Below are 120,429 nucleotides of genomic sequence, written 5' to 3'. Positions count from 1 at the left end.
GAAGGAAGCTTGGGGCTCCTGGTGCTGTTTCCATCTAGACGCCCAGTGGCACGTCAGGAGAAATGAGGCTGTTGATGTGGTCAAACGGAGGTCCCTGGCAGGTTAAGCGGTGTCCCTGGGGTGTGCGACATGGTGACCGGCCCCCACCCCCCATCACAAAATGCCAGAAGACTGGTCTGGAGGAGCCAGAAGTGAGGAGCTGAAGCTGAGCGTTAGCGAGCTGGCCGCAGCCACAGGCAGTGATGGTCTGGCTCCCTGGCTCCGCCCAGGCTCCCTGGCTCCGCCCAGGCTCCCTGGCTCCGCCCAGGCTCCCTGGCTCCGCCCAGGCCGTCTCAAGAAGCTGGCCCACTTTTAAGGGCAATACGTCTGACAAAGCCAGTCCTCTCCCCGCCACGCCCCCCACCTCCGGAGTTACCTTCTGACCTGGGGAGCGCTTACAAGACTCTTTGATTATATATCCTGCAGTCTGTCTCCCCTCATCAACCTGCCCCTCTCATCTTTCGTTGATTGAACATTTCCTGTGAGATTCTGCCAAAGACGGGCTTGTTTCCGTCACTTTGATTTTTCTTCTAAGAAACGCAAAATTTATGGAAATCAAACTGGTTTTGACACAGGAGCCATAATAAAACTTTCCATTCCGAAGTGACTATTAATCACGGGTGCTGCCTCTGCCCTAAGGCAGCTCTCACTGGGAAGGACACAGGTGTCAACGTCACACAGCAGCCTGCACCCTTCCAGTGCCCGGAAACACCCAGAGGCTGGCAGCCATCCCCCCACCCCGCTGTGCTGAACCCAGGCCCCCGGGGAATTTCTTCTTGGGAATTTTCATCTCCTCAAAGCTCAGTCAATACCGCTCCATTCAAGGGTTCCTTTGGCCCTGGGCTCACTGAGGCATTTAAAGGATCAGCTCGGGGTTTTCAGCTGGTCCACAGACGACAGCATCCTGGCCGGAAGTGCAGGTGAGGGCTTTCTTCCTTGCGCGGCTGGCCGGCCCCAGGCTCCCAGTGTGGGAGTGGGCTCTCCACGTGCTTGACCACTGTCGCCGGCCGCTGTGAACTCTGGGCCCTGACCTAACAGCCGAGAAAATGCCTTTTAAGCAGAAACACTTCTAAAGTCCTGTCTCCCCGCTGCTTCTCCCTGTCATCCTCTTCCCTAGGCCCCATCATTTTTAATCCCAAGTAGGTGAGATCAGCCTTAGGGCGCTGAGGGCAGCCACAGGGCATCCTGGCTGAGGAATACTCTGATAATTAAGAGTGATGGCAAGAAGCTTCGAGGACCTGCAAATACACCAGATGTCTTCTCCCAGGGAGACTGCATCCTTTTTCCTCAGAATTGCTCTGCATTTGGGACACCTAGAAGTAATAGACTATTTAGGGGATATTTTTCTTTGGTGTGTTGGATTCAACCAACTTTTTATTTCATTTTATTATTATTATTTTTTTGCTTTTTACAGCTGTACCTTCAGAAGTTCCCGGCTAGGGGTCAAATCAGAGCTGCAGCTAAAACAGCCACAGCCACAAGCGACTCGGAATCTAAGCCATGTCACAACCTACACCACAGCTCATGGCAACACTGGATCCTTAACCCACTGATCAAGGCCAGGGATTGAACTCACATCCTCATGGATCCTTATAACCCACTGAGCCACAATGGGAACTCCCTGAACCACTTCTACTGAGAGGCTCCAAGGAAGGGTCATGCATTAGTCTAGGTACTGAAGTTTATGCAAGGATGAACTTTCCAGCCTGGAAATGGGTGAGAGGGGTTTGTTTATAGAGTTTTACGAGTGCCAGTTCCTGCAGCAGACCTTCTTCACTTAGTCACACACCGAACCCCCAGAATATACTCATTATGGGGAGTACATGTCCTCTTTACAGTTGCAGAGACAGTGCCTAGAAATGTGAGGTAACTTACTTGCTCAAGTCCACAAAGTTACTGTAAATCAACTTATTTATGCAGTTGTCCACCACATAAAACAATTTATAGAGCTTTTTAGGAGTTCCCAAATGGCTCAGTGTGTTAAGGATCTGGCATTGTCATTGCCATGACTCAGGTTGCTGCTGTGGTGGGAGTTTGATCCTTGGCCCGGGAGCTTCTGCATGCTGCGGGCGTGGCCCCCCCCAAAAAAAGTCCCCAAAACTGCTCAACTTATGGAGCTTCCTGTATGTCCCAGGCCCTCAAAGCGTGAGGATACAGCTATGGCCCTGCCTCATGGAGCTTATCGCCTAGGTGTAGGGACAAATAAGTCTCCAGTCATAATTAGTTTTAGAAACACCGCGGTGTCCTACCATACAGCACATGGAGCTATATCCAGTCTTCTGGGATAGACCATGATGGAACAGACTATAAAAAACAAGCTATATATATATGTATGACTGAGTCACTTTGCTGTACAGCAGAAATTGGCCCAACATTGTAAATCAATTATGCTCTAATAAAAGAAAAAATAAGGAAAAACCCCACCATATTGGGAAGATGGGTGCATGGGGAGAAGGGGTGTCAGAGGCTACTGGGGCAGGACAGGGGAGGTGGGCAGCCTGGTGGTTAAACCAGGTCGGCCTGACTCCACTGCACTGGAACAAGGCTGAAAGTCAGAGACAGAGAGCAGTCTGCTTGCTGGTCTTGTCGTTCAGTTTGCAGCCTTCCGCAGCTGGCGTCTGCATCCTGACCTCCCCTCTGTCTGTGGGAAGCAACGTGGAGAGCATCGCCCCTGGAAGACTGGGGGCTTGGTCTTCCATCTCCACGTCAGCTACTTGGTGAGGACTTGATGGTTTGGATGGCGTTTCCTGTTCCCTCCCGCTCCCCGCTGCCCCTAACCTGATGCATCCTCTACCATCACCATCCAGCTGGCGCGCGGAATTAGGAATGTCAAGCGCCTCCATCTCACTCACTCCCCACTCCCCACGTTAAACGATAGGGGTTCATTGTACAACTACAGGTGTGATAAATTCATTGAGTAATAAAAAAATTAAAAAAACCAATAGGGGTTCAACCGCAGAATCCCATCCTTGTCACTGTGTCACTGCCTTACACCAGCCCCCTCTTCCTTGTCGTCATTGGCCCAGTGTCCACTCTCACCCACTGCATCCCTAGCACTGCTTTCCTAAAAAGCCAAATAGATCCTACCATTTTCAAGCTCAGGTATTCCGTATGACTTTCCACTGCATGTGGAATAACAGCTGGTTTTCTTTCTTCACAGTCTACCCTCTTCTCGTTTCTCCACCATCTGCCCCAGCCACACAGACTCTCCCTCTCAAACCCAAAGGCACCTCCCTGCCCCCTGCACACACTTCACCCTCTTAGCCTGGGGTGAGAGCATCCATTGCTTCTCAACCTGGGAAACTCCTACTTATCCCTCAAAGCCCAACTCAAATAATACCTCCTCTGTAGATGCAGTCTTTCATTCCTCCAGCAGGACTAATCACACTCCCCTCTGTGATCCTCCAGCCCCACATTCCTACCTTTAGCTCAGTGTTTGTCATGATACCTCGAAATCATCTCTCCATAGACATCTTCTGGACACTAGCTCTGCAGCGGCAAGGACTGTGTTTTTATCTTTTCTCCCTAGCACCTAGTCACAGGTTCTGCTGTGTACAAAGTACTCAGTGAATGTCTGTACTGGTCCTTTTGGTCTGTGTGTTTTGCCAGAATCCTCTGGTGCAGGGATATTCTCTTTGGTTAGGAAGCAGGAAGCGGAGAAACCAGCAGGGAGCAAACTCTGGGGCTTTCTCCTTTATCTTTGGTCATAATTGCCTAACTTCAAAATAAATTCCGTAACACACCTAGTCACCAGTCGTATCTTACTATCAAAGGGTGTTGGATGTTGTTGCTTTACATGAAAAGAGTAGTACTTGCAGAAGTAGCTTCTGCTGCTCCTCAGATGGAGACAGGCAGCCTGACACTGGGAAGAGTCCGGTCACTGAGCTTCAGATCAGCTGCCCCGGCTGCTGTAGCACTGGGCGTTTTTCCAGGCTGAGAACTGTTCCCTGGCACACAACGTCCACGTACATCTCGATGGACTGATGTCAGTTTGTTCTGGATTGCCACTGATGGCATAGAAAAGGTGCAATATTAGTTTTTTGTTTTGTTTTGTTTTGTTTTGTTTTTTTGGCCATGCCCGAAGCATGCAGAAGTTTCCAGGCCAGGGATCGAACCCACACCACAGGAGTGACAACACGAAGTCCTTAACTTCTAGGCCACCAGGGAACTCCCAGAAATTTTTTTTTTTTTCCTTTTTTGGCTGCCGTGCTGGCATATGGAGTTCCTAGGCCAGGGGTCAGATCCAAGCCACAGCTGCAGCAATGCCAAGTCCTTAACCTGCTCAGTTGGGCCAGGGATCAAGCCTGCGTCCTAATGCTGCAGAGATGCCACCCTTCCCTTTATGCCACAGCGAGAACTCCAAACTTTTAGATTTATTTATTTATTTTTCCCTTTTTACAGCCGCACCTCAGGCATACGGAATTTCCCTGCCCAGGGGTCAAATCAGTGCTGCAGCTGCTTGCCTACACCACAGCCCACGGCAACACCCAACACCGGATCCAAGCTGCATCTGTGATCTATGCTGCAGTTGGTGGGCAAGTTGGTGGCTGACCTTTAAACCACTGAGTGAGGCCAGGGATTGAACCCACATCTTCACAGACACTATATTGGGTTCTTAACCCACTGAGCCATAACAAGAACTCCCAAACTCCTAGACTTTATTTATTTATTTTTGTCTTTTTAGGGCCACACTCATGGCATACGGAAGTTCTCAGGCTAGGGGTCAAATCAGAGCTGCAGCTGCAGCTGCCACAGCCATAGCAACACTGGATCCATAACCCAATGAGCAAGGCCAGGGATCGAAACTATGTCCGCATGGATTTGTTACTGCTGAGCCGAGACAGGAGTTCCTCCCCAAACTCCTAGATTTTTAAATGGTACCTCACATCCCAGGTACTGGGAAGAGTCTGCACGGAGAACAAAGAGAACAATGAAGGGATTTTTTGACCCATATCTAGACTCTTTCACCCTTAAAGTACTTAGGCAGCAATAAGCATGTATCTTAAATTACTTGACTTCACTAACAGTCTGGCTAGAATAAAAAAAAAAAAATCAGACAAAGAGGGATGAAGCAGAAGTTTTTAAAAATTCAAGTTAGGAAAATTGACATTCTATCTGAAATCAGCTAGAGATTTGGTGACCTGTTCTATTTAAGTCAATTTAACATCATACAACATAAATTAAATCCAGGGCAGATTTAATCTAAATTAAGTCAGCAAATACATTTAATCTTCCTATTGAATTGTATGAGTCTGTGCAAAATGGGCTTTCTGTGGTTGTCCCTCTCATCCAAAACAGGGCAATTTTTATAAAACTAATTATTTTCCTAATTAAATAATCCTAGCTTCAAACAGTTCAATTTTCCTCCTTCTTCTTTTTTTTTTTAATGGCTGCACCACAGCATATGGAAGTACCTGGACAGGGACTGAATCAGAGCTACTGCTGAGACCTACACTACAGGTAGGGCAATGCTGGATACTTTAACCCATTACATCAGCTGGGGGATTGAACCCTTGCCTCCACAACCACCTGAACTGCTAGTCAGGTTCTTAACCCATTGTGCCACAGCGGGGACTTACACCCAATTTTCCTTTTAAGGGAAATTACTTTCCAGTTAACATTTAGTCACAACAGGTGCTCATAGGCACACAGCTCTGACACTATTGGGATTTTTACATCTGGATACCAGAGCCAATCAGGGGGCATTTCCTCTCTTCGCCATCTGTGCACAGTTTAAAGTTTCTCCGCTTTTTTGGGGGGGGCGCTTTTTAGGGCTGCACCTGTGGCATATGGAAGTCCCAGGCTAGGGGTCGAATCGGAGCTACAGCTGCCGGCCTACACCACAGCCCCAGGAACACCAGATCTGAGCCTCGTCTGCAACCTACACCACGGCTCACGGCAACACCAGATCTTTAACCTACTGAGCGAGGCCAGGGATCTAACCCGCATCCTTATGGATACTGGTCAGATTCATTACCGCTGAGCCACAATGGAAACGCCTCAGCATCTTTTGTAAGTCATTAGTTTTTAGCATCCTGTGTAGTATAGTGGCGAATATGATTCATTCTTTCTTGGAGCACAATTAGCTGTGAAAACAGATCTTAGAACAGACTCCCCCCCCCCCCCCCCCCCCGCCTCCAGCCCCAAAGGATTATTGAAGGTAGGAAATGCAGGTGATTATCAGAGTCTGCCTTTGATACAGACATCCTGCTCTTCTGCTGGCCCTTTGAACTAACTTTGATATGCAGTAATTAAGAGGGATTCCACCCCTGGAGGAGAAGTGCTGCGGCCATGCCTCTGCTCCCCTCTCCTGAGTCCTTGTTTTGAACTATTGATCAAACAGATTTGGAGGGATTTGTCGGAGCCTGTGTGGGGTAAGAAGGAAGGAAATGAAGGAGGAGGGAGGGGGAGAGGAAGGAGGGGGCGCATCTTTAAAGAGTTTCAGAGGGAACCTGCCGGTCAGACCTAGCTCATCCTATTTCACGCAACTTCCTCTGATGAGGATTGGCCTCTCTTGCAGAAAAAAAGCAATTATAGGAGACTCACTGGGTTTCCATCTTGGCAGAAGCTCCGCTGCGGGTCTGGAGGAGCCCAGGTTTGAGGAAGTCTCGGGGAAGTTGCTGAGAAGGCCTGGGGATGGCGGTGGTGGTCCTGCTGGGGCTTGGCTGGCTGTGCACCCCCCTGGGAGCTCTGGTGCTGGACTTCAACAACATCAAGAGCTCTGCGGATGTGCAAGGGGCCTGGAAGGTAATGCGCAGTGAGCGAGGAGGGCTGGGTGCTGGATTCAGGTGTAGGCCACCGCTCAAATCTGAAATTTCCAGACGGGGAGCTGGATTGAGGAGCTGGGAAAGTGCTCTGGGAGAATCCAGAGGCCTTGGCATTGACTCGCCAAATAAGCTAAGTGGCTTTTCAGGGCACTGAGTTATCAATCTGCCTATAACTCAAGGAGGACACTCACATTTAGAAAGCTGGCCATGGAATTCCTTTTGCGGCTGAAGGGGTTAAGAACCCAACTAGTATCCAGGAGGACTCAGGTTCCATTCCTGGCCTCGTTCAGCAATGTTAAGGATCCAGCGTCACCATAAGCTACGGTGAAGGGTGCAGATGCGGCTTGGATTTCGAGTTGCTGTGGCTGTGGTGTAAGCCAGCAGCTACAGCTCTGATTCAACCCCTAGCCTGGGAACTTCATATGCCACAGGTGTGGCCATAAAAACACACACACACAAAAGGAAAGAAAGTTGGACCATGCACCAGGCCTTTTATAAGTATGTTTTATCTTATCACCTCTTCCACAGCTTGAGAATGCTATCAGACTTCTTAATTACAGAGGGTGAAAATGGGACTCAGAGAATCTAAACAGGGCCACAGAGCCAGAGAATGTGGGACTTAGGAGTTAAATGGTGCATGCCAAGGCGCAACTGGCTTGTCATCATCTCACTTGACAGAGCTGTCTTCAGGATCCTCTCATAGATAAGCAATAAAGCATCAAGTGTAGATAAGAAAAGTCAGTGTTTGGTCTCTGTTTCTCTGCAAATGAGGCATCACTAAAAGTCAAAGGACAGGAGTTCCCTTGTGGGGCAGTGGTTTAAGGATACAGTGTTGTCACTGCTGCTGCTTGGGTCACTGCTGTGGCATGGGTTTGATCCCTGACCTGGGAACGTCACATGCCACGGGTGCAGCCAAAACAAACGAACAAAAAAATATAGCACAGCATCTAGGGCTTCTGGATGCATACCCCAAATCTCACAATCATCTCTAAGAAACACATGGGAAAACATTTTCTTCCATTTGTATAAAAAACATAAGAAAATTGAAGTCTGTGTTTTAAGACCAGGGCAGGTTTTCAAACACAAATAAATTTTGCAGTACATAGGTCTTTTGTTGGTGATTTGCTCTCCACTTTGTGGGAGAAAACTAATTCTGATAAAAAATTAAGATGCTGTCTTGAGTTCTGGCTGTGGCACAATGGGATAAGCAGTGTCCTGGGAGCGCTAGGATGCAGGTTCCATCCCAGCCCAGCACAGTGGGTTAAGGATCTGGTGTTGCCACAGCTACAGGTTAGGTTGCAACTGTTTCTCAGATCTGATCCCTGGTCTGGGAAATTAATATACTGAGGGGCAGCCAAAAATGGGAAAAAAAAAAAAAAAAAAGATGCTGCCTGACTGAAGTTCCCTGGTGGCCTAGTAGTTAAGGACCCGATGTGGTCACTGCTATGGCTCAAGTCACTGCTATGGTGTGGATTTTATCCCTGGCCGGAGGAACTTCCACAAGCCGTGGGTGTGGACAAAAAAGAAAGATGAGGCACTTGAGCTTTGCCATAGCATTTAAAGTGCCTCTCTCAGAGGAGTTCCGCTGTGGCTCAGTGGGTTAAGAACCTGACTAGTACCGGTGGGAATGTAGGTTTGCCGCCCTGGCCTCGCTCAGTGGGTTAAGGATCCAGCATTGCTGTGGTTGTGGTGTAGGTTGGCATCTGCAGCTTGGATCCAACCTCTAGTGTGGGAACTTCCCTATGCCACAGATGTGGCCCTAAACAGAAAAATAAAGTGCTCCTCTGATTTGGCTTTACCCATCTCAGGCTGGAATAAAAGTCCATCTCACTGGATTCCCTAGCCCTCTGACAACAGTTCCTCTTTACAGGGTTCGCAGTGTGTGTCTGATGAGGACTGCAGTACCAGAAAATTCTGCCTCAAACCCCAAGACGAGAAGCCCTTCTGTGCTACCTGCCGTGGACTGCGGAGGCGGTGCCAGCGCCCTGCTATGTGCTGCCCGGGGATGCTCTGCGTGAACGGTGAGTTGGCACGGAGCTGTGCAGGATGGCTGTGCTCCAACAAAGGAGAGACAGTGTCTGGACCTCTTGGACTAGGATATTCCAAGTCAGGCACTCTGTTTCCTGGATTCACCCTTGAAGTGAACTTACGCAGCTGCCTCTTCTAGATGCAACAAAATTGTTCTCTTTCCTGCCAACAACTCTTGCCAGCAACTTGGAGGTGATTTTAAAGAAAGGTTCAAGTTGGAATTTTTCAAGTTTTCTTCTGTTTTTCACTTAGATTCCATTAATTACTTTACCACCTTCTTTACCCTGTGTGAGATATAAATGTTTAGTGCCTATGTCCCACAATCTAGAAAGTCATCTATAAACTGAAGGCAGAGCTACTGCCAAACTGTGACTGTGATGCGAGCTAGCCTGTGGTTCTAATCCTCTCTCTCCACCTGCTTGTCTCCCAGATGTCTGTACGACAATGGAAGATGCAACCCCGATACTAGAAAGGCAGATAGATGACCGAGATGATGCAGATACAAAAGGAACAACTGAGCATCCAGTTCAGGAAAACAAACCCAAGAGGAAGCCAAATATTAAAAAATCACAAGGCAGTAAGGGTAAGAGCAGCATTCTAAGTTACGTGTGTGTCCATGTATATATCATACACACATAATATACATATATGTGTGTGTGTGTGTATGTTTTTTTTATAAAAACATCTTCTCCTTCTAGGCTCTAAAGGACAGGCTAAAACTGACTTTATTCCTCCCCACTCCCGAAACACACAGGGAGCACGTTCTATTTCTGCTTTTTTTTTTTTTTTCTTGGGCTGCACCCGAGGCCTATGGAAGCTCCCAGTCCAGGGGTCTAATCAGAACTGCAGCTGCTGGCTGCAGAGCACAGCCACGGCAACACTGGATCTGGGCCATGCCTGCGACCTACACCACAGCTCAAGGGAACGTCAGATCCTGAACCTAGAGCAAAGCCAGGGATCGAACCTGCATCCTCATGGATACTAGTCAGGTTCATTACTGCTGAGCCACAGTGGGAACTCCAGCATCAGGTAGTCGGCAGGTGGAGAGGGCAGGGATAGCTGTAATAATGGGCTGATTAGCAAGAAAGCCTGTAATTGTTTAATTAGATTTTAGGTACACACCTTTTTACAGCCTGTAATTTAACCAATGGAAATTTCCCTTTCTAGACCCTCAGAATATAAAATAAAAGCGAGATGAACGTAGACGCAATAGCTTTTCATTCTCGGACTAAATACAAACTTCACTAAAGCTTTTTACACATTGTAGTCTCAAAGTCCAATTTTTGACATAAAATAGCTAGAATGTTTGAAGGTGGTGACCTGGCCATTCTTGTTTGTGGCCCCTGTGTAAGGAATGATCTCATTGTGTCAGTACAAAATCCCACTTAATGAAACACTGATGAGTGACACTTATTTCATGTCTGGAGATTAAAAATCCCATCTTTCTCTGATGAATGTTTTAACTTTGTGAAACAGCCCTACTGAGGAGGGCTGAAATGTCCATTCCACTGCTGCTTTCCACATAGGAATGGACGTGCTGTTCCATCTTTACTTTGTGGCTTATCCAACACCCCACACCTTGTCGTGGAGCCCCCACACGTCACCATTGCCCCCTGCTTCTTACTAAAGCCGGTATCAATCCTGTTACAGGACAAGAGGGAGAAAGCTGCCTTAGAACTTCTGACTGTGGACCTGGACTTTGCTGTGCTCGTCATTTTTGGACTAAGATTTGTAAACCGGTCCTACTGGAGGGCCAGGTCTGCTCTAGGAGAGGGCACAAAGATACTGCGCAAGCTCCCGAAATCTTCCAGCGCTGTGACTGTGGTCCCGGACTGTCGTGTCGAGGTCAGGCGGCTGGTAATCGACAACACGCTCGGCTAAGAGTCTGCCAGAAAATCTAAACAGCTGTATGAAGCAGAGGTCTCAGACACAAACGTAAACATCTTCCCATGCAAGTATCTCTTAAAATAAAATCTTGCAGCACATGAAAGAGACTGAGCTGGAGAACCACGAGAGGCTGTCTTGTGATGAACAGAAGCTGGTTTGGGCTTTTTGTCTATTTCTGCAGAAAAGTGATGTGATTCTATAACAAATTTAACTTCGATCTAGGAATTCAGCTACTTCAAATATATTTCTAAGTAATTTCTGGTGAAGTTCTGATACCTGACTGTAGTTGGGAAGAAGAATTGATAGTATCTGTTGTTTCTTACCAGTGAAAATTATCCAGAAATACTTTATTCTTCCTCAAAACCCCTATGTTTATATTCTTTCATTTCTTGGAGGGAAATACCATTTCACTACAAAATAATTTGGTTAATAAAGAAATGAGATTCAAAAGGTAGTATCTTATGTTTGAATACTCCTTGGCAGTTACAAAGCATTTACACATATTTTGTTTTCAGTAGCTTTACTTACCATTTGAGGACTTTTTATATTTTGTAGTTATATAACTTCTATATTTCAAAGCTAAGGCTTTCAAGGAGTTTTTTTTTGTTTTTTGTTTTGCTTTTTAGGGCCGCACTTGCCGCATGTGTTGCTTCCTAGGCTAGGGGTCAAATTGGAGCTGCAGCTGCCAGCCTGGACCACAGCCAGAGCAATGTGGGATCTGAGCTGCGTCTGTGACCACAGCTCACGGCAATGCCGGAATCTTAACCCACAGAGTGAGGCCAGGGATCAAACCTGCAACCTCATGGTTCCTAGATGGATTTGTTTCCCCTATGCCACGTTGGGAACTCCTCAAGGAGGTTTTTTTACTTACACATTTTGACCATCTGAACTTAAAAGTGATGTTAGAGGAAAACTAGGTAAGAAAAATGAAATTTTTGTTTGCTCAAAGTTTAAGAGGCCGTATTTTTATACATCTGCATGAATACTAGAAGTGGTTTTAGGAATTCCCACTGTGGCACAGTGGGTTAAGAATCTGACTGCAGGAGTTCCCGTCACGGCTCAGCAATTAGTGAACCTGACTAGCATCCATGAGGATGCGGGTTCCATCCCTGGCCTCGCTCAGTGGGTTAAGGATCTGGCGTTGTCAGGAGCTATGGTGTAGGTCGCAGACACGGCTTGGATCCCGCATTGCTGTGGCTCTGGCGTAGGCTGGCGGCTACAGCTCCGATTGGACCCCTAGCACCTCAGGTAGCTGCGGAGGCGAGGGTTTGACCCTGTGTCTGGTGCAGTGGGTCAAGGGATTGGGTGTAGGTTGCAGCTGTGGCTTGGATTCAACCCCTGGCCTGGGAATTTCCATATGCCATGGGTGTGGCCATAAAAATAAATAAATATATACATAAATAAATACACATAGAAGTAGTTTTAATTAGAGAAGCTCTTTCTGATGAATTACAATAAACTGGTACAGATTTCACTTAACAGATAAACCACGTACCTGTTACTTTATTTAGGTTATAAGCATATATTACAAAATTGAATATGGGCCAAGCAAAGAAAAAAATTAAATTTATGAAGTTTAGTTTCTTCTTTTTTTGGTCTTTTGAGGGCTGTACCCATGGCATGTGGAGGTCCCAGGCTAGGGGTTGAATCAGAGCTGTAGCCACTGGCCTACACTACAGCCTCAGCCATGCCAGATCCGAGCTGCATCTGTGACATACACCACAGCTCATGGCAACGCCAGATCCTTAATCCACTGAGCAGGGCCAGGGATCAAACCTGCATCCTCATGGATACTAGTCAGATTCATTTTCACTGAGCCCTGATGGGAATTCCAAAGTTCTCTAGATTATAAAAAAACTAAACCCTCTTCCAGAGGCTAGCCTCTGGGTGCATTCTTAATTGACTAACTTATAATCAGTAAATGGGAGAAAAGGTAGAGGTAATGTGGTTTATAGCATAAGGGCAGAAAATGAGAAAATAAAAATTTCCATTCAAGATTTGCCATCATCTCATCTCGTAATTCTCTCTACTGACCCTTCGCAAAGTGATCATGAACAGAATATATCAATTTAAACATACTTGCTAATAAAATAAGAACAAGATCATCTGCTAATAGGACAAGAGGCTTTATTGACTAACAGTGCAAGCTACAGCAAGAAGAAGAAATAGTTATTTAAAAACACCATGGACCCTTACATAGCAAAGGTTAAGAAATAAATTAAGACTCCTATTGGGCTGTGCCTGGGTGCATAGGCCTCATTCGCTTCGATCCTTGGGTTCTCGGTATTTCCACTGGATGTAGTCAAAGATGTCCTTCTCGCTGTCCACGGGCAGCGGCTCTCCAGCAACTCCTGTAAGGAGAGAAGCCAGGGCTTCCTCATGAACTGGCTCCGAGTCTAGTTACAGATGGTTCAGGCCTGAGAGCTGTGTGGGACTCATCTCCCCAGGAAAGAGAAAGCAGTTCCTAGGCCACTAAAAAAAGATGCTGGAGTTTCGTTGTGGTGCAGAGGAAATGAACCCAACTAGTATCCATGAGGATGCAGGTTTGATCCCTGGCCCTGCTCAGTGGGTTAGGGATCTGGTGTTGCCATGAATTGTGGGGTAGGTCACAGACACGGCTCAGACCTGTAGGCTGGCAGTTGCAGCTCCGATTCAGCCATTAGCCTGGGAGCCTCCATATGCCACAAGTGCAGCCCTAAAACGCAAGAGAAAAAAAAAGAGAGAGAGAGAGAAATACTGACTGCTCCCTCCCCTCATGAGCCTGGGCTGGCACTCTGTCACACATACCTCCAGCACTACAATAGGAAAAACCTGAAATCTCTACCCTGGCCATTTGAGTGACCCTAATCTATGGCTCTCCTCCACTTGTCATAGAGAACACTTTCCTGAGTTCTTGGGCAACTCACAGTGCCAGCAATGCAGAAGTCCAGCCCAGCCCAGCCCACTGATTAAAACCTGCATCTAAGGAGGGCCCCTTGCAGTCTGCATACACAGTGACAAGGGAGAAGCACGGCCCTTGTTGACTGGGGATGAAAGCCCTATTTTACACTTTTAGGACAAAAAAACCAAAATTTTCCCTTTCCTAGTAGAGAACGACAAACCACATAGTATGCTGTGAAATGTTAACAAGATCTATAAAACAGAGATTAATTCTTACTCTTGAACTTCCAAAGCATGGGCCAAAGCTACAAAGTTGGACCTAGCACTAAAAGTGGTTAATACCTGTGTTCTCCAGAAGTCTTGGAGAGAGGAGGTCCTGTCATGGTGCAGCGGAAACGAATCTGACTAGGAACCATGAGGTTGTGGGTTCCATCCCTGGCCTCGCTCAGTGGGTTAAGGATCTGGCATTTCCACAAGCTGTGGTGTAGGTCTCAGATGTGGCTCAGATCTGGCATTGCTGTACCTGTGGTGTAGGCTGGCAGCTACAGCTCCGATTTGACCCCTAGCCTGGGAACCTCCATATGCTGCAGGTGTGGTCCTAAAAAGAGAAAAAAAAAGAAAAAAAAAAAAAAAAAAGCCAAAAAAAGAAGTCTTGGAGATACATTTACTTATCTATTTTCTTTTTTAGGGCCACACCCTGGGCATATGGAATTTCCCAGGCTAGGGGTTGAATTGGAGCTGCAGCTGCCAGCCTACGCCACAGCCACAGAAATATGGGATCCCTGCCTCGCCTGTGACCTACACCACAGTTCAAGGCAACCCCAGATCCCTGACCCACTGAGCAAGACCAGGAATTGAACCCTCATCCTCATGGATACTAGTCAGATTTGTTTCTGCTGAGTCAGAAGGGGAACTCCTTGGAGAAAACAAAAACACTTTATGTCAGTAAGATTTTTTTGCTCACTGTCATGGGTAGAAATAATTTAATCTATTCTAACAGAGCTGGAAATAAATAAATCTTGTCCTCATGGGGGCTCAACAGAGGGAACACCTACAGATTAAAGCCATTTCGTTGCCTGAGGGACTAACAATACTAAAAAAGAAATTACAAATAACTGGCACAGTTATTTAAAGGCTTCTTAGAAAAACCAAAGTTGCTGAAGCAAAATATCCAGACGACTGGGATTCTGTCTACTGCAGACACAAAGACTCACCAGTGACTCCCACAGGACGGATTGTGTATTCATTGATTGTGAAGCCTTTTTCAAGGGCGTGGGCTCTCATATTCTTATTGAAAATATCACTCCCAGTGAAATAGAGGACGCCACAGTAATACTGATCCTTGGGTATCAACCTAAAAATAAAAACAAAAATTAAACAACTTACCAACTTTTTTCTATACATTTCAAATTTAGCAAAAATAGGACTCTGCAAATCAATAAGGCGCAAAATAGGAGTTTCCATGGTGGCTCAGTGGTAACAAACCCAACTAGTATCCATAATGACTTGGGTTTGATCCCTGGCCTTGCTCAGTGGGTTAAGGAGCCAGAGTTTCTGTGAGCTGTGGCGTAGGTCATAGATGCAGCTCGCATCCTGAGTTGTTGTGGCTGTGGTGTAGGCCCACAGCTGCAGCTCTGATCAGACCCCTAGCCGGGGAACTTCCACATGTTGAGGGTGTGGCTTTAAAAAAAGGCACAAAATAAAATAAGTCTATGTAGCCCAATAACCCGAAGAGGAGACTATCATTATGAAGACCGTTCCAATCACCTCAACCTTGTAGTTAGTTTAGGTTTTGGTAAACTATGAGCTGCATGGAGATGTGCAAAGCAATGTCACTTAATACCACCAACTTTCCCTGTACAGGCTCTCCTTGGAGCTGTGATGCCATCACGGTGGGAGGCAAAGCAAGAAAAAATGAACTAGATTCTGTAGATAGTCTCTATTCTTTATACCTTTTTAGGCCAAACATTGTTTATCACAGGAACATATGGCACCTCAATGAAAAAAGGTCCTAGACATTTATGCGAATTCCAAGAAAGATAAGGGAGGCGGGAAAGGGGAAAAGAAGGGAAAAGTTAATAGGTCAGCAGTAAGTTTGGAGTAATACCTGATATCGATTCTCCTGTGTGGATACTCCTTTTCATTGTTTTTACTGGGAAGCTGGCAAACACCCTAAAATGGATATTTAAAAGAGTGGTTAAAGATTTTTTTAAAAACTTAAGGCTTAATGCTAATCAAATGTGTTAAATGTGAGGTTATTTTTGCTTTAAGTGGGGACAATTTTAGAAGCCTGAGCACTTGTAACTCTTATTTTGACCGTGCCAAGCTCACGGATTGAATCCATGCCACAGCAGCAATCCAAGCCACAGCAGTGACAATGTCAGATCCTTTTTAATATTTTATTTTTATAGCTACAAATGCAGCATTTAGAAGTTCCTGGGTCAGAGGGTAAATCAGAGCTTCCGAGTACAGCCTATGTCACAGCCACGGCAACCAAGCCATATCTGTGATCTATGCTTCAGCCTGTGGCAATGCTGGATCCTTAACCCACTGAGCAAGAGCAGGAATGGAACCTGCATCCTCATGGACACTATGCTGGGTTCTTAACCCACTGAACCACAAGAGGATCCTTAATCAACACTGCACAAGAGAACTCTCTCAGGAGTTCCCATCATGGCGCAGTGGTTAATGAATCTGACTAGGAACCATGAGGTTGTGGGTTCGATCCCTGGCCTTGCTCAGTGGGTTAAGGATCCGGCGTTGCCATGAGCTATGGTGTAGGTTGCAGACGTGGCTTGGATCCTGCGTTGCTGTGGCTCTGGTGTAGGCTGGCGGCTACAGCTTCAATTTGACCCCCATATGCCTCGGGAGCGGCCCTAGAAAAGGCAAAAAGACCAAAAAAAAAAAAAAAAGAGAGAGAGAGAACTCTCTCAGTAGCTTTCCTATGCACTATGTACTATCACCATCTTCTTATTGTACTTCATGATAATTAAAGAACCATAGCAGGCAAGGATTCTGATTAAGAGAATCTGGCCTTTTTGTTTGTTTGTTTGGTTTTAGGGTTGCACCCACGGCATATGGAGGTTCCCAGGCTAGGGGTCAATTCAGAGCTACGTCACAGGCACAGCAAGGCAGGATCCAAGCCGAGTCTGCAACCTACACCACAGCTCACAGCAATGCCAGATCCTTAACCCACTGAGCGAGGCCAGGGATCGAACCCACAACCTCATGGTTCCTAGTCGGATTCGTTTCCAGTGCTCCACGACAGTAACTTCCAAGAGGATCTGGCTTTTGTGTGACTCTAAACAGAAGCTAATCAAGGATAGCATGAAAGACAGAGACCAAAGCCAACAGAAAATGGCAACTTGGAGAAAACAATGATTATTCAGGAAGAAGAAAACAGACACAAAAGCTATCAGCAATACTGTCAGATCACAGAAGATAGTTTATCCATGAAATAAGGGCAGAATTCCATATAAAAAGAACACTCAAAGAATTTAAATCAAAATTTAAAAAATGATAGAAGTGGAAGAATTTGAAATTGAGGAAATATTCCAGAAATTAGAAAAGACAGAGATGAAAATTAAGAAAAATTTAAAAGATAGGAAAACTGGAGGAGCATTTTCTTCCTTCTCTACAGGTGAGTTTTCTTATATTTCTGCAGTTATTGAACGAAAATTGTCAAGGTCTGCTTTTGTTATCTTTCCCTTTCCCAGACTGGGCAGCAAGTCATAAATATGTAAAAAGAAATACAAACACCACCAAATTTCAAATTAAACGCTTCAAAAGCCATTCTAAGAAAAATCCAAGTGACAAGCTTCTGGTCCTCAAGAGCACTCGCGCTGGTACACACTTCACTAAAAGCCATACTCTACACTCAGCAATATACAAAAACCAAAATCGAAAATGGGTATTTTCTTTAGCAACTCCTGTGGCCGAGAGACTAATGAAACCTGTTTATCGTCACAATGTGAAACCTGCCTTCTTAGGCACTAACAAGTTCCAACTCAACCTTCAGATGGAATTACCATGAGGTATTACCTTCCGGATATGGATGCGTGAACACCACAGGCAATGATCTTGCTGTTTGTCACATCAGTAATAGGATTTCATCTAATGGCTTTGTTCCTTTCCTCAAGGCTAATTTTGTTTCCTGCACTTTTTCTGAAGTGCTGATGTTAAAGAATTTCCCTGTATTACTGTAAATTCTTCCTAAGATTGAGTGGATTAGTTTTGTTTAGCGTTTCAATTAGGTAGCTTCTTGCGGAGTGTCTGAAATAAAGCCTCTCATTTCCCCAGTGTAACCAAGGCATCTTCAGTGGTCCTCACTGCAGACATTTCACAGAAAATCATCCTGAGGCCAAACTTGGACAAAAGGCTAAAATTTGAGTGGTACTCATATAAGGTAAACAGGCATCTAAATGCAGAGGAAATTGGGGCTTTTCTTCCAAATGTTTTTATATTCATAGGAAGAATAGCTTGATTAACTAAAGACCATGATTTTGCAAGAAGATCTGGAATAACCTTGGCTTTCCTAAGGTTTGATTACTACTGGTTTAAAGGAATTCAGGTTTTTTATTTTATTTTTTATTTTAGGGCTGCACCTGAGGCACATGGAAGTTCCCAAGCCTACAGTGCCACAGCAACGCCAGATAGAAGCCGCCTCTGCACCTTACACCACAGCTCATGGCAACGCCGGATCCTTAACCCCACCGAGCAGGGCCAGGGAATCAAACCAGTGTCCTCATAAATACTAGTTGATACTGGTTGGGTTCATTACTGCTGAGCCACAATGGAACTCCCAGGAATTCACGTTTTGAAGGTAACTTAAAAAAACACACAGATGTTCATATCTTTAAAACTATTAAGTCAGTGGTTATAGCAAGCAGAGGTTGTGAAATCAAGTGGATATGGAGCGAGAATGGTTTATTCCACTTTTATAAGCTGAATTCATTTTGCAGCCAATTTCCTTTTAGAAAACCTACAGACCTCACCTTCTGTGGTGGTCTCTGTTAAGAGTTCATGCTCTTGAGGTCACTGCTCTGACTCCTGCTTGCCTGTCTCCTACCCCGATGTCTGCTCGGCTCACTTCTATACCTCAAGTCTTCCCTTAAGTCTCATCTGCTCAATAAGGCCGTCCTACTGAATGTTATCTCCTGCATTCCCATCTCCCCATACCTGCTCTACCTTTCTTTTTAAAAATAGCACTTGTTGGGAGTTCCTGCTGTGGTGCAATGTGACTGGCAGGCAGTGTCTTGGGAGCACTGGGATGCAGATTCGATTCCTGGCCTGGCACAGTGGGTTAAGGATCCACTTAGGTTGCAACTGTGGCTCAGATCTGATCCCTGGCCTGGGAACTCTACAGGCTGCAGGATGGCCAAAAAAAGAAAAAAAAAAAAAAAATAGGAGTTCCCGTCACGGCGCAGTGGTTAACGAATCCGACTAGGAACTCCTTGCTCGGTGGGTTAACGATCCGGTGTTGCCATGAGCTGTGGCGTAGGTTGCAGACGCGGCTCGGATCCTGCGTTGCTGTGGCTCTGGCGTAGGCTGGTGGCTACAGCTCCGATTAGACCCCTAGCCTGGGAACCTCCATATGCCGCGGAAGTGGCCCAAGAAATAGCAAAAAGACAAAGAAAAAAAGAAAAAAGAAAAAAAAAAAGTACTTACTATCTTAACCTAACCTGCAATTTACCTACTTAATATGTTCATTGTTAACTAGCAATCCTTTCCCACATCCTTACAATAAAAGTTCTACTTAAAGTCACTCATCCATCCCATGCTCCTAGAACAGTGCCTGGTATATAGTAGGTGTTAAATACGTATTTGTTGAATTGACTGAATACATTTTCTCATCCCACTGACACCCACTGTCCCCGCTCTTCTCTCATAGCACCATCTTCTCTCTCTGTCCCTTCCTCTGTTCCCCAGCTTAATCCATTCTAGGTTACTCCTTTCCTCTAAGTGATCTATTTCCAAACAGAAATATATTATTATTACATATTATACTAGTATAACACTCTGCACAACTCTTTGAAGATTCATTATCTTCAAAAGCTATTTGTATAAGTCCTTCAAAGTTTTCATCTGTGCAAAGTTCCCGCTGTGGCTCAGCGGGTTAAGGACCCGATGTCATCCCTGTGAGGGTAGGGGTTTGATCCCTGGCTTCGCTCAGGGGGTTAGGGACCCAGTGTTGCCACAAGCTGTGGTGTAGGCTGCAGACATGGCCTGGATCTGGTGTTGCTTCGGCTGTCGTGTAGGCCGGCAGCTGCAGCTCTGATTCGACTCCTGGCCTGGGAACTTCCATATGCAGCAGGTGTGGCGCTAAAAAGGAAAAAAAAAATTTCCATGTGTATTACTTAATTTGATGTGCATGAGTCCTTTGCCATAGGGTAAGCATATGGTTTTACAGATGAGAAAATTAAGGCCTCAGAGAAGTAAAACAACTTGCCTAATGTCACACAATGAACTGGTAATAGAGCCAAAAGATTTTGTATCCTCTGTATCCAAATCTACTCTTCTACATGCAACATACAAACACCCACTCTTTCTTTGCAACAAAATAAAAATCACTTCTTCTTTTTTTGGTTTGATGTGGGATGTCAGTTCCCAGACTGGGATTGAACTTGGGCCGCAGTGGTGAAAGCTCCAAGTCCTAACCACTAGACCACCAGGTAACTCCCATAAATAACTTCTTATTGCCTCCAAATAATTTGAAAGTTGACCTGGAGTGCTTCTCATCCTAACTAGTTATCAATGTCAAAACAGCAGGCTCAAACATGGCATTTTTAAGCTTCAGTAAATACAAGAACCGCAGGTATAGTATCCAAACCTTACACATAAACCACCCAGAAGATGGGTTCTTAACGTCACAACCTGAAGGCCTCAGTCTCCCGCTCTTATTGTCATCTCAACCTGCCATACTTTAAAAACAAACCAAAAAAAAAACTTGCTTTCTTATTTTTTAACCTCTTTTCTTCTGGAAATCGATTGGGAAGAGTCCCTCTCTGGCAATACCTGTATGTGTGCTGCCAGGTGTCTGAAGGAGAGAACAGGAAGGCAAGGTTGAGCCAAGACTGCCACAGCTGCAGCCCGTGTCCTAGACGACAGGCAGCCCTCGCCTTTCACATCCACATGTATGGTAAGGCTGAACTGGCAGCTCTGCAGCGTCCCTGGATCAGGCTGTCCCGGGCACTTCCTAGATAAAAAAGACCTCTCTTCTCTGAGCAGCTACCGGGACAACACAATTCCATACCTGTCAGCAGCTCTTTCCGCTCATATCCCTGGCTGCCCACCTCCCTCTGCAGGTTACACCCAGCCCACCTGCTTGACTCTTCCTTGTATTCCTGTCAGCTGGGTTACTATAGCCTCTGCTGGTCTTCCCTCTGGATCTCTTTCAGCACAGCAGATACTGTTCAGATGGTTATAAAAAAAAAAAAACTTCTGCTTTTTTCTCTCTCCTGGTTGCTAACTCTGCAAAAAGGTGACTTCCTCAGGAAAGACCCAGGGCCTTTCACAGAGATGACTATCGGAGGAAGAGAGACCAGAAGGGTATGCTCAGGGACACAGGACACTTTCCTACCATAAAATAAAATAAAATAAAAAATTTTTAAAAGTTAAATATTTTAGAAAAAACCCGGAGTTTCCTTGTGGCGCAGCTGGTTAAGGATCTGGCATTGTCACTGCAGGGGCTCAGGTTGTTGCTATGGCGCAGGTTTGATCCCTGGCCCAGGAACTTCCACATGCCTCAGGTGCTGCCAAAGAAAAACAAAACAAAACCAACTTGTCTGGCACATGCCATTTTTTAGAATTTTACCTGAATGTTCTTTAAATGTAAGATCTATGCACATTCATGATGAATGAATTAAAGTCAATCTAAATTTAAAAGGATATTCATGGGGAATTTACAAACTCTATTTTAATAATATCTTGTATGTACATATACTTTCGGGCATAGTGTAAAAGCTCAAAACCGGATAGATTTGGGAGAACAGATCATAGATTTAATTTGCAAAAACCGACCAGCATTTTTATTTTTACCTTCCGCAAAGTTCTTCTGAAAATATTGATAAATTGTGACCAACAGAGGCAATACACTTTCATAGCCCATTAAAATCACCATGCTAGGAGTTCCTTTGTGGCTCAGCAGTTAATGAACCTGACCAGGATCCATGAGGACGTGGGTTCGACCCCTGACCTCATTCAGTAGGTTAAGGATCTGACGATGCCATGAGCTGTGGTGTAGGTTACAGATTCGGCTCGGATCCTGCGTTCCTGTGACTGTGGTGTAGGCCGGCAGCTGTAGCTCCAATTTGACCTCTAGTCTGGGAACTTCCATATGCTGCAGGTGCGGCCCTAAAAAGCAGCAACAACAACAAAAAAATCGCCATGCTGAAACTTAATGATACGTTTTATTGCATATATGCTTAACTAAACATAATTTACCATTTTTACCATTTTTAAATATGCAACTCTGTGCTATTAAGTATATTCACATTGTTGTGTAACCATTACCACCATCCACCTGCAGAACTTTTTCATCTTCCTCAACTGACACTCTGTCTTCATTAAACACTCACTCCCCCACCGGGCCCTAACAACCACCGTTCTATTTTCTGAATAACATAGTATTTCAATCATTGATCTCAACCATCTTCTTACACTTTTGATTAAAACCATCAAATCTATGCAGTGAGACTCTTGCTAATTTTAGCATGTCCAGGCTCCAGAAGCAGTCTCTTTCTGTTCAGTCATATAACTTATTTAGGGAAAGGGAGCACAGAGAAAAGAGGGTCCAAATGTCATATTTAAGTGAGCAGCAGATAAGGAAGGGTTTATGACCCCAGCCCTAGATCTCTATTTGCCTTCCTGTTGGTTTTTATAGAAGTCTATTTATTAATCTGTTTTTAATCCATCTGCTATTAGTCTTGAATCCTCCAATCTTAAGTCCTTAGGGAGACCACAGGACTTTGACAGTTTATCACCATGAAGATCTCGGCAAGAGCCCACTCTACTAGCAACCTCACTTATCATTTCACACTACATGCTGCTTCCCTGGATCTTCTATCGCATCCCTGATGCCTTCCTCCTTTCTCTGGTGCTGTAGCACATTAATACTCTCCAGACAATTCTAATCTCATTTGCTACTTAAGGGAGAATATTCGCTATTTAAGGGGAGAAACTTACTATGGGTCAAAGTCATTGTGAACATTCTAAAAATAGATTATGCCTAATTATCTATTCCAATGGCATAGATCATTTACAAGTGTGAAATTTAAAACAAAAGTCGTTACTAAAGCATTCTCAGATTAGCGTCCTGCTGCATCTCCTCTAAGGTCACCAGGATGTCCTTTTTAGTGATGGTGACGCTAAGCTACAGTGAGATCACACTCAGGATGGCTACAGGACAGTCTCCATGGCTTGTTTTCAGATATGTTAATTCAAGTGAGTACTTACCATGAACTTTGTTTCACCTTTTGACAGAGTATCTGTAATAAAATGGACCTTTTGTAACTGCTCCACAACACGATGTAGCAGCTTTGGCTGTAGAATCATAATTAGGGAATAAGAAAAAAAAATTACTCTTTATAGCAAGAAAGCATTTTTTTTTTTTTTTTTTTGCTTTCTAGGGCTGCGCCCATAGCCTATGGAGGTTCCCAGGCTAGGGATCGAATTGGAGCTGCGGCTGCCAAGCTGGATCCTAGTCAGGTTTATTAACCTCTGAGCCATGAAGGGAACTCCAAAAAAAGCATTTTTAATGTGAGTTTCCTGATGTTCTATAGAAAAATGTGTGGTTTTCTCACATTCTGAGTATGTTTCTTCTAACGGAAAATTCACCTTATCGAATGAAACCACAACTTTTCACCAATATCAGGATACCCCCAAAGAAACATCACTTGTATTTATCTGTTTCATTAAAGAAAAAGTTAGTTGTTTTGGAGTTCCTGCTGTGGTGCAACAGAACTGACAGCGTCTTGGGAGTGCTGGGATGAAGGTTCGATTTCTGGTCTGGCACAGTGGGTTAAGGATCCGGCGTTGCTGCAGCTGCAGCTTTGGTTGTGACTATGGATCGGATTTGATCCCTGGCCTGGGAGCTCCACGTGCCGTGCGGTGGCCAGAAAAAAAGGAAAAAAAAAAAAAAAAAAGTTAGCTGCTTCATCTTTAAAAGGTATATATCCCCAAATTATGGGTCTTCTAGTGGAGGTAAGTTTCTTAATGTGATATTCTTTAATAGAAAAATATTTCTTTAATGAAAACTTGAACATTACACTGGGTATTTCTAAAGTATCATGGCACAGGAGAAACGAATCTGACTAGGAACCATGAGGTTCTGGGTTCGATGCCTGGCTTCCCTCAGTGGGTTAAGGATCCAGTGATGCCGGGAGCCATGGTGTTAGGCTGCAGATGAGGCTTGGATCTGGCGTTGCTGTGGCTGTGGTGTAGGCTGGCAGCTATAGCTTCGATTCGACCCCTAGCCTAGGAACTTCCACATGCCACAAGTGTGGCCCTAAAAAGCAAAAAATAAAAAATAAAATAAAATAAAATATCTATGAGGGAGTTCCCATTGTGGCACAGCAGAAACCAATCCAACTAATATCCATTAGGATGCAGGTTTGATCCCTGACCTTCCTCAGTGGGTCGGTGATCTGGTGTTGCTGTGTGGCTGTGGTGCAGGCCAGCAGCTGTAGCTCTGATTCGACCCCTACCTTGGGAACTTCCACATGCCGTGGGTGTGGCCCTAAAAATAAACTAAAACAAAATATCTATGATAGACAATAAATAATTCTGGAAGAATTTTATGAAATTTTATCTCTTTCAAATGTTGTTAGACTGTCCTGCCAATTCCTGTGGAAAAACAATGTGTATCCCTTCCAACAGCGTACACTGCCTTTCACAGAATTCAGTCAGTACAAAATACTTCAACAGGCTTTCAGAAAGATTAAAACAAAAATGTATTCTGAAAATACCCAATTATCATTTAGAAAACGATATTCACTGCTATCTAAGACTGATCACATTTGCTTATAAATTCTTTTTTTTTCTTTTTATGGCCATATTTGCATCAAAGTACCTGGGCTAGGGATTGAACTGGAGCTGCAGCTGATGTCTATGCCACAGCCACAGCAACACTGGATCCCAGCTGCACTTGTGACCTACACTTGCGGCAATGCTGGACTCCCCCCAGCTCCTGCTTTGTTTTTAAGTGAGGCACCCCAGGCATATGGAAGTTCCCAGGCTACGGGTTGAATGAGAACTGCAGCTGCCTGTCTATGTCACAGCAACACCAGATCTGGGCCACATCTGTGACCTATGACCTACGCTGCAGCTCATGGCAATGCTAGATCCTTAACCCACCGAGCAGGGCAGGGATCAAATCTGCACTCTCATGGATACCAGTCCGGTTCATTATCACTGAGCCACAATGGGAACTCCTTGGATCCTTAACTCACTGAGCAAGGCCAGGAATAGAATCCACATCCTCATGGACACTATGTCAGGTTCTCTGAACCACCATGGGAACTCATGTTTAAAAATTCTGAGGTACCTGTTTGGCTGACTCAGAGGTAAAACTTGGATGGGTCAGAAGAACATCCATGTCACCACTGGACTCTGCACCTATGACAGCAAAACACGTGTATGGAATTCTCCACGTAAATGTATCAACCAGGCAAACATAGGACCAAGGTGATGACCCACATAGCAAAGCCTTACTTCTTTACAGCCTAACTTGCTATTGCACTGTGCTTCATATTCAGAATAAGTTAAAAGAGTTCAACTTTCTGTCCAACTATTCAGGTACATTCATGTAAACAGCAGAATCTGGGATAACAACAGTAACTGGCATTAGATATAGACTGCATATAATTGGTTAAATATTATTAAAAGTGCACCTAGGAGTTCCCGTTGTGGCGCAATGGAAACACATCCGACCAGGAACCACAAGATTTCAGGTTTGATCTCTGGCCTTGCTCAGTGGGTTGCAGATCCGGCACTGCCGTGAGCTGTGGTGTAGGTCGCAGACACAGCTCGGATCTGGCGTTGCTGTGGTGGTGGTGCAGGCCAGCAGCTACGGTTCTGATTAGACCCCTAGCCTGGGAACTTCCATATGCCACAGGTGCAGCCCTAGAAAGCCAAAAAAATAAAAAATAAATAAAAATAAATAAAAGTGCACCTAAATAATTACTCGATAATGAAGAAGAATATTTAAGTATAGCTTTAAAAAATATCTATGAACACTAAACATCTAAAAATCTTAAACTGTACACTCTCTGTAAAAATTAATCAGAAAATTTATTTCAATTCTTATGAATGAATTCATTTAACGAATGAATACTGCTAACAATTACTATTATGGTATCGTGGCAAAGAATGCTAGATTCTTTCAGCAGCTACCCGGAGAATTTCTGATAGCCTCTTAACCACCTCCAAAACAAAACTCCAGAGGTGGCCAGAGATTTAGTCAGACATCTATTCCAAAGTTTTAAAGAAAGTTTTTCTATTTCAATTCTATTTTATTTTATTATTTTTTTGCTTTTTAGGACCACACCTGCAGCATATGGAGGTTCCCAGGCTAGGGGTTAAACTGCAGCTGCAGCTGCCAGCCCATGCCACAGCCACAGCAACGCAGGATCCGAGCTGTGCCTGCGACCTACACCACAGCTCATGGCGGTGCCACATCTTTAACCCACTGATCGAGGCCAAGGATGACCTACATCCTCCTGGATACTAGTCGGGTTTGATACTGCTGAGCCACAGTGGGAACTCCCGTATTCCAATTTTTTAAGATAATATTTTAGGATTTAGGTCACCCTTCCAAAATTTTGAGCGAGTAAGAGACCAGGATTGTGTGGTTCTCATTTTGTTCACTTTCACAGAGTAAATCGAGATCTTCTAAGAACCTGGTTGTTGTGAGAACTGGTTTAGAACTGGTGCCCCTGGATAGTAAGCTTAGACTCATTATAGAAAACTCAGAAAATAAAAGTAAAACAAAAGAACAAATCTACCCATGATTCACTAGCACCTAGCCAACCACTATTAGAATTTAATATATCTAAAATTATGTTATAAATGTCATTAAAACTAGTCATTTAAAAAAATCATCCTATCATAAAATCAAGCTGAGTTTCCTCTAATTTTTCATACATATTCCCATTTATAAACTAATAAACTTAGCTTATATTACTGGATCTTAGTAAATCTATGAAGTAACATATATTACATCTTTTTAAGCCATGTTTCTCATTTACATTAGGCAATTTTAACATCAAGGCGTGAATAAACCTAAGATTAGGAAGTATGTTACCTCTTCTGAAACTGCCACAGACTGTAGCAATGTATTCAGAATCCACTTTTTTAACTTCATTCAGTACAATATCCTAATAGAAGGAAAACTATGTCAGTATTCTAAAAATGGCTTTTCACCAAGGGACAGTCTCAATTCTAATCAAAGAGTACAATTCGGTACACTCTTACTTGCATTTGTAACATCTCTTCACGAGGAATTCTTTTCTCAAAGTCCTCAAAATATCTATAAAGACAGAATAAGCAGACAAAAGATTTTTGTGAAATTTAAATATTAAAAATTAAACTGCCTACCTTCTCAAGTGTTCTTATACAAGCAGATCTTTTAAAAATCAAGACTAAAATTCATTAAGAAGACAAGAGTAAAAATGGGGAGGTGGAGAGAGGTTTATTTCTTATCTTGGATCAAAATCCTTATGTGTTGGAGTTCCCATCCTGGCTCAGCAGAAACGAATCCAACTAGGAACCAAGAGGTTGAGGGTTCGATCCCTGGTCTTGTTCAGTGGGTTAAGGATCCGGCGTTGACATGAGCTGTGGTGTAGGTTGCAGATGTGGCTCGCATCTGGCATTGCTGTGGCTCTGGGGTATGCAGGCGGCTACAGCTCGGATTCAACCTCTAGCTTGGGAACCTCCATATGCCACGGGTGTGGCCCTAAAAAGAAAAAAAAAAAAAAAGCTTTAGTGTCATCTTTGTGATAGTCCAGATATTTTACCTAAACTTATTTCAAATAAACTTCACATTGACATATCAAGAGTAAATAAATATATGCTCCAAGTTACACTGCTCCCTGCTGGCAAATTCAAAAGTTACAGATTATTGCTCTTAAATTCTTAGAAATAATTGTATTTTAAAATATTATCCTACAACATAGATGAATTGAGACATTAGGCCACGAAAAGAAGACAGAAAATACCACATATTGTATATGATTTCATTTACATGGAAATATCCAGACTAGGCACATCTGTAGAGACAGAAAGTAGAACAGCAGTTGCCAGGGGCTGGGGTTGAGAAGGGCAGTTGGGGAGAAATGGGGAGTGACCACTAGTAGATGTGGATTCTTTGGGGGATAATAGAAATGTTCTAAAATTGATTACAGTAAAATAAGTAAATAAATAAAATAAAATTGACTATAGTGATGGTTGTACAACTTTGTGAATATACTAAAAACCATTGATGGAGTTCTTGTCACGGCTCAACGGAAACAAATTTGACTAGCATCCACAAGGATGCAGGGTCAATTTCTGGCCTCGCTCAGTGGGTTAAGGATCGGTGTTGCTGTGAGCTGCGGTGTAGGTCACAGACGTGGCTCGGATCTGGTATTGCTGTGGCTGTGGTGTACGCCAGCAGCTGCAGCTCTGATTCAACCCCTAGCCTGGGAACCTCCATATGCTGTGGGTGTGGCCCTAAAAAAAAAAAAAAAGATTGAATTGTACACTTTAAATGGCTGAATTACATGGTATATGAAACTCTATTTCAATGAGGCTGTTAAAAATATTATCTCAAATGAAATAATACCTCGGAATGATAAAGCGCCTATTCAAATCAATTCTCACAACAACCAAGTTCATCAGAAGATCTCCATTTAGTATGTAAATGCAAGGAAAGTGGGAACCACACCATCCTGACCTCTTACTGGTCAAATTTTGGAAGGGCAGCATAAGTTTTAACCTATTGTGATAAGACATCAACAGGCAAGGTCAGAAGGTTACGAGGAGTGAATGGCCAGCAAGACCATATAAGACTGGAGGAGAGACATGCCTCTGCCTGCTCACAGAATGTGCCATGATTCACTCAATTAGGAAGGTGGGTCCAGACTGTATCTCACACTTGACAAAGTAATTACTGATGCTGACAGACAGTATGTCCACTAGTTATTCCTATTCTGTTATTTAGATGTTGGGGGTGTTTTCCTTCCCGTTGTCTTACATTTAGTGTTTCATGTTCATGTCCCGTCTTCTCAGGTAGACTGTACACTTCTCAAGAGCGGCACTGAACCTATGAGGATCCTTACCCCAGACCAGGCTTTCTACAACGCCAGCACAAAATACACACCCACTGACTGATGGAGGCCCACAATTCTATGTATTTTAAGAAGAGGTTCCCAGCTAAAGTCAAGAGAATGAGGGAAATATTCAAAACAAGCAAACAAACTAGAAGGCAATAACAAAACACGTGTGAATACATATTCTCTACAGGAGTCTGCAACAAATCCTAGCATTTCTGAACAGTAAAACGGTTGTGTTTGGCTAAGTCTGAAGACTTCTTACACTGTAAGGAAGAATGGCTACAGTTTTACTTTTACATCTCAAGTATCAAAAGAAAATCTGCTATCTTACTTTAGCCCAATTCGCTGATGATGGTTCAATTTATCTTCATGTTTTCTGAGATCTGTATAGAAGATAAATAAAGTTGAGGTGCTAATTTAAACATTTTTGGGGAAACATGCTAAACTCAAAGATCCTCTTCTCAAAGGGCTACCTGGAAAATACACTGAAATGACGTTGAAGAGACAATGAAAAAACTTTTTATTAAGAACCAAATAAGGAGTTCCCGTCATGGCTCAGCGGAAGAGAATCTAACTAGCATCCCTGAGGACACAGGTTTGATCCCTGGCCTCACTCAGTGGGTTAAGGATCTGGTGTTGCATGAGCTGTGGCGTAGGCTGCAGATGTAGCTCGGACCTAGCATCGCTGTGGCTCGGCATAGACCAGTGGCTACAACTTGGATTCTACCCCTCGCCTGGGGACTTTCATATGCTGTGGGTTCAGCCCTAAAAAGACAAAAAACAAAAACAAAAACACCTAAATAAAAGTGATTCTTAAGTCAACGTAGTAAAACCTAAGAGTTGATTTTATGATCATTTTTATTTACAGAACCAAATTTCAATTATAATTACACAGAACAGTAGACAAAACATACCATGATCATACCAAAGTTCACTGACTACAGCAAAAAGCAGCCCTCTAAGAACCTATACTGCTTAGGAGATCCCTTGTGGCCCAGTGGATTAAGAACCCAGTCTTGTCACTGCAGTGGAATTAATTAATTTATGGTTAATAGCAGCAGCAGTTTTTTCATACTGTTCATTTGTTCATTCAATCCTTCATTCAATTAGTATCTATTGAGTACCAATTTGTGCAGGCACTGTACTAAATATCCTGTTAAATGGAGAGGTACTATCATCATTTTTAAATTTAAAAAACTTTCAGGAGTTCCCGTCGTGGCTCAGTGGTTAACAAATCCGACTAGAACCATGAGGGTGAGGGTTCCATCCCTGGCCTCTCAGTGGGTTAAGGATCTGGCATTGCTGTGAGCTGTGGTGTAGGCTGCAGACACAGCTCGGATCCCGAGTTGCTGTGGCTCTGGCGCAGACTGGTGGCTGTAGCTCTGATTAGACCCCTAGCCTGGGAACCTCCATATGCCGTGGGAGCGGCCCTAGAAAAGGCAAAAAGACAAAAAATAAATAAATAAAAAAATAAAAATAAAAAACTTTCAGAAGTTCCCGTCGTGGCGCAGTGGTTAACAAATCCGACTAGGAACCATGAGGTTGCAGGTTCGGTCCCCGCCCTTGCTCAGTGGGTTAACGATCCGGCGTTGCCGTGAGCTGTGGTGTAGGCTGCAGACGCGGCTCGGATCCTGCGTTGCTGTGGCTCTGGCATAGGCCGGTGGCTACAGCTCTGATTCAACCCCTAGCCTGGGAACCTCCATATGCCGCGGGAGCAGCCCAAGAAATAGCAACAACAACAACAACAAAAAGACAAAAGACAAAAAAAAAACAAAAAAACTTTCAGATCAGAGTTCCTGTTGTGGTACAGCAAAAACAAGACTAGTAACCATGATGTCGTGGGTTCAATCCCTAGCCTTGCTCAGTGGGCTAAGGATCCGGCATTGCCATGTGCTGCAGTGTAGGTCGAAGATGTGGTCTGGATCCTGCACTGCCGTGGCTGTGGTGTAGGCTGGCAGCTGTAGTTCTGATTGGATCCCTAGCCTGGGAACCTCCATATGCCATGATGCGGCCCTAAAAAAGCAAAACAACAACAACAAAACCCCCCCCAAAAGCCCCAAAAAGCCCTGTCAGATCTTTTTTGCTTTTCACCCATAGCATATGGAAATTCCCACACCAGACACTGAATCCGAGCTGCAAGTGTGACATACCACAACTGTGGCAATGTCAAACCCTTTAACCCACTGCACTGGGTCGGAGGTCAAACCCGCATCTCCACAGTGACCTAAGTTTCGGCAGTCAGATTCTTAGCTCATTGTGCCATAGCAGGAACTCTAAAAAACTGTCATATCTTAAATTCAAAGTGACTTGGCCCCATCTGAGTGTTCCTTTGGCAGGCATGAGTACAGGAGTGGGCCTTCTCAAGGAAACAGCAAGAGGATGTTCCCACTGTGGCTCAACTAGTTACAAACCCAACCAGAATCCCTGAGAATGCTGGTTCAATCCCTGGCCTCGCTCAGTGGGTTAAGGATCTGGCGTTGCCCTGAGCTGTGGTGTAGGCCAGTAGCTGCAGCTCTGATTTGACCCGTAGCCTGGGGACTTCCATATGCCTTGGGAATGGCCCTAAAAAGCAAAACAACAACAACAACAACAACAACAACAAAAAAAAAAAAAAAAAAAAAGAAAGAAAGAAACAGCAAGAGAAGTATGCTTCAAAAACAATTCCTAGGAGTTCCTGTTGTGGCTTAGGATTAGGAACCCAACTAGTATCCATGAGGATGCAGGTTCGATCCCTAGCCTCGCTCAGTGGGTTAAGGATCCTGCGTTGCTGTGGCTGTGGTGTAGACCAGCAGCTGCAGCTCCGATTTAGCCCCTAGCCTGGGAATTTCCATATGTTGCAGGTGCAGCCTTGCAAAGCAAACAAAAAAAAAAACCAAAAACAATTCCTATAGTCACACATATTCTCAAACATAAATTCTCTCAGGAGATATAAAGTAGAGAAAAACAAGCATCATTATGATATATAGAACATGTAAAATGTCCCACAGTTCCATGTACACAGAAAACACCAAAGTAATATGACTGAAAATGCAAAAGAAATACTGAGTTTGTTATATGTAGAGAGATACACATTGATAATTATTATATTACATATCTGTGAAAAGTGAAAGAACATAAAAACCATTACAGCAGATCCTTGGCACTCCCAAGAGATGCACCTGGACACCTTTTGAGAAACTCTTAAATTTTTTTTTTTATTTTCTTTTTAGGGCCGCACACACGGTACATGGAGGTTCCCAGGCTAGGGGTCAAACTGGAGCTGTAGCTTCTGGCCTATGCTACAGCCACAACAATGTCAGATCTGAGCCACGTTTGTAACCTACACCACAGCTCACTCCAACATCAGATCCTTAACCCACTAAGCTGGGCCAGGGATCGAACCTGTGTCCTCGTGGATGCTAGTCAGATCCATTTTCACTAAGCCATAATGGGAACTCCAAACTCTTGACTCTTTAACCAACATTTCACTCATAAATTATATATGCCACAAGCGAAACAGCACAAACCCAGATGCAGAACAATTCATTCTCTAGTGATGTGATTCGCACAAACGCCTAATATTACAATTCATCAAGCCTCTTAAGAGCCAGTTACTATTTTTAAATACTTACTAGGTACCAGGCACTCTGCTAAGTCCTTTATATACATTACTGCATTAAATCATATGAGAGAGGAATTATGATTCCATTCTGTAGCTGAGAAACTGAAGCATCACAGTCATCCATTCTAATAAATTGGTGGAGACTGGATTCAAACCCAGGTCAGTCTCTGAAGTCTGTCCACCTAACCATTTGGGTTGTTAACAAATAGTTGAACCTACAAATATTAATCCCCAAATGCCGCAGGTGTGCTAAAATGAATCTATGTGGTATAGGTTTTGAAAGCACGAAGAGATGAATTATATTTAAAAGATTGTTGTATTAGATTTAAGGAAAATGTTTTATAATTTCTTGACTTCTATTTTTATCACTTCTTTGAAAGCAAAAACCCCTTCAATAAGCATTGTAAGCCTCTTAACAACTTTTCTCAATATATATAACTTGCTTTTAGGCTGAATGTGTAGGCGTTTAGGTTGAAGTTTAATATTTTATTAAAGAAACAAAAGCAATTTAAACTGTCTAAAAATCTGCAAGTGAAATCACTGCCTTTAAACTAAGAAGCCACCTCTCTCTCTCTTTTTTTGCATATGGAAGTTCCCAAGCAAGGGGTCGAATTGGAGCTGTAGCTGCCAGCCTGTGTCACAGCCACAGCAATTTGGGATCTGAGCCGCACCTGTGACCTACATCACAGCCCATGGCAACGCCAGATCCTTAACCCACTGAGTGAGGCGAGGGACTGAATCCGTGTCCTCATGGATACTAGTTGGATTTCTGCTGCACCACAATGGGAACTCCCAGAAGCCACTTCTTGCTCTTCTTGATTTTCTTCTGAATTAGAGACCCAAACATGTTTAAAATGGGAATATAAACTACACTTTATACCTATTCTCCACTGTAGAGTTACAAAGAAAATCTTATCATGTGTACCTACTAATTGAGAAAGGGTTTTTCTAGTTCCAGTTTGTTAAGAGCATTAACGCTCCTTCAGGGCCACACTTGGCCTGATATTGGGGGACCTACTGTACATACTCACCTTCTAATGTTTTAATTCCTTCATCTACAAACTTCCTTGCAGCAGATGGACTATAAAGAAAGAAAATCATTACCTTAATACCAAGTGAAACTCAGGATCTATGTTATGAAATAACCAGTTAGATTTTCTCTTGTCAAACATAAAGAGTTACTGTTGAGCTAAAGACCTGCTAAACTGTTGCATGTTTACTTTAGTGATGTTCTATTTTTCTAAAGAGAACTTCTTGAAGCCTTAATCTAGAAAAAGGTGTTAAGTAACTGGGTGTCATAATACTCATTTAATTTATTCATAAAACAGACATACAGGCACTTGAAAACTAGTCATTCATTCAAATGAGATTTAATGAGGGCCTCTTATGTGTCAGATATTCTTCTAAGTACTGAAACTGCAGCAGGAATGTGACAAATAAGGGCCCTGGTCTTTCTTACTTATACTACAGTGTGTAGAGAGAGATAATAAATAGATATACAAACAGAGAAAAATTTCAGGAAGATGAATTAAAATAGGGTAATACGCCAGAGTGGCTGAGTCTACTTTAGACTGGATGGTGAAGAAAGGCCTCTCAGATGACACATTTTTAAACTGAGATTTTAATGACAAAGAGCCTTGGTACAGAAACTAAGTGGCAGAGAAGCTGACAGTCATATCAGCAAGGCAATGAGGCACAAAAATAGCAGATCAGCATTGGGAGTTGAGAGACACAGCTTCTAAATCTGGCCCTGCCACAGTCATCTCACGTCCTGAATTCAGTTTTCTTGCCTGGAGGAAGAGAGTAATGGAACAGACGCTCTCTGAAACACATGCTAACATTTTATCATTGCTCTGGGTCTCCAAGGAGTCACGCTCCTTTTCAGTATACTTGGTTTAGGAATTTAATAGATTTTAAAATACTTTTTAAAATAAAAGAATTTTCATCAAAATGTTGCCATTCAGGAATAAGGATCATATATCTAAAAGAATGCCTCATTCCATGAAGGTGAGAGTTAAGTAAAGCACTACAGCCCTACTATTTCAGTGTTAAGCTTTACTCTGTCCAGTGTCAAGGACGCCTCTGCTAGCTCAATTTAAGACAAAGAAGACTTCATTAGGAAATACCTGAGTGCCTGCTCCAAGCTCATGCACCAGGTGCTATGGAAAAAGACCTTAAACCTTTAAGGTAGATATCAAGCTAAAAGAGTCACAAGAGGCACAATCTGGAGGGAGTGATAATAGGTCCACAGAGCAAGTGCCAATGGAGTTGAGAGGAAGGAGAGCCTATATCTGGCTGGGACTCAAACTGGATTCATGAAGGAGCTAGCAAGTGCCTTGAATGGGGCCTTTAAAGCAGAGGCAGCACGCAAAGCAGCAGCCTCGGACATTTACTATATGGAAGAGTGAATTGCACGGGCAAAGGCAGAGGTGGAAAAGTACAGGTTTTGAAGGGAAACAGCCTGTACTTTAAGTTTGGCTGACATAAAAAAAAAACAAAAAACAAAAAACCAATCCTACTACTGTGTCTGCTTAAGAAATAATTCTTACCCAATGCCACTAACTCGAGTCAGGAAATTGATGGATGAACTTGTATCATCCTGCCGAATCTTTAAGAGAAAAAAAAAAAAAGTCTAACAATGATCTAGGAATGCTTTGAGGACTTCAATAATTTTACTAGAAATACACCAGTCCGCTAAGAGACTTGAAGAGCCATTTAAATCCACTTGGATAACCATGCAGAAGTCTTCATACACAACCCCAGTGTTTACAGGTGAGACAGGAAGCAGATGAAGATGTGTCGTCTCCACTTTATCCAATACTTTTAAAACGCTTATTCATAAAAGATCAGGAGTGATATAATTATTATCATCAGGGTGAAATAAAACCATAAAAATGCTTAGGAGAATTTAAGCACTGAAATTCTAAAAGATAACTATCATTTAGTCAAAGTTTATAATTTTCCTTCTAAATGGTACTAAAAATAAGGAGGTAATTCTACCATAGAAGCTAACAGTCTCTTACACACCACGTTAAATAAGTGAACATTTTCTAGGAATGATACTCAAAATTTAAAATTACAGGATACTTAGGAGTTCCCTGGTGGTCTAGTGGTTAGGATTTGCTGTGGCCTGGGTTCAGACCCTGGTTTGGGAACTGAGATCCCACATCAAGGCACTGCATGCCATGGCCAAAGTAAAAACAAAACAAAACAAATTAAATTAAATTAAATTAAAATACAGGACACTTACACAGCCATAAACTACTCCTCCCTTTTCCCACTGAGTCTCATCAGGGTAAGTGACATCATCTACCCTGCAATGGTGCTACACGAGAGTTGCCTTAAAGGCAGACACTATAACCAAATAACAAATAAGTTAAAATTTTTTACCTTTTCCAGTTTACGCAATTTTCCAGTAGCTAAAAACTCATCAATCTTTTCAGCAATTTTTGTTCCTACTCCAGGCTACAGAGAAAATTAAAAATAGAAAAGTCACAAAAATATAATGCTTCCCAAATCACTGAAAGATAAAGTAAAAAATGAGAAATGAAAAACCAATGATCATTACATGACCAGTCTTGAAACAAAGGACACAGAAAATTGAGTACCAGTAAAAACGTATTTTCCTGGGAGTTCCTGTCGTGGCTCAGTGGTTAAAGAACCTGACTAGTATCCATGAGGACTCGGATTCAATCCCTGGCCTCGCTCAGCTGGTTAAGGATCTGGCGTCACCATGAGCTGAAGTGAAAGTCACAGATGCAGCTCAGATTCCACGTTTCTGTGGCTGTGGTGTAGGCCAGCAGCTGTAGTTCTGATTCTACCCCTAGCCTGGGAACCTCTATATACTGCGGGTATGGCACCTAAAAGAGACAAAAGACAAAAAAATATACATATACATATATATTTTCCCAAAGACAAAATGTTTGAATGATTGGTGAGTGAGAAGCCTTAATAAGATAGTTATAAATGACTCTTGCTTTGTCTTTTTTTTTTTTTGCCATTTCTTGTGCTGCTCCTGCGGCACATGGAAGTTCCCAGGCTAGGGGTCTAATCAGAGCTGCAGCCGCCAGCCTACGCCGGAGCCACAGCAACTCAGGATCCAAGCTGTGTCTGCGACCTACACCACAGCTCATGGCAATGCCGGATCCTTAACCCACTGAGCAAGGCCAGGGATTAAACCCGCAACCTCATGGTTCCTAGTTGGATTCGTTAACCACTGAGCCACGACGGGAACTCCGACTCTTGCTTTTTAAAAATTAACTTTTCTTATAGAAAAATTAGAAAACATACAATCACAAAAAGAAAAATATTAAAATCACTTGATTTCATCACCCTGAAAATTAAAATAACCTATAACCTCGCCACTTAACATCTGCTACACAGTGACTTCTTTTTTGAAGTCATTCTATACATACACACATAAGCAGTTGTGTGTGCATTCATATACATACATATATATATACACAAACACACCCCTACTTTTTTCTTACAAAAACAGAATCATACTGCTTTGTAAAGTGCTTTAACTTAAAAATCATCATGATCAAATTTCTGTATCAATATATAAATACAACTACATCTTTAATGGCTGCATAGTGTGTTAATATATGAATGTATTGTAATTTACTTAACAAATACCCTACAGAACACTTAGATAGCTTCCAATTTTTGATACTATAAAAATGCTGTTGTGACATTCCTCTAGAATGATGTTTGCAAGCTTTCGCACACACCACATCACCTGGGGGACAGTTTAAAACACAGAATGCCAAGTCCCACCCTGGAGTGTCTGAATGAACAGTGTGTTTCTCACAAGTTCCCAGGCAATGCTGATGCTGCTGGTCTGGGTACCACACCTTGAGAATCACTGCTCTAAAACTGCACAGGCCCACATGGAAGCAACCAGCCACATGTGACAACTTAACTTTACATTAAAAAAATTAACACTTCAATTTCTCAGTCACCCTAGCCACGTTTCAACTAGCCAAATGTGGCTCATGTTGACCATACTGGCAGCACTGCTCTACAACAGAAGCTTTGACCAACACTTTGATCACAGTAAATGAGTGTTTTTCCCCCACATTTCTGTCTGCACTATTGTATTTAATAATTTGGTAGACACAATACAGCACCTTGTTGGAATTTGTGACTCTGATTATTAGCAAGGATGAACTTTTCTTCATGTTTACTGGTTCTTTTCAGCTAAATGTTCAACATGCATAACGTGTATCAGTTCTGTCTTGTAGCCTTAAATGCACCCTTCTGTATTCTTGATTTATTTAATGTTTAATGAGGGTCTCAAGACTCCTGAACGCACACTCAAGCTTTGAAAACAGCAATCCCATGTGGGAATGAACAAAAAAATTTAGGAAGTAGAATAGAAAGGGGAAACTGCTCGAGTTTCTCATTTCCTGTATCATAAAATACGTAAGATACATAAAGCAATTTAAGCCTAGAGTAGTTTCTACACCTAACATTAAGGAATAAAAGGCAAAACACTCATTCTGGAAATTTCAGATTTCTAGACTATTGAGAAGCACTCATATGTGCCAGAAAGTAGGTCTGTGGTTTTTAAAATAACTGTGAAAAGGAATAATGATGACATTTCATATTAAGTCCAGTCCTGTGCAAAAGGAATTTTGGATCCTTCTGTGGTATTGTTAAGGATATACCATAAACTCAGATTTGGGATGAAATGCATGAGAACTTGTCAGAAGTTTGCCTCTAATAAATGAGCAGACTATCTGCAATTAACATAAAGGATATTCAATGATGATAAAAAAGGGAACAGAATGGCTCCTAAGGTTAACACTAGGTCAGATGACCAAGACAGAAACTCAGAATTAAACTCTAATGCATTTAGGGAGTTCCCGTTGTGGCACAGTGGGTTAAGAAAGAATCTGACTGCAGCGGCTTGGGTCACAGCTGTGGCTCAGATTCAATCCCTGACAGGGGCACTTCCATATGCCACAGCTGTGGCAAAAAAAACAACCAAAAAGCCCTAATGTATTTAGAACTTGCTTGGCTAGTCTATTTGGGGAGGATACACTGATGGTGAGAACTGTTTGTGGTACAAAGGATCTAAAACCTACACACCAGAGCTTAATTTGTACTGAATAATAAATTCAAGGTGAAGATGAGGCACATAATTACTGTGGATAATCTGTCACTTAAATAGAAGACGTATAAAATTTATGATAATGTTCTGACTCTGAAAGATGAAAATAGAAGGACAGTTATTGCTCACACTCTGAAGATGTTCATGAGAAAATTAAAGACAACTGAATGTTAACACCTAAATTCTAGGGACTTTTAAGAAACACAAATGGGTAAAGAACAACAGAAAGTGGTAACAATCAGGACGTGGACTAATCAAAAAGCCATGTCAATTTGACCTCCTCAACAAAAGATGGATAGGATATGGTCCTTAATCTTGAGGAACTTAGAATCTTTTGATTGACTGACTGACTGATTGATTGCCGTTTTAGGGCCGTACCCACGGCATATGGAAGTTCCCAGGCTAAGGGCTGAATCACAGCTGTAGCTGCTGGCCACAGCCACAGCCATGCCAAATCCGAGCTGTGTCTGTGACCTACACCACAGCTCACAGCAACGCTGGATCCTTAACCCACTGAGCAAGGCCAGGGCTCAAACCTGTGTCCTCATGGATACTAGTCAGATTCATTTTTGCTGAGCCGAGACGGCAACTCCGAGGAACTTAGAATCTTTTATCAGTAGGTAGACTCTCCTAGGATATTCTTAGTGATATTAATACAAATTACCAAGATATGTGGCTAAAGTTCTAGAAACTGGGACTGCCAGCACCACTCTGTTACCACACCCTTCTTGAGGACTAACACCCAAAGGTGACATTCAGTGTGAGAATAAGTACATATATATATGGTTAAGTAGAGAAGAAAACTGTAATTACATGTTTTAAAAATTTTTTTAAATCCAGCCCCTCCTCCAAAAAAACCCGCTTTGAGTTTGAAAAAGCATGCCTGAAATGGCATTAATATGATTCTGAGAAAGTAGCGAAATCTGCCTGTGCGGTCAAGGTAGCTTCAGAGGCAAATTTCATTTTGTGGAAACCCATCAAATTGGTACCTGTGCAAGCTCGTCAATCAACTTGCCTGCTAAACTTACCAGTTTCTTAGCTTCTGCTCCACTCTTTATTTTGTGTGGGTACTTTGCTATCACAGATGCCGCTTTTCTACAAGTTAAAAAAAAAAAATAAAAGAAAAAAAAGGAACTAATTAGAAATCCAGTGAGGTCTTAATTTTTCTTAACCTGGAATATACACGCAAACAAATATGCAGCTTAAACTTTCACTAAGATAACTAGTTTTCCATTATCTGTGTAAAATTTTAAAAACTCAATGAGGAGTTCCCTGGTAGTCTAGTGGTTAAGGATCTGGCATTGCCCCTTGCTGTGGTGCAGGTTCAATCCCTGGCTGGGAACTTCCACATGCTGCTGGTATGGCCAAAAAATCCACCCCAAAACTAAAAACTCAATGAGCTGACAAACCACCTGCATATCTAACTTTCAGAAGTATCACAAAAATTCTCACACTTAAGAATAACATAATTTTGAAGTTCCTGTCATGGTGCAGTGGAAACAAATCCAATTAGGAAACATGATGTTACGGGTTCAATCCCTGGCCTCGATCAGTGGGTTAATGATCTGGCGTTGCCATGAGCTGTGGTGTAGGTTGCAGACAGGGCTTGAATCTCATGTTGCTGTGGTGTAGGCCGGCAGCTGAAGCTCTGATTAGACTCCCAGCCTGGTAACCTCCATATGCCGCTGGTACAGCCCTAAAAAGCAAATAAATAAATAAATAAAAATAATAATATAATCTCAACTGTATATGTAAAATTAGGGAGATTCAGGAAACCAGTAACCTTTCCTTTTGGAGATTAAGTGGAAAACATCATCAAGCCTTTTTTTCTTTTGATAGTTTTAAATGTATTCATAACTCTTTCATAAAAAATGTGCCACATAAATACAAAAAAGAAGTGCCACCTAGTAGTATTCAAACTACTAGGTAACAAACTGGCTTATGGATGGTTATTTTAATTTAATTAATTAATAATTCTGCTTTTTAGGGCCACACCTTTGGCACATGGAAGTTTTCAGGGTAGGGGTTCAATTGGAGCTATAGCCGCCAGCCTATGCCACAGCCACACGTGATCTGAGCCGCATCTCAGGTCTCATGGCAACACCGGATACTTAACCCACTGAGCGAGGCCAGGGATTGAACTTACATCCTTATGGATACTCGTCACGTTCATCAATGCTGAGCCGCAATGGGAACTCCTGGATGGTTATTTTTAAATCCATGACTTAAAACTATGTTCCCGTGTCCTGATACCACTTCTTTTCATTGTTCTCATTTCAATTCTACAAAAAGCAGTGACCTTGATCCTTGCCCGTCTCCACACATACCTAGCTCAGTAATCTGGTGGAAAGACTGGATACACCTGGGAGCTCAATGATGGCATATAATTCCAATGCTAAATGTAGCTGTGCACTGAGGCATAAATACCGGGTAGTCTTTGGAGCCTTAGTTTTTCATCTATTCTAGCACACGTAACCTTTAGATTTGGATTTCAACTTCTCTATTAGCGTATTACTGATGATGAGTCTGGAAAGGTGGGTTGAGGATGATTTGTGGAGGAAACTGTTTCAGCATAGCAAAGAGCTCCACATAATTGGCACTATGGCACAAAGCCTGAAAAGGAAGAAGAATTAAATCATGAAAGGCCTTTTATATGTCATGATGCTTTTGGGCTTTATTTCGAGATAAATATTTAATTATTTGATGTAAAAGAATAACAAGAGCAAATAACCATTTTCAAAAGACTACTCTGGCCACATCAAAAGAAACGTATATGGGAGAGTTCCTGTGGTAACGAACCCGACTAGTATCCATGAGGATGTGGGTTCAATCTCTGGCCCTGCTCAGTGGGTTGAGGATCTGGTGTTGCTGTGGCGTAGGTCAAAGGTGTGGCTCAGATCTGGTATTGCCGTGTCATTGTAGGCCGGCAGCTGCAGTTCCGATTAGAACCCTAGCCCTGGGAACCTACATATGCTTGGGTACAGCCCTGAAAAAAAGCAAAAAAAAAAAAAAAATGTATACGGGGGTGTTTCCATCGTGGCGCAGAAATGAATCCGGGAGTTCCCGTTGTGGCGCAGTGGTTAACGAATCCGACTAGGAACCATGAGGTTGCGGGTTCGGTCCCTGCCCTTGCTCAGTGGGTTAACGATCCGGCGTTGCCGTGAGCTGTGGTGTAGGTTGCAGACTCGGCTCGGATCCCGCGTTGCTGTGGCTGTGGCGTAGGCCGGTGGCTACAGCTCCGATTCAACCCGTAGCCTGGGAGCCTCCATATGCCGCGGGAGCAGCCCAAAGAAATAGCAACAACAACAACAACAACAAAAAGACAAAAAGACAAAAAAAAAAAAAAAAAAAAGAAAGAAATGAATCCGACTGGGAACCATGAGGTTGCGGGTTCGGTCCCTGACCTTGCTCAGTGGGTTAAGGATCCGGTGTTGCCGTGAGCTGTGGTATAGGTCACAAATGAGGCTCGGATCCTGCATTGCTGTGGCTGTGGCATAGGCAGGCAGCTGTAGCTCTGATTATAACCCTAGCCTGGGAACCTCCATATGCCATGGGTGCAGCCCTGAAAAAAAAATAAAAATTTTAAAAATAAATTAAAAATGTATATGGGGATTTGGGGGGGGTGAGGAGGAGCCTGCAGGAGTGGTAGGCTATCATTTGCTTTTCCAGACTTATTTCCTCCTCAGACTATACCCCTTATGCAAACTGAATCACTGACTTCCTAGAAAATGTTATACTCCTTCATGTTTCAATGCCATGGCTTATTTTGTTTCCTTTCTCTAAATTGTTCCTCCTCTCCTCCATCTCCTGATGGGCTCCTTCAAAACTAAATACCTCCTCTGAAGCCTGCTGAGACTCAGACAGAATATAGGGTTGACTATCTCTCTGATTTTGAGATCATCAAATGTGTGGATGATAGTGCAATTACTTTTACAGGAATTCACAGGAGGTAAGGAAAGGAGGGAGAGTAATCAGTTTATAACTATGTTGTGGGGGAGGAAGAAGGGTAGAGAAAAGGATAGAGATAAAGGTAATACAGGCTTGAACATCTGGAGAAAAGCCCAATGTGATGCAGATTTGGAGTCGCTGACATAAATGGTGTTCAAAGCCAAGAATGTAAGACTGCCAAGGAAAGACTGAAAAGTGAGAAAAATGGGCTAAGTGTAGACCTCTGGGAACTACAACATTAAAAGGTAAGATAGAAGAGGTGAAAGAACAGAAGGTTGTACCATCATGCAAGTCAAGGTGAACATCACTGAGAGTCCAGTGAGATGAGATATGGGTGAGAACCTTTTCAGAGGAATAGAGGGATGAAAATTATACTGCAGTGAGAGGAGGAATGACGGGATGAGGAAATCCAGGCCAGGAATTCAGATTATTCAAGGTTAACTGCAAAGTGGAGGAAAGAGAAAGGCGCTAGCTAGAGGGTAGAAGAAAGTTAAGAAGTTTACTTTGATTTTGCTTTTAAAAGCTGAGGCATTGGAGTTCCCCTCGTGGCTCAGTGGTTAACAAATCCGACTAGGAACCATAAGGTTGCGGGTTCGATCCCTGCCCTTGCTCAGTGGGTTAAGGATCCGGCGTTGCCATGAGCTGTGGTGTAGGTTGCAGACGCGGCTGGGATTCCGAGTTGCTGTGGCTCTGGTGTAGGCTGGCAGCTACAGCTCCGACTGGACCCTTAGCCTTGGAACCAACATATGCTGTGGGAGTGGCCCAAGAAATGGCAAAAAGACATTAAAAAAAAAAAAAAAAAAAAGGTGAGCATTTGGACAGGCTAAGGGGGCAGACAGAGGTGGTTGTGGTATTAACGGCTAGAATAAAGCCCCTGGTGAAATGGACAAGGATGCTGCACAGTAGAAATAAGCACAACACTGTAAAACAACTATACTTCAATTAAAAAAGAAAAGGACAAGGACGGGATCCAAAAAGGTAACAGATTAGCCACAGACCAAACAGACGGAAAGACTTCCTTGAACCATATCTTCTTTCAACACAGACCCCTCCCACTCTCTCATTATGGCTTAAAATTAAACTGCATTTTCAGTAATCCACATTTGATGACGGGAAAAACAGGTATTAACCTTTTTTCAATCAGAATTGGCAACTAATCAAAATTGATCCTACAAAGCTGTGCCCAAATTCTCCCAGAAGTATCACAGTAAGGTGCCACCAAAGTCAATACTCTCAGTTCTTGTTTTTTTCTCCTCCTGCAGATGGTCCAAATATCCACTAGACCCTCAGCCCGGCTGACTGCCACACATCCCAGAGAACGCCGCACGGTCTCACCTATAGGCGTTGTACTTGTGTATAGCCTGGTTCACGTTCTTCTCAAAGTTTGCGAGTTCTGAAAAGGCAACAGGAAAGTCGGGTGAGCAAGAACCACGAGTAAACAAGTGAGAACGGAGTTTCCTGGAAGAGGACCTAAAAGCTTCTCAGGGACAGTGACCCCTGCTTGTAAACCGGCCAGGCCAAGGGCAACCCAAGCGTGACGCAAGGGTCCCCCAGCAGGGCTGACAATCAGCACCGGCGCCGAAGGAAGATCTGCAAGGCAGACTCCGCGCTGTGAGGGGCCAACCCATTCCTGAGCTTGTCGAGCGAGGACAGAGAGAAGGGAAGGCAATGGGGAGGGAGAAGAGGAGAAAGCCTGCGGCACCCGGCTGGCACTAACCTGTGAGCATGTCGGTGATGCCTCCGTTCAGAGTCTCCTGCGGCGCCTTCCGCTTGCTCATGGTGGTCTGCACGCGAGGACCGCAGCGCGCTCACAGCCGGCGACAAGCCCCCTCTCCCAGCTTTAAGTAAGGGCCGGGACTTGGAGAGCGGGGAGGACCATCATGGTCTCCGCCAAGCCAGCGAGACCGGCGGAACAATGGCTGCCTCTGACAGGGGGCGCGGCGCGTGGCGCGCTGATGACGTCACGCGCTCGGGGCGGGGCCTCTGCCAGGGTGGGCGGGGCCGGTGCTAAGGTGGGCGGGGCGGGGCCGGTGCAGAGGATGGGGTGGGGCTAGCGGTGGAGCGAGAGAGAAATGGGTATCTGGAAGAGAGGCTGGGCCAGAGCTTGGATTTGGCGGACGGAAGTTGGATGCCCCAGGATTACATCCCAATGGGTTTCCTAAGGGAGGGCCTGGATTTCTGACTCAAGACGTTTTACCTGTCTTCCCAGTATGTTTCTCTGCAATCCTCTCCCTTGAGGGGCAGTTGGGTTTTGACTCTAAAGTCAATACCTCAGGTGGCGGTGGGGTATGTAAGATGGTGGGATGCGGGTAGAATACATACCATATGTGCACAGTAATAGGTGTTGGATGCATCACGTGCTTTATGTCTGATTAGTTGTAACACTGGCGTCAGACATTGTCCAAACTTGCTGCGAGATAGCAGTGCAGTCCACTCTGTAGAGGAGTCCTGTAAGGTTGCTGCATGAGCCTGGAATGAAGTCTGCGGATCATAGGAAATGCCCCCAGCCTAAACTCTTTGGCAGATATGCCAACCAATGTCGGAAGATAATTTTATTTTTTTGTTCTGCTCTTTTTGCACTGGGGGCGGAAGTGGAAAAACAAAACAAAACAATAAGAAGGGAAAAGTCATTAACCTAGATAGATAATGAGCAGTGTAACTGCCATTACAACATAATGACCTATATCTGAGAAATTTACAGCTCTGCTTGAGAAATGGAAATGTGGCAACAGCACTATTTAATTTCCAAGTATAACTCCTGAGGTTCATACTCAACTGCCAATTCCAGGCAATTGCTTTGTATGTAAATAAAATTAAAAGCCTCGCAAAATGATACATGGTTGCTGTAGCAAAATCAGAAATGTATAGGAGAAGAGAAAATGAACATCAATGATTATCTCACCATCCAGCTTAACCACTACTCATATTTTGGAACATATACTTCCAATCTTCTAATCCAGTCCTTTTAAAATCCCCGTCATTTTTTGACAATGGAATAATTACATAAAATTAGTTTCTGTGGTTAGGTCATGCCTGGGTTTTTTGTTTTTTGGTTTTGTTGGGGGAGGTTGTTTGGTTTTTTAGAATACAAGTGTACACCTTAACATTATGCTTCTTGGACATTTGTATGTCTTCTTTTGTGAATTTCCTATTTATATCCTTTGCTCATTTTTCTAATGGGGTAGTTGTCTGTTTCTAACTTACATTTTTAAACTACTACTACTAACCCTTTTTTGTATATTGCATTTGTAAATATTTTGGTAAATATTTGCATCATCTCCTTATCCCTTGCCTTTTAACTTTCTTCTAAAACTTCTTAACACCTTGATCCACACCTTCATTTAGATATTCTCCGTTCTGCCTTTTTCCTATGCAATCTCCATTCCAGTTGTATTCATATTATTTTGTTCTCATGAATGGTCATTTCTCATTAAATAAAAAAATTTTCACCTCTGAATAATGACAGTTACAACTTTAGGCAATTGTGGGATCACTTTTTTCTTCTTCTTCTTTGGCTGCCTGGCATCATATGGAAATTCCTGGGCCAGGGATCAGAGCCCAGCCACAGTTTCGGCCTACGCCACAGCTGCAGCAACGCTGGATCCTTAACCTGCTGTGCCAGGTTGGGGATTGAACCTGTATCCCAGCGCGGCAGAGACAACACTAATCCTGTTGCACAACAGTGGGAACCCTTAGGATCACTTTTTATATGAGTTACACTAACTGTTAAAAGATCAGTGCCAGAAAAATCCAAGGAAATTAATCAATGCTCTGTTCTCATCTTCTTGGACTAAACAGTAACCTTGGATCCACTCAACTACTTTTCCTGAAATAATCTGTTTTCACTTGGCTCCTAAATTAGCCTCTGCTCTGGGTTGCCCTTGTTCCTTACTGTTCCTTACTAACCACTCCTTCTCCAGTGTTTTTTCTTTTTAGGGCCACACCCTCAGCATTTGGAAGTTGCCAGGCTAGGGGTTGAATTGGAGCCGTAGCTTCGGGTCTACGCCACATCAACACAACGCCAGATCCAAGCGACGTCTGCGACCTACATCACAGCTCATGGCAACACTGGATCCCTAACCCGCTGAGTAAGGCCAGGGATCCCAAGTCCTCATGGATACTAGTTGGGTTAGTTACCACTGAGCCACAATGGGAACTCCTCCAGCGTTTTGTTTTGTTTGCTTGTGGGTGTGCTTGTTCCTTGGCTCGCCACTCTCCAGTCTTCATGGGAAAGTGCCTCAGGCCTTGATCCTCTAACTAGCTTTTCCACCCTGTCCAGTTTCACCCTTTCAAAGGCCATGTCTAGCATGAAATCCCCTAAGTGTATATTTCTAGCCCTGATCCCCCTTGAGCTCCAGTCTCAGATATCAAACTATACAGGGGACCTATCTACTTGTCCATAGTGGGCAGCTCAAAGGTAAAATGTCCTACAGAACTCTTGATTCTTTCCCCACCAACTTCTCCTTAACTCCCCCAGACCCCCTATTCCCCCCCCCCCCCCCCCCGCAATGACATTTAATCCACTCTGCCATTGGGCCAAAACCCTGGAGTCATTCTTAATTGTTCTTTTCACACCTCACACAATCTGTCAGCAGGTCTGGTCTAGCCTGTCTCCAGAGTATTTTGAATTGAATTACCTCCCATCACTTCTGCTGCCACCACCCTTGTCCAATCTACCATGACTTCACTCCCTAGTTACTTCCTAGCTTCTCAGTAGGCTTCCCACTTCTGCGCTTTTCCCCTGAAGGCCCCTTTCCAAATAGGACCAAGAGTGATTTTCTTTTCTTGTTTGTCTTTTTAGGACCAAACCCGTGGCATATGGAAGTTCCCAGGCTAGGGGTCGAATCAGAGCTACAGTTGCTGGCCTACACCACAGCCACAGCAATGCCACCTGTGACCTACACTGCAACTCACAACAACACCGGATCCTTAACCCTCTGAGCAAGGCTAGGGGTAGAACCACATCCTCATGGATACTAGTTGGGTTCTTAACCTGCTGAGCCACAGCGGGAACTCTTTTCCTTTTTTTTTTTTCCCAATTTCAGTATAGTTGATTTATAATGTTGTGCCAATTTCTGCAGCACAGCAAAGTGACCCAGGCATACACATATATACATTCTTTTTCTCACATAATCTTCCATCATGTTCTATTCCAAGAGACTGGATATAAGAGTGACTTTAAAAAAAAAACATGTATCAGATTATGTTATTCATTTGCTTGAATACCCTCTACATTGCACTTAGGAGTAAAATCCAAACTCCTTTCAAAGACGTCCCATGATCCACTCTTACCAACTCCCCTACGTGACTCCTTGCCACTTGCCGCTTTGTCTAGGACACACGTGTCCTTACTGAGTACCTGCTTCAGGGCTTGTCTCTTGTTCAGGCTGCTGCCTGGCTGCCTTCTGCTCATCACTCAAGTCTGAACCCAAGGAGTGGCATCCTTGTCACAGTCCTGAACAAGACTCGGGCATTCTCGAGTCCATTGCTGGTTTTCTTTTCTCCTCAGGTAGAAACTATTTGAAACAGGAGTCCCCTGGTGGCCCAGCTGTGAAAAGATCTGGCAGGGTACTGTTTCATTACCACCAAGTGGGAGTGGACACCCAGGCTTCTCACTGGGCTCCTTCCACATATGAGAAGGAAGGGCTCTTCCTGTTGGGTGGCAATGGGAGTTTAGGCCCCCTGGTAGGTCTCTGTTGTCACGGGCGGGAGGGGGGGGGCACAGGGGCAGGAGTGCCTCATTCTTGCTGGGCATTCCCCGGGTGGTCTCCACTGACACATTGGGAGAGGCTTTGTTACCATCCGGAATCAATGAGAACTTCTCACTCCGTCTTCTCTGACCTCACTCCAGTGTGGAGTTTAATTACAGTCTGTGTGTGGAAACTTAAGCTTCCCCCTTGTTCTTTGCTAGCAGGGGGGTGGGGCCAGCGATTTCTGTGGTGTGTGGCTGTGACAGAGTGGTTATTGTTTATATTTTTCTGTTCTGCTAGGCTGTCCTCGTCCTGACCCTTTGGGTAATGTAGGGGGTTGCATGCTCCCCTCCCCTCAGTCCTGCCCCAAGATGTGCCCATGTTCTAATTCTCCAAATCTGTGAATATCATCACCTTATCAGGCAAAATAAGTGATTCTTAATTTTTTTTTTTTTTGGTCTTTTTAGGGCTACACTTGTGGCATATGGAAGTTGCCAGGCTAGGGATCCGATCTGCCACAGCCACAGCAACGGCAGATCGGAGCCCATCTACTACCTACACCACAACTTGTGGCAATGCTGGATCCTTAACCCACTGAGCGAGGCCAGGGATCGAACCCATGTCCTCATGGACACCACATGGGTTCTTAACCCACTCAGCCACAATGGGAAAATAGGTGATTAAACAAAATAGGATTTTGAGAGGAGAAGCTTACCTGCGGTTATCTGGCTTGGCCCTAAATCCAATGACAAGTGTGTTTGTAATAGTTGAATGATGGAGATTTGATAGATAGATAGCAGAGGAGGCAATATGACCACAGAGGCAGAAACTGAACAGTGTGGCCACAAGCCCAGGACCACGTGGAGCCACCAGAAGCAGGAAAAAGAAAGCAACATATTTCCCCTACAACATTTGGAGGGAGCACATCCTGCCAGAATTTTTTTTTTTGTCTTTTTTAGGGCTGCATCCGCAGCATATAGAAGTTCCCAGGCTAGGAGTTGAATAGAAGCAGCCATCCTGATTTCTCCTTGCTGCTTATAGTAAAATGCAAAACAAAAGAAATAAACTGAAGAAATAACTGTTAAGGAGAAAAGAAGCAGGATTTGATGATTTAGAAGATTTGCTACTTATCCATATGGCAAAGGATGCTAAAATTGGAGAAATTTACCTTTGGAAAAGTTTGTTTTAGAGAGAAATCCAAGAGTTTAACTGGACAATCTTTTGGTGAAGAGATTATGTGTGTGACTCACTGACCCACTCAGTCATCTCAGCAGGAGCCAGGAATAGAGGTGGGTTATCCAACAAAGACCTATGGATCTTTTGTCTAAAGGTGTGGACCCCAAGGCATATGCAGGAGACCCATGAGATTATTGAGACTGTTATAACAGCAGAAATAGGCTTGGACTGAAAAGGACAGAGGGAGGATGAAATAAGTCTTTTGGACTTTAAACTCTGCAGGCAGGAAATGGTTGATAGAGTTACTTGGTTGCTAGCTCATCTGCTAGCTGTCAAGAAAAAGGAAGAATGATTCTGAGGGCATATTCTGATAGGTGCAAAGGCAGTGGCTGGAGGAGCAGGCCTTGAGGCCTTGAGGTAGTGAGTGCAGAGGCAGAGGCCTCTGAAGCTGCCTTGGGTTCACTGGACAGAGGGTCAACTGTCAGGAAATCATTCTCAGGACTTGAAACCTAATGGAATTGACCCTGCTAGATTTCAGACTTGCATAGGGCTGGTGACTCCTTTGAATTTCTCCCTTTTGGAGTGGGACTGTCTGTCACGTGTCTATCTCACCATGGTAACTTTTTTTTTTTTTTTTAAGTGCCAACTGTGTGGCATATGGAAGTTCCCAGGCTAGGGGTCAAATTGGAGCTGCAGCTGTCGGCCTACACCAGAGCTCACAGCAACGCTGGATCCTTAACCCACTGAGCAAGGTCAGGGATCGAACCTGTATCCTCATAGATACTAGTTGAGTTGGTGACCTGCGAAGCCATGATGGGAACTCCAGAGCTGATGATATTTATATTTTGGTCTTGGAGTTGACTATGTCTTGGGTTCAGACTTTTCAGGGTGGGATGGATAGATTTTGCTCATGAGATGAACATGAATTTGGGGGTGGGGGGGTTACATAGTGGCCTCCCAAGAAGAAATGTCCATATCCAAATCCCCAGAATCTATAAATAGTGCTTTGTATTGTAAAACATGAGATTAAATTAAGGTTCTTGAGAAGAGGTACTTATCCCAGATTATCCAGATCAGCCCTAAATTTAATCATAAGGTTCTTATAAAAGGCACACAGGGGAGAAAGTTCCCATTGTGGCTCAGCAGTGACAAACCCCACTAGTATCCATGAGGACATGGGTTCGATCCCTGGCCTTGCTCAGTGGGTTAAAGATCCACTGTTGCCATGAGCTTCGGTGTAGGTCACAGACAAGGCTTGGATCTCGTGTTGCTGTGGCTGTGGTGTAGGCCTGCAGCTGCAGCTCTGATTCATCTCCTAGCCTGGGAACTTCCATAATGCCACAGGTGCAACCCTTTAAAAAAAAAAAAAAAAAAAAAAAGGCACATAGGGGAGATCTGACAGATAGAAAAAGAGGTGTCATTGTGACCACGGAGGCAGAGATGCAGCCATGAGTCAAAGATCTCCTGGACTTACCAGGAACTGGAGGAAGCAGGGAATGGAATCTCCCCTAGGGACTTTGCAGGACTTGATTTCACAATTCTGGTCTCTGGAACTGTGAGAACAAATTCTGTGTTAAGCCACGTAATTTGTGGTGCTGTCACAGCAGGCCTAGGACCCTAACAGCTGGGTTAGGTCAGGCTGTCACAGCTGGAGAGCAGGCATCTCCATTTGTGTTTGTTGGTATCCGTCATGGACACAAGACGCAAAAGGAACACCCAGGACCTTACCACCTTGTCTCTGCTCAGGGCTGAGGTCCCTAGCTGGTCTGCCTCCTTCTCACTACCTTTCAGTCTTTTTTTTTTTTTTTTTCTTTTTATGGTTGTACCTGTGGCATATGGAGGTTCCCAGGCTAGGGGTGGAATTGGAGCTGCAGCTGCCGGCCTACACCACAGCCATAGTAACAGCAGATCCGAGCCATATTTGTGACTTACACCACAGCTCACGGCAACAGTGGATCCTTAACCCACTGAGGGAGGCCAGGGATCAAACCTGCATCCTTGTGGATAATAGTCAGGTTCTTTTTAGGGCTGCACCTGCGGCATATGGAAGTTCCCAGGCTAGGGGCTGAATCGGAGCTACTGCTGCTGGCCTACACCACGGCTCATGGCAATGCGGGATGGCCAACCCACTGAGGGAGGCCAGGGATCAAACCCAAATCCTCACGGACACTATGTTAGGTTCTTAACCTGCTGAGCCACAGTGATAGCCAGTGAAGTCTTCTTATATTTATAAATAAGGTCCAAGGATCTCAGCTGTACTTAGCAGGATGAATAGGAAAATACATCTGCTCCACCTTTCTGAAAATGCAAGTCACACCTCCAGAGTTTTTACTTTTCAGCCAATTAGCATATTCCACTCATATTAATCTTCTTAAACATTAGCTTTGATGATGATGTTTTCTTGCTTGAAATTCTTCAGTGAGTTCCAATTGCCCATAAAATCAGCCTCTGACTCATAGCTCAACATCCATTCCCTTCAGACCTGACCTGTCCAGGCCTCCCCTTCTGGTCTCATCTCCCACTGCGTTCCTCACCAGGGTTTCCAGAATCACGCTTTCCCAAACTCCAGTGCTTTGGGATGTTATCAATGTTATAGTCACAGAGGGAGAAAAAGGAAAAAAAAAAAAAAAAAAAAAGGCTCTACTGTAAAATGAGTTGGATAAATGGTGGATTTACACAGAGTTAAGCCAGTTTATTATCACAGGACTTTCAGATACTTTAATGAATCAGTGCACGGTGTAAATTTCTAAGAGGCAGTTAAAGTGTGAAGCGGTTCTCAAACTTACTTGACAGGACACCCACGGTACTGCCTCCATGGAAGGCCTTCGGTGAAACTCTTCCTGTCCGACTCTCTTCTCCAGCCCAACCTGCCTATTTGTTATCGTCTGAACTCATTTTGCTTGCCTGCTGTTCTTGCAAAATGTCAAAGCTGCAGTGCTGGTGCCCTGTCAGTCTGCTCAGACACTATGCAATTTCATACAATTTTCCACTGAACATGCATTGTAAGTTCGTTAAGTCCTAACTGGAGGTATTGTAAAAATAGAGTGTGGGATTTGAGTTGTGTCACAAAATAGAGAATCTATTTTTTAAATAAAAATCGACTTTGTAATAGAAGTTGCTAGAAGAGGTGAGAACCGCCTCCTGGCACACCCCCTGCCGAAGGCACACGTGGGAGGCTTGGCGCTGAGGTCAGCAGACTAATGGGTGACAGACACCCATCTTTTCCTTCTTCCTTCTCCATGGCAACTCCTGCCAGAGACTCTCCGGAACCCACAGGGAGGGAGCTGCTCCTCCCTTCCGGTCTAGTGAGGGGCTCTGTGGCTGGCAGGACTACAGACGGGGTGGATGGCACTCACTTGCAGCCCTGCTGAAGGAAGGGACAGCCACCAAGGTCACAGGGAGCAGGAAAACATTAGCAGCAGTGAAAGGAGAGGCAGAGGGAGGACGGGGCCGGGCTGAATTCACGACTTCTGTTTCAGAGACACTGAATCCAGATGAGACACTAGCAGTGAAGACAGGTGGACCTGGGCCTCGGGAGACCAGGAGGGGTCAGAAGGGGACGGCTGGCACCAAGTACCCTTCAGACTTTGTCCTGAAAGTCACATTAGACATGCGCCCAGGGGTCTGAGGGGCAACCGCACTTGGAGCAGTTTTTTCTCCGAGCAGAGGAGTGGCCACCAAGGCTCTGTCTTCCTAGACGCCCACGCCTGGTGTCTGCATCTGCTGGCCTCTGTCATGGACGATGTCCCGTGTGCAGATAGACTGCTGGCAGGGCCCACGGAGGGCCGCACTCTTGGTCCACGGTGACGGTCACATGCCACAGCCAGGCCGCCCATCAAGGTCAGGGCCATCCACTGTCACGAGGCCTGCTCCAGGCTGTTCTGCTCCTCCTCCACCTGCAGCCAGCTCCAGTCTAGGGACTAAAAGTCAACAGGCTCGTTAGAAATACAGCAGCCACCTCTACACCTCGGGGTGGTTTCCTCTTCCTCGCACAACTTAGGAGATTTAGATCCTCTCGTTAATGACAGTGCAGTTCTCTGCAAGCGACCCTTGGGCTAGAACTGCATATTCAAAACGGCACAGGGACTCTTTTTCAGACAGCCTTAGAGGCCCTGAGAGTCTAGAAAGACCATCTGAATATCACTGCAGCTCACGGCCCTTACGCTCACTGGGGGTAGGTGGTACCCAGGGGAATCCTGGCCCTGGAGTTCCAGCCGCACCAGATGAAATGGTCTGGCCACACTCCCTTTCCTCTGGCAGAAGTGCAAATGGGCAATGAAAGGATCAAAACACCCAGGGCCCAGAGGAGGAAGAGCAGCAAGAAAAGAACTGAAAGCCCTGAACCAGAGAAGAATAAGTAAGAGGTGATGACAATTGGCGGTATTCCCCTGCCTCCATTCTTCCCCAAACTGAGAAGTTCAGGGAGGGGTGGGAGAGGGGAGGAAGGTAACCAGCAGGAAAAGGCCACTTAGAGATTCCAGGGGATGAATTAGCATCTTTTCAGTGATTTCAGCTCTGTTTTAACGTCCCTGCATTGGGACTTGTTTTTCTTTAGTTAGCTTCCTTGTAACTAGCCCTGCTGACAGCTGAGCTCTGAGGCCCTGAGAAGTGGGGTGGTGCCGGGCTCTTGCTCTGTCCCCAGAGTCCAGCACTGCACCCCACCGCACAGATGCTCAGCAACGGCACAGGGGAGCCCAGGGGGTGGGGAGGCGGGGAGAGGCCCTCTCCCAGTGATGCTACCTTCCGCCTAAAGATAAGCATGGTGAGGATTAAATGACATAACACATGTCAAGTGCCTGTGCGCACTCAACACCCGTCAGCATTGTTATTACGGTGAACGGTAAGAAGCATGTACTAGAAAATCCTAATGTGCACTGAGAGCGAGGAAGTCGCCTATCTGCTCTCTCTCATCTGCTGCAGGAAGAAAGGGCGTGGAGCAGCTGGGCCACAGGCCATTACCTTTAAGCTCTGGTCCTGCTCCTTCATCGTGTCCTGCAGCACATTTTCCAGCTGGGCGCACAGGCTGTTTGCTTCAGCCACGAGGTCTTCACTACCGGAAACGAGCGGATTATTAGAAAGTGGGCCATATCAATTTTCCAGAGGTGATACGACTATTTACAAATACGCTTCAGTGCTTTTGACATGATTTCAAAAATTAAAGAACAATTATTCTGACGCTGAGTATCTTTTTTTTTTTGTCTTTTGTCTTTTTGTCTTTTGTTGTTGTTGCTATTTCTTGGGCCGCTCCCGCGGCATATGGAGGTTCCCAGGCTAGGGGTCGAATCGGAGCTGTAGCCACCGGCCTACGCCAGAGCCACAGCAACGCGGGATCCGAGCCGCGTCTGCAACCTACACCACAGCTCACGGCAACGCCGGATCGTTAACCCACTGAGCAAGGGCAGGGACCGAACCCGCAACCTCATGGTTCCTAGTCGGATTCCTTAACCACTGCGCCACGACGGGAACTCCTGAGTATCTTTTTTTTTTTTTTTTTTTTGGTCTTTTGTCTTTTTAGGGCTGTACCCACGGCATATGGAGGTTCCCAGGCCAGGGGTCCAATGAGCTACAACTGCTGGCCACAGCCACAGCCACAGCCACAGCAACGCAGGATCCGATCCGCGTCTGTGACCTACACCACAGCTCACGGCAACGCTGGATCCTTAACCCACTGAGCAAGGCCAGAGATGGAACCCGTGTCCTCATGGATGCTAGTCGGGTTTGTTAACCACTGAGTCACGACGGGAACTCCTGAGTATCTTTTTTTTTTTTTTTTTTTTGGTCTTTTGTCTTTTTAGGGCTGTACCCACGGCATATGGAGGTTCCCAGGCCAGGGGTCCAATGAGCTACAACTGCTGGCCACAGCCACAGCCACAGCCACAGCAACGCAGGATCCGATCCGCGTCTGTGACCTACACCACAGCTCACGGCAACGCTGGATCCTTAACCCACTGAGCAAGGCCAGAGATGGAACCCGTGTCCTCATGGATGCTAGTCGGGTTTGTTAACCACTGAGTCACGACGGGAACTCCTGATGCTGAGTATCTTAAAACTCCATGTTGGCGTTCCCGTCGTGGCTCAGTATCCATGGGGATGTGGGTTTGATCCCTGGCCTCACTCAGTGGGTTAAGGACCCGGTGTTGCCGTGAGCTGTGGTGAAGGTCACAGACAAGGCTTGGCTCTGGCATTGCTGTGGCTGTGGCACAGGCCAGCAGCTATAGCTCCTATTTGACCCCTAGCCTGGGAACTTCCATATGCCACCAGCGTAGCCCTAAAAAGCCAAAACAAACAAAAAAACCCCCGCCATGTCACTGCTCAAGTGATTTCGTTCATCTCATTAAACCCTGTTCTTAAGTCCCAATCCATCTGGGACCATTAATGCTCACATGAAAAAGCAGAGATCCCTGCTTAATGAAAGAAGTCAAAGAGCTCCTCCTGACTTAATTAGATTCTCTCTGAACTGGCAAAGATCTCTCCCAGGAGTTCCTGTTGTGGCTCAGTGAGTTAAGAACCCAACATAGTGTCCCTGAGGATGCAGGTTCAATCCCTGGCCTCACTCATTGGGTTAAGGATCTGGCGTTGCTGCAAGCTAAGGTGTAGTTTGCAGACACAGATCAGATTTTGCATTGCTGTTGTTGTTGCTGTGGCTGTGGCGCAGGCCTGCAGTTGCAGCTCCGACTGGACCCCTAGCCTGGAACTTACATATGCTGCGGGTGCAGCCCTAAAAAGGAAAAACAACAACAACAGCAACAAGAAAACAAAACCTCTCCCAAATCACATTTTCCAATTTTGGAAATGGAAAAAATACACAAGACCACCCATTTTCCCCAGGTTTCCACAGCTCCTTCAGATCTAGAAGAAGCGAGTTCTGGGACTGATACATTCACCATGCTCTCTCCTTTTCCCTGATAAGAAATGCACCCACCGGACTGTGGTGACACAAGGGACAGGCAAACAGGCTGTCTGTCCTTTTTTAACCTCTGCTCTAGGACAAGGAGAGCCACACAGCAGCCTGTGGCCCCAGGGTGGCTTTTCTAGTGCTTTGAGCATCTTGTGGAGGGAACGTGACTAGTCCAGGAAGGGCCCTGAAGCTCCTCCTCTCACTGTAAAGGGGTCACTGATGGAAGGAACAGGGCGAGGTTGCTTGGCCCCACCCACGGGCAACTAACCAGGCTTGGTGCCAGCCCCAGAGGCCCTGTAAGAGGCACAGCTGGACCTCTTGGTCACCTTCCTCCAGGAGCTTACAAGAGGTCGGGAAGAGAAGTTAGAATCCCAAACAGCATAGGCTACAAAACTCCACAAGTGCAGGAGTTTTTCAAACAGCTTTATTGAGATAAATTTACAAGCCATAAAGTTCACCCAGTTAAGGTGTACAACTTGGAAGTTCTAGGATGCTTACAAAGTTCTGTGACCATCACACGGATCCAGTTTTAGAACATTTTCTTTTTTTGTCTTTTTTTTTTTTTTTTGCCATTTCTTGGGCCACTTGCGCGGCATATGGAGGGTCCCAAGCTAGGGGTGGAATCGGAGCTGTAGCCGCTGGCCTACGCCAGAGCCACAGCAACGCGGGATCTGAGCCGAGTCTGCAACCTGCACCACAGCTCACGGCAACGCCGGATCCTTAATCCACTGAGCGAGGCCAGGAGGCCAGGGATCAAACCCGCAACCTCATGGTTCCTAGTTGGATTCGTTAACCACTGCGCCACTACAGGAACTCGTTTTAGAACATTTCATCACTCAAAAAGAAACCCTGTGCCTGGTGTCAGTCATTTCCCATTCCCTCTCCCACCTGCCCTGGGCAATCATTAACATGTTTTCTTTTTTTCAGTTTTTTTTTTTTTTTTTTTTGCCTTTTTAGGGCTGAAGCTGCTGGCCTATGCCACAGCCACAGTAACACCAGATCTGAGCCGAGTCTGCGACCTACACCACAGCTATGGCAACGCTGGATCCTTTGACCTACTGATTGAGGCCAGGGATCAAACCTGCATCCTCATGGACACGAGTCGGGTTGTTTCCGCTGCACCACAATGGGAACTCCCAACCTATTTCCTACGTCTAGGTTTTGCCCACAGGAACCGATTTGATTTTCACCATCTCTGGGGCCTGGGGTCAGGCACAGAGAAGGTGCTGTGTAAGAGAATGAACCAGAAACAAAAACTCTACAGGCAGCTTGGGGTTAACAGATACAAACCATGGCCTTCGGAATGGATTAGCAATGAGATCCTGCTGTGTAGTACTGGGAACTATATCCAGTCACTTATGATGGAGCATGATAATGGGAGAAAAAAGAATGTATACATGTATATGTAACTGGGTCACCATGCTGTACAGCAGAAAAAAAAAATTGTATTGGGGGAATAACTACTAAAAAAAAAAAAGATAACTAAAAAAACCAACCAAACAAAAAAACTCTACAGGGGGTCCAGGAGGAGAGTGATGGCCACGCAGAGGCGGGAGGGCTGGGGGAGGGGAAAGCAGAGGGGAGCAGAGGCCCGACGGCTCTAAGGGCTGGAGGAGCCCTCGTTGTGGAACTTTGGGGTGCAGAACTTTTTTTTGTCTTTTTGCCTTTTCTAGGGCCGCTCCCATGGCATATGGAGGTTCCCAGGCTAGGAGTCGAATCGGAGCTGTAGCCGCGGGGCTATGCCAGAGCCACAGCAACACAGAATCCTTAACCCTCTGAGCAAGGCCAACGATCAAACCTGCAACCTCATGGTTCCTAGTCAGATGTGTTAACTACTGAGCCACAAAGGGAACTCCTAGTGTGCAGAACTTTAACCAGCTGGGGCTGGTTAAACACAGGACTGCTCTGCCCTACCCTGATCCCCTGATCCAGAACCTGCATTTCCACTGATTCCCCAGTACTCGCTGATGCTGTTGGTCTGGACCACACTTTAAGACCCCCTGGGCCAGAGCAAGGCGTCCGGCCGGGACAGGGGATCAGCCTGGAGAGGGTCTGGGAAGGTCTGAAAAGGCTCAGGCTTGATCCCTGAGGCAGTGGGACTCCCTGACCGGTTACCAAATAGGAATAACTTGGACAAAACAGTCTTCTGTGAAGACTGATTTGACGAAAGAGGGCCTGGAGGCAGCACAAGAGATAGGAAGCAGGGAGGAAAACCTCACCGTATGGGCTTTGGTGCTGCTCCCACTTCTGGCAGGAGTGCATGCAATGGGCAGGGCAGGGAGGGATCTGTGACTTGTGACTCAAAGTGGAGATGGGGTGGGGGGGGTGCGATGCCTTGGGGCACAGGGCACGGCCAGAGAGCCGACCATGATGGATGGAACAGAGGACACCATGGGACTGACCAGCACTTTCCATACGCCCATTCAGCAATGAGCAACCCAACCTTCAGACAGGGAGAATTTTTTAAATGGCCACACCCGTGGCATATGGAAGTTCCTGGGCCAGGAACTGAATCTGAGCCACCGCTGCATCTTACACCACAGCTGTAGGAACACTGGATCCCTAACCCACTGTGCCAGGCCAGGGACTGAACACCAGCAACCCCAGCCACTGCAGTCAGATCCTGAGCCCATTGCATCACAGTGGGAACTCCAAAGACAGGGAAACTTTAGCCAGCAAGTCAAGAGGGGATCTGAGAGCAAAACACATCTGCCCCCACAGCACCCAACACATGGAACAAAACACCAAGGATGCAGAGTCGCTGATGGGTGACATGGCCTGTCTGAGAAACATGCACTTCCATTCTCACGACCTCTGGACACACCCATACCTGCTGCTCATCCCACGGCTGAGGGGGACCTACCTTTTCTTTTTTCTTTTTCCCACCCATGCCATTTGTAAATTCCCAAGCTAAGGGTTGAAGCGGAGCTACAGCTGCCAGCCTATACCACAGCCACAGCGAAACCAGATCCAAGCCACATCTGCGACCCACACGGCAATGCCGGATCCTTAACCCACTGAGTGAGGCCAGGGATCGAACCCTCATCCTCATGGATACTAGTCAAGTTAGTTAACACTAAGCCAACCACAGGAACTCTGGGGACCTACCTTTTCTTGATGGCCTCAGGTAAACTGTCGGGGGCAGGGCAGGGCTGCGACATCAGCTGGCTGGGGTGACTCAGGCGAGAGGCATTCATGCTGTCCGGGCTTCCGCTGACAGGACCACGGACCTTGCTCTAGAGGACAAAACCAGAAAGGAAGCTGCACGGTTTCGGAACAAGGGGATGACTCAAATCTTGCATCCACGCCAGGGTATTTTCTCACGATGACTGGCCTCAAGACACAGGCCCTTCCTGGAGGAGACGGGTCACCATCACTATCTGAGGGCTTGCGTTTCAGTCCAGCAAATGTTTCTGGACCCACATGTGCACTTCTGGATAAAAGGGTCTCCCTGTTGAGGGCTTGTATTTGCAGGCCCTGTTTTTCATCAGTTTGATTGCTTGATAAACTCTTACAAGGAAGCTAGAAAGAAGGTGTGTTTACTCTTTCCACGTAGAAGACAGACACATAAAGATCCCAAGCGACTTTCTGTAACTCGCCTCATCCATGGGATAGCAGGAAAGCCAGGCGCCCAGGCTGTGGCAGCTCCATCTCAGAGCCAAGGCCTTCCACCAACAGCTCCTACACCTCTCACACCTGCAGTCCCGACATGACCTGTGACCTCTGCAACCTTCTCAGCACCTTCTGCCGCCTCACCCCGGTCCCTCTCCAAGCTCCAGCAAACTTCCTCTGTTGGCCCCAGGAGCTTCCCACTGGCCCATCGTTCCTCCCTCCCCCTCAGGCTCTTATTCTGGGGACCTATCCAGCTCCACATGCTCTGAGCCAACCGAACATCCAGGGCCAAGTTCACCCAGCCATTCAAACACCCAGTTTCACCTCGCTCTTTGCCCTTCTGCCATGTCTTCCTCACTGATCATCTCCCGTGGAGACCCAGCTGTCTGTCCATCCCCCCAACTCCTGCTCTGCGTCTGAGACTGTGATGGAGGTCACTCCTCTCCTCCCAGGACCATCATGTTCCATGAGGACGGCAGGAGAGGCCCCTTCTCTCAGGGAGAGCCTCCAGCTGCCACCAGAGTAATTTTTCTATTATTGTGATAATTATCATTGCCCCTCCTGGAAGTTCTTGGCCCCCAGGGATTGAACCCAAGCCAGATGAGTGACCCAAGCTGCTGCAGTGACAACGCTGGATCTTCAACCCACTGCACCACAAGGGAACTCTCAGAGTAATTTCTCTAAAAACCAAAGGGGATCACATATTCCCACTCTTAACTTCCCTCCAAACAAAAAGAGAAATTAAGTCCTGCTATGTTTCCCCTGTGCCTTCAAAATAAAGTGTGGCCGCAAAGCCAGCTCTCCTGACCTCTCTAATTTCATCCCCAGTGAGACCCCCCCACCACCCGACACGCCACTCTCACCTCCAGGCCTCTAACGTTGCATCCCTACCTGGCCGTTCACCTGCCTCCCTTGGCTTCCTCTCCAGGCGACCTGTCCTGGCGCTCCCTTGACCCCCTGGCCTTCACGCCATGGTTCCTGCTTACGATGCCTGCTCTAGACTGTTCTCGTTCATTCCCGGCATGCCCCTCACCAGACTGTGAGCTCTCTGGGCTGAACACCACGCCTTTTCCCTCCTGCATCTCCAGCTCTCAGCACCCTGCCGGGCATGGCGTCAGTGCTCAATAAGTGTCTAGTGGACGCAGCTGGCGGATCAGGTCAGCACCTCAGCACCTCGACCTGGCCTCTTCACCTCTGCCTCCTCACCTCTCTTCTTGGCTGTCTCTCCTCGTTACAGGAGATGTCACCCACCCCCCCTTCTGCTCCTGCTCCTGACGCTGACCTCCCACTGTCCTCAGACTGGGGACTTGCTCCCATCTCTGTGACGCTGGGAACACCCCCCACACACACCCACACCCCCAGGACGCCGTCTCCTTTTGCCTGGCCTGCAGATATGCTCCGTCACCATGATCCTCAAAAGCCCTGTCCTTGTGTCCTGCTTCCGCCTTCAGCAGCCACACTCCCCGACTGATGACTAAGTCACTCCACTGTCAACTTCCTCAGCACCCCCACAGCTGGTGCCTGCACCGTGGGTTCGTCCTTCCAGCTCTGGCTCCAGAGACATGGGTCTTCCCGGCTCTTCCCCCTTCCCTGTCCTGGGCTCTCAGAGCAACATTTAGTGGGATCACAGCTATGTTAAGGCCATGGGCCCAGGAAGTACGGGCTGCAGTGCTGTATGGCATGGACAGGAAGGGGACCCTTGACATGCACTGTGGGGGCTGCATGCGGATCTCCAGGAACCTGAGCATGTGACCTCATTTGGAAAAGGGATGTTTGCAGATGAGGTTAAAGATCCTAGGATGAGATCACCCTGGACTATCTAGTGGCCTAAATCCAGTGAAAAGTGGTTCTTCTTTTTTTTTTTTTAATGGCTACACCCAAGGCACATGGATGTTCCTAGACCAGGGTTTGAATCTGAGCTGCAGCAACGTCGGATCCTTTAACCCACTGTGCCAGGCCAGGGCTAGAACCCCTGCCTCCCCAGCAACCTGAGCTGCTGCAGTTGGATGCTTAACTCAGCCACAGTGGGAACTTTGGTGATATGTTCTTATAATAGACACACAGGTGCAGTTCCTAGTAGCTTAGCAGTTAAGGATTTGGAATTGTCACTGCTGTGGCTCAGGTTCGATCCCCGGCCTGGGAACTTCCACATGCCATGGACTGGGCCAAAAGGATAAGAGAGAAAGAGACACAGAGAGGAGAGACAAGTGGAGAACAGAGGCAAAGACTGGAGAGGTGCAACCACAAGCCAAGGATGCCGGGAGCCACTGGAATCTAAGAAGAGACAAGGTTCTTCCCTGTAGCCTCCTGAGGGAGCCCAGCCCTGCCCACACCTTAACCTTGGACTTCCAACCTCCAAGTCTTAAGAATGGCTATGGTGAGTGTCACAGCAGCCACACTATGAACAATAACCCTCACCCTACCCTGCCCTGTTCCCGCCAAGTCCTGGGGCAGAAAAGTGGAAACTGAGCTGCAGTGGCTGAGTCTGGGGGGTACCCACGGTCCCCCTCACAGGCTGGGGACGGGGGCACCAGCCTGGCCACCAGGGACTCACACAAGCGATCTTCAGGAGGTTCCAGAGCTCCTTCTGCCGCTTCTCCTGAAGCCGAACCACGGTCTTCTCGTCCTCGTTCATGAGACTCACTACCTCCTCCACCCTGGGCAGCAGCTCCAGGGCCTTCTGCTTGCAAACCACCGTCTTACTGTGAGGGACAAACACGACACCGGCAGTGACATCTGCGCTGAAGGAAGTGGGACACAACCCCGGGGCAGTCCAGGCGCCACGGAGCTGCCGCAGACGGACTCCCTCCCCAGGAGGCTGGATGTGGGAACACGGGCCTCCCTCCAGCCTCGGGTCGGGGAGGCGGCTGATACCTGAGCTGTGTGTAAATCACTCGCACTTTCTTCTCAAAGCCCTGGATGGCCTGGAGGAGCAGCCGCACCATTTCCTGACTGTCGCCATCGGTCCGCTGGTCTGCAAAGAGGGATGGGGTGGCGCGGTCCGCGGGTGGCCGGCCTGGTGTCTGGGACCGAGGGGCCAAGGCGGGCACCCCACTCACCTCGGGGCTTTTCCCTCAGTCTCCGATAAAGTTCCCGTGCCTGCTCTTCTCTGTAACACACAGAGAAGCAGCTCCGTCAGGATCTGGGGGAGGCAAGCTCACCTGAAGCACCAGAGCCGAGTCCTGCCAGCAGGGGCCTGACTGCTAGAAGCAAGACGGGCAGCTCGTCTTGACTGGAGGGAGTTACTGTTCCGGGTGGTGTTTCAGGACAGAAGGCTTCCCTCATTACTGGAGCTCAAACACCTCCTGGGTTTAACCAGAACCTTAAGGACAGGTGTCCCCACCTGCTCCTTAGGAAGTCCCTGCCTGCTTGCTCCTGCAATTGTGACTCTCGATGCTGTCACTGGACCGAGGCAAGAGAATGAGGCCCCCCAAAAACTCAGGCCCCGGAGGAGACACAAAGGCCTCTCCCTGTGTGCCTACCAATGAGACGGGATCACGTTCTCAGGGGTGACTTTTGTTGAAAACTAGAGCCTAGAGGGTTAAATAATGAGATGAGATAGACTACAAGTAGTTATGTTTCTTTCTTCTTTTTTTTTTTTTGGTCTTTCCTTTTTATGGACACACCCATGGCACATGGAAGTTCCCAGGCTAGGGGTCCAATCGGAGCTGCAGCTGCCAGCCTATACCACAGCCACAGGAACATAGGCTCTGAGCCTTGTCTGTGGCCCACATCACAGCTCACGGCAACAGTGGATACTTAACCCACTGAGTGAGGCCAGGGATTGAACCTGCATCGTCACAGAGACAAAGTCGGGTTCGTAACCCACTGAGCCACAATGGGAACTCCAGTAATTACATTTCTGATGTTCGGGCTTCTTGTCCTAAGAATCCTGGTACAAGCCACAGAGGACACCACTGAGCCTGGATGAGAGCTCCTGGGAGGCTGCCTCGGCCTGCCTGCCTGCCCTTCTCGGAGCCATGGCCAAAGCCTGATCAAGACTGCAGTGAAATTTCCAGATCCCACCTTCTCGACTGGCCAGGCTCCTTCCTGCTCTACTTTCTGCCCCTGGGGCCTCGCCTGGGTGAGGGTGGGCTGGGTGGCAGTGGCATCACACCTGATACTTCGGTAAAGTCTCCTTGTGTGGCAGGAGCTGCACTACTGCTCTAGGCGTTGTCTGAGTTGGTCCTCACCACCAAGTGGGGCTTGGAGTGACCGTGGTTTGCCCGTGCTCATCTCCAGACGCACCCACACGACTGCCCAGGGGCCGGGCTTGCACACACACACAGAGACACGAATACAAGCACACACACCCCCCTCGGGTGGCACTCACAGGTCGTCCAGCGTCCCGCCCTGCTTGCGGCCCATGGGGCTGCGCTGCAGGTCCACGATGTCGGTCTGCAGGGCCATCATCCGCTCCACCAGGTGCTTCACCTCGTTCTCCTGCAGGAAGAGCTGTGCTGAGGCCACCAACGCAACAGAGGTGGTCAGGGAGAGCCCTCTGGCCTCATCTCGGACCCCCGCCCCCCCCGCCTGACCCCAAGTCCTGGGGCTGGATTTTGGGTCTGCCCCCTTGAGCGGACTGGCCCTCGGGCAGGTCACCTGACCCTGAGCTGCAGGGTCCTCCACGGAACCCAGGCTCCTCCAGGGGCCGCGTTAGGCAGAGATGAGATGGAGCTTGTGCAGGATCTGGCCTGGTCCCGTTATAACTTATCGCTCCCAAGCGGGGAGGCCCAGATACTTTATCTCAGGAGTTATGGCCCAGACAGGGAGGGCACTCACGTTCCTGATGTCCAACAAAGTCCAGTTGATGGACACCCACCTTTAAGGATGCACATCAGTACCGACTTATAGAAACAGGTTAAGACACAGAGATGAAACTGACGCTCCTTGCCTAAGCTCACACGGAACGTGGGGGAAAAGTCCAGAAAAAAGGACTGGAGCCCAAGGTCTTGCACTCGTGTGAGGGCCACTGTCACATTTCCTTCCCCTGCCTCACAACCAGCACTTTTCAGTGGCATCTGCCTTACACTGTCCTAAGACTTTCTGCTCAGACCCTTTCTTCCCCATGGATTCAGTGTCCCAACAAGGTTGGGAAAACCTCCGGTGAGATGGAGTGTTGCTCCTTCATCCCGGGCCCTTTCGCATGGGCCGAGGTCTGCACTCCCCCAGGACACCCCACGTCATGCTCCTGAATCAGTCCCTGCAGATCCCAAACCCCCTTCCTTCCCCTTCAACTCCCCCCAGCCCCCGGCGCTTTCCAGCAAGTCCTAGCTGAAGGCAGAGAGCTTGGTGAGGAAAAGCTAAATGTTTTTTCCCTTTTTTGGCTGCACCTGTGGCACAGGGAAGTGCATGGGCCAGGGATAGAATTTGAGCCACAGCAGCAAGTACGTCACAGCTGCAATGCCAGATCCTTAACCCGCTGCACCACAGCAGCAACTCTGGAAAAGCTAATTTTTTTGGGGGGGGGGCTGCACCCGAGGCATGTGGAAATTCCCAGGCTAGGGGTTGAATCGGAGCTGCAGCTGCTGGCCTATGCCACAGCCGCAGCCATGCCAAATCTGAGATGAGACTTCAACCTATGCTGCAGCTTGTGGCAATGTTGGATCCTTAACCAACTGAGTGAGGCCAGGGATCGAACCTGCAACTTCATGGATACTAGTCAACTTCTTAAGCCACTGAGCCAAAATGGGAACTCCATGGAAAAACTAATTCTTTTTTTTTTTTTTCTTCTTCTTCTTTTTAGGGCCGAAACTGAAGCATATGTAGGGTCCCAGGCTAGGAGTCAAATTGGGGCCATAGCTGCTGGCCCCTCGCCATAGCCGCAGAAACTCAGGATCCCAGCCATGTCTGTGACCTACACCACAGCTCACAGCAACTCTGGATTTCTTTTTTTTTTTTTTTTGTCTTTTTGCTATTTCTTGGGCCGCTCCTGCGGCATATGGAGGTTCCCAGGCTAGGGGTCTAATCGGAGCTGTAGCCGCCAGCCTAGCCAGAGCCACAGCAATGCGGGATCCAAGCCGTGTCTGCGACCCACACCACAGCTCACGGCAACGCCGGATTGTCAACCCACTGAGCAAGGGCAGGGACCGAACCTGCAACCTCATGGTTCCTAGTCGGATTCGTTAACCACTGCACCACGACGGGAACTCCTAACTCTGGATTCTTAACCCACTGAGCAGAGCCAGGGATCGAACCTGAGTCCTCATGGATACTAGTCAGGTTGGTTACCACTGAGCCACACTGGGAACTCTGGAAAAGCTAATTTCTGATATGCAAGCTCGACCCAGGGTTCAGTGAGAAAGAGGAAGATGGCAGTGAAGAGCCTGGTACCCTGGGCAGGGCCTCGGACCTGGGGGCCCTGCCTACCCGTCCGCAGAGCTCCACGGCCTGTTCCATCTCCCTCCAGGCCAGCAGCAGTTTGTCCGATGCTGGGGAGAAAAAAGGAGGGAAAAATGAAAAACAAAATGAAAACACCCCCACCCCCACAATCCAAAACAGAGATAAGCAACTCAAATAGGAGAGGACAAAAGAAACCTCAGAAAAAGAAAAAAGAAAGAGACTATCCCTCCAGACTTTTTTTTTTTTTTTTAGGGCCATACCTGAGGCACATGGAAGTTCCCAGGCTAGTGGTCGAATGAGCTCTATAGCTACCAGCCTAGGCCACAGCCACAGCAGTGTGGGATCCTAGCTGCGTCTATGACTTGCTCAAGAACTCACGGCAACACTGGATCCTTAACCCACTGAGCGAGGCCAGGGATCGAACCCTCGTCCTCATGGATAGCAGTCACTTTTGTTTCCACTGTGCCACAACAGGAACTCCCCTCCAGACTTATTGTAAAGGGCACACTCACTGATCCCAAACTCTGTCTGCTCGCTGTACTTCTCCAGGTCAATCTGGATGCTGGTTTTGAAGAAATCAAGCTTGGCCTTGAGCTGCTGGGACATGGAGGCCATGGAGTTCTTCATCTTGGACAGGCAGCTGTTGTTCCGAAGCAGATTCATCCTGCAGCGGCCATGAGAAACGGAAGCTTGGGGCGCCTGTGGGATCTGAGCGCCACTTCCCGTACAATAACAAAATGACCCGAACACCACCAGCAGGCTCTGCTATAATTAGCATCATTATAATAAGAGCAGCCACTTATAACCATAAAGTCAGTTTCCTGGCTCTGAGCAACGCCTGGGGTTCTGCTTCAAAACTGGAACTAGGCAAAGTACACACAGAGTGGCCCAGAGAAGCCACATCCTGGGGAAAGAGCGAGCCAGTCCTGGAACGACGGCAGGGGAGGGCTGATGACCCAAACTGTCGAGGGCTTCCCGGTGGCCCCACTTACACTCCTGCGACTGTGCTGAGTGCACACACCCCACTGGGTCTCACAGGGCCTTCCTCAAGCATCCCCCTGACCCTCGCCGGGCCAACCCCTTCCCGCCTCCCCCACCCTATGTCTCTCTCCCAACAGTTGGACCCCTGCCTTGGCCATTGCCCTGTGGCAGGGCCACCAGGCAGCTCTGAATAAGCAAAGCCCAAACCGTGGGCACGTACATGGCAGCACGCTGTCCCTGCTGCAGGCGGCTGCAGTCTTCCTTCAGGGCCTGGATGCTGTGCCAGACCTGGCCCCACACCTTCCTCAGCTGGAAAAACGGGAGGTTCCGCTTGGGCTCTTGCACTGGACAGAGACACATGACTGTCAGGGAGCCATGCTGGTGACACACCGCATCCTGCCTGCGGAGCCCGGCCACTGCCACGTCTACATCGCTAGGTTATGTAACCGCTCTGCCCTGACACGACTGTGTTGGGTATTAGGCCTGGTTACTGTCTCAGACACCCTGTGCCCTGTGCCATTTTGATTTACAGATGCACAGGACATGTGGAAGGTAGACCAGGAATCTGGGAGCAGCGGTTTTCCTGGAAGAGGCCACGGAACTGGGGAGACTGGGCAGGAGGTGGGGGGGCTTACTGTTCAGTGTATATTCTTTTTTTTTCTTTTTTGGCACATGAAATCCCCAGGCCAGGGGTCGAATCTGAGTGGGAGCTGACCTAAACCACAGCTGCAGCAACGCCCGGGCTAGGATTGAACCTGTGCCTTCACAAAGACAAGCCAAATCTTTAACCCATGGCACCACAGCAGGAACTCTCACTGTATGTTCTTCTGTGCGTTTTGATTTGTTGGTATCACGTGAATGTTTCATCATTAAAATATAAAATGGGAGTTCCCATTGTGGCGCAGCAGAAATGAATCCAACTAGTATCCATGAGGATATGGGTATGATCCCTGGCCTCGCTCAGTGGGTCAGGGATCCAGAACTGCCATGAGCTGTGGTATAGGTCTCAGATCCATGGCTTGGATCCCGGGTTGCTGTGGCTCTGGCACAGGCCAGCAGCTGCCGCTCCGATTAGACCCCTAGCCTGGGAAGTCCACATGCAGTGGGTGCGGCCCTAAAAAAGAAAAAAAAATAAATTAAAAAAATGGCCACGTGATTCATGTTCAGCGGCCTGTGGGCAGTATTCTCTGTCCTCTGTTTTTTTGTTTTGTTTTGTTTTTTGTTTTGTCTTTTTGCCTCTTCTAGGGCCGCTCCTGTGGCATATGGAGGTTCCCAGGCTAGGGGTCTAATCGGAGCTGTAGCCACTGGCCTACGCCAGAGCCACAGCAATGCAGGATCCGAGCCTCGTCTGCGACCTACACCACAGCTCACGGCAATGCCGGATCGTTAACCCACTGAGCAAGGGCAGGGATCAAACCTGCAACCTCCTGGTTCCTAGTCGGATTCGTTAACCACTGAGCCATGACAGGAACTCCCTGTCCTCTGTTTAAATGAGGCTGAAATCAACTGAAGATCGATGTCCTTTCCTCTTCGCTGGGCCACCTCCTCATGTGTTCTAACAAAGAAGGCCTTCTGGATCCCTGACCCACTGAGTGAGGCCAGGGATCATACCCATATCCTCATGGATACTAGTTGGATTCATTTCTGCTGCGCCACAATGGGAACTCCCATCTTCTGGCGTGGGGGAGTCCCGAGGTCCAGGGCTTATCTCAAGCACTCTAAGTGACTATTTTTTTCAAAGGCCATGCCATTCTTACGGATGCAGCTGACGCTTTCGGGCTGGGGCCGCGGGGAGATCTGGGTGTCATAGGTGACTCTGCTGTTGTCAAAGAGGAAGACGAGATCCATGTCCAGGGTGCGGCCCTCGTTCAGCTGCAGAGGGACAAGAGCAAAAGGGGCTCTTGGGGACCCGTCCCCTCCTTTTCCCAGGGGACAGGGGACAGGCTCCAGAGTGGCCCACCGGCATCGCCCTCAGCCAGCGCGGCACCCACAAAGCCTGTCTTACTGACTTCGGACTCGACCCCCTTCCGCTGCTCCTTGTACACGCAGCCCCGAGTGCACACCTCATCCACCACTGACTCCCTTCTGTTTCGTTCTCTGACTGCACAAGTCAGACCTTCGCTATCTCTTTACTATCCAGTGACTGGCTCTCCCACATTAACTCGTCAGCTCTTTGGGGGCAGAGACCATGTCTGGCACGGCTGTGGCTGTTGCCACAGTTCTGCACATGAGAGGTGTGCCAAAAACCCTTTTGTCCGAGCTGGAAGAATGAAACACAGCTTTGGCAGCAAAGGTAAAAGAGAGGCACTCTCTCGGTCTAGAAGGAACAGGTGACGCGTGGAGTGATCCATGTCTCCTATTAAGCCAACAGGATCTCACATTCCACCCTCAGAACAGGGAGGTACCTGCCCGGTGTGGGTAAGGGCCCGCCGGCCCTGAAGGGGCCAGGGCTCACCTTGCCATCGGAGATGCACTGAGCCGCGGGCTTGTCGGGGATCAGCGCCAGACCCGCCTCCTGCAGCAGCTCCTGGGCCTCCTCGAGGATGCCTGTGTCCTGCCGGATCCGGGCCTTCAAGCTCTGCAGGCTCTCGTCCTCGGTCACGGGGTAGGTATGAATGGTGCCTGTGACCATGTTCAAGATATGAACCAGCTGCAACACAACCCAGACGTTACTGGAAAAAAAAAACTACTTGACAGAGACGCCCACCTGCTGGCCTGGATCCCTGCTCCTCCCTGAGTCCCCAGCACATAAAGGCCTGGCCTGGGGAGGGGTTCAGTGCTGGGTCGTTTTTTTTTGGGGGGGGGTGCCAGTGTGCAGTGGCTCAATGCGGGATCTCGGTTCCCAGGCCAGGGACTGAACCCAGGCCGCAGTGGTGAAAGTGCTGAATCCTAACCAGGAGGCCACAGGGAGCTCCCCAGTGCTGGGTCTTTATAGTCAAGTCTGTCCTCAGCTATGACCTCACAGCCCAGGTTGGTCAGCATGGGGTCCTAGCATCTTCCTCACGTACAGATGCCCCCACCCCGCCCCACCAGGAGGCTGCATTCCCCGGTGGGGGAGGGGCCCCACGGCCCAGCTAGCTTGGTGCTGGCTCACCTTCAAGGTTAAGATGTCATCCAGGGCCTTGAAGCAGCCATTGGGCCCGTACGTGGGATCGGTGCCCCTCTGCCGGGGGTGCCACATCAGCATCAGCTGCAGCCACTTCTCCAGCCGCTGGGCCAGGACACTGAGAAGAGGGCATGGGTGTTGGGGAGGTGCGTGGGAACTGAAAAGTGCACCCGCCTCACACGGGTGTCCCTGTTGCACTGACCCCTGAGGATGAACTAAGATTTCACATGCTCACCCCACCTCAGGCAGACTCCACCCACCATCTGGACCCCACGCTGCTGGATTCCTAGTCAGTCACCCCCTGGAAAGCACCTGGTGGGTCCACACGACAAGTTCTTGATCCTTCCCGACCCCCTCAGCACCCACAGTGGCCCTCGCTGCCCCCCATGAAGGCCCTCCAGAGGCCAACACTGCCACCTGCCCTCTGCAGGCCCCCTCAAGCGTTCTTCCCTCAGCTTCCTTCCTTTTCACCCATCCCTGTCCTGCACATTCTTCCAGATCCTTCCAGAAAGTTCCAGCCCATCCATTCATCCCATGTAGCTAGTCCACATAGTACCTCTCTCCCCACCCCCCCAATACTCATGGTCATTCTTTTTTTTTCTTCCTGGCTGTACCCATGGAGTATGGACGTTCCCAGACCATGGACTGAATATGATCCAGCAGATGCAGTCTATGCTGCTGCTGCTGCTGTGGCAACATTAGATTCTGAACCCACTGAGCCACAGCGGGAACTCCACTCATGGTAATTCTTATCCGTGCCTCTCAATTGCATGCAGCTGCCTGGCAGCTTTCTTCTGTGCTATTACCAGGTTCTGATACGATTATCTGACTGCTCATATTCTGGCTCTAAGGCCAGATTGCAATGCTGTTCAAACTGCACAGGTTTATCTGCTGATGATAAGCCAGCATTTGGCTGCACGGGGAGTGCAGAGAGAAATACAGTGACTCTCCTGCCCTTCCAGTGGACCAGGAGATAAACTCTCTGCAAAACCAAGTGTAATGCAAGGCAGATGCCAGTGAGGGGCGTGAGAGGCACAAACCGTTGTGCAAGTGTGGGAGGAAGACGATTTCTAATTGTGGCGAGGGGTTGGAATGCGTTCCAAGGTTAAGACTGAGGTGGGACCCAGTTAGGTTCATGCCACAGCAGGACACCCTGACGTAAAAGCTATCAGCCCTCAGAAATCCCACACCTCTTCTTTGTTTTATTTTGTTTTCTTTTCTTTTTTGGCAGCCTGCAGCATATGGAAGTTCCCGGGCCAGGGATCAGATCCCAGATGCAGTTGTGACCTAAGCTGCAGCTGTGGCATCACCAGATCCCGAACCCACCGTGCCGGGCTGGGGATTGAACCTACGTCCCAGTGCTCCCAAGACACGGCCAATGCTGACACACGTCCGGGGCCTCACCTGTTGAGGTTGTTGGGGTAGGGTAATGAGCTGGAGAACTTCACGGTGCCATTCAGGTCCTCGCTCACCACGATGTCCATCTCGCTCTTCTGCCGGACTTTGGAGTGCCTGCAGATGTGGGGCCTCGTCTCTTACGCCACTCATAAGGATCCCACATTCCTCGATGGCCAACAGCTCCCTACGCTGGTAACCTCCATCCTGGCTGCTATTTAACCCCATGGGGTGCCGGCCAGTGCTCTCGGGACACTTCTCTGAGAGTCTAAGGTCATTAGTACTGCCCAGCAGGGTTGTATGGCTGACTCCTGACCCCATTCAGGGCAGGCTCATTCCTTTGTATTCTTCTACTTTTTGTTGTTGTTGTTATTGTTGTTGTTTTTTTAGGGCCACATAGCAGCATATGGAAGTTCCAGGCTAGGGGTCAAATCAGAGCTGCAGCTGCCAGTCTACGTGACAGCCATAGCAATGCCAGACCCAAGCTCCATCTGCGAACTACTCCATAGCTTACAAGTAATATTGGATCCTTAACCCACAGAGCAAAGGGCAGGGATTGAACCCACATCCATGTGGATACTGGGGGGTTCTTAACCCACTGAGCCACAGTGGGAACCCCTCATTGTTCTACTTTTCATCTAATACCAAACACTCATGTTTTGGTAGAGGATAAAATCAGGACTTGCACACCAAGGTAACTGCACATGGATCCCCTCCCTGTGAAATATGCACGCACTTCCCTCTAAAAGCACGTGGCCAAGTGTTTTACGTCTGACAGTGAATGAATGATAATGCTTCCCAACTTAGAGAACCTTTCGACACATCTGAAATAGCATTTGAAGGAGAAAAGGTTTTTTTTGCTTTTTAGGGCTGCATCCATGGCACATGGAGGTTCCAGGCTAGGGGTCAAATTGGAGCTGTAGCTGCTGGCCTACACCACAGCCGCAGCAACCCAGGATTGGAGCCACATCTGTGACCTACACCACAGCTCACGGCAACACTGGTTCCTTAACCCACTGAGCAAGGTCAGGGATCGAACCTGCATCCTCATGGATGAGAGAGAAAAGTTTTAAACTGGTCTCAAATCTTCCCAGTGAAAAGGGTGATGACATAAATTTGAATTATGCTTTGCAGACCACCAAGCATTAACAGGGAACAGGCCCTTCTCTGCCTGATGCCCCTTAATAAAGATGGGAGACCCTGGAGTTCCCGATGTGGCTCAGTGGGTTATGAACCTGACTAGTATCCATGAGGATGCAAGTTTGATCCTTGACCTCGCTCGTTAAGCGGGGAAGGGTGGGGAGCGCAGATCCAAAGTCTGGTGCTCTTTCTACACTATCTGAATGTCCACATCCTTTCCAAAAACACACAGGAAATTCAGATGAAAAATGCTTTAGCCCTGAAGTGTCAGTGTCAGGGAGTGAACGGGACCGCGCAGAACATGTGGGAACTTGGAAGAGCTGATGTGTGGCGGGAGCCTGCCTGCTCTAAGTCATGTACACTAAGACTGTCATCAAACAGTGGGGTGGTCCTCTGCTAGAAACCTCGTCTGTCAACAGGAAACCACATAAGTAAAAGGACCCAGGAAGAGACATGCTTATTGCTTAGGCTGCCCCAAATGAGCTTCAAGGTACCTTTATAACATGATGAGAAAGCTCAGATTCCCTTTGTCCTGAAATTGCTATCTACCTGCCATCTGAGATGAGAGGGAAAGTTTTTAAAGTTGCCTAAGGCATTACAAGGCAGATGAGGTGGGCACTTCTCACAGGCTATTGGGTTTCAGAGACATCAGTTTGAAAGTGGGCATCCAGCCTCCTAGCACCATGAGGGAAGCTGGTTCTGTACAAAATAAACTTACTAGGAATACGTTGAGTCATCAGGTATGGTTTCAAATAGCACTCTTCTTCTAGTTCTAATGGATTTTAACTCCACTTGTTATAAATAATGGAAACGCTCAACATCTGAATTGAAAAAAATTCAGTAATCCCTTTGTTAGCTGAAAACACTACAGGGAGTTTCCATTGTGGCTCAGAGGGTTAGGAACCTGACTAGTGCCTGCAAGGATGCAGATTCAATCTCTGGCCTTGCTCAATGGGTTAAGGATCCGGTGTTGCTGCCAAGTCACGGGGTAGGTTGCAGATGTGGCTCAGATTCGATGTTGCAGTGGCTGTGGCACAGGCCTCAGCTGTAGCTACGATTCAACCCCTAGCCTGGGAACTTCCATATTTCGCAAGTGTGGCCATAAAAAGAAGAAAAAAAACCCAAAACACTGAAGATGAACAGTCACTGAAAGTTGCCATGATGGTTACAAGACAACATGCGATTCCAGAACCCAAGATCAGGAGCCAAGCTTGTTCTAGAGCAAGTCCCCACGGGGGGCGGGGGGTGGGGGGCACCATTTCAGGAGCAGGGTCCTAGCCAGGCATGTACATGGTGAACTGAACTGACCTGCCATCACACAAAAATACTCTTCTGGAACTGATTTCAAAGGCTGCCTCTTATTCTTGCAAATAAAAATTCTCCTGATGGAAGTACGCTGTCCTTTAAAAAGCTGATGTTTTTACTACTTCCAGAAAGACACTGAGAAGCACAACAACAGCTGGTGTTGGCACTGATGCGGCCAAGTGGGTAGCTTTGTGTGTTCCTAGTGGAGACGTTATTTATACAAACTTGCTATAGAGGAATTTATGAGTGCTCACCCAACATCTTTAACATGTATGCAATCTTTGATGTGTTAATCCCATTTCTAGGAATTTATCCCAAGGAAATAACTGTGGCTATACCAGGACTTCCCTACAATGATGTTATTCTTGGTGTCATTTTAAGATGTAAAAGCTTCCAGTAATGGGAAGTGAGTTACATGATAGGGGACAACCACACAGTCGTGACAAATAACATGAAAAACATGAAGCGTTTTCCACAGCAAGCTTGAAAGGAAGGTTCTATGAGAATACATATAGCAACCTATTTTGCTTTTTATTAATTTAATTTAATTTAATTTTTTGGTCTTCTAGGGCCGCACTCGTGGCATATGGAGGTTCCCAGGCTAGGGGTCAAATCGGAGCTGCAGCTGCCGGCCTACGCCACAGCCACAGCCACACCAGATCCAAGCCGCATCTGTGACCTACACCACAGCTTGTGGCAATGCCGGATCCTTAACCCACTGAGCGGGGCCAGGGGTCAAACCCGTGTCCTCATGGATGCTAGCCAGGTTCATTAACTGCTGAGCCACGACGGGAAACTCCCCTTATCTTGTTTTTTAAACAAAACCACGCACACTGAACGGCCTGGAGACGCACAGAAGTGTTCGCGATGGCTGCTTCCTGGGTTGTGTGAAAGAAATTCTCGGTGTAAAAATCCTCTAAGAGCACAAATGGGGCGGTGTGCATACTATCAGTGAAGGTAAAAAGGTGAAATACATAAATGATCTAATAAAGAGATCCATGGCCCTTTGCTGGCACATGTACAAAACATCCTTGGAGGGAGTCCCTGAAACCAACAGTACCGGGTGCCTGTGGGGAGGTACCAGGTTATGGGATGACTTTTCACGCTGATATTTTCTGAAGTTTGAACCCCATGAACTTACCACTGCTCCCCAAAAAAATTAAAGCTGGAGATTTCAAAAACACGTTTTTTGAACCATCGTTTAAATTAGTGTGCGGCCTCTCAAGGAATCATTCTGAATGAACATTAACTAATTTAAGGGAATGTTGATTTGATGCATATTAACACTGATTAACTTTTAGGTATATAAAGAAGTACACATTATTATAATCAGAACAAAAGTTTAAAATATAAAGTCATTTTAAAAACCTTAATGGTAGCCTTTGAGGGTTTTTTTTTTAATTAGAAAATATTTTTTTGGAAACTTATTTGGTTCACATTTTAAACCTCTTTCTTATTCTCATTTATTTTTATTTATTTATTTTTTGTCTTTTTAGGGCCGTACCCACAGCATATGGAGGTTCCCAGGCTAGGGGTCCGATCAGAGCTGTGGCTGCTGGCCTACTCCAGAGCCACAGCAACTTGGGATCTGAGCCGCGTCTGCGACCTACACCACAGCTCATGGCAACGCTGGATCCTTAACCCACTGAGCGAGGCCAGGGGTTGAACCTGTATCCTCGTGGATGCGAGTCGGGTTTGTAAACTGCTGAGCCGTGATGGGAACTCCTTAAACCACTTTCTTATGCTTTTAAAACAAAAATTTGTGCTGAGGTAGAGTAAAATGTGTCCACAATAAATTTCCTGGTAAATACGTCTCATTTGCCAGATGAACACATCCTTTGTTCACTAATGCACAGCATTTCGGGTGGAAGTGCACAGACACAAGTCTGTAAACATCCTGACTTGCTGCCACCACACGGAACAGTCACTTACATGGCATTAATGCTGTTAAGGTTCAGGAACCAGGTTGAGACTTTACAAGACTCTCCCTTTATAGGTTTTTGGAGCTCAGACTCCCCACATGCTGGGTCCTACCTAAGAGGCTGTCCTCTGGGCCACAGGTCACAGGTTCTTGGGCCCAGCCTGGGGCGTGCAGTGAGATGGGAGGGGCAAGGTGACATCTGACAAAGAGCAGCACGTGGAAGTTCCCTCCCTCTCAGCCCTCACTCACCACTGCACCGGCTGCCAGTTGGGCAGGAAGGGCCGGAAGCCGGTGATGCACTCAAAGGCCAAGGTGCCGAAGCTCCAGTAGTCGACTGTCACTGTGTACTTCTGCTGCTCCAGCAGCTCCGGGGCCTGCAGGGACAATGGAGGGGACAACCCTGAACTGCTGTCCCCCTGAGGGCCACCCAGCCTTCTGATTGTGGCCCACGCTCTCCTGGCCCCATCTGGGTGAAGAGGGGACCACGTGCTCAGTGGGTGGGACCTAGGATTCCGCTGTGCCTCATTCAATCCTGGTGCTGGGACAAGGACCTGGGGGTATTTTTAGGCAGCCCAGCAGGCATCATGTACCCCTCTTCTGGGTGTGGTGCACGGGTGGGAAGACGGGGCCCATACAACTAAGGAAAGTGATCCGGGCTGGACATACCTTCTCACAACACAAACCCTGAATGCTGGCTGGGTCCCCTGCTATGGCAGTGTGGTCCCCGGCACAGCAGGATGGAACGCTACAGTCAGGCAGGACAGGGCGGATGCAGGGCTGCTGCCCAGCACAGCGGGGAGCCGGCTCAGCCTGCCTGAGGGGGAGACATCCCAGAGAGGGCGATCAGAACCCCTGGTGGAGGCAGGACTGAGCCTGGACTGGCTGGAGTCCAGACGTTCAGGGCAGGATCAGGGAGTCTAAACCAAGAGGCAAAACGTGGGGTAGTCAGGTTCGTCTCTGTCTGGTTATGCATGGAGGTTTTAGTCCTGCAGGTGAATGACTTGGCCCAGAATCCTGGTCAGAGTCTGACTGACCGCCCAGGACCCCCCACATTGCTGACTGCTGCTGAGCCCAGGAGGGGGCCAGAGGACACCCGGCAGGATCCCCAGGATCACGTTATGTGGACACAGGTGCTGAGTCACACCCCCAGAGACCCCACTCTGAAACCTTTATTCCCCCAAGCCGGGGATAAACTGACAGAGCCCACTGCCTCATGGGCGGGAGCGGTGGGTGGCATGGACGCACTTGAGAAGATCTCAAAGAACTGCTTTTTCTCTTTATGTAAGCACCAGGTAGAATACCGAAGCTGGTCGAGCCCAGTGGCTTTCAACCTTTTTTGGTTTGTCTTTTTAAACTGCACACTCCTCCTTCATTCAATCAACATGTACTGCTTATCAGCCTCGAGTGACCTATTACCAACCAGGTGCTGCTGCCTCTTTTCCAGGCACATGGGCCATTCTTACATCCTTTCAGCAACCTACCAGCTTGGACCTGCCTACCACCATGGCCTCCTACCCACCTGCCCACTGCCTGCAATTCAGCCTCCACAAATGCACCAAGTGGGCTCTTCAAAAGGTAAACCCGAGGAGTTTCTGCTGTGGTGCAACAGGATCAGTGGTGTCTTGGGAGTACCAGGACACAGGTTCGATCCCCGGCCCAGCACAATGGGTTAAGGATCTGGCATTGCTGCAGCTGCAGCAAAGGCTGCAACTATAGCTTGGATCTGATCCCTAGCCTGGGAACACCATGTGCCTCAGGGTCACCAAAAAAAAAAAAAAAAAAAAAAAGATGAACACGATCCTGTTCGCACTTTAAAACCCTTCAATGTTTCTCCAGAGGTCTTAGGATGAAGTCTTAAATCTCTAACCCGGCCATCAAGGCCCTGGGTGATCCCTTCCATACCAATCTCTCCAGCTCCAACTCAAGATAACCCTCTTACTTTTTCTCTAGTTTCTGCCACACACCCCTACCCCCCACTCCCCGCCACCCACCATGTTCCTATCCCTCTGCCCAGAACTTCCTCTGTCTCCTCCACCCCCAGCTCCTTTTCATCCCCTCATCCTTCAGGTCCCAGACCTGAGTAGGTCTTCCTAACACGGATCCCCTAGTGCCCGCACTTTCCCATGACAGTACTTATCCCAAGTGCAATTTCTTCATTATTTCTGTACATGGGAGATGCCTGCCTCCTTCCCAAATTCGGAAATTCCATCAATATTTCTTTCTTTTTTTTTTTTTTTTTTCCTTTTTAGGGCTGCACCTGCAACATACAGAAGTTCCCAGCTAGGGGTCGAATTGGAGCTGCAACTGCCAGCCTACGCCACAGCCACAGCAACTCCAGATCCGAGCTACATCTGTGACCGACACCACAGCTTGTGGCAACGCAGAATCCTTAACCCACTGAGCGAGGGCAGGGACTGAACCCATGTCCTCATGATACTAGTCAGGTTCCGAACTCACTGAGCCACAATGGGAACTCCCATCCAAGAAATACTGATACGGGAATTCCCACTGTGGCTCAGCGGGATGAATGAGCAACTCCAAGAGACCTCCAACCTGCAAACCACATAACAAAAAGAAAGAGTGGGAGCTCAAAGCCCAGCCTTCTCCTTGACGGCCCCAAAGATGCCGCATGGAAACCACGGCCCCTACAGAGCAACAGGAACCTGGTTTAAACTCTCTGTGCTCAAACTGCTGCAGCACTAGAGGGCATGGGATTCGTGCCAGGGCCCAGGAGTAGATATATATATATATCTCACATATCTGTATCCATTCATTCATTTATGGTCTTTTGACGTCAGAAGATGATCACGTCCTCCCTCAGGGCCTCTGCTGGCAAAAGTGCTGACTTGAATGGATTAGGAATCTCACCCCATACAACAGTCCCACTGCAACCAGGAAACATCCAAAGAGCCGGCAAACTCAAGAGGGCAGAAGGCAAGGATGCAGGAGGAGCCCCAGGAACACGGCCATCAGAAAGAAACCAACATGCAAACCCGGGAACCCCATTTCTTACCAGGTACTGCAGGGTCCCCACAAAGGAGGTACAGAGGCTGCCCTGGTCCAGCTCCTTGGCATACCCGAGGTCAATAATTTTGTGTATTAACTGGAAAAAAAGAGAGGAGGAGAATTCTGAGGGTTATGAGAGCACACCGTCCTGTAAGAATTTTGGATGGCCACTAGAACAGGAGACATTTCTGAATTTCCAATCCTAAGACCCTAAGTTCCTAAAAACTACTGCATACATAGGAGAATGCCCTAGGCGTGGGACATTTAGAAAAGAAAACAGTGTAGGAGTTCCCATGGTGGCTTAGTGGGTTAAGAACCTATTTCCATGAGGACAAGGGTTTAATCCCTGGCCTCACTCAGTGGGTTTAGGATCCAGTGTTTCCATGAGCTATGGTGCAGGTTGCAGACGTGGCTTGGATCCTGCATTGCTGTGGCTGTGGCATAGGCCAGCAGCTGTAGCTCTGATTTGACCCCTAGCCTGGGAGCTTCCATATGCCAGGGGTATGGCCCTGAAAAGCCAAAAAAAAAAAAAAAAAAGCTAAATCTGGACTTTATATATGATACAAGGGACAAGGTAAGTTAATTCTGAGTAAATACCTTTACTTCTCAAATTTTTTTTTCTTTCCCCCAATGGCCACTCCTACAGCATATGGAAGTTCCCAGGCCAGGAGTCGAATTGGAGCTGCAGCTGCTGGCCTACACCACAGCCACACCAGATCCAAGCTGCAGCTGCAACCTAAGCTTCGAGGCTAGAAATCAAACACTGTTTCATCGTCACAGAGACAATGTCAGGTCCTTAACTGCTGAGCCATGATGGGAACTCTTAGTTCTCAAATCTTTGGAGCACTGGCAGGAATGAACATGAACTGGGACAAAGGTGAGGGCTACAAAGGGTGTGGTCATGCCTAGGATGCTGCTGGGATCTGCACAGATGGCCCGTAGGCTGAGTTACTGCCTCCGCATCAGTGGAGCCCTTGCTCATCACCCAGCTGTGAAGAGAGCAGTACCAAGCCCCACAGGGAAGTGACCCCACATCCGACCAGGGGGCCCCGAAGAGGGTCCCTGAGAGCCTGGGGAAACCTCATGCTGGACCAGGCGCCATGGGGCAGGTGCCAGCTCCAAGTGCCTCCTCTCGGCCACATCCAGAACCAAGTTCCAGCTGGATTTCCTGTAAGCTTCCCAAGTAGAGCCCCTCAAACAAATGGAAAACAAGAAGTCTATTCCTGACAAGTTCGAGTCCCCAAGACTGGGGGGGGGGGGGCAGAGGTTGGAAGACACACATTATTTTTCTTATCAGATTCCTGAAACATGGAAAGTTAACAATGTGGTCCATTCAAACCGTCCTCAATCTGCAAGCGAGAACTTTTCGCTGAATTTTGTTTGGAATCAAAACGTACTGCTGAGAATCAAAGCAAATACATGCGGAAGGAAATGCAAACAGAAGCAAACACACAGAGCGTGTTCCTGTGAGCCCCCGCCCAGCCCTCCCCTGAGACCGGCCCAGGAGGGTCACTCACTCTCTGTTCGCCTTGCTGCAGGACGATGTTTTCTGGCTTTAGATCCCGATGGATGATTCTGTTTTCGTGAAGGTATCTAAGTGCAGAGGCTGAGAAGGTGGAAAGGGGAGTGAATTTTCGTTAAGCCTGGACAATGCTTGTCACTAGGAATTGCCTACCCTGTGAAAGATGGTTCTTGTATGTATAACTGATTCACTTTGCTGTATACCCGAAACATTGTAAATCAACTACACTCACATTAAAAAAAAAAAAAAAAAAAAAGATAAGAGTTCCCACTGTGGCTCAGCAGTAATGAACCTGACTAGTAACCATGAGGACTTGGGTTCTATCCCTGGCCTCACTCAGTGGGTTAAGGATCCAGCCTTGCTGTGAGCTGTGGTGTACAGGCTGCAAATGAGGCTCAGATTTGGTGCTGCTGTGGTGTAGACTAGCAGCTACAGCTCCAACTAGAACCCTAGCCTGGGAACTTTCATATACCACCAGTGTATACCCCCCAAATAAATAAAAGAAAGATAAAAAAGCTTCTGACAAAGGATACTGTACACAAAGCAAAAGACAAAAAAGGGTAAATAATATCTGCAACAACAAGAATATACCTAATAGACAAAAGCTCTTAAAATGAGTAAGAAGTAGGGTAGCAAGAAAGCTTTTTCTGAATTGGAACTGCAGCTGCCGGCCTACACCACAGCTCACAGCAACACCAGATCTGAGCTGCATCTGCGACCTACACCATAGCTCAAGGCAAAGCTGGATCCTTAAGCCGCACCCTCATGGATACTAGTTGGATTTGTTTCTGCTGCACCACAAGGGAACTCCCAAGAAAGCTCCTCCTTTTCCTTTTTTGAACCTCTTTTTCAAAATCATGTTACTTTTCTAATTAAAAAAACAGGTTTTACTTTTTTTTTTTTTTTACTTTAAAGGAACATAGAGCAAAGAGGTGGGTTAGATACACGCTTCCTAGGTGTTTAGATTCATACCAATAGAATTAAGAAAAACTGAGAACAGAGTCTGAGAGAAGATAAAAAATAAAGACATTTTTACTTTGCCAGGTCAAGTATATCTAAAATTAAGAAACATTATCTACCATCAATGCCATTTAGCAATTAATAGTTTAATAAAGGAAAGGCCATTCTCTCCTCTCTCTCTCTCTCACACACACAAAAACAACCCAGCAGAAAAACAGGCAAAGAGGAGTCTCCACTGTGGTGCAGTGCAACTGGTTAAGAATCCGACTGCACAGCAGCTGGGTTTGCTACAGAGGTGCAGGTTTGATCTCCAGCTGGGTGCAGTGGGTTAAACGAACTTATAGTTATCAAAGGTGAAAGGCAGGGAGGGTAGGGATGGACCGGAGGTTTGTGACTGGCAATATGCACACTCTGGTATATGGAACAGTTGGCCAACAGGGATCTGCTGTAGAGCACAGGGCACGCTACCCAGTATTCTGCGATGGCCTACATGGGAAAAGAATCTGAAAGAGAAGGGATATGTGTACATGTATAACCAAATCACTTCGTGTACAGCAGAAATTATGACAGCACTGTAAATCAACTATACTTAAAAAAAAAAAAAAAAAAGGATCCCGCGTTGCCACAGCTGTGGCTCAGAGTCCATCCCTGGCCCAGGAACTTCCACATGCTGCAGGTGTGGCCATAAAATTTTAAAAAGGAAAAAAAAAAAATGTGAAGAAGCAGCTTACAAGAGTAGAATAGCAAACCATGAACAATTAGGCAAAAAGTTGCTCAAGCACACTGGCCATCCACCAAGTGCAGCTTAAAGCAACAACGTAAAGTGCAGCTTAAAGCAACAACGTAACACCTTTTCACCTCTTCAACCTGGCTAATAATTTTAGCTAATAAATAAAAGGCACTTCTCTAGAAGGAATGAGAATTGCTGTGCATTTAGGGGCACAGAAATATGGCAAAAGCTATTAAATTTTAAGACATACATATCATTTGACCTTTCGTGTCCACCTCTGATAATCTAGCTTACAAAATCAAAAGCATCATCACGTGCAAATACAGGTGAGTACTGCATAGCGTGGAGTGAAATCGTTAGAAACAAACTGAAAGTCATCAGTCAGGGAATGGCTGAACAAATTCTGGGAGAGCCATAGTATAACAGGCAATCATTAGACATTATTTAGGTTTATATTATCTGATTCAGAGGAATGTCATGGTATGAACTGTTTTTTTTATTATTATTATTTATTTTTTAATCTTTTTTGTCTTTTTGCCTTTTCTAGGGCCGCTCCTACAGCATATGGAGGTTCCCAGGCTAGGGGTCTAATTGGAGCTGCAGCCACTGGCCTACGCCAGAACCACAGCAATGAGGGATCTGAGCCAAGTCTGCGACCTACACCACAGCTCATGGCAACACCAGATCCTTAACCCACTGAGCGAGGCCAGGGATCGAACCTGCAACCTCATGGTTCCTAGTCGGATTCGTTAACCACTGCATCACGATGGGAACTCTTATTTTTGCTATTATTTTTTAATGGTCTGATCCTTTAACCCACTGGTTGGGATCAAACCTATGCCTCCACAGCCACCCAAGCGCTGTAGTTGGATTCTTAACCCACTGTGCCACAGCAGAAACTCTCCATTTGCTTGTTTGTTTGGGAAAAAAAGGTAAAAAGCAAAGCAATTAATATTACTTCCAGGTTTAGTAACGGCCAGGGTACAACAGGAAGCCTCCACAGAAACCAAGTGATCAGATCTGCTGTAGGTTTCCTGAAAACACAGGAGAAAGGCAACCCGAGAGAGTCAACCCCCTAACTTCGGTCTTCTCACGGAGTTCCATGCACACATTTAGGCAGATTGCAAAACCTTTCATTAAATCTGCCCTTTTAAACCCAGCCTTTGACCATGAAGTTTCAACATTTCACACCTATTCCCTCTTTTTTCTTTTCTTTCATAACTGGATAGAGTAGACTGGCTGAGATCCAACGAATTAGGTCCAAATGAAGCAATGCTCTCGCGGCTTCCAAAGTGTGTCTTAGAATTCCCGCCCCATCTTGTTTTCAGTTGTTAACTTTTAAAAGACCACGCTTCTTACCAGCACTTTCATTTCTGTTTTAGTAATCTGTATTAAAGAATCAAAGTGAAGCGTAATAAAAAGTTCTCATAATTGCACAAACACAACCTTGCTCACGGGGATGTTGCTACTGCTGCACGTGGACAACTGAGTGGCCGGTGGGAAGCCCCACCATGTGGAAGACCAGGCCTGCCTGCTCAGTGACTGTGAGTTACAAATGGCCTGTTTCTGTACGTGCCGCGAGTGTCCAGGTGTGATATGTAAAAGTGTGGGTCAGTTTGTTCAAAGGCAGAATATCTGAAAGTTGAGACTCACTGTATTTTCAGCCAGTAGAAACACCCAGACTAAGGCCAGGCTTCTGAAGCTGCTGTGAATGTCTCAGTGCAAGTGACATGGGGCCTGGTCAGTGGCAGGGTCCCAAGAAGCCCCCAGGGAAGGCTAGAGCACTCAGATCAGACTGAACACTGTTCCCTAGGCCATGCTGGTTAAGCAGCTGTCGCCGGGCCTCTAGTGAGGACGGATGGCAAGCTGGTGAGTAATCACTGGCTCACTATTAATAGCTGTCTATTTTTCTGCTTAAGAAACTGTACATAACAAACCCGAGTCCTCATTTCAGGGTAGCCCTGTATTCTCAAATGCTTTTTTGTCAACTGAATAAAGCTTGGGATTAAAGAATCCTTATAGGTATTGTTATCTAGGGTTTCTTGGACTGAGTGAAACAGTCAAAATGTTGACAGGCAGGAGCTCTTGATCAGTCCCTAAAAGGCTTACTTAGATCTTACTGCGCCTAGTTTTACAAAACAGTTCTCCAAGAGCAGTGTCGTGGGATGAATCAGAATTCTCTCAAGCCAAGAGAACCTGATTTGATTTCAACTGGATGGGACATGAGAATTTGAGACAAGAAAAATACTTATGGAATTGTGGCTCAGCAGGTTGCAGACTCGATGTTGTCTCTGCGAGGATGCAGGTTCGACCCCTGGTCTCGCTCAGTGGGTTAAGGACCCGCATTGCCGTGAGCTGTGCTGAAGGTCACAGGCGCGGCTCGGATGCCAAGTTGCTGTGCCTGTGGTGTAGGCTGGCAGCTGCAGCTCTGATTTGATCCCTAGCCTGGGAACCTCCCATTTGCTGCAGGTGCAGCTGGCGGGGCGGGGTGGGGCGGGGGTGGGCAGTTGTGTAAGGATGGTGTACCACACCCTGAACCCAGAAGGGATTACTAAGCGCTTTTGAGGACATTTCTGCTCAGGATGCATTCCATGGGGAAGAAATGGAAAGATAAATGGACCAAAGGGCAGAGTCAGAGATTAGGAGAGAGAAAAGTCACCAGTCGGGGATGAAGTCACCAATGAGGAAGAAAGGCCGAAGGAAGTCTGCTCACTCAGTGAAAGTTGGCTGTGTGCCTACTATGTGCCAGTGGCTCTGAAGTCACAGGGCTTTCCAAGCAAAACAGCTGGGAAGGCCAAGAGCAGACGTGTGGAGAGAGGTTTAGCGCAGATGATGGTTTCCTGGCTAAAGCAGCCCCTGTGACTCCCGGGCAAGGTAGCAAGGCTAAGAGAAAAGTGCACATCATTCTCTCGTTCATTCTGCTGCAGTACGCAGCCAGGGCCTTCTACTTGCCAGCTGTGGGAGAAAATACGCCACGGGATCGAAGCATCTCCTTCACTCACTGCACAGTCTGGTCAACGGGCCCCAAACCCAGGAGTGAGTCCTTACCGTCAACCCCACACAGACGTTACCAGCAATCGGAGTGAGACCAAGTACCAATGGAGGAGGCCATGAGAGCAGAAGCACGCCGAGGGGAGACCCACTGTGCAGGCTGGGTCAGGGCGGTCCCCACAGAGGGGCAGGGCAAAGCTGCACCCCAGCAGAGAAGATCTGGGGTCCTGGGGAGGGGCCAGAGCAACGTTCTAGAAAGGAGCAAGCACATGGGCAAAGGCTAGTGGGGATCGAAAACGGGTTTTTGAGGTTGGGTATCGTGGGGCAGGGGAGATGGGAGGTTAAGAGGTTTGGCCTTGGGGTTGCCTGGTGGCTCAGTGGGTTAGGATCCAGTGTTGGCACTGCTGTGGTGTGGATCGCTGCTGTGGCATGGGTTCAGTCCCTGGCCCAGGAACTTTCACATGCTAAAGGCACAGCCTCTCCCCGCAAAAAAAAAAAAAAAAAAAGAAAAAAAAAAGAAAAGAGGTTTGGCCTTGATCTTTAGTGGTGGATTAGGACCCTCATGTCCTTTCAAAAGCAGGAAAGATGATTAGTGAAGTGGGAAGGAGCCCAAGTAAGTGATTTACCGTAACACTAGATTAGAGGAAGCAGTGGGGACAGAAAGGGCATGTGGAATAGACAACACGAAGGAAGGCTGCAAGGACTGGAGACTTTGTCTTTCTAGAGCCCCACCCACAGCATATGGAGGTTCCCGGGCTAGGGGTTGAATCAGAGCTGCAGCTGCCAACCTGCACCACAGCCACAGCAATGCAGGAGCCTTAACCTACTGAGCGAGGCCAGGGTTTGGACCCTCATCCTCATGGATGCTAGCCAGGTCCTCAAACCCACTGAGCCATGACGGAACTCCAGGAGTGGAGACTTCTTAAAGCAGGGGGGTGTGGAGCAGGAAGAGGGGCAGCTTCTAAGAAGAGATGAGGTTCAAAGCTGGCACCCGTGTCTGGGTAAGAACGAGGACGTCAGGAAGGGACTGGGTTTAAGGAAGATGGTAGGACTCCCATTTGGAAGTGACCTGGGGAGAGAGAGCATATAGATGGAGGTCAGGGTTGAATATGCAGACTTTGGAGGAAGCACGGTGGACAGAGATGCCCTGAGGATGGCCTGGCAGGCAGAATCTCGGAAGCGCTGGGTGGGCACACTGGGCAGGGCAAGAACAAACAGATGGCATCAGGGGCATCAGGACAAAGCTCCAGACTGAAGATGCGCTAGGGAAGATGCAAGAGGAATGAGGAGCAGCCAGGCTGGGACAGTGCAGCGGCCATTGGCAACCCTTCTGAGAATCAGAACCTAATAACGAAAATGGAGTATCTTGAGTCAGGAGGGACCCTAGGGGTTGTCACCCAGCGCAAACGCCTCCCTTAAAGTTGAGAACACACTGGCCCTTCTGGGCGTGTATGACTTTCTAGTCACATTGGTTTTCCACAAAAGCAAGGCCCTTGTCAGAGGTGGCAGAGCTGGGAAGCAAGCAAAGCCAGGACTGAAAGCAGCTGTTTTTCCTTTGATTATTACTATATTCATCGATCTGGTTATTCACACTTTCCCACATACTTTAAACACAAATAAGCTGAATTTCTGAGATCGGGTAATCATCTTTTTTTTTTTTTTGGCCACCTACTGCATATGGAGTTCCCAGTTCAGGGATCAGATCTGAGTCGCAGTTGTGGCCTGAGCCACAGCTGTGGCAACATTTGATCCCACTGTGCCAGGCCGGGGACTGAAGCTCCCAAGACGCCGCTGATCCCACTGTGCCACAGCACAACTCCAGGTAATCATCTTTTATTATAATCAATGGTGCAGTCAGAATGTAAATATTCAACAGGACAAGCAAGGAAATCCACAATTAAAGAAACACGAAGCAGAGAGCACAGGGTTCGGATTCCCCAAAGCCCTGCATTCCCTCTGACACCCTCTCTGCTCTGTAAGGTGGAAGGGCTGGATGCTCGCTAAGAGCAGCTCCAGCAGGGACAGAGGTGGTGACTCAGAAGACCAAGCACAGACAAAATGGAGCGGGGAGCTCCCGTTGTGGCTCAGCAGGTTAAGAAGCTGACCAGTATTCATAAGGATGGAGGTTTGATCCCTGGCCTCTCTCAGTGGGTTAAGAATCAGGCATTACTGTGAGCTGTGGTGTGGATCACAGACGTGGCTCGGATCTTGAGTTGCTATGGCTGTGGTGTAGGCTGGCAGCTGCAGCTCTGATTCAGCCCCTAGCCTGGGAACTTCCATATGCCACAAGTGCAGCACTAAAAAGAAAAAACAAACAAACAAAACAAATAGGGAGCTGGGTCCCTGAAGGCTTGGAGGGGTTGGCCACCGAGGTATACCAGCGGGCTGGAGGGTCAAGAAGATCAGTGCAGACCTAAGGTCCGGTAAAGCCAAGGTGACCACACACTGTCCCACCAGGCTGGCCTGGGTGTGGGTAGGTCCCCGCCCCTAAGGAAGCAGAGACCTGGGCCTCCAGAATCCATGGGCATTTGCTCATCAGCTGGTAGAAGGAAACACAAGCCAGGGTTTTCTAAAAGATGATGAGCAAGACTATTTAAATAGAGCCCACTCAGATATAAGTTCCTTGAGTTATTTTAGGGTCGTGTTCTGTGGAAGCCAGATCATTGACAGCTGCCTCTGCACCTGTCTCCAGGTCCCTTACCAGCCTAAGGGCAGTGTTCTAACAGGCCTGTCCGTCCTGGCACAGGACACGGGGGCTCACCCACGTGCTTGCCAGCTCTTCCTCTCAGGTGTACTCTGCAAGATCTTCCAGGAGAAGGCGAAGTTCCCTGGGAAAACCCAGCGTGCGTCTATGATCTTGACACTGCTTTGAGCAGGCGTCTCTGGGAATCCAGTGGCACAGGAGAGGTTAAAGGGCTGCAGGTTCAACCCAGAGGAGAAGGCCGTGGATCTGGACCCAGCAGGCCAGGGTGTGGCTCTGCTTATCTGAAGTCGCCCTGGCAGGGAACTTCAGGGCTGCTCCAACAAAGGGAATACAGGGCCAGAGCTTTGGACAAATGGGAACAAAACAGCCTCAGGAAGCGTTTCAGAACACAAACGTGTTGTGTTCGGGGAGATCCCAGAAAACCTTTTGAACCCACTCGCTGACGACAGTGCAAGAGAAATAAACTTCATGAATCTTGTACACAAAACCAGAAATGGGAATGAAAGTACAATGTAAGCTTATCAGCAAGGTCCACCGAGGCCTCCAAATGGGGAGGCGGGCAGGAGAACCGCTTTTGGGGAGGGAGTTCAGGAAGACCCCAGCCTCAGGTCACAGCCCAACTTAGGGCAACTGAGGCTTTCCAAAAGGGGCGCTCTAAACCCAAACCCTGGGCGGGAAGGACAGGAGAGAGAGGCGAGCACCTGCTGTGCTAGAATTCTGTGTCCCAGTGAGTCACTCTGCCCCCTTAACAATTCTTCAGCGGCAAGTACCTTTCCCAGGGCTGATGCTCTTAAGACTTAGGGAATAGGCCTCAGGTCACAGTGCTGACAGATGGAGGAGCTGGTATCAGTTAAGTGTCAACTTAACTATATGTGGACAGCTGTTTTCTTGGCCACACCCATGGCATGTGGAAGTTCTGGGGCCAGGGATCGAACTGGTGCTGCAGCAGCAACTAGAGCCACTAGAGTGACAACCCTGGATCCTCAACCCGCTGAGCCACGGGGGAACTCCACAGCTGTTCTTTTTTTAATAAAAAGCAGGTTCTTGTTCATTTCCTTTCGGATTTACTTTCATTCATTTGACCAATATTTACAGAGAAGCTCCTATATAAAGTTCTACAGGTCTAGATGCTGAAGACAGAGCCATGACTGAAGTCCTGGCCTTTAAGAACTAAATTCTAGTGGACTAGTACTTCAAAGCTTCATTATTCCCAAGTTGGGACCATAGAGAAGAAAGACAGGGAATCACTGACCCAAAGACAGAGCACCCAGGAGACACCTGTCTTCATTACTCTGATTTGCATGTAACACACACACACACCCCCCCACACCCCCACACCTGGAAGCTACCACAGGAAGCAACGGGAACTGGATGTAACAGGTGCCCAGACGGAGGAATACGTGACAAGCAGAGGCTCAATGAATGTCCCCAGAGTCACTTGAGGAAGTAGTTTTTGTGTGCTTGAGTCAATAAAACGACTTTCTTAATAACAATTTCCTGAATGCACACATAATCTAATGAGTGAAAACACAATACTTGAGGAAATCACACACCAAAAAAAAAAATGACTTGCAGAGATAAATGAGATAAAGGTTGCCCACAAAAAGCAAAGGAATATTCCCCAACCTACAAACCTGCCTGCAATCCAACTCAACAGAGGCTAAACCGATGACATGGCCACTGGGGCAAATGACAAAATCAGCACCACAGGGATGGGCCAGCGGGGGCAAGGTGTCAAGAGAACAGGGGGGATTCTTGGTCTACGGACAGGACCTGCTGGGGCTCAGAGGGGGGGTGCCTCCCATATACCCATATGAGGGAAGCAGTCCGGCTGGCAGTGGATGCCCATGCTGGTCACACAAAACTGGTAGAATCTTTTCATGCTGCACCCCTGAAACTTACATATGTTATACGTGAATTTTACCTCAACCGAGCTGGAAAAAAATAAAACCCAAACCGGTGCAATGCCTGTATGCCTTCACTATGAACCCTATCCACAGACCAGAGACACGGGGTGGAGAGGGAGAGGTCCTTTTTGTTTGCTTGTTTTGTTTTTTAGGGTCACACCCACAGCATGTGGAAGTTCCCAGGCTAGGGGTCGAATCGGAGCTGTAGTTGCTGGCCTACACCACAGCCACAGCAACTCAAGATCCGAGCCACGTCTGTGACCCACACCACAGCTCATGGCAACGCCAGATCCTTAACCCACTGAGTGAGGCCAGGGATCAAACCCGCATCCTCATGGATACTAGTCAGATTCGTTTCCGCTGCACCACAATGGAAACTCTGAGAGGGCCCTTTCGATGTCAGACCCTTAGGAGCCTAATCCTAAGCGTGTTAGCGCTCCACTCCCCCCTTCACTGCCTTCTTGCCCAGAGTGATGAAGAGGCAGACCCACCGAGCAGGGCAGGAGCCACGAGGACCAGGGGCCCCACTCCGCCCCAGGTCCAGCCTCTGCAAACACAGCTTTACAGACACAGAGAGACAGCCACCGCCAGCAACCTGGGTGAAGGGTGTGTGTGTTCCACTGCTCTTCCAACTTCCCTATACACGTGACATTTTTCTAAAGAGAAAGTTGGAACACACAAAAAGGAAAAAATACAGTTTCAAAGAGGTTGTGATGGGAAAAGGGGTGAAAAGGGTATCACACTCCCAGATCTGGGGGCGAATGCTCATCAGGAACTCTGGGGAACTCCAATCTTAACACCAACCATTAAATTTTCTTTTCTTCTTCTTCTTCTTTTTTTTTTTTTTCCCCCAGGGCCACACCTGCAGCACATGGAAGTTCCCGGGCTAGGTAGGGGTTGAATTGGAGCTGCAGCTGCCAGCCTACGCCACAGTCACAGCAACATCAGAACTAAGCCGTGTCTGCCACCCATACTGTAGCTCATGGCAATGCCGGGTCCTTAACCCATTGAGCGAGGCCAGGGATCGAACCTGTGTCTTCATGGATACTAGTCAGGTTCTTAACCCGCTGAACCACAACATGAACTCAACTCCAACCTTAGAGCTCAGATTCCTACCCTGCACCAACAACCCTGAAGATTTACCAACAGAAAGCAGGTGCTAGGGTCGGGGAGGTGGCATCTGACCCCTGCAGGTTGAGGTCAGCCTCCCTCCCTCTCCCCAAGGTACTTGGGCCACCAGCTGGGCCTTCTCAGAGGGCCCCCGACACTCTCCTCAGAGGTGACCGTCGGCATCCAAGGGTTAAACAAGGTTTGTTTTCCTCAGGCCTGTGGCTGGCAAAAGAACTGCCCGTGGGGAAGTGGAAAAACTCGCTGCCAAGCAATGAAATTCACTCAAATGACAAGCTACTCCCGTTGCCGGTGCTGGCCGTTCCGGGAAAGTAGGGAGTGGAGCTTTTTAATGGGAAAGGAAATCTGTTGTTCTACATTCATCCTAATTCAGTTTGTGACTCGGTCCGGAAGGAAGGGAAACCTATTTGAGTTTAGCGCCTGCCAGACTAGGCCCTGTTGATCCCTGCCAACCCCACCTCTGCAAAGGTCAGAGGGCCAGTCATCCCCCCCGCCCCCGCCCCCGCTCCAGCCACCAGCTGCGACTTACCGATGTCACTCAGCAAGGTGAGGATGGCTCCTTCCCGCAGGCCACAACAGTTCTCGAACTGATTCAAGTACTGTCAAGAGGGGACAAAGGTGTCAGAGTGAGGGGTCACCAGCCACCAGGACACCAGCCAGTGCCTTTCACCAGCCGAGGCCATCTGAGTGCGGCCTGGGCCCTGGGTCTTGGGCACCTGGGCGCATAGGCAGCTGGCTGGCAGGACAGGCGGGTCAGCCCAGGCGGGGCAGGAGGAAGCAGGTCTGAGAGCTTCTGGAAATGCTTGTGGGCGCACACTGCCCTGAGTTACTCTAAGAAGGGGCCCTTCTCAGCTGTGCTGTGGGCCTGAGGGAGGCAGGCCTGCCCGTGTGAGCTCAGTCCTGGCTGGGCCAGTGCCCCCGGGAGCCCACAGGAGCCACCCAACACCTCTGCCGACCCCTTCCCCGATGTGGACCAGGCAGCGGGTACCAGGCAGAGCTGCACGGACGGGCTCAGGGAAGCCGCCGTGTCTCGCTTCACCTCCCTCCCCGACACCTCCAAGGCAAGCGCCAGTGGCATTTCTGTTTCCCAGGCAAGGAAGCTGGGCAGGAGTGGTCCAGCCATCCCTCTGCTCTACAGCCGCTCTGGGGCATGGCCCTACAATGCGTGTCCAGTGTCCATCTGAAGCTCATATCCAAACACAGCCCCTGTGCCTTCCTGGCCCTGGCAGCTTTTTTTTTTTTTTTTTTTTTTCCTGTTTCTTAAGGACCACACCTGCAGCATATGGAAGTTCCTGGGCTAGGGGCTGAATCGGAGCTGCAGCTGCCAGCAACACGGAACCCAAGCACCTGTGATCTACACTGCAGCTCCCGGCAATGCCAGATCCTTCAACCACTGAGTGAGGCCAGGGATTGAACCTGCATCCTCACAGATACTAGCTGGGTTTATAACCCACTGAGCCACAACGGGAACTCCCCTAGCAGCTTATCAAGGAGCTCAATTCTGCTGCTGGAAGCCAGCTTCAAGTTCAGAAAAGAAACTCCCCACTGAAGTGGGCCGACGTACTAACACCCACACCCGGGCTTGTGTGCGAGCTGTTCCCTGCGCCAGGCACTCACACCTCACTCCTTCACCCGGCTCACGTGCTGGCCAAGCGTGTCTCTCCAGACCAGGAGTATAGGTTCTGAACTTTCTGGACGAGGGAATAATGGGCGACCTCACTTGGAAGACAAAGAGGACAGATCTCCAGCGCCCAGGGCACCAGTGCCCTCACCCCGGGTCCCTCCAGTGGCCACGTGGACAGAGGCCCCAAGAGGGTACCATTGCTGCCTGCCCTCCCACCCCTGTCCTCATCATCCTGTACCCTGTGCCACGGCAACCATGCCAAAGTCTGGATCAGCCTCTTCCCTGGCGGGCTGGCTCCGAGATAACGTCTGAAACCCTCTGCCTCCGTAATCTGACGCCAGCCCACCCACCTCCCACACTGTCCTCTGACAACTGTCGTTGCAACTACAATGACACAGCTTCATGTCCCTAAATAGCTACAGTTAGTAATCGGATGGCTGTCATAGGTCAGAAAAATAAAGGAGAATCGAAGTGCTGTCAGGTTCCCCATTTCTCGGCTCTTATCAGGCCTGGCCTGTGGGTTGAGCCGGTGACCGGTGACCCTGCTCACATCCTGCCTGACGCTCCCCAGACTTGCCCACCTCCCGGGGCGGAAGGGCCACCCACGCTGATGAGCCCTCATGGAAAGTTTCCTTTAGAAAAAGAGGGCGGAAGGGGCCAGAAGAGTAATGGGAGCAGCACAGGACTCTGGGTCCGGGAAACTTGTTAGGATGGAAGAAACGCCCAGCTATCCGGACCCCCACCCCCTCCCCCAATCTTGAGAACGTCCTTCTGGAGTGAAAGGCGAGGGCAGACAGAGGATAGGGCAACCTCTTTTCAGGACAAAACCAACTTGTGCCCAGAGCTTTCCAACTTGTCCCTTGTGCTCTGAGGCACGATTCCTTTCACAGACAGGGAGGGGCTGCAGTTGGTTCCACACAGGCGGTCCCCTAGCTCTGTCACTGCAGCCATGAGGCCCAGGGAACCACCCTTCACGGGGATCCTATTTTTTTTTTTTTTTTTTTTTTCTTTTTTGGACACCCTGCTGCAGATGGAGTTACGAGGCCAGGGATCAGATTTGAGCTGTAGTTGTAACCTAAGCTGAAGCTGCACCGGGATCCTTAACCCACTGTGTTGGGCCAGGGATGGAACCCGTGTCCCAGCATTGAAAAGACACTGCTGGAGTTTGCATCGTGGCACATCGGAAATGAATCTGACTAGGAACCATGAGGTTGTGATCCCTAGTCTCGCTCAGCAGGTCAAGGATCTGGCGCTACCATAAGCTGTGGTGTAGGTCACAGATGTGGCTCAGATCTGGCGTTGCTGTAGCTGTGGTGTAGGCTGGAGGCTACAGCTCCGATTAGACCCCTAGCTGGGAACGTCCATATGCCTGTGGGTGTGGCCCTAAAAAGACAAAAAGACAAAAAAAAAAAAAAAAAAAAAAAAAAGCACTTCCAATACCATTGTGTCACAGTGGGAGCTCTCCTATCTCTTTTATTTTTTTTCTTTTTTTATTAGGGCCACACCTGCAGCATATGGAGGTTCCCAGGCTAGGGGTAGAATTGGAGCTGTAGCTGCCAGTCTACACCACAGCCACAGCAAGGCCAGATCTGAGGGGCATCTGTGACCTACACCACAGCTCATAGCAACTCCAGATCCTTAACCCACTGAGTGAGGCCAGAGATCAAACCTGTACCCTCATGGATGCTAGTGAGATTCGTTTCCACTGAGCCACGATAGGAGCTCCCTCCCCTATCTCTTTTACCAAGGCCACAGAGCTGCTGAAAATCACATGAGGTTACATGTAAGAGCAGGTGGGGATCCTGTAAGCTCCAGTATCAATGGGGAGGTGGACATGCCACCGTCCCTCAGCGCCCCCTGCAGGGTGTGTTCTGGTAAAGAGACGTGGACGGGGTGGGAGGAAGAGAACAAGGTCCAGAAGCTGAGTCAGCGGCGGCTCTGGAGCGCCAGCCTGGCTCACAGGTGGCTCAGCCAGTCCCTTCCTGTCCCACTGTGTGACCCTGAGTGGCCACATCTGGGAGAAAGTGTCCTGATGGGGATGGCAGCCAGGCCGACACTGCAGGACTCGAGCGGCTCTGACAACCCGAGGGAGGAAGGTGTTTGGACTCACGATCTGAGGGTTTTGGCCTCATCACTATAGAGCCAGTGCGTGGGGTGCACAGCAAGTCCCACCCCAAGTTCCTGTAGGGCTGAGCCTGGCACCCAGGCTACTGGCCCTGGGCCCCGTGGCTCCCCAGCTCCCTGCAGGGCCCTGCAGGCTCACCTTGCGCAGATCCCCGCCCTGGCAGTACTCCATGGCCAGAAGGGGCAAGTCGTTGGGAGCCAGGTTCTGCATCCCCTCAGGGACATCCCGGGCGGCCACCACATTGGGGTGGTTCAGCCTAGGAAGGAAGAGAGGCAGTGAGGCAGGGACCAGGCTCAAGCCCACACCCCGTCATCTGCGTCCTGAGAAGCTCGCCTGACACCACAGCTTGGAGCAGCCAAAGGCCCTGGAGAGCGGGCAGTGGGGGAGAGGGCGGAACCTGCCACTCACCTGGGGCCACCAGCCAGCACCCACCAGCATCCACCCAGCACCCACCCCCGGGGCTATGAGTGCCAAGTGCACAATGTAGTTTTCTTCAGGGGGCCCCTCGGCAAGTCCTCCCTGCACTTCCAAACTGCTTCTGGAAGCAGAGAAAGTGCAGGACTTCCAATCTCATGCCATTGGGTGGGGATGGGGTGTGTGTCTATGTGTGCAATGTGTGTACGTGGTGTGTCTGGTCTGTGTGTGTGCTATGGTATGTGTATATGTGGTGTGTGTGTGTATGTGCGTGTGGTGTGTGTGTGTGGTATGTGGTGTGTCTGTGTCTGTGGTGTGTATACGTGGGATGTGTGGTATGTGTGTGTATTTGTGTGTGGAGGGTGGTGTGTATGTCTGTGTGGGGGTGTGTGTGCTGTGTTTGAGTGTGTATGTGGGGTGTGAGGTGTGTGTGTGCGCACGTGCACATGCAAACAAGGCGATGCCTCCCTTTCCCCAGAGGTTGGTGATGGAGCCCCCATTTGAGGGCCTGTCTGGGTTGCAGGTTTCCCCACATTCCTTCCCGGCTGGGAGGGGGGCATCCGCCTGGTGGCCAGCAGCCAGGTCCCCACCCTGGAGGGAGAGATCCCAGCAACAGGTTCACAGCAGTGGACTCATGTTTATCACCTCAGAACTGGAAATATGGACAGAAAAAGGATTTTTGCTGACAAAGGAAAATGTGCCATGATGATGGCTGCTTTAAATAATTTAATATAGCAAATAAAACACACCAAGAGCCCCGTGATGGGGGGGGATGGCCACTCCTCCAGAAGTCACCCATCTGGGCTGTCTGGCTGCTATCCTAACCGAGGGGCTGGGACTCAGGACTCTTGTCCAGACTCCAGATGCTCAAGCTCAGCGGGCTCCTATGGCAGTCACTGCAACATCCCAGAGTCCCTTCCCACCCCACCCCACCCCCCGCAGTCCCCCCAGCCCCAAGGCTCACCTCCTCATGATCTGGATCTCCAGGCACCAGCGCTCACGGTTCCGGGGACTGAGCTCCTGCCGGCACTGCTTGATAGCGATCTGCTCGCCCGTTTCCTGCAGAGATGACACACTGGGGGGGTCAGACCCCAAACTGTCTCGCTAGGGCCCAAAGCACGGGCCAGGCTCCCGAGGTCCTGAGTCACCTCCAACCCATCATGTGGGTCCCCACCAGCCCCAGCTCTTGGCCTGCCCTCTCCCTTGAGTCTCTAATCACTCCGGAGTCCACATGGGGTGGGGGTGGGGGTCTGCTGGACTTGACCTCCGACCCCATGCAAATGGCCCCTCTGTGCACTTGGCCCTCACTTCACATTCCCCCCTCTGGGGGAGTCTGTCTGCAGGAAGAACGTAAGCTGGCCTGGGAGACGGAACACAGGCTGCTTCAAATCCCAGTGCAGCCTTTTCCCAGTTCTGTGACCTTGGGTGGACCACTTGGTCTGGCTCAGTTTCTTCATCTGTAAAATGGGGAACATCAACACCCGACTCTCAGGGCTGTCAGGAGGCTGGGCCCAAGCAACGTTCGGCCCTTAGCGGGTGTTCAGTAACACGTGTCATGCAGGGACTCCTGGCATTTAGGGTCCTTTGGGGCTGGGCTCTGACCCGCCTCTTCACCACAGTCCTGCGACCCCACCCCAGGCATCCAATGCCGAGGCCAGGCCACCCATCTGGTTCCAAGCACTCTGGCCTCTGCTCTGGCTCCTACCCTTCTCTCTAAACAGGTGATGCCTCAGTGCATGACCTTACCTGTAGGGTCAGAGGGTTCCTGCCTCTTTTTTCTGTTAAACTACAGGCCTGCACAACCTGGTGTGTTTAGCCTCCAATGCGGTACCTGGCACAGTCCCCTCCATGGCAGGTGAGCGGGAGAGAAGGCAAGGAACACAATTCTCCTGAGTGACAGGCTGCCTGGGTCCAGGGTCAACTCTTTCCTCCTCTCAATGTCCACAAGGAACCTGGGAGCCCTGGGACAGACTCAAGGGAGGGCCCTGAGGCAGCAGCGTAGGTGGCAGGGCAAATGCTCAGCCACTGATCCTGAGCCCATTGGGTCCCTACAATGGCCAAGGGATAGCACCTGCTGTGGCTGTGGCTCTGGGGGCAGCAACGTGGGCACTGGCCCCACTATCAGCAAGCAAGCCGGCCTTGACTCCCTGTCCCCATCCTGCGGCAAGAAGCCCCCAGCAGCCCACAATCCACAAGCACCGAGGCAACCCAGGGCCTGCAGGATGGGTGGAGGATAAATCCAACAAGAAAAGGTCTCATTCAAGCAATACTACAAAGCCACAGTCATCAAAACAGTGTGGTACTGGTATCAAAACAGAAAGACCAATGGAACAGAATAGAGGTCCCAGAAATAAACCCTGACACCTATGGTCAATTCATCTTTGACAAGGGAGGCAAGAACATAAAATGGGAAAAAGAAAGTCTATTCAGCAAGCATTGCTGGGAAACCTGGACAGCTGCATGCAAAGCAATAAAACTAGAACACACCTTCACACCATGCACAAAAATAAACTCAAAATGGCTGAAAGACTTAAATATAAGACAGGACACCATCAAACTCCTAGAAGAAAACATAGGCAAAACACTCTCTGACATCAACATCATGAATATTTTCTCAGGTCAGTCTCCCAAAGCAATAGAAATTAGAGCAAAAATAAACCCATGGGACCTCATCAAACTGAAAAGCTTTTGCACAGCAAAGGAAACCAAAAAGAAAACAAAAAGACAACTTTCAGAATGGGAGAAAATGGTTTCAAATGATGCAACCGACAAGGGCTTAATCTCTAGAATATATAAACAACTTATACAACCCAACAGCAAAAAAACCAATCAATCAATGGAAAAATGGGCAAAAGACCTGAATAGACATTTCTCCAAAGAAGATATACAGATGGCCAGCAAACACATGAAAAAATGCTCAACATCGTTGATTATAAGAGAAATGCAAATCAAAACTACCATGAGATACCACCTCACACCAGTCAGAATGGCCATCATTAATAAATCCACAAATAACAAGTGCTGGAGGGGCTGTGGAGAAAAGGGAACCCTCCTGCACTGTTGGTGGGAATGTAAACTGGTACAGCCACTATGGAGAACAGTCTGGAGATACCTTAGAAATCTATACATAGAACTTCCATACGACCCCGCAATCCCACTCTTGGGCATCTATCCGGACAAAACTCTACTTAAAAGAGACACATGCACCCGCATGTTCATTGCAGCACTATTCACAATAGCCAGGACGTGGAAACAACCCAAATGTCCATCAACAGAGGACTGGATTCGGAAGATGTGGTATATATACACAATGGAATACTACTCAGCCATAAAAAAGAATGACATAATGCCATTTGCAGCAACATGGATGGAGCTAGAGAATTTCATACTGAGTGAAATGAGCCAGAAAGACAAAGACAAGTACCATATGATATCACTTAGAACTGGAATCTGATATCCAGCACAAATGAACATCTCCTCAGAAAAGAAAATCATGGACTTGGAGAAAAGACTTGTGGCTGCCCGAAGGGAGGGGGAGGAAGTGGGAGGGATCGGGAGCTTGGGCTTATCAGACACAACTTACAATAGATTTACAAGGAGATCCTGCTGAGTAGCATTGAGAACTTTGTCTAGATACTCATGTTGCAACAGAACAAAGGGTGGGGAGAAAAATGAAAAAAATGTAATTGTAATGTATACATGTAAGGATAACTTGATCCCCTTGCTGTACAGTGGGAAAATAAAAAATAAAAAAAATTAAAAAAGAAAAGGTCTCAGAACGGAACTCAAATTCCACTGGTGCCCACCTGAAAGAGGGACATCCTAGAGGCCCTGGAGGGCCGTTCTCTGCTTATGACATAAAACTCGTGCTGTAAGGAATCCTAAGTCCTGTAGTGCAGGAATTCATCAGGACAGAATGGGACCTAACAGAGGCATGTGAGGACCTGGCGAGGCCCCTGAGTGCATGTGCTTCCTCAGGGCAGCTGACCTGCGGTCCAGCAGGCTGGCCACGATCCCTGTGGAACAAGGACCCACCCAGGAGGGAAAGGAAAAAGGGCATCCCAGACAGAGTAGATGGTGTCCACTAAGACCCCTGACTCACTGGTCAACAGACCCATCCCTGAAACCAACGTATAAGGACGGAAGCTTCAGGAATAAGAGGGAAGCATCTTTTGACTGACAGCTCCAAGGCCTGAAACAGGCACATCCAACACCTCCAGGGCATGCTCGAGTGGCTTTTAACATATCCCCATATTGCCATGGTTGAGCCCTCCATTGTGTAGTTACATCACATGCTTTCTTTTCTCCCCTCGCCTCCCCTCCCCTCCTCTTCCTTCCTCTCCTCTCTCTCTCTCTCTCTCTCATTCTCTTGCTTTCTTGCACCTTCAGCAGATGGATGTTCCCAGGCTAGGCAGGGGTCGAATCGGAGCTATAGCTGCCAGCCACAGCAACTCAGGATCTGAGCTGCATCTGCGATCCACACCATAGCTGATGGCAACGCTGGATCCTTAACCCATTGAGCAAGACCAGGGATCAAACCCGCATCCTCATGGATACTAGGTTCAATATCACTGAGCCACAACGGGAACTCCTCTATTCTTTTCTGCCACACCTGTGGCATGCAGAAGTTCCCAGGCCAGGGATTGAACCCATGCCATAGCAGTGACCCAAGCCACTGCAGTGCCAACTCCAGATCCTTAAATCTGCTGTGACACCAGGGAACCCCGTGTCAACTTTTAACAGCTCAGATACAATCCATCCATTTAAAGCAGACACTTTAAGGGTCTGGGGTACATTCAGAGCAATATGGTCAAAGCCACAATCGATTTTATTTTATTTTATTATTTATTTATTTTTCTTTTTAGCGCCACAACTGTGGCCTATGGAAGGTCCTAAGCTAGGGGTTGAATTGGAGCTGCAGCTGCTGGCCTATGCCACAACCATGGCAGCAATGGATCCAAGCTGCATCTGCGACTTACACCACAGCTGGATCCTTAACCCACTGAGCGAGGCCAGAGATGGAACCTGCATCCTCACAGACACTATGGCAGATTCTTAACCCATTGAGCCACAAAAGGAACTCCCAAAGCCAGAATCAAATTGAGAAGATGTTCACCACCCCCTAAAGAAACCCCACCTACATTAGCTGTACCTCCCCATTTCCCCCGAAATCCCCTACCCCTAGGCAACCAGCAATCTACTTTCTGTCTCTACAGACTCAGCTGTTCTGGACATTTCATACAAATGTGATTGTATAAGAAGTGGTCTTTGTTTTTTCGGTTTTGTTTTTTTTTTTTTTTTTTTGCTTTTTAGGGCTGCACCTGTAGCACACAGAAGTTCCCAAACTAGGGGTCAAATCAGAGCTACAGCTGATGGCCTACACCACAGCCACTCAAACGCCAGATCGGAGCCATATCTGCGACCTACACCACAGCTCATGGTAACGTTGGGTCCTTAACCTAATGAGAGGGGCTCGCTGCCCTTGATTAAGAAACAGGCGCCCTCCCTTGCGAAGTCTGAGCTCCAAAAACCTAGAAAGGGAGAGTCTTGTTAAGTCTCAACCTGGATCCTGCCCTCTTTCACCCAGCACAGCATCCCTGAGGCCCCCTGGTGCAGTGGTGGTGGCCCATGCCCGCCTCTGTGCCCATATGCTCCCTGGTGTTGCCTGGGACAGCAGGCGCTGACAGCCAGGCTCTGCCACACCATCCACCGACTTTGCTGTGAGCCCTGATCTTGTGGCGGGATTCAGAGGCATTCTTGAAGAGCTGACCTCTTTCAGCAACTGTTAATCCTGTCCTCCAAGCTGGTCAGTACAGCCATACAAGTGACCTTGGGCAGAAGTCCATCCAGTACTGCTCAAGAATTAGGAAACACGTCCAGGGGCCACCACTTCTTCCGTGCTGTACAGTCTGTTACATCTCACAAGAGGTTCTGCCCCCTATACCGTGAACTTCCCAATTCCTCTGCTCTCAAACTGATTTGAATCTGCTTTCAAGTTTCACTTCCCATTAGCGTTCAGACTTGACCGTTTTTGCCCTGTTCGGTAACTTCTCAAGCAGCTGCTCTGACGTGTACAGAGGCTTGTTTCCAGGTAGTGGGGGATCCGCACAAAACCCCAGATGTGGGTGTCAAGGTCTACACACGGGAGAAGGCAGACCAGCCAGGCTGTACGATGAAGGAACACTGCCGGGAGCGTCCACACAGCATGGGAAGTCGTGATGGATGGTATTTTAAGCAACAGTTTAGTAGAAGATATTGCAACTCATGGTGTGTTACCTCAGAATGACTCTGGGTTTAAATCCAGACATTCAAAAATCTGCACCTCTTTTTTTTTTTTTTTTTTTTGCCTTTTAGGGCCACACCAACAGCATCTGGAAGTTTCCTGGCTAGGGGTGGAACTGGAGCTGCAGCTGCCAGCCTACGCCACAGCCACAGCCACACCGGATCTGAGCCATGTTTGCGATCTACATCACAGCTCACGGCAATGCCAGATCCTTAACCCAGAGACTGAGGCCAGGGATCAAACCCTCATCCTCATGGATACTAGTTGGGTTTGTTACCCCTGAGCCAAAATGGCAACTATTTTAACTTCAATACACAGGACAGTGTATTCACTTTCTTTTGCTGCTACAACAAACTGTCATCAGCTTACTGCTTTAACACAGCACAGATTTCTTTCCCAGAAGTTCTAGACGTCAGAAGTCTGGCAAGGGTCTCACTGGGCTAAAGTCAAGATGTTGGCGGGCTGCATCCCCTTTTGGAGGGTTCAGGGAAGAATGCGTCTCCTTGTCTGTGCAGGCTTGGCTTCTTCGGGCTGCTTGCATGGCTCCTTTCCCCATCCTCAAAGACAGCAGTGACCAGTTGAGTCTTGGTGGTTGCATCACTCTGTCACTGCCTCTCTGGCCTCCCTCTTCCACTTTTTTTTTTTTTTTTTTGTCTTTTTGGCTACACCCATGGCTGAGGAAGTTCCTGGGTCAGGGATGGAACCCAAGCCACAGCAGTGACCTGAGCTACAGCAGTGATAGTACCAGATCCTTAACCGCAAGGCCACCAGGGAGCTCCTCCCTCTTCCACTTTTAACGACCCTTGCGATTACAGTGGGTCCATCCAGTTCATCCAGGATCATCTTCCCACCTAAGGCCAGCTGATTAACAACCTTAATTCCCTTCTGCCACGTAACATGACATAGTCATAGACTCAGGGGATTAAGATACAGACATCTTTGGGAGAGGCCATTATTCTGCTGAGCATAAATAGTACGCTTCCTTCATAAAGGGGACAGATAAACCAAACCCAAAAGGTAGATTTATTTTTTTCTTTTTTATGGCCGCACCTGTGGCATATGGAAATTCCCAGGCCAGGGGGCTGAACCGGAGTGGCAGCTGCCGACTGACACCACAGCTTGTGGCAACGCCAGATCCTTAACCCGCTGAGCGAGGCCAGAGATTAAACCCACATCCTCGCGCTGTGTAGGGTTCTTAATACGCTGAGCCACAACGGGAACTCCGCAGAAGGTAGATTTATTGCCTTAGAAAATATGTTGGGGAATTGGTCTCTACCAATGTATACACTGGCTGACTGCAGAGAACTGCAGCCTCTTGCCTAGCACAAAGACCGGCACTAATACACAGCTGTCACCTGGCCCATCCCAGAATCCAGGAATAAATTCTGACATTGAAGATGATTTCAAAGACTGAAGATCTGACATTGGCCTCAACACCCCAACTCAACCTAAGGAGTGAACTTATGACACAAACATGAAACCGACTGCGCAAAACAACTGACTCTATACTCTGGACAGCCCAGCTCTGTCCTGCAGTTGGAGGGGAAACCCTGACTTTCTAGGCCTCAGAATGTCCCAGCTTTTCTCACACAGGCCCTCTAGGAAGTACTGTAAAACATTTCCAGCTTTTCCATGAGTAATGTTTCACTTGAAACAGAAATCCAAGTAGAACGACCTTCTGTTGCTAAAAACGTACCTGGCTCTGGAAAGCAAAATTCAACGCAATAGAAACAGACAACAACGAAACAGAAACCCTGAAGCCCTGGGAAGTCTGTTCTCCAGCAGCAAAGAAACACAAGAGCATGGATGACTCTCCCTGGAACCTCCCACTCTCAACTCAGTCCTCTGGAAACCCAACCTTGGCCTGAACCATCTCATACAAACGCGAGCATACCATGAAGTGGGGATGGGGGCACCATTCTGAGACCACCGGAAGGTGCTGTAGAAGTGAGATAGAAGGTGAACCTATAAAGGCACTTGCCCTTGGCCACTTTCTAATGACTCAGGGACACTCACAGGAAGCCAACTCACAGGTCCCCCAAACCCTCAGGTCGGGAAGTTGACTCCTGTTACCATGGCAACCACCCAGCCAGTCACTGTGGTCTATTAGAAACACAGGGTATTAGAAACATCTTCCTTGTTCCTTCTCAGGTCCTGCCCTCCAAGATGAATGTTTCCAGGAGAAGGTGGGAAGCTGGGCCCAGGGAGATTCTCGGGACAGAACCCAGGCCACAGAGTTAGAAGGCTGAGGTCTGGCTGCAGCTTCACCCCCGACTCAACAGCAGTGATTGGTCTATGCTGAAGCAGCTGACTCCAACCCACTCCCTTTGGTGTAAACACCCAACGGGCACAGTAGCTTCCAAACCCTCTACAGGGGCTCAGGGGTGGACCCCTCGTCCTTCACCTGGCGGATGTGTGTCCTTGAGCCCGTTACTTAAGCTTCCAGGTCTTTATCCACAAGGCGGAGAAGACTCTGCCCTGTCCGACGCTGTCAGCCGAAATGAGACGGAGCGTCTGATACGCAGTGGCCCCTGAGTATGCACGGTACCATTTCCTTGCCAGATGGCGCTCTGCCCATTCGACCCGCCTTCTCTGCTCCTGTCACATGAACCACAGCCCACCTCCTATCAGGTCCTGCCTAAGAGGCCTTCTACCACCTCTGAGCATTCCAGAGGCAGTGGGGACAAAGCACCCAGCGCAACTGGCAACGACACTCTCGATAAACAACAGCCACGGTCACGTCCACATGATCTGTGCTCACACTGACACGTGTTTTCTATGTTTCTAAGTGTCCCTTTTATGATCTCGACTGGAGCATAAGCACATTAATTCTGGGTTGGCTCTTTTTTCCTGATGGACCCCTGGTGGCGCTCAGGCCAGCACTCAAAGTCTCTAAGACTCCAGGACACGCAGGCTAGAGTGAGTTGAGGGTCGCCCAGTAAGGGGACGGCTAAGAGCCAGCACTGCTTCTAGAGTGAGAACCGGGGCATCCTCTGGGACCCAGGGCAGCACTCCTCAGCCTCCTTCCCACCACAGCACACAGAGAACGTGCTACTGGCAAAGCACCCTGCCTTGTCTAGATGTTTTCAGGGGGTGGTGGCCCCAGGTCTGGCCCAGGCACGCTGAGGGCAGAGGGGATCAGCATCTCAGCTTTTTCCAAACCCACGTGGGAGGTTGTGGCTGGAAGCCCTGATGCTGCCAACACCGGAGCCAGGACTTGAACCCGGGGTCTGTGTGGCCACGAGCCCTGGGGTTTTCTCCCTGTTACTCCTGAAAGGTCTGCAGGCGAGGTCACCCTGGTCACCTCCTCTTCTTCATGTTTAAAAAACATCTGACTGAAAATATCAGCCCATCCCAGCAGTGCTGACCTTTGAGCTGAAAGTTTGAGGGAGCAGCCACGCAGCAAGGATTGTCAAGGCCCAGGCCCGGTAAGAGAATCAAGACTCAGGGAGATGGGTGGCGTGGCCTTTTACACAATCCTCCTTTGCCGAGAAATAATCACTTGAGGGTCCTCTGCTTAGCGAGCCAGAGTGATCCTTTTTTCCCTTTAGTGCTTCAAGGTTGTTTAGACTGACGGTGGACAACTGAGCCTGTTCCAGGGGTGTCCCTGACCTTGGATCCCCACCATGGAAAAGCCACAAGCCAGTGGAGGAGGCAAGAGGTTGGGATTTGAACAAATGTAGGTTCAGGAGATTCCAGCTCCTTTACTGACTAGCTTAGCCTCTTTGGGTACCTGATCTCTATGCCTTAGTTTCCTCGGTTATAAATGGGAGTAAAGATAACAGTATTTCCGTTTTGGATATTGTGCAGACTAGAGAGAAAGCATGGGAAATACTTGGCCCAAGCCTGCATTTAGTATGTTCTCAATAAATGATGGGTCTGATCGTTAGGCATCACTTACCTGACTGAGGACCAATGCTTAGGTCCTTTCATGGAACTTCTCTTTTTGTTTGTTTGTTTGTTTGTTTTTATGGCCACGCCTGTGGCATATGGAAATTTTCTGGGCTAAGGGTCGAATTGGAGCTGCAGCTGACGGCCTACGCCATAGCCACAGCAACCCCAGATCTGAGCTGCATCTGCAACTTGTGGCAAGCCCAGATCCTTAACCCACTGAGCGAGGCCCGGGATTGACACTGCATCCTCACAGGAGTCCTTAACCTGCTGAGCCACAACAGGAACTCCTGGAATTTCTCTTGTGATGACACAAAAAATATTCTCTCTTGTAGACAAAGGACACCGAGAACCAGGAAAATGTACACGGTTATCACATTAAGTATAGCAGCACTGCCTGAAAGGAGCTGCATAACTACCACCCAATCCCAGCTGCTTTCCTCAAGATGCCCTTAACAGAGGGCACTCCGCTCTGCTCTGGTTCTGAACACCAATGAAAGAACCTCCCCTAAGCACCCAGGGCAGCCCCAGGGATTCCCCCGGGTAAGGGGTGACCCAGGAGAACCTGGAGAGCTTCCTGGACGGAGCCTGGCCTTGAGCAAGTGTTCACGAAGCAACTGGGGAGCCGTGGACGCCCCTTACTCAGCCCCTCACCCCACCATCATGTCCTGCCCATCTCACCTCTAAGAGAGCTCTTAAGGGAGTTCCTGTCGTGGCTCAGTGGCAATGAACCCAACTAGTATCTTCGAGGATCCCTGGCCTTGCTCAGTGGGTTAAGGATCTGGTGTTGCCGTGAGCTGTGGTGAGGTCACAGATAGGGCTCAGATCTGGCGTTGCTGTGGCTGTGGTGTAGGCTGGCAGCTGCAGTTCCAATTGGACCTCTAGCCTGAGAACTTCCATATGCTGTGGGTGCAGCCCTAAAAATACAAAAACAAAAAACAAAAAAAAAAACTCTTAAACCTGCCCACTCCCCTTCACCTCCACCACCACCAGCCCAGTCCATTCTCATACCAGATTCTCTGAAAACCTCCTGACCGGTCTCCCCACATGACAGGTCAGTGCCAGTGGGGCCCCAGAACCAGATCCCCAGAGCCAAGGGTTAATATTCAGGAATTTGGTGAGAAAGGCTGTTCAGCTGTCAGGGGCTGGAAATACGGCACGGTGTGGGAGTCATTACCCTGCAGAAGTCAGGGCGTTTTTTTTGGACACCGACTTCTTAGCCCAGAACTGCCCGGCCCCCTTCCAGCGAGTGCCCGCAGCCAGAGCGGGACTCCCTTCGGCAGCGTCCTCCTTGGCGGGGCCTGATGCCACCTCTGGCACGTCAGCCAGCCCCTCACCCCTTCTGCTCACATCTGCCTGCCATGACCTAGCCCTCGCCAGGGGCTCCAAACAGGCTGCACCCTCGGCCTGGAACCCCCTGTCCATTTTCTCTGCCTGGCTAACCTCTACCAACCCTTGCGCCTCCCGTGTGGTGCTACTTTCCTGGAGACCCCCTGGCCTGAGGTCCCACTGCACTGGGCCCCTCTCCCGGCTCACGATTATCACAGTTGGGAGCTTACATCTATAAGACTTGATTAATGGTGCTTTCCCTTCCCCAGGAATCCACTTTATCAAGAAGTGGATGATTTTGTGCCCCAAACACGTGCAGAACATAAATGGAGTCGCTATGGGGGAACAGAAAGAAACCCAAAGGCAGACAGAGCCCAGGCTGATCAAGAACATTTCTGCACAGACAAAAAGGCAGCGCACAGGGGCTGTCGAAGGCAGCCCGGGAGAACCATGCCCACAGGCTGAAGGGAACTGTGCTCAGTCTGTGGAGGAGGTGGGTGCAGCCCGTCCTGTAGGAATGGGCAGAATTTACAGCAAGACATCCAGGAGACACAGGCTTGTCCCAGAGGGGGCTCGGCGGACTGATCTGCTGGGAGTCCACAGGGGAGAGGCAGGGAGGGGAGGGGCTTCCAATGGCAGAAGGAGAGCTTGGCTTTTGGCTTTTTTTAAAAAAAAAAGGAGTTCCCACCATGGTGCAGTGGGTTAAGGATCTGACTGCAGCAGCTCAGGCCACTGTGGATTTCGATCCCTGGCCCAGTGCAGGGGGTTAAAGGCTCTGGCGTTGCCACAGCTGTGGCTTAGATTCAATCCCTGGCAGCTTCCATATGCCGCGGGTGCAGCCATAAAATAAAAAAAATAAAAATAAAAATTAAGAACAAATTAGGAGTTCCCGCTGTGTCACAACGGGATTGGTGGCATCTTTGCAGCACCAGGATGCAGGTTTGATTCCCGGCCCAGCCCAGTGGGTTAAAGGATCTAGAGTTGCCTTAGGTCGCAACTGAGGCTCGGATCTGATCCCTGTTCTGGGAACTCCATATGCCATGGGGCAGCCAAGAAAGGAAAAAATGAATAAATAAATAAAAAAGAACAAACTAAGTTTCTGAACAGGAGAAGGAACGCAAAAGTAGTAATTCTAGAAGATGAATACACACACACACTCATAGCTGTAAAGCCAGCAACAAACTCCATCTGTTGATAGCTTTTTGAGCCCCGAAAGAAGACAAAGGCCAGTTGGGGTGAGAGATGGCAGACAAGTGGCCCATCCTGACAGTCTGGGTTGGTTTTTTTTTTTGGTTTTTTTTTTTTTTTTTTTTTTTGCTTTTTAGGTCTGTACCTGTGGCATATAGAAGTTCCCAAGCTAGGGGCTGAGCCAGAGCTGCAGCTGCCAGCCTATGTCACAGCCACAGCAACTTGGGATGTGAGCCACGTCTGCGACCTACACCACAGCTCACAGCAATGTCAGATCCTTAACCCACTGAGTGAGGCCAGGGATTAAACCTGCATCCTCATGGATACTAGTCATGTTTGTAACCCACTGAGCCACTACCAGAACTCCCTTGATAGAAATTTTTTTGAAGGAAGCCAAGATGTATCTAGTCCAGCTGTAGTGAGACCTTTGCTGTAGTCAAGACTCTAAAAGCCCCAGCCTGTGTGCAAGCAGCCCAGCCCAGGTCTGTGTGGGGCAGTGGAAGGATCTGGCTCTCCTGTGGTGAGGCTAGGCCTCTGGTTGCCCAGCCAACCACAGGGTTTGCTGGGGTCAGAGTTTCCCAGGCGAGTGTGAGAATTACTGCCTGCCCACCTGACCTCTGCCCTCCAGCTCTGGCCCCCACATTCCTCCAGGGACTGTTCCATCTGCTCAGAGCTGACAGGATACAGTGCAGGGCCTCAAATGTCTTCCAACTGATAGAGAAGGGTGGTCTGAAATGCTCCCCCGCCCCGCCGCCGCCCCACCGTGGCTGCCCAGTGGCCTGGATGACCCTCCCTGTGGTAGGAAACCTGCCATCTCTTCAGTCCAGAGATGTGCTTGCTGACCTTGTTTAAAAAGAAGGCGCCCTCCCTCAGGGGCTTTGGGGTTTCTGAACTTGGAGTCAAGAAGCTAATTTTAGCTATTTGGTGGGTGATGGCTACCTTCGAGCCAATATACAATACTGGAATCCAAAAAAATTCAGAGGAAATTAAGTCTTCCTGATACTAAGTGTACAGCACCCTCCTCGGATCACCTGTCTCCTCTGACACTCGAGGTACCCCAATGAAAAAGGGCATTCCATGGGCAAGGGGTGGACAGAGGCATGCGGGGACATGGGGCAGGTTCTGTGTGCCCCACTGAGGTAGATTTATAAATGATATTATGCAATTTTTTTTTTTTTTGGTCTTTTTGCCATTTCTTGGGCTGCTCCTGTGGCATATGGAGGTTTCCAGGCTAGGGGTCAAATCAGAGCTGTAGCCGCCAGCCTACGCCAGAGCCACAGCAACGGGGGATCCGAGCCGAGTCTGCAATCACAGCTCACGGCAATGCCAGATCCTTAACCCACTGAGCAAGGCCAGGGATCGAACCCGCAACCTCATGGTTCCTAGTTGGATTCGTTAACCACTGAGCCATGACGGGAACTCTGATGTTATGCAATTTTAATAACATAACTCATAAGATGGATGAGCAGCTTGGAGCTCCCCGTGGAGAATGTCAGTGCATATAACACCAAAGTGAATGGGAATATGGAATAATTAACACTGTGGTGTGAGAAACTCACGGCAGACACATAAGGAATAAAATCAGTGAGGCTCTGGAGTTCCCACTGTGGTGCAGTGGGTTAAGTCGCTGCAGAGACACCAGCTGGGGCAGTGGGTTAAAGGAGCCAGTGTTGCCACGGCCTCGGCTCAGATTCAGTCCTTGGCCCAGGAACTTCTATATGCCGCAGGTGCAACCAAAACAAACAAACAAACAAACCAGTGAGGATCTCCCAGGACTAAAGAAAAATCGGTCCAAATGATTTAAAATTGTAAGAACTATTTGAAATGAAGATGTTCATCCACCATCCTTAGCAATAATTCTCACTTTTGTGTGTATCCATATAATTCATGTTTGAAGTATGGCAAACAACACTGGGAAGACACCATAATTGGTAGATATTTAAAATATTTTTCAAATTAATTTTTTTTCTTTTTTGGCCGCTCTGTGGCACACAGAGTTCCCCGACCAGTGATCAGATCTGAGCTGCAGTTGCAAACTAAGCTGCAGCTGCAGCAATGCCAAAGCCTTAACCCACTGTCCCAGGCCTGGCATTGAACCTGCATCCTAGCGCTCCCAAAACACCGCCAAAACTGTTGCACCACAGCAGGAACTCCTCAAATTAATTTTTAAAACATAAATAATACAACATTTAGAAATGTTTTATTATTTTCACCCTTTAGATCTTTCTATATTTTGGTAGCTTTCATAATGTGATATATATATTGTGTATATTAGTAGGTGATAGTTTAATGTTAGCATAGCTACGTAATTTTAAATACATAGAATTGAAGCTGAAAGCTTACTTTTTTTTTAGGGCTGCACCTGCAGCATATGGAAGTTCCGTGCTAGGGGTTCAATTGGAGCTGCAGCTACTGGACACAGCCACAGCAACTCAGGATCCGAGACACGTCTGCAACCTGCACTACAGCTCACAGCAATGTGGAATCCTTAACCCCCTGGGCAAGGCCAGGGATCAAACCTGAGTCCTCATAGATACCAGGCTGGTTCGTTACCACTGAGCCACAACAGGAACTTTGAAAATTTACTTTGCTTTATTTTTTTTAACTATTTATTTAGGTGGCATAGTCAATAAAGCTTGGAGATCCTGAACCTAGAGTCAGGTCAGGAGCCCTTGACGCCCCCTGCCCAGGCTCCTTCTCTCATGAAGTCCATGGCCAAGGCAAGCCCCATTCCCAAGGAGCAGAGGCAGGGAGCAGAAGTCTGCCCCCACAACCCCCCAAACCTGCCACCCCGGCTCTTCCCAGCAGCACAGGGCCTACCTGATTGTGCCATCGGATGACGTTCCCAAATCCCCCTGTCCCAAGCCGTTCTTTCATTTCCCAGGCCCCACATGTTTGGGTTGTCAGGGAAGGTGACCAGCTCATACTGATGTCCTGCTAACTCTGTAAGCAATTCGGGGCGGGGGACAAAAAGCGATGGTTAAGAAAAAAATGGAACTCAAGGGCATGGACAAAGTAAGAGATACCATGGTCCTTCCATGTGAAAGAGAAAAATCGGAACTGATTTTTATCTTGTAAATAAACCAGGCCGTTTGGTTTTGGTTTTAGCAGGAAACTCCTGTCTTCCCCCCCAACCCCCAACCTCCCGCCCCCCCTCAAGCTGCATGGAAGCAGAAGGGAGGAGAGGCCCTCAAACTACAAGACCTGAAAGGGGATCCCAAGCCGGACCCCGGCCGGGCGCCCTGCCCTGGTGGCCGGGACGCCTCCCCTTCAGCTCCCCGCGGTCTTGCGTCACCGCGGCGTGGACGAATCACGGCCCCGGCCCGGGCTCCCACCTCGCTGCCACCACCCGGCGCCACCCCGCCAGGGCCGGGCTCGGGGGGCCTTCAGCTCCCACCTCCAACAGGAACTCGCCGACTCAGGCCCCACGAGAGCATCTCCGGGGGCCTCGGAGAGATGGGGTGCTAACTCGCCCGGCAGGTGACACCGGCCGCCCGCCCGAGGGACTCACCTGGCGGCGGGACGCGGGCGGGGGCGCGGGTGGGGGCGCCACCCCAAAGACATTGAAGTGCGGGAACCTCCAACCCACCCGCTGAGCGCCACTTCCTCAAACACTTCCTGCTCTGACGTCACGGAGCACGTGGCGCGCGGCCCAGGCCACGCCCATCCCCGCCCCCGCTCCGCCCGCCCGGCTGGGGACCAGCCCTAAAACCCATCGTAAAAGGCGGGAGTTTCCTTTAGAAGTACAGCTTCGACCTGAGCGGTTCCTGGGACCGGGTAGATGGGGATTTCCTCACCCAGCCCTTCTGGGGTCAGCCTGACCTGCTTCCTAGACTTATTATGGGGGGAATTTCCCAGCCCCCGCCGGGATTGATTTAGGGACAGTTTACAAGAATTGCCGTGGCAGCCTGTCCTGGGGGCCGTGCTCCCTCGCCCCCTGTCTGGAGGCTCCTTGGCTCTTTTCATAAATCACACCTGTAGTCCCTAGACGTGACAGTCCCCTCTCCACCCTTAAAAAAATAAAGAATAGGGGGGAAAAATCTGGTGGTTTAATACTAAACTGCAGTTTCAGCCCCAGGGACGTGCGGAAATTTTGAGAATAGCTTTCAGTCCCGGGGTTAATGATTCTCACCTCCCTACTTGGCATCATAAGGGTGTGTGTGTGTTGGCAGGAGAAAAAGCATCAAAGGCAACCTGAGGAGTGCTTATTAAGTGCCAGGCACTGTCTAAACTCTGTACTTGGGTTTCCTCATTCAATCCTCAAGGGAAACCTACAAATTGGACAGTAGTGCAGTATTATTACCCCCATTTAACAGATGAGAAAACTAAAGCACAGAAAAAAAGTCTTTATCCCAAAATCACAGACTGGTAAGTGGATGATGATCAGATACTCAGCCCCCAGCAGCTAGTTCTTGGGCCCAGTTCTTAAAAGGCTGTAAAAGTAGGATACAAATAGGTTTAGAAGGAAGCAAACGGGATTTTGAATGCAGATTCTGCTGTTGATTACCTCTGACGCATTAGGACAAGTGGCCTGGACCACTCCAGGCATCCATTTCTCTTCCTTGAAATGTTGGCAACTGGAGTTCCTATTTTGGCTCAGTGGGTTAAGAACATAACGTAGTCTCCATGAGGATGTGCATTTGATCCCTGGCCTGGCTCAGTGGGTTAAGGATCCTACGCAAGCTGCAGCATAGGTCACACATCTGGCTGGGATTTGGCGTGGCTGTGGCTGTGGCATAGGCCAGCAGCCGCAGCCCCTATTCCACCCCTAGCCCGGGAACTTAAAAAGAATAAAAGATAAAATGTAGGCCACATTAATGGATGGATTAGTGAAATATGACAGAGGAAGACGAATACTGTATGTTATGTATCTAAAAAAACCAAACTAATGACTATAACTAAAAAGAAACAGACTCATAGATACAGAGAACAAACTAGTGGTGACCAGTGAGGAAAGGGAAGGGGAAAGAGGCAAGATGGGGTAGAGGAGTGAGAGGTACAAACTGCTATTTATGAAAGAAGCTACGAGGATATATGGTACAGCACAAGGACCATAGCCAATGTTTTATGACTGTAATTTTTTTTTTTTTTTTTTTTTTTTGCTTTTTAGGGCCGCACCCATGGCATACGGAGGTTCCCAGGCTAGGGGTCGAATCGGAGCTGTAGCCGCCGGCCTACACCTGGGCCACAGCAACTCGGGATCTGAGATGCATCTGTGATCGACACCACAGCTCACTGCAACCCTGGATCCTTAACCCACTGAACAAGGCCAGGGATGGAACGAGCAACCTCATGGTTTCTAGTCAGATTCGTTTCCACTGAGCCACAACAGGAACTCCGACTATAAATATTTTGAATCACTATGTTGTATACCTGAAATTAATATAATTTGTAAATCAGTATACTCCAATAAAGTAGAAATAATTTAATAGAATATTTAAATAATAATACATATTTAAAAAATAATAATAACTTAGGAGTTCCTGTCGTGGCTCTGGAGAAACGAAACCAACTAGTAGCCATGAGGATGTGGGTTCAATCCTTGGCCCCGAGCAGTGGGTTAAGGATCCGGTGTTTCTGTAAGCTGTGGTGTAGGTTGCAGATGAGACTCGTATCTGGCGTTGCTGTGGCTGTGGCATAGGCCACCAGCCTGGGAACTTCCATATGCCATGGGTACGGCCCTAAAAAATAAGAAGAAGAAGAAGAAGAAGAATTTAAATGTAGGCAATATTAGATGAGTTGTATGAGATTGTCATTTTTTATAAAACAGAAACAATTGAAACATCAGCAACATCAGCATCAGGTTTAGCCTAATCAGAGCAGCATGAGGCAGGAGGTGCCAGGGGGGCTATTGTGAAGGACAGATGATAAGATGGCAAGGGCTGTGCCTGACACAGAGGACCCTCCTGCTTGAACAGAGCCCAAGGCTCTAGTTAACTCCTAGGAACACTTTTCAGTCCAAACTGGAGGGGTCAGTGGACCCAGGGCTGCTCTAGGCACGCCAGGACATTCATTATTTCTCCACTTATCCTATTGTCTCTGCTAAATAGCACACTTGGCTTCAAGGCAGGAAGAGAAAGAAACATGGGTAAACAGTTGTAAAACACCAGAATAGTGCCTGACATATTTGTTAAGTGCAAAGTATTTCTCTAATAAATCAACTTTTAAAATAAATTTATTTTCTAGAGTTGGCATGTGATCCAGCCATCCCACTTCTGGGTGTATATCCAGACAAAACTATAATTCAAGAAGATATATGCAATCCCATGTTCACAGCAGCACTAGTCACAAAGCCAAGACATGGAAGCAACCTAAGTGTCCACTGACAGATGAGTGCATTAAGAAGATGTGGTATATATGCACATAACACACACACACACACACACACACACACACACACACACACAAAATGGAATGTTACTCAGCTATTTAAAAAAATGAAATTGGGAGTTCTAGTCCTGGCTCAGTGGAAACAAATCCAACTAGGAACCATGAGGTTGCAGGTTCAATCCCTGGCCTCGCTCAGTAGGTTAAGGATCTGACGTTGCTGTGGCTGTGGCCAGCAACTGTAGCTCTGATTGGACCCCTAGCCTGGGAACCTCCATACGCTGCGGGTGTGGCCCTAAAAAGAAAAAAAAAAAAAAGAATGAAATAATGCCATTTGCAGCAACATGATGGATGCAGAGAGAGATTATCATACTAAGTAAAGTCAGTCAGACAGTGAAAGACAAATATCATACGACATCACTTATAGATGGAATCTAAAATATCCACACAAATGGGAGTTCCCGTAGTGGCTCAGCGGTAACAAACCCTACTAGTCCAAGAGGATGTGGGTTCGATCTCTGGCCCTGCTTAGTGGGTTAAGGATCTGGCATTGCCGTGAGTTGTGAGCTGTGAGCTGTGGTGTTGGTCTCAGATGCAGCTTGGAACTTCCAAAGGTGCCACCCTAAAAAAAAAATAAATAAAGGGAAGGGAGGTGAGGGAGGAATGGATTGGGAGTTTGGGATTAACAGATGCAAACTAGTGTATATAGGATGGATAATCACCAACGTCCTACTATATAGCACAGGGAACTATATGCAATTTCCTGTGATTAAACCATAATAGAAATAGAAAAAGAATTTATATGTGTGTATAAATATATATACACACACATATATATCTGAGTCCCTTTGCTGTGCAGCAGAAATGAACACAACATTGTAAATCAGCTATACTTGAATAAAATAAATTTTTAAAGTAAAATAAATTTATTTTTAAAATCGATTTTTATTGAGCGCCTGTGGGAATCCTATGTGGAGTTGCTTTCCTATATGACATCACAAAAGATTTCTTTTTAATTCTGTCCCTGAGAAATGTGGTGAGACATTCACTGATGTGCCAAGTTTCACTCTGTACCACTGTAATTTAAGAATTCTCATTTGTTCAGCTCAAAATAACTTGGTTTTCAACCGAACATAAATCTCTCTGATAAGTCACATATTACTGGATATTTTTTTAAAAATTAATGATGGTCCAGGAAGGCGCCTCTGGCTTTTATCATGTTCTGAGATGTTTATCATGTTAAACCCCTTTTCCCCTCCAGATAAGACTGTCCACCGCCTACATCTGGTCTTTATCTTGTTCTAGAGACTGAGTGAGCAGATTATTTACCAAAAATCTTTCTTTTCCTTCCTGTTTTGAGGTAGAATGTGCTATTTTCCAGTGTCTCTAGAGTAATCCAGAAATACTGAGTGTCTAGCATAGCCCAGGGCACCACTGACCCAGGGGATCCATGGGGTATAACTCTTAACAGAGGCACTTAGAATCTTTTTTTTGTTTTGTTTTGGAGGCCCTTCAGGCACGAAGAAGTAGCTGGGCCAGGGATCGAACCCATGCCACAGCAATGACAAGGCTGGATCCTTAACCAGCTGTACCATCAGGGAACTCCTCTAGAATCTTACTCATAGGAGTCGCCAAGTGATGAGAGATGAGAACAAGGCAATTCAAATCCAGTGCTAATTTGTTCTGCTCTAGGGGCAGTACAGTATTGGCGATAAGGATAACATTTCTAAGAGGTTTATTTCATATTTTACTTTTTTTCCAAGGGGTTTATTTTTTTCCTTTTTAAATTAAAGCATAGTTGATTTACAATGTTGTGCCAATTTCTTCTATACAGTAAACTGACCCAGTCATACATATATATACATTCCCTTTCTCTCTCTCTCTCTTTCTCTCTCTCTCCCTTTTTCTTTTTAGGGCTACACCTGCAGCATAGAGAGGTTCCCAGGCTAGGGGTTGAATTGGAGCTGTGGCTGCTGGGCTACACCACAGCCATAGCAACTGGGGATCTGAGCCTCGTCTGCAACCTACACCACAGCACAGCAACACTGGATCCTTAACCCACTGAGTGAGGCCAGGGACCGAACCCTAGTCCTCACGGATACTAGTCGGGTCTGCTACTGCTGAGCCACAATGGGAACTCCCAAGGGAGTTTCTTTAAAATAAAATCTTCATGGAGTTCCCATCGTGGCGCAGTGGTTAAGGAATCTGACTAGGAACCATGAGGTTGCGGGTTTGATCCCTGGCCTTGTACAGTGGGTTGGGGATCCGGCATTGCTGTGAGCTGTGGTGTAAGTTGCAGACACGGCTCAGATCCCACGTTCCTGTGGCTCTGGTGTAGGCCGGTGGCCACTGCTCTGATTTGACCCCTAGCCTGGGAACCTCCATATGCCGCAGGAGCAGCCCTAGGAAAAGGCAAAAAGACAAAAATAATAATAATAAAATAAAATCTTCTTCCCAGGGTAAGTCAAAGATCACTCTATCCTCTTGCTGGATCTTTGAGAAAACTCTGCTCTCTCACCTAATAGCGGCCAGACAAAGCAGCACTGTGCTCCTTTGAAATGAGAAAAGGATTGTTTTCTGAGCAATCGGGGAGCCTAGTCATAGTAAAAGAAACCAGCTTAAAAGATGGGAAAGCGATAAACAGACCACTCAGAGCAGGGAGGGTTTCCCAGGCCCCCATCCCCCAGAGCCAGCTCTGGTTCAGTGATCTCAGCCACTCTTTCGTTATCCTTTCAAGTTTGTTTTATCCCAGCCCTACAGAGAGAGGACTCTGCAGGTCAGGACCTGCTCCTTCAACAACAAAAATTCTTTTGTCAGAAAAGTTGGAAAACTTGTTTAGTTGGAAGAAATCCACCTTTCTTCTTCTCAGGGAGCTGGCGGGAGGTGGGGGTGGGCTGGCGGAGATTGATGGTGAGAATGAACTTCAGCCCAGACTGCTCAGGGCTCAGCACCCAGCTGGCTGCAGTCGAGGAAGAAAAGAAAATGCAGCCAACTTCTATCTCCGCGAAAGAGACCTGGGCCAGCCAGGCCCGGGCCTCAAACCTTGGGTGAAAGTTTTGTCGCCCTTTTTGGAGGAATCAGAGCTTGGAGGAGGAAATTGAAATATGTAAGCTCCCTTTGTTTTTTACCTACACACATGTTTATTCCAGTAAATTCAAAGGAAAGAGGAAGAAGTCACTAAAGTACAGCTGCCCATCCCTAGGCTGTGGTCACGAGGAGACAGTGGATGTGGGCTGGGTGTGTGTGGCAGGTATGTTTCTTAGCTCATCTTAATTATGCGCTCCTGTGTAGGCTCCATGGGAGCAGAGATTTTGTCCACTGCTGTGTTCTCAGTGCCCGGAACATCATAGGTGCTCAATAAATAATAGAATTTCATGGAATGAATGGGTGACTTGGCCAAGGCAAAGACTCGTGGTTTTTCAGCCTTTAATGTATGGTTTTAAGTTGTCTCTGGAGCCTGAAAGATGTGGTTCTAATCCTGGCTCTGTGTTTTCTTGGCTTTGTGAGCTTGAGCAGTTCACTGGATCTCACTGAACTTTGGTTTTCTCATCGCTAAAATAGGGCTAATAAGACCTCCTCTTCGGGGTTGTATGGTTTAAACGAGATAATCCGTGTAAAGGGCCTAGTACAGAGCTTGGTTCTTGTGAAGACCTCTTTGAATAGTAGTTTGTTTAGTCTTATTTCTTTTTAGGGCCGCACCTGTGGCATATGGAATTTCCCAGGCTAAGGGTCCAATTGGAGCTACACCTGCCAGCCTATGCCACAGCCACAGCAATGCAGGATCCGAGCTGTGTCTGCAAACTACAACTCGGCTCATGGCAACGCCAGATCCTTAACCCACTGAGCGAGGTCGGGGATCGAACCTTCATCCCCATGGATACTAGTCAGGTTTGTAACCTATTGAGCCAGAACTGAAACTCCCAATACTGTTATTTTTTTAAATGCAACAATCCAGAATTCAGCTGAGATCCCTGACCATTGTGATTCAAGTGAAATGGGCTCCAATCAGCTTCCACTTGCAGTGAAAGGCCCTGTGTTCCTTCACCTTTCCCATCTCTGCAGAAATTTGATTTAAGAGGCGGTGGTGTGTGATGGTAGGTGAGAGAGATAGTAGGTTTTGCAGGCTCCACTGATTCTGAGCTCATGTTTTCACTAAATTCTTTTTTTTTTTTGGAGGTGGGGTGCTGCAGCGTGCAGTGGCTTGATATGGGATCTCAGTTCCCAGACGGGAGATTGAACCTAGGTCGCAGTGGTGAAATCGCTGAATCCTAACCATTAGACAACCAGGGAGTTCCCTGCTTTTGCTAAATTCTCATCTGTCCTTTCTAAATTGGTTTTCCTCTCCACCACAGCTAGTTATTTTGTCACCACACTCTATTCTAGTCCTTAAGAGCACTTATCACCAGTTTTTTATTTATTTTATTTTTTAAAGACCTATTTTATTTTATTTAATTAATTAATTAATTAATTTATTTGTCTTTTTGCCATTTCTTGGGCTGCCCCGGCGGCATATGGAGTTCCCAGGCTAGGCGTCTAATCGGAGCTGTAGCTGCCAGCCTACGCCAGAGCCACAGCAACGCGGGATCCGAGCCGCGTCTGTGACCTACACCACAGCTCACGGCAACGCCGGATCGTTAACCCGCTGAGCAAGGGCAGGGATCGAATCCGAAACCTCATGGTTCCTGGTCGGATTCGTTAACCACTGCGCCACGATGGGAACTCGTACCACCAGTTTTTTAAAAAAAGAGTTCAGATTTTTGTAGAACACGTTACAAAAGAGGTTTCAGCAAAAAGACCCAAGGAGTGCCTGCTGTGGTGCAGTGGGATTGGTGGCTTCGTGGGAGTGCTGGGACCCAGGTTCAATCCCCAGCCTGGCACAGTGGGTTAAGGATCTGGGGTTGCTGCAGCTTCGGCTTAGGTCACAACTGCGGCTGGGATCCAGGAACTTCATATGCCTTGGTGTGGTCAGAAAAGAAAACAGAAAAAAAAGAAGACCCAAACCTACACCAGGGTCAGATTTCTCTCTTTTCTTTCACCCTCTTCCCCTCTGCTAGGACAGCCGAACTGGAGCAGGGAGGGGTGGGGGGCAGGGCCAGCAGCTCCTATGTTGTCGGTGAGGCTCCCTGACCTTGATCATGGCCTCCGTAAACCAGCCTGGCCAGAAAGGGCAGCATTTACAGCGACTGCTGGAGTGAAGGTGTTAATCTTCTCCTCGGGATTGTTACCACAGCAGGATGGGGGCCAGTAGGTGCAGGCCAGTGCTGGGCTGGTAGCTGCCAAGCCTGGTGCTAGAGAGGCCAGATGCAGTGAGGGCCTTGGCCCCGTCCCCACATGGCCTGAGCTTCCTAGGACTGAGCACCTGAGCAGCAGCTGCAGAGGGAGTGTGCACTAGTTTTAATACCATGTTATCTATTGTTTATCGCTCCCTTTCCCCAACACTGCCAGCATCCTTCCTGCCTGGTTTGTTTCCCACTGTCCATACATGACCTCGTGCTGCCCACAGTGTGGTAATAGCCAACAGTATGGTCACACAGTAGGTGCTCGATAGTTATTTCCATACTGGAGGAATTCCATCAGTTTACATTATTCAGCCATAAAAAAGAATGAAATAATGCCATTTGCAGCAACTTGAGTGGACTTAGAGATGATCATACTAAGTGAGCTAAATCAGACAGAGAAAGACGAACACCAGATGCTATCACTTATATGTGGAATCTTAAAAAAATGATACAAATGAACTCAGTTGCAAAACAGAAACAGGCTCACAGACACAGAAAACAAATTTATGGCTACCAAAGGGGAAAGGCGGCAGAGGGATAAATTAGGAGTTTCAGATGAACAGATACACACCACTATGTATAAAACAGATGAGGAATCAGGATTTACTGTAGAGTACAGGGAGCTAAATTCAGTATCTTGTAATAACCTATAAGGGAAAAGAACCTGAAAAAGAATGAACATATATATATACACATATACGTATAACAGAATGGCTATGCTATACACCCGAAGCTAACACAACATTGTAAATCAATCATATTTCAATAAAAATTAAATTAATTAATTAATTAAACCCTTTTGACATCCTAGGTTTGTGGATCCAGTTCTTTGCCCAGACATGGAATTCAGCCCTTCTGCTGGAATTTTTTTTTTTTCTT

The 120,429-nt window shown here is 47.7% G+C and overlaps 3 protein-coding genes across 14 annotated transcripts; 1 reads left to right on the top strand and 2 right to left on the bottom strand.

Annotated features, from left to right (window-relative positions):
• Positions 1-6,500: 6,500 nt before the first annotated feature.
• On the top strand, positions 6,501-10,807 carry DKK4 (dickkopf WNT signaling pathway inhibitor 4). The gene is made up of 4 exons (XM_021077993.2): positions 6,501-6,786; positions 8,677-8,827; positions 9,265-9,417; positions 10,485-10,807. Exons 1-4 carry the CDS (start codon positions 6,676-6,678, stop codon positions 10,733-10,735), a joined length of 666 nt encoding a protein of 221 aa, XP_020933652.2. The 5' UTR covers positions 6,501-6,675; the 3' UTR covers positions 10,736-10,807.
• A 2,021-nt stretch (positions 10,808-12,828) lies between these two features.
• Positions 12,829-44,527, bottom strand: POLB (DNA polymerase beta). Of its 6 annotated transcripts, none has more exons than XM_085004422.1 (15): positions 44,294-44,527; positions 43,148-43,969; positions 40,956-41,721; positions 39,657-39,723; positions 35,901-35,975; positions 35,060-35,118; positions 33,542-33,591; positions 29,241-29,292; positions 27,072-27,126; positions 26,902-26,974; positions 25,144-25,214; positions 23,055-23,141; positions 15,709-15,773; positions 14,816-14,955; positions 12,829-13,072 (listed from the first exon to the last, which is right to left on the bottom strand). In XM_085004422.1, the coding sequence occupies exons 9-15, from the start codon at positions 27,084-27,086 to the stop codon at positions 12,978-12,980; spliced, it is 546 nt and encodes a 181-aa protein (XP_084860548.1). In that variant the 5' UTR covers positions 27,087-27,126; positions 29,241-29,292; positions 33,542-33,591; positions 35,060-35,118; positions 35,901-35,975; positions 39,657-39,723; positions 40,956-41,721; positions 43,148-43,969; positions 44,294-44,527; the 3' UTR covers positions 12,829-12,977. The 6 variants fall into 6 exon arrangements, with proteins under 6 accessions (XP_084860548.1, XP_084860547.1, XP_084860549.1 ...); XM_085004421.1 differs by having other exon boundaries at positions 40,956-41,241; positions 43,912-43,969; XM_085004423.1 differs by lacking the exon at positions 40,956-41,721 and having other exon boundaries at positions 39,657-40,665; positions 43,302-43,969.
• A 7,586-nt stretch (positions 44,528-52,113) lies between these two features.
• IKBKB (inhibitor of nuclear factor kappa B kinase subunit beta) lies at positions 52,114-111,562 on the bottom strand. Of its 7 annotated transcripts, none has more exons than XM_085002510.1 (22): positions 111,456-111,562; positions 110,765-110,887; positions 96,218-96,328; positions 94,978-95,095; positions 91,620-91,689; positions 80,666-80,754; positions 79,156-79,245; positions 76,392-76,516; positions 71,786-71,893; positions 70,370-70,499; positions 69,731-69,925; positions 69,033-69,147; positions 67,496-67,619; positions 66,807-66,958; positions 66,322-66,383; positions 64,286-64,395; positions 63,012-63,061; positions 62,827-62,926; positions 62,507-62,654; positions 59,449-59,576; positions 54,402-54,492; positions 52,114-53,362 (listed from the first exon to the last, which is right to left on the bottom strand). In XM_085002510.1, the coding sequence occupies exons 3-22, from the start codon at positions 96,223-96,225 to the stop codon at positions 53,300-53,302; spliced, it is 2,076 nt and encodes a 691-aa protein (XP_084858636.1). In that variant the 5' UTR covers positions 96,226-96,328; positions 110,765-110,887; positions 111,456-111,562; the 3' UTR covers positions 52,114-53,299.
• Between the last annotated feature and the right edge of the window lie 8,867 nt (positions 111,563-120,429).

The sequence above is a fragment of the Sus scrofa genome, chromosome 17 (genome assembly GCF_054392235.1).
Source record: "Sus scrofa isolate SSC_HxYL_T2T_F1_AM1 chromosome 17, Sscrofa_HxYL_maternal_Yorkshire_Landrace_v2.0, whole genome shotgun sequence".
Lineage (NCBI taxonomy): Eukaryota > Metazoa > Chordata > Mammalia > Artiodactyla > Suidae > Sus > Sus scrofa.
Note: the sequence above shows the minus strand (reverse complement) of the source record. Positions and strands in the feature narration are given on the sequence as shown.

Coding starts and splice junctions, on each gene's coding strand:
- DKK4 (XM_021077993.2), top strand. CDS start 6,676: ATGGCGGTGGTGGTCCTGCTGGGGCTTGGCTGGCTGTGCACCCCCCTG. Junction 6,787..8,676: donor ATGTGCAAGGGGCCTGGAAG/GTAATGCGCAGT, acceptor TCCTCTTTACAG/GGTTCGCAGTGTGTGTCTGA. Junction 9,418..10,484: donor AAAATCACAAGGCAGTAAGG/GTAAGAGCAGCA, acceptor ATCCTGTTACAG/GACAAGAGGGAGAAAGCTGC.
- POLB (XM_021078254.2), bottom strand. CDS start 44,354: ATGAGCAAGCGGAAGGCGCCGCAGGAGACTCTGAACGGAGGCATCACC. Junction 35,119..35,900: donor AATTGCGTAAACTGGAAAAG/GTAAAAAATTTT, acceptor TTTCTCTTAAAG/ATTCGGCAGGATGATACAAG. Junction 14,956..15,708: donor CACAGGAGAATCGATATCAG/GTATTACTCCAA, acceptor TTTTATTTTTAG/GTTGATACCCAAGGATCAGT.
- IKBKB (XM_021077170.2), bottom strand. CDS start 110,869: ATGAGCTGGTCACCTTCCCTGACAACCCAAACATGTGGGGCCTGGGAA. Junction 66,384..66,806: donor GCAGACAGAGTTTGGGATCA/GTGAGTGTGCCC, acceptor TTTTCTCCCCAG/CATCGGACAAACTGCTGCTG. Junction 53,363..54,401: donor AGCAGGACCAGAGCTTAAAG/GTAATGGCCTGT, acceptor GTTGACTTTTAG/TCCCTAGACTGGAGCTGGCT.